The following is a 144,179-nucleotide window of genomic DNA, read 5'->3' as shown; positions in this document are numbered from 1 at the left end:
TGGCCACCAGCAAAATGGATGAGATTTCAAGACCCCACTGACCCCATTGAATCTCTGACATCTAGTTTGTCGGCTGTGATTCCCCTTCCTTATGCCATTCCATTCTTATCCTTGTGGCTTTTCTGGTGAACCATCTCTGGCTTTGACAGCATGATAGAATACTTGAAGGGATAGTTCACCCAAATTACAAAATTACATATTGGCTTCCTTACCCTTTAAGCAATCTCGTTTCCTTGGCACTGTTTCCACATACTAACATTTTAGCATTTGATATGAGCTTTGTGGAAACAGTGCCCAGAGAAATAAACTTTTACAGGGCAAGGAAACCAATTGTGATTTTCTAATTTGGGTGAACTTTCCCTTTAAGGTATTAATTACACTGGAGATGTTTGTTACACAAGTACAAGACAGGTCCTCCAGCTGCTTTATCTAAATTATCATATCCATCTTGAGACAAGAGATGATTGTGCACTGTAGATAGACATTAAGAAATTACACTTTTATTTACTTATTTCCTTTTTTTCTATTCAACAGCTGACATTTTTAAACTAGTTTTCCTAAAATCTGGACTGGGTCACAATTTAAACTAAGTGGTGAGCACTTAATAATAGACAAGGGTTATGGGAAATACAAAGTGGAATTTTACATTTGGTCATTTTCAGTAATACAAAAATAAATGGCAAAAACAATTGCCAGATCAATGTCATATCACTGCCATACAGCAATCATGGAATTGGGATTTTTTTTCATCGTATATTGCAATGGGAACAGAATGTAGTGACATTCAACATCAGATTATTGTTATTTGGAAAGAAGCAGGGTGAAAAAGTGACATTTTAAAAATCGTATTTGGATGGAGAAGCCAGCCTGTCATCTTTACTATAGTGCTTATAGATCCCACAGGCCGATGAAGCAGTGAGGAGAGCAGCCTCTCATCAACAGGGCCTGTGCTGTGATCACAAGCAGCAGCCACTGAACCCTTCACTGCACCCCAACATATTTTTTTTTGGTCCACTTGAAAAAGTCCTGACAGTCCATTCATTTCCCTGGCCTGTGGAGCAGCACACTGTTTGACTCATCTGATCCAGACACTTTGATGCTGGAGCTCTTCCAGGGTGTCCCACTGAGTACAAGCTCCTCTTCCCAAATCCAGGGAAAAATAAGTCATTGTCCGTCTTTCTAAGTGAGAAATATTCTCACTGTTAAGTTTTTTTTCCTTTTTTTTCTTCTCCTTTTCGTCTGTCCAGCTGGACAACAGCAAGTGATGTTTACAGATGTGATATTTATGTTGATATTTTTTTGTGTTTCCTTTGCAGTATCCAAATATATTTTGGAGTGGAATCGTTTTTCACTCCTTTTGAGAAAATAGAAGGAAGGAATACAAATGAATCTAACAGCTTTGCCGAGTCTCGAGTCATGTTGTTCCAACTTGTTATATTAGGCCGATAACACACACATGGAGTACTGTCAGCATAAATAATTACCCAAATTTTTCTGTGCCTGGACTAAAAAAAAAATCATCGCATGTCAGATGAAGGTGTAATGATTGGCAACATATGCATAACGTTATCCCAAAATGCTGCATGATATTTTTTTATGGCCTTCATGTGACTTTGGATTTGACATAACACAGTATTTATGCACGATACATTGGAAATGCATAACAGCCTGCATTAAGCAGGGTTTATGGCGCTTTTTGAATGCTTTATGAACTTCTAATGTACATTGGGACACATTTGCGAAGCCACTGATCCCTACGATACGTATTAGGCCCCAATCTCCTCCACATAGTGTAATATGGGTCATTCCACAAAGTGAGTTCCTTAAGCATCTCTTTGATATTTTCTGAATAAATTGTGCCGATCCACCTTTCATTTTCTATTTGTCTTGTTTTCCCACACACCTGGTTTACATTCCCTCATTATTTGACGTGTATATAACCCTCTGTTCCCCCCATGTCTGTGTGTGGAATTGTTTGTTGTAAGTGTTTTGTGCATTTCTGACTGGTTGGCGACGGGTTGTTACAACCCGTATGTTGCTGTTCTGGGTGCCGTTTGTTTTTGCATCATTAAAGGGCTGTTACCCATTTCTGCTCTCCTGCACCTGACTTCCCCGCTGCCAGTTACGCACCGCTTACAAAACCCTTCCTTGTTTTTCCTAAAGAAACATTGAACATTATCTACATTGAACAAAAATACAAATTCAACATGTAAAGTGTTGGTCCCAGGTTTCATGAGCTGAAATAAAAGATCCCAGAAATGTTCCATACGCACAAAAAGCTTATATCGCTCAAATTTTGTGCACACATTTGTTTACATCTCTGTTAGTGACCATTTCTCCTTTGCTAAGACTATCCATTCACCTGACAGGGTGGCATATCAAGAGGCTGATTAAACAGCATGATCATTACACAGGTGCACCTTGTGCTGGGAACATCAACACAATGCCACAGATGTCTCAAGTTGAGGGAGTGTGCAATTGGCATGCTGACTGCGGGAATGTCCACCAGAGCTGTTTGCCAAATGCATTAATTTCTCTACCATGAACTGCCTTCAACGTTGTTTGAGAGAATTTGTCAGTACGTCCAACCGGCCTCACAACTGCAGACCATGTGTATGGTGTTGTGTGGGCAAGCGGTTTGCTGATGTCAACACTGTGAACAGAGTGCCCCATGGTGGCATTTGGGTTATGATATGGGCAGGCATATCTATGAACAACAAACACAATTGCATTTTATTGATGGCAATTTGAATGCACAGAGATACCGTGATGAGATCCTGAGGCCAATTGTCGTGCCATTCATCTGCCGCCATCAACTCATGTTTCAGCATGATAATGCACAGCCCCATGATGCAAGGATCTGTACGCAATTCCTGGAAGCTGAAAATGTCCCAGTTCTTCCATGGCTTGCTCACCAGACATGACACTTATTGCACAGTTTGGGATGCTCTGGGTCGATGTGTACGGCAGCGTGTTCCAGTTCCTGCCAATATCCAGCAACTTTGCACAGCAATTGAAGAGGAGTGGGACAGCATTCCACAGGCCACAATCAATAGCCTGATCAACTCTATGCGAAGGAGATGAGGCAAATGGGGGTCACACCAGATACTGACTGGTTTTCTGATCCATGCCCCTACTTTTTTTATTTAAGGTATCTTAAAACTGATTTAAATTGACTGATTTCCTGATATGAACTGTAACGCAGTAAAATTAGGTGAAATCAAATGTTTGTTTTTGACCAAGTCACTTCTCAAAAGGCACCGAATTGAACGACCCACATACAACAGGGCAGCCCAGAAAACACACACTGATTAATAGCCCTCATTGTACTCTAGTCTACACAGAGGGTTACAAATGCAAAGCAAAGGCAAAGTGTGCGTCTGCAAACTCAACGTCAGTGAAAACAGCATTTAGCATCTCGAGCAGTGCTGTGTCTCTCCCGTGTTGTGTATTTTTCTCCCGACAGGATCTGACAGCACAACACACACACATATGCACACCCTGTTGTATTTCTTCCCATCATGTCCAATAAACACCACAGCATATGACTTACCCTCTGTATGCTATCAATGTCAACAGTTCAGCCCCTCCATTATTATGCATTTCCCTGCATACGTGACCTTCAGTTCTCTCTGCATGCTAAACAAGCCCTGGTCGTAGTGACATCTCACTTTATTGAGGAGCGGCCTGTTTATTACGGAGGTGAACCCTGTCAATAGCATTGCTGAAATCTGTCTATAGCTCACTGGAGCAATCAATTTTGTAAATGATTGCGATAATCAAGGAAATTGCCAAATTTATAAATCTCTGTATACAGCATTTTAAAGGCCACTTTACAGTAACTGCTGATGCTCTGAAAGCAAAGGGAGTTGTTTGTATGTGTTGTTGTGGGATTGGGATTTTACTGATGTGCTGAGCAAATAGAGAAATAAAGATAAATCATAAAATTGAGCAGAAGAGCTTTTTCTTCTTTTGATATTCACACCTAGGGTTGCAAAGGGTCAGAAATATTCCGGAAATTTTCCATGGGAAGTTAAACCTCAGAATTTTTGTTAAATTCATCAGAAAAGGTAGCTAATAACAGTGAACGTTTTTGTGGGATACACATAAGGAAATTCTAGGTTTTGTGGCATATTTTGGTTAAACAATCCCCAATTCAATGGAATTGCAACCCTCTGAATTCACAGTGCATTCTTCCATCACATGTACAGTGCACTCTTCCATCATATGTACAGCTGATTCTCAAGATCTTGCACACTAATGAGATGCTATTGAGCCCACACGACTACACTTTCTTAGCCAAGGACTACATGCTTTCTGGTAAGTTTTGATTACAATACTGAGTGGGGTGAATATATTTTATATGACATCATTTTTTGTTAACTAGTAAATAATACCCTACAGCAAAATGTGTTTAAATCATTTCTAACTTGTTAACAATTTCTGCTAGTTAGTTTTTGCTACCATGTGGGTATTAGCTTGCTTGAGGCTGCTAACTGAGGAATGTTCATTCACCTGTTTCCATACATGTTTAATTTTAAAATATGTATCTTACAAAGGAGTTGTTTAATCTAACTGTTTAACTATTTATCTGTACATGCAATTGTATTTTTATTTGTTTTACTTTTTATTTATAATCTTTACAGGAAATGCCACGTGCACTATCGGATATGTGGAGACATTTCATTGCAGCTAATGTAGAAGGAAAAGCTGTGTACATTTGCAAATACTGTGCCAAATCATATGTGAAGAATGCAACAAAGATCCAGAATCATCTGGCCAAGCGCATAAAGTTCCCTCAGTGCTCACAACAAGCAACCTCTGACAGAAGTCCCCCTACTTCTATTTGAGGTGAAAATGATGAATCAGACACCTTATCGATAGCAACAGCTCATGGTCCTCATGGAATCAAATGTTTTTTTGACTCAATGGAGGAATGTAGTCAGAGAAATGCTGATGAATGTCTTGCTTGAGCTGCTCACAGGCAATGTGTATCAGAAGATAATACTGAATGTTCATTGCCCAGCATACACCCCTCCAACCAGACATGCTTTATCTACTAATTTGCTGGATGCAGAGTTTAACAGAGTTCAAGTGAAGGTCAAACAAATCATAGAGAAAGCACTGTATTGCAATCATCTCTGATGGGTGGTTGAATGTACGTGGGCAAGGAATAATTAACTACATAATCTACAACCCTCAACCAGTATTCTACAAGAGCACAGACACAGGGACAGACACACCGGCCTCTACATTGCAGATGAACTGCAGGCATTCATCACTGACCTTGGACCACAGACGGTATTTGCACTGGTGACAGACAATGCTGCGAACATAAAGGCTGCTTGGTCTAAAGTGGAGGAGTCCTACCCTCACATCACACCCAATAGCTGTGCTGCTCATGCATTGAATATGCTCCTCAAGGACATCATATCACTGAAAACAATGGATACACTCTACAAGAGAGCAAAGGAAATGGTTAGGTATGTGAAGGTCATCAAGTTATAGCAGCAATCTACCTCACCAAGCATCGGGAGGAGATTAAGAGCACCACATTGAAGCTGCCCAGCAACACACGTTGGGGTGGTGTTGTCATCATGTTTGACAATCTCCTGGAGTGGAAGGAGTCTCTCCAAGAAATGAACATATCTCAGTCTGCCGATATGGACAGTCCCATCAAGAGGATCCTCCTGGACAATGTATTCTGGGAGAGAGTGGTAAGCAGTCTGAAACTCCTGAAACCTATAGCAGTAGCCATTGCACAGATTGAGGGAGAAAATGGCATCTTGTCTGATGTTCAGACTCTGCTTGCAGATGTAAGAGAAGAAATTCGTACTGCCCTGCCCACTTCACTGTTGCTCCAAGCAGAGGAAACTGCAGTTCTGAAATAGATCAAAAAGCATGAAGACTTCTGCCTGAAGCCCATACATGCCGCAGCGTACATGTTGGACCCCAAGTATGCTGGCAAGAGCATCCTGTCTGGTGCAGAGATCAACAAGGCCTATGGTGTCATCACTACTGTGTCTCGCCACCTTGGCCTGGATGAGAGCAAGGTTCTTGGCAGTCTGGCAAAGTACACTTCCAAGCAAGGGCTTTGGGACGGATAGCAATATGGCAGTGCCAACATCTCATGAGCCACCTGGTGGGAGGGACTTTGTGGTTCTGAGGCTCTTTCTCCTGTTACCTTCCTTGTTTGGGAACACACACACCAAAGCACGCAACAGGCTGACCAATACAAGGGTTGAAAAATTGGTGACCATCCGGGCAAATTTGAGCCTGACAACGAGTCATCCTCAACAAGCTTGGAAAGCGACAGTGAAGATGGGGACCCAGTCTGATGTTCTCAGAGTCTGATGTTCAAGAGGTGGACATTGAGGAAGTCCAAGGAAAAGAGATGGAAGCCTGAGCGGAAGACAACCAAAGCTTTAGTTTCTAGACTATTCTAGACTATTTTACAGATGTTGAAAAATGTTTTTGGGAGATGTGATGGATCATTGGGGATCATTCAATATTCCCTTTCTTTTGTTGTTCAGTGAAATCATCCCATGTGAAGAGTCAACTCATTTAATTAAAAGTTCAATTTGTAACTAAATTGTTTTTTGAATTTAATTTGCGATTAGGTCTACTTATGATAAAGTGAAAGGTTTATGTTTCTGTCTCCATATTATATGGTAAAAATATCCAATGCAAAAAACATCTACATTTAAATGTGAATAATATTAATTTGCAAAAATACCCATTAATTCCCATATATTCCTGTTAATTCCCACGGAATGTTTCCACCTCTGTATATTCCCCAAAATGTGCAACCCTATTCACACCCATCTGTCAACTGTGTTTAGATAACAAACAAATCATTACCTACACCATGATGAAGAGACAGACAATAACTGCCAGGTCTTGCCATGTCAATCTAGAAGAAAAAGAAACGCACACCTATTTAGGCGAGGTGCTGGCTAGCGTAGTAGAAAACTTGAAAATAAAAGAGATCCGCACACTCTAGGAGCTCAGATGCAAAAATTTAATTACCAACGTTTCGACAGCCAAGCTGTCTTCATCAGGGTATAATCACAAACACTGCGGGATGACTCGTTTATGTAGTGTCAGAAGACACAGGTGTCTGTAATCATGGCCAAGAGTGGCCTAATATCATTGGCTAATTATCAAATATTAAAATGTCATACAAAGAACAGCAAGCATCAACAAATGGATAGCATACGATCATAAATTCATTTGACCACACAAGCTTACAAACAATTACAATGGCAAAGTCACAATAATCACAAGAATGGCTTCAGATGAAAGCCTACGTAGAGACTGAAGGGCGCAAGGGTCTTTAAGTTAAAGATCCAGGCAGCCTCTCGTTTTAACAATAAATTATCAAGGTCACCCCCTGACATCTGAAGCCATTCTTGTGATCATTGTGACTTTGCCATTGTTTGTCGAAACGTTGATATTTACATTTTTGCATCTGAGCTCCGAGAGTGTGCGGCTCTCTTTTATTTTCAAACTTGCCATGTCAATACCATAATATGTCCTGTGTTGGTATAACAATGTCAGAATTACAATAAAACTCAAATATAACAAAAACATCTTCATGGTATCTAAAAATGACTATAGAAATTGCCTATTTAGTTCCAAATTAAGTAACAGGGTTGGCGATTTCTTCTTAAATCAGACATAAATTCCCTTGTGACAGGGGGATAGAAGGTTGTTTTGTGCAACAGGGAGTGGCAATTGAATACAAGCTTCACAAAAACATTTAATTGTTGAAACATTTCTAGCCTGTCTATCTATGGGTAACAGGATTGACGTGCTTTTACTATATGAATTGACTATTAGATCAAATGTTTCTTTTGAAAATAATATTTAAAAAGGAATAGTTTCTCAATATTAAAAAGTGAGTTCAGTTCACATAACAGGGTTGACCTTAAAATTAGGGACAGACGTAAAATGAATCACTAATGAAATTATATAAAAAAGAATCTTCAGAAATGACTTTGTCAAATCAACAAAATAACTAGGGGTTGTCAATGATGGTGAAACCTAGAGAAGTTTAGGGACGAAGTGGGTTAAAATCTTCCTAGAAGTGACACAGGGTTAGTGGAGGGACATGTCAAAACGAAGAATTTTGGCACTTTAGAAAGCCTTTTTTCATATTCAAAATCTAATTGATTAAATTCTCCATTTCTACTTAAAATATCAAAAGGCACTCATTTAGTGGAATGACCCGTATCAGTAAATGTTGAATTCTCCTGGCGCCACACAGAACTGATTTTAACTACATAAAAGAAAACATAATAATGATTTCTTTGTAACTAGAAGTACTATACTCTAGTAGTACTTGAGCATTGAGGAGGGGAAATTACATACAGTAAATGTTAAGAAGAGGAAGTCAGAAATCCAATAACGTGTCAGATATCAAAAACTTATCCAAGAACATATAACACCCATTTATGGTCCTCATGTTTCCTTTCCTGGGTCTGGTAAGAAGGTGCTATGGCTTACAGTTAGTTCTCAGTAGCCCCTCAGCCATTGATCTGTCTTCCAGTGTCCTGTCACTGCTTTAGTTACTGCTCAATCTCCCTGGGCCGACATTTACGGCGCGCTGATTGGGCCCTGTCACTGTCCGGGCTGTAAATCGTCCTGGAACAGCTGTGTGTTGATGCCTGGCTGGAGGAGCAACCCCAAAGGCTGCCTGATAGTCGTTTGACCTCCTGGCCTTATTACATCAAGTAAATCAGCCTCCGAAGCCATTAGACGGAGGCTGGGAGCTGGGGAGAGTCCCACCCGGCCCACTCAGGGATAGCACAGACCCCAAGCAGGCAGGATTACCCACCACCACCACCACCACCACCGTCTTATCTGCCGAAAACACTTAACGGCCATGTCCCAAGCGATGCTGGCATGTAAATGGGTTACGTGGATCAGTTATGCTCCATATGATGGATTCTTCAAATGAGATACTCGAGCCGCACTGTATCGGTTCAATGGTGTGAACACACCTAAAGTGAACATGCTCAGATTCAGTTCATTGTATTGTGTGCAGTTCAAGGCCAAACCACTCATTCAATAATTACCAGTTAGCAATAATTACCATTTAGCATTATTACCAAAGGATGATGATACAGCTAAATAAACTTTTCTGGAGCCAGTGTTAGTGACAGCAACGATTAAAGAGACGTTCCGGAACTTTGGCGAATTTGTCAGTATTTTTTTTAACTCCCACTTTGCGCTGGATGTGTCAATGTATTTGAAAGCGACTGTTTTCTGGAAGCTGTGTGGCACCATTGTCCCTATTCAGGCAATCTACACAGATTTTGGTGACATAATGCAAGCTTGGCACACGGGGGCCAGCCCCCTAGCCAATGAGCTTCAGCCCCTTGCCATTTGAGTGACAGTTAGCAAGATGCACATTGACGAGAGGCAGACAGTAGTTAGCTAACAGAGTTGTCGCATGGATTGTGTAAATATTTTCACCATGTCAGCTGAAGAGGCAAGGTATACAAGCTATAGACTAGACAGTGTTTTTATGAACACAGATTTACAAACTGATGTATTTTATGACAACATCGCCGGTTGTTAGTCGAGCTAGGCTAGTTTGTTAGTTACAGCTAGAGCCATATATTGAGCCATGTATTTTGAAACAGGAAATAAAAGGCTCTGGCTATCGCTAGCTATACTTCACAGTACTCCACATAGTGGATATGTAGCTAATGAAAATGTAATACTAATAAAGCTACAGGATTAGCAGTACCCATTCATAACTTCAGTACTTACTTTTTATTACTTACCATTAACATATGAAATCTAAAAACCACAAGACTATTAGAAGCTTCCCATATTGACAAGCAATCTATACAATGTGTTGCTCGTCATCAGACTAGCCGAGGAAGAGGACATGGTCCACAGATGAGAGGAGGACAAGGACAGGTTGTACAAGGTGCGTGTACCCCAGGGCCAGGCTCGAGCTGCCCAGGGTCCAAGTCGAGCAGCGAGGGCTGGAATAGATGCTCTAGGGCCGAGAATGAGGGAGCAAATTATACGAGGTACGAGGTGCATTTGCAATAGCGCTCAGCATGCAAAATGTCAATGGATATTTCATAGGACTAATTCATTATAAAAATGCATCACTTCTGAACATAACTCTCTTTCCCACTCTCTAATGCAGGGATATTTGATATCATGAATAAACAATATTCAATATAATTCCAGTAACCTATTAAACATTTTCTAGCACAATAGCCCATCCTATTACACCTGTATAACTGTGCCACGTATGGTACTTTCGAAAGGGTCTCTATGAATCAAAAGTATTCTTATATGGGTACTGCGGAAACATGTAACTAATATAAGTGGACTATATGTCTTATATGAAGTAGGCCACATTCATACACAAAATACAGAACTACACGGTGGCAGTATATATTGTCACATACGTAAGAAACACAGGAATTGTATAAGAATAATATGTGTTGTGTGTTTTCTTATCGGAAGCAAGCCATAATCATATGATTGGCCTTTAAAAATGTGTATAAATAATTGACAAGGTTATTAGAGCTTACTGCAGCCATAGCTTTATAGGTAGGTCTAGGTGTCTTATGAAAATCCATGTTGACATTTGTTTATGTGTGAATTTATTAGTTATGTGTAAAGTTCAGAAGTCCACTGGTTGTTTTTTGAAAATAAAGTTCCAGAAAAAGGACAGTAGTAGTCTGGGTGAATAGTAATATGTTTCTTGCTTGGTTATTGCAACTCCAGTGTGGTAAGGGGATTGCCAAGGCCACAGGAAGGTCAAGGTATGGTGGATGTGGGCCTGCTGATGTCCATCTCCTGCACATACAAAAAGTCTTTAGCATACAGAAATGGGTTACATGTCAAACAAAATACATTCATTTGTGCAGAGCCTTTCAAAACGTTATGACACTAAGAGTGGGAATTTGCACACAGTAACAGCCATGAACATAAAGCTGTGCACCTGGTTTAACAACATGTAAACATGCAGATATTATGGTTTTGTTCTCAAACCTGGTCCTTTGCTCATGTGAAACCTTAAGTAGATTTGGCTATGAGTGTGTTAGTGGATTTGACGTTTTTGTGATATGATCAGTCACTTTAAAACCACACAATGGTGAAAACATAGATGAGTCAAGTAAACGCTACACTGCTGTCACTTCTACAGAATCGATGATGAGTCATCACATAAACTCAATTAGAGACAGCTATTATTTAAAAGCGGCTTTGCATCAGCTGACAATAGGCTACACTGTATTGTAATATGTACAACTGCAAATTCTCGGTATGGAATAACAGGCCGTCTAGGGAGATGGTTCCAGCCATTTACAAACATCATGTTTGGTCTAACTGGTACACTCCCTGATGGGTCAGACCTATTGTTTGTAAACTGCTGGAACCATCGTCCTAGCCGCCATCCTACTTCTTATTCCACAGGGCAGAAACCAGATAGACATATTCCTTACAGACCATAAGAGTGTTGATGCCAAATCATCACATGACCTACATGCATGCTTATGTGATGATTCTCACAGTATTCTAGTTTTACACAAAACTGTAGCTACATTACAGGGAACAGAGCACAGTTATATTTACATGCTGTTGTGAATGTCATTGATCTCATCCTCATTCAAACTGCCATCATCCTCATCAGCAATACTCATCTTGCTCATTCTTCAAATCGAAAACACAACAGGTTAAATGGCCAGAACATGATGAAGCTAGGCTTGTAAATCTTATCATATATGACACAAATAACATGGGAAACATTCCATCAACAAATGACAGCTAGTCCAAATCAAACCTTACCTGTCGCCAAGAGCGTCTTGCATATTTGATCATCTGGCATGTCTGAAACCAGCTCTGCTATTCCTTGTTCTTCTATCAGTAATTCTTGTCTGGAAAATGACCACATTACTTACAAAGGATACTAAAAAGTCAAACTAACACACTGACACTGCATCAGGGGCTTGGCTTCAACTGGGCAGCGGATCAAAATATGAAATCGAGCTGCAGAGAGTGAAAAAGGTACTAGGTATTCCCCATGGAGAATGATAGAGGACTCATCTTTGTATTTGTACCATTATAGAGTCTCTGACAGGGCTGTGCCATTGAGGGAATCTCCATTTTTAAGAAGTATATTTTCGTCTTCACTATTGGCAGATCCCTCCTGATGACCCGGATGGACATGAGTCATCAGGAGGGTTCAGCCAATGAAGTTGGAAACCCCACCCAGTTGATTACATTAAAAATGGTGGAAGCCATCAATGGCGCTGCCCATGCTAAAACAGCCTTTTGGCCACTAGAGACCTCTATCATTCTTTATCGTATAGCCTAATAATAACAATATAGCTAGCACCGAAATATACTGTTTCATATAGTTACAGATAACCAGTTGTAAACATAGCCGAGCCACTTAGCCTGCTAGCTAGACACTGGTAGTTACAAACAACAACAATGTCCACCCTTCTAGCCAGTCAACAAGAGATTCTATGCATCTACAAAAATACACAACATACATTAGTAGAGTGATTTCATGTTTTGAAATGTGTTTTAGTTGGCTAGACAGACAGTATGATGTTCCCTAATATGCATTTACCATGTTAGCTAGCTAGCTTGCTACGATACCTTTTAATGTATACTATGACACAGAGAGACTCTTGGCTAGCCTAGTTAACTGAGACACAGAATAGTTCCTCTTTACATAAACACTCAAAATAGGCTTCTAACTGAATAAAATATCAACATGGTTTCTAATGCTAAAGCTTAGTCTCTTACCTTTCGCCCGAAGATTACTTTTATGGATGTCCAACACTGGATGAGGCAACAGTGTTTCTCTTCCTTGAGGCCATCTCGGAAAAGCATCCAATATCTATTATTTTGCCTTCTGCCTTTGTCTTTCATGAGCGGCCCTGCCATTCAACATCTAGATCTAGTTTTCTCTTCTTGGGCCTGACATCATAAGTATCAATAGCATCCAAGTTTTTTCGCACAATTATGACTGAAGTAACCTTCCTCTATGGCTGGCTTGAGGGAGTGAGTGAGTGCGTGAGAGAGCTACATGCATGACATTTGTTTTTTCAGGTCCAATGAGGTTGCACAGTGAAAAAAGAAGGCTGGCCCAGGCCTGCCCAGCATTATCCAATGAGGTTGCAGGGCAGGCCTAACGGCTCAATGGAAACTCCATGCACATGTACACAGAGCAGCGAGAGAGAGCGAGTAAGCACGTGGTGCATATAGTACGCAATTTTCGGGGACCACTTTTGGATCATGGGGGCTAATTTTAGAACTACTGGCAAAAAAGTATACAAAAGTTCCCGGGAGATCTCTTTAAGCTCACTCAATGTAATTAATGGCAGAGGTATAAAGGCAGACACAACTGAAATATGTCATCATGCCCTCACCCAGAGAAAACGCCTGTTGAATTAGGGTTAAGGACTTTTCGGGGTGACTTTCACAATTAACATATGCCACAAATAGATTCCGCAGAGGTAGGTAGCTACAGTACAATACACATATTGTGGCAGCTTTAAAATGTCACACAAAAAAATATATCAACGCCTTACTTGCCTGGTTGAGACTGTAAGTGCAGTGGAATATAAATGGCTTTGGACATTACATGATAATTAGTTTTAATGTTTCATATAGGGCTATCAGTGATTAGGCTTTAGATATTTTTTCATGCATCTTGCTCTCTCTTGGTGATGGCAAATATTATTTGAACCTAAGTTGTTACATGGCTTTCACACTGGCTAAGTAAAAGCAGTCTTCTCAGTGATACTGTATGATTATAATTTAAAATGTTAGGTTTACTGAAGGTGAGTGCAGTGGATCTGTTTACCTTTCCTCAAAACCTTCCATAATCTACCTAAAGCACAGGCCTTTTCCAAAAGAAGTGGAAAACTGGTGCTGAGACGCAATCAATGACTGTTGGTCCACTTTTACAGCAAATCAATGTAAGTTCAGTAATTTATCAGTTCTCTTAATCTCCACTACTTGTTATTCCAGCTCATTGCCCTGAATGTGATCAGAGGACAGACACAGATTGAAACAATGCCATACATTGACTACCTATAGAATACCAAACTACTGATTGTATTCATTCTAATTGATCAGTAATGTACGCCTCACGAGGCATTGGAAAAGCTCCCTGGTCTTTGTGGTTGAAATTCACTAGTCGACTGAGGGACCTTACATTTCACTTTTTCATTATTCTTCATAAAAAATACACACAGTACCAGATTCCAATTCCACTTTTTATTTGTAATAAATTAGCGAACATTTCTAAAAAACTATTTTTGCTTTGTCATTATGGGGTATTGTGTGTAGATTGATGAAGTAAAAAAAAACAATTGAATCAAGGCTGTAACGTAACAAAATGTGGAAAAAGTCAAGGGGACTGAATACTTTCTGAAGGCACTGTATAGCTCATATATATACCAGAGGAGGCTGGTGGGAGGAGCTATTGGAGGATGTGCTCATTGTAAAGGCTGGAATGGAATCAATGTAACAGTATCAAATACAGGTAGAACTATGTTTCATTAATTCCATTCCAGCAATTACAATGAGCCCATCCTCCTATATCTCCTCCCACCAGTCTCCACTGATACATACACTGTAAAAGTGAAGCAAAACACTGACATCAAGTCAGCTACCTGCTATAGTATGGTATGATGTAACAGATAAGTATGAAAATGTTTGAATTTGACCAACTTTATGGTGAAACAGTTTTTAAATGTTGGATTAGGAAACCATACATTTCAGTTGGCTCAAGTGGGCAATTGACCAATAAAGTGATTTTAATCTTAATTTTTTAATAAATCATTAAAGTCCCAGTGCAGTCAGAAATGTGACATTTCTTGTGTTTTATATATATTTCCACACTATGAAGTGGGAATAATACTATGAAATTGTGAAAATTATGATAATGTCCATTTAGTGTCAAAATTGTTTGAAAAGACTGCATGGAATGTCAGACTGTTTTGGTGGGATTGAGTTTTGGCCTGCCTGGTGACATCACCAAATTTAAATGAGTTAATAGACCAATAAGAAAGAGATTTCCAAACCTCTCTGCAATTAACAGCTAGTTTTCAGTTTCCCCCTCCCCCTCCTATACAGTACGAGCTATTCTTGCTTGAGGAATTGCTCTTTGCTTAGAAGCTATTCTTGTTTCTTTTTGACAATTTGAATTGACACAGTAAGATACTTAATTGTTACCTAGAAATGATTTGATATTGAGAGAAAAACAGCTACACTGGACCTTTAAAAACCCAACCAAGAAAAATTGTCTGCTGTATGACATACAGACTAAAAACATAAAAAAAACATAAAAATGCTCACTTGAAACTGTTTCAGCACTCACATTTTACAACTATAAAATAAATCAGGGCATAAATCAGGGCATAATTATCATTCAATCAGACAATGTTTGGATAATAGACAGAGGGTTCTACATGAAACCCAAAAGGTTTCTACCTGTGGGGAATGCCAAAGAACCCGTTTGGAACCCTTTTTTCAAAGAGTGTAGATATGCTTTCTCACACAAAGGAGGCCAGGAATCAGAGGGGAAATGGACCATAAAATAACTTAAATTACAAATTATGTAGCTTTCTGAGTCAGTGAACCAATGATAAACATGTCACCTCCACACTGGCTCATGCAAAATACAAATAATTATCCTGGCCTGTGGCCTAAGCAGCATATTATTCCCCAAGAACACCCGCTGGTGCAGTTTCAAGGAATGATGTCATATAAGTCTACTAAATCGGAGTCTCATGAAGATAGGCAACTAAAAGGCCCAGCCATGGGCCACACCACTGTGCTACTTAGCAGTACAACTTCCTTGCTCACAAGTCCTTACTGGTACTTGATCTTGTGTCCTCTGCCTGGCCAACACACAAGAACACGCTGCTTGACAATGTAGTAACCAGTTGCACCACTGACAAGGCACTCATCTGGCAGCACCATTGGCAACCTTTCAAGCAGTAGAGTGAGTTTAAGGCACAAACGTACCTCTGTTACACTCCCCCCTCTAAACTCACACCACAGTGACCCCAGCCATTGAGGTGAGCACAACTGTGGTCATGGCACCACTGTAACAAACACCACTGAGTTACTTAGCAGTATAGCTTCCTCACTCACAAGTCCTTACTGGTACTTGATCTCGTGTCCTCTACATTGCCAACACATGTGACCGTTTTGTTATAATATGTTTGCCACATTAAATCACGTCTACGGTGATTCATTTTAATCTCAATACACAATATTCTTCACATTCTTTTCTCCTTTTGAGGAGATGGCTTGTGTATGGCTATACTGTAGTTGTTGTTGCATAAGTTATATCCCTTCATTCTTATCCCGTTATGAGATGTTATTTCTTTATGTTCTATGGCAAGCACATGGGACCTTCTTGAACCCTGGACATTCCAGCGTCAGAGTGGACAGTCTTAACACAAGACCATGCTACGCGTCCAGTGGGAACACTGTGGGAAAGTCAAATGCCGGCAGTCTGTCCGGAACTTACTGTTCCGTCAAATTAGGTCACTCGATTCCTGAGTGTCTAATAGGAATGGTGCACAACCACAATCACTATGTGTCGACCACAGAATCTATGGCCAAGGTGGGCCTACATTTTCCACAGAACCAAACAAATAAACAGCGGCAACATCGTTGTTGTTATTATGCATACCTCTCAATCATATATAGATATTTGTTTACATGACATCCATTAAAATATAAACAAAAACCGCCTGCAAAGTTAAGCCTATGTTAAAACTGTATGGCCCTATTAATTGAACAGCCCAAATGCTGTATTTCAATCTGGGCTGTGTAGGGTACCCTGAACATATAGCTGAACCTATAGATGATACAACATAATAATTAGTTCATAAGTGACCTTAATCCTGCCATATTCCAACTCATGATGACATCACCCTCCAGAATTTACAGGGCTGCTTTTCTATTCCCAGACCGAAAAACATGTTCATTGGAGATTCTCCATCGACAATGCTTTTAAGTTTATGAATAGGCTAAGTCTGGGTCTAGAAAAAAAGATGAATCCCATCTTCCCCAAAGTAATTGCGGCAGACTTCCAGAGAATAGTTCTAAAATCCATGCTATACCTTTTTATTGCAGAGAAGAATATGCTTATTGGACATTGGCATCAAGTGGCTTGACTGGACACTTGAAAAGTGTAGAGTAGACAACACGGAGCAGGTATTGAGGAGAGTATATCGGTGCCTGTTTTTCTTTTTATCAATAATGATTGGAGAGTTTAACACTTACTGCGTTTCGTGAAGACAGAGGCCCTGCAGCCGAGGGTGGATTGGAATATTGGATTCTCTTTCTGAGTTTTCCCTCCCTCCACCCACCTCAGATCTGTTTAATCTATTGGAATTTTTACAGTCCTCTCTGGCAGAGCCAGTGTTTAAAGCTCTGTCACACAATACATATATAAGCAGTAATAGTGTTCTATCCTGCCTCAGGGGCCTTTACAACAGCCAGTTTGTGGGTGAAGAGCCATAACGGCCAAATACCACAATGTTCTTTAATTATACACCCCCCACATCATATGTGAACTCCGAAGACTGTTTCTTGAGATCATATTTCTGCACAGATATACACTACATACACTACCGTTCAAAAGTTTGGGGTTACTTAGAAATGTCCTTGTTTTTGAAAGAAAATCACATTTTTTTGTCCATTAAAATAACATCAAATTTATCAGAAATACAGTGAAGACATTGTTAGTGTTGTAAATGACTACTGTAGCTGGAAACGGCTGATTTTTAATGGAATATCTACATAGGCATACAGAGGCCCATTTTCTGCAACCATCACTCCTGTGTTCCAATGGCACGTTGTGTTAGCTAATCCGAGTTTGTAACTTTAAAAGGCTGATTGATCATTATAAAACCACATTGCAAATATGTTAGCACAGCTAAAAACTTGTTGTTGTGATTAAAGAAGCAATAAACCTGGTCTTCATTATACTAGTTGAGTATCTGGAGCATCAGCATTTGTGGGTTTGATTACAGGCTCAAAATGGCCAGAAACAAAGACCTTCCTTCTGAAACTTGTCAATTGATTCTTGTTCTGAGAAATGAAGGCTATTCCATGCGAGAAATTGCCAAGAAACTGAAGAGCTCGTACAATGCTGTGTACTTCTCCCTTCACAGAATAGTGCAAACTGGCACTAACCAGAATAGAAAGAGAAGTGGGAGGCCACAGTGCACAACTGAGCAACAGGACAAGTACATTAGAGTGCCCAGTTTGAGAAACAGACACCTCACAAGTCCTCAACTGGCAGCTTCATTAAATTGTACCCGCAAAACACCAGTCTCAATGTCAACACTGAAGAGGCGACTCCGGGATGCTGGCCTTCTAGAGTTCCTCTATCCAGTGTCTGTGTTCTTTTGCCCACCTTAATATTTTATTTTTATTGGCATGTCTGAGATATCGCTTTTTCTTTGCAACTCTGCCTAGAAGGCCAGCATCCCAGAGTAGCCTCTTCACTGTTTATGTTGAGACTGGTGTTTTGCGGATACTATTTAATGAAGCTGCCAGTTGAGAACTTATGAGGCGTCTGTTTCTCAAACTAGACACTCTAATGTACTTGTCCTCTTGCTCAGTTGTGCACCGGGGCCTCTTTCAAAAACAAGGACATTTCTAAGTGACCCCAAACTTTTGAACGGTAGTGTGTGTATATATATATATATATATATATATACCATTTAATGCAGTAAAAATTGGCAGCGATAAATCAACTATTGATTTAAGCGACAAACTGATAGAACACCATTCAAACCAAATGCCATTCAAAAACATCACACTACATTTCTTTATAATTTTCATGTTAGGGGGGGAAAAAACAAATTTGCGTCAGTTAGTTTAAAAGGCACCTCTTTTGTCAGGACACTGTATCGTGGCCTGCTCCAGTGCTCTGAATTATTAGCCTCAAATATCCGTTGATGTGGTTAACGGGTGAGAATGATCATTGGTCAGCTGAGGAAACAGTGACCTTTATCACCACTACCTCATGGGAGTTATCTATCAATTTCACTTGCCACACAAAACCGATTCAAATCATTAGCATACCGCCAAATGCTAATGCAGGTATTCATACTTACAGTATACAGGACATTGAATTTTCCCTTGAACTGTATACATATTGAATCACTTTCAATCAGTGTATGCAGCACTTACATCATGACATTATTCCTATACTGAAACACTTCAGGGTCATTTCTAGTACCCATATCATGGGGCCACACTTTAAAGACAAAAACCCAGTGGATGTGTCCACAACTTCACAACCCAATCATGGTAATCTGTACTGTTACAGTACCTGGAGTGATGTTACACAATTTTAATTTCATCATCATGAACCATGAACTTACCTCCCATAAGTGCCTTGTGTTCCGCACCCCTCCTGACTGCAACTTATCCAGGAGGAGGGGGACTCCCGCAAAGGGGCCGATCCAGGTGCCCTGTGGGATACGCTGGGCAGCACAGATGCCGTAGCCAAGGCCGGGCACAGTGCTGGTGCAGAGGCACACCTCACGGGGCAGGTCCCGCAGCCAGTCAGGGACATCTGGGGGCGGCACGGCCGGCGCTGCACTGCTTGTCCCCACCAAGCGCCGCAGCGAGTGCAGGGGCCCGTGCATGGGGCACTCTCCGTTACGGTTATCTGCACACATGTCACACCCTGCAGGGCACAGCAGGTAGAGGGGGTTTACCAGCAACTCAACTCACATGGTACACATGGGTTACTATCACATGTACTAACACTTTGACCAGGGAAAAAATATATGTGTAATAAGTATAACTTATTTGCATTTTGATATATATATATATATATATATATATAGTCATTGGTCAGGAGGAAAGGAGGGATGTACACACATTTTTAAGCAATCATTCAACATAAGTGTTTTGTGACATGTTTTGAAAACATTTTCATGCAAATCATCTGCATTGTTTGAAAATTATAATTTGATTATATTGCTCATTTAAGAGGCCACAATAATGTTTATGCATAACCAAACTTAATTATGTTAAATACATGCCTAATTGGGTTTACAGAGGGATTGAAAAACATTGCACCTTCTGTCACCAGATGAAGAAAAAAGCTATGTCTAAATCAATTTAAGAATAGTGTGCGACTATGGTGTGGCCTTGCTTATTGCTGTCATAGCGGCATGAGTCATGGTACTGGGGGGATTCATTTTGGAACTGAAAGAGGTGTGCAACTCAAGTCGAGACCATACATATCCCACCGATGTTGTCATGTTGTTGATATGTTAATGTTGGCGATAAATTGGGGCTGTTTTACAAACATTAATGGAGTAAACTGGAATCGTAGGCTACTCCCAGATTGTCCCCCATGCAATGCGTAATGAATTTCATTTAATTAATAAAGTTTTAAAAATGTAGGCTACTTGCCTATATGTTACAGTCATTCAAATACCTGAACAGCACAAGCAACATGCTTCATAGGTCATGCGGTAAAAAAGTTTAATTTCAACACTGACGAAATATTTGGAGAAATGGCCTAAGGACAAACCAACACCTTTTTGACTGATTAATATAATCGGCTTCAAGTGTCAAGTACCCCCAAAAGTCCTATGTTAGGGCTTCTGAGCTAGAAAAACAGTTTAGCCTAATAGCAGGTTACACATAGCCTAAACTCAAGTAGGGCCTACGCATTAAAACCTATCTGGATGTCGGTGTAATTACACAAATTATGAAGTAAATGAAATGGTATGTTTCCTTGTGTAATACACACTTCAGCTATTTTATAAATTACCGACATTGCATTGGTTTGAAATATGGGGGAGAGAATACCGAATGTAGATAAAGCAGTCTCGCTGTCCCCGGGAGACTTCCATATACCATGTTCGGATGATGAATAGCGGCCGATGGAAAAGATCGATCTCTGATCCACACTCAGTCCACTCTCTTCTACAAAACTATACAGCAATTAATTGTGGCTTGTCCCCCCATCCCTCATCTCCTTGTGGCACATATCGATGGAGATTACTGCTGATGGGCCGTTTTATCACCTTAAATAAACACCACCATTTCAAACTTCGCTTTAATATAGAGAGGGTTGTCCTCGACGTCTATTTCCATCCGATAATGTAAAAGCAAAAATTCTTCAAGCAAAAAATAAAATAAAAGACCGATGAAGAACGCAGACTGAATTTCTGATGTCAAAATCAATTGAATAATACATATACATAATGTGATGTTGTTTATTTGAACAAAATGAAAAGAGAAAATGATTGTTTTATTGGGCACTAATAAGAAAACAAATTGATAAAAGCTTTCATTGATTTAAAAAAAAAACTTTGCCTAAAGGCCTAATATTAGCCTATCAATGACGAGCTCAGTGTTATTTCTTATTTATTATATTTATCAGAATATGATTATCTGTGGAATCCCTTTAACTGTCTATAAATTGTAATTATAGGCAAATAAGGACATGTGGTCTATTGTTAAAGCCTATATCAACGGTTGTAAATGGGCTATAGCTATTACATTTGCCGCCCTTGCAAGTTGTGCTGCAGTTGAACACATGAAAAATACTATATTTGTTCATCAGTGGTATAGGATATACATAAATTGGTGTGAATATAGATGATCAGAGTTAGTGAACCATGCATACGCCCAATTGACCAATACAACCCATACACGCGCGGGGCACCTGCTGATGGTCAATGCTGAGAAGCATGGCTTTCATGGGGCAGAACAGAAGTTTGGTGTGCTCGAGGACAAGGCAATAGAAAGCCTCGTCTAGGCCTAGCATAGTTTATATTAGCCCATAAAGCCTGATTATGAGTGATGGGGAGGAGCGAGATTTAAATTATTGACGTGTTTTGTTCAATTGAGATCATAAAGTCAAATCACATTTTCTTATATGCCTAAAATGCGGTAACCTGTTAACAGCTGGATAGGCTCGTTAAATAATGCCCCCTTTAAATAAAGGGAAAACAATATTTCCACTGGAATTGTATGTGCCGTGGAATTCATACATACGATTGTTGTGGTCGCCGGTGTGATTGTTCAATGGGATAATCTCCATTCTCTGCTGTCCGTAGAGGTAGTAGTCTAACTCATCGGAGGTCAGTTTAAATCTGGACCCTTTGTCATTCTTAAAGCTGGAGGATATACAAAGTTCTTTCGCTTGGAGGTTGGTGTTGTCTGACGAGACAATGTCAGAAGAGAGAGTTTGTCCAAAAAGTGCAATTTGTGGCACAGATAGTTGAGATAAACCTGCCAATGATGAAACGGATGGAGTCGATGAAGATGTGGAGGAAGGTGTTAAAGCCGACGATGATGATGTGGAGGAGATCAGGTTCGGCCGCTGACGGAGACTTTCCACCGGAACAGCTACTCTGTCCGGCGGCTGCAGCTGCGTAATGCCTCCATTCTTCAACTGGCTTTGAGGGAAGAGCTGCTGCCAGTGTTGCATGTACGTCGGGTCCACTTTCAAGAAAGCAGATCCGCTAGGGTCACCGGGTTTTAACATCTCAAACAGGAGCTAGAGGAGACAGTAAGCAGTAGGCCTAACTTAGTCTACTTGAAAGAGACAAGTTGAGCATTCAAATTATGTTGCTTTGAAATAAGTGAATTATTACACAATACAACATATGTAAATCAAGCAAAGTATCTAACAATCGCACTTTACGCACAGTTTACGCACAGTTTACACATTGCATGAACATACGTAATCAATTTTGATAGTAAAATAAATTAACACAGCGAGTTGACCTGACCAAAAGCATTTTACCAGTACAAACACTAAAATGTAAATGGAAGTCAACCTCATTAGCCTTTCAGGTCTGTGAACCTCCCATCACATAGGCTACTCATCCTTGCGCTAAGGCAATGGTAGACAGTCTGCTACTTTTCAGAGTTTACGAGCAATGTTCTTTTCAACGAAATGGCAAGTGGGAGCATCGACCTAACAAGACTTACTCTGTTGCGTGAAAAAGGGGATTGATCCTCGAAGGTGATTCCAATAGTATTTCCCAGACTCTTACACCATAATAGTATGACTTCGGATACGCGGCGTATGTTTCAAGCTCTATGTCTGAAGTACAATATTATCTCCTCCCGCTCTTGCCCCCTCTCTGAGCACTCGCAGGATCAGAGCAACTGCACGTGGGTTTTACGACAGCATAAAACACAGGGGACGAAAAAGTTCACACTGGACCGAAATTGTATTGCCGCATCTCTTTGCCAAAACTATTCTTGGATTTTAGGCTTGAAAGAGTTGAAAGTGGGACAGTTTTTAGTTAAATTAGAAATTCAAATAGATAACGCCCATGACCAACAGTATTAGCATATATAGCCTATTAGGGTGCGTATTTAACTTATGATCTGAGGCATGCAGTTATGCACCTTTTGATTTATTTTCAACCACATGAATAAGGAACACACGTATTATGCTAATGATGAATACGAACGTATGTTAATCATGTTTTGAAAGTTTTAATTTCATTGGGGTTCAAGGTGTGCAAGGGCTACTTAAGCATATGTATTCCAATACACCTTTCCCCTTTTCATGACATTTGCCGACTGATTCAATAAATAGGTGCACCTCAAGATAATGTAGACTGCCTCATGGTATTGTTCCTTTAACTTGTTATCCAGCCCGTGTTTCCCACCGTTTCACATGAGCTTGAGAAAGTTATTACTGTTTGTACAGTGTCTGTATAGCCTATCTAAATGTAGGGCATTTTACACAATTCCTTCCAGAGGGGTGGTAAAATGTTTTGACTGGCGTGATTTTGACAAGGCCATTTGTCATCTCGAGCCCTCTGTAGATTGATAACGAAGAAAAACACCAACATAATCGTCTGAAAATGAACTCTTGTCTACAAAAGCGCAATTTCACTGTAAAAGAATGTGAAAAATAACACAGCCCTCCAAACGGACTGATTGAGGGATTTCTTGAGGGACGAATAGCCTAGCTCATGTAGGCTATACACACAAAAACTGATTCGAACCTCAACCCCTTATTTTTGCACACCAGTAGGCCTATTTACCTCACCTCCAATCATCAAACTCAACTTTACAACATGGGAACAAGTCAGTTATTTATGCATCAATCAGGTTTTGGAGCTAATAAGCCCTCTCAAGCTCACTGAAGCACTCAAACCTATCAATACATCTAACAGCCATTCAAAATATTATTAATGACGTATTGCATGATTAAAGGGATATTATTCATATTATTCATAATAATAATCATAATTACTATAATAATTATAAATAATAATAATGAACACATGTTATAAGCCTATTCAATGGTTATTATGTAGGCCTGTTGTTGTTGTTTGCTATAAGCATGATCAAATCATTGATATTGTCCTATGCTTGGATTTTTAATTAAGCTACAACGTCGTTTCTAGAGGAAAGCGTAGCCTACACAAGGAGAGCATTGGTGTTTTCATTCATTGATTAATGCTTCCTAAAGTAAAGCACATTGGAGTAGGGGCTCGGATCAATAAATTAACTGCCAAAATTAATCATGTTCTATGACAAAAGCTAATTATTTAGACATAGGCCTATAGAAAATATTATTTATATATTTATGTAACCTTGATTTGAAAGCAGGCTATAGCCTACTTAAATTGTTGTGCTCTCATTTGCATAGTGTATTCTGTTTGACATTCAATTAAAACGTTTACATTTCTTGTTAATTAATTCGCCTGATGAATGCAAGACAAATGGACGGCTGTCTTTGACAGAAGTCCGATAAAGAATTCAACAACCTCTCCCCATGCCCCAAGTGTCTCCTGATCTTGGCTCTAAGGTCACGGGTTGCTGAGTATATAATTAATTAATATGGACGTATATTCAGATGGGAGTTAGTCTCTTTATTTCAACTTATTCTACACCCAAGCAGGCCTATAAGTGTTTTGAGAAATGTGTAACTGCTTAATATTTAGGACGACTAAATTATATAGCCAACATAGTGATGAAAATTATGCTATTTTGAATGATTGGACATTAATGCTAAAGACAGTATAAGAAAAATACCGCCAGTTGAAAAATCGATTTTCACTCAATAAAAGAAAAACTGTCAATTAAACGTGCAAATAGTGAGATACTTGTCTGTGACGTTTCAAGCAGGGAGAGAACCTAAATGGGCATGTCCTGTGTCATCATCTCGTTTCCGATTGGAGAAATGCAAGGTGTTATAATTGCCCTCTGTTACAATTGCCCACACACAGCCTCCCCATATTTATAGTATTTCTTGAAAACGTGTATACTTGAAAGTGCTAATTTGTTTCAATGAACAAGCTCTGCAGTCATATGACACAATACACGATTTGAGTGCTTGCTCTTATTGGTGGTGTTGCCTAGGCTATAATTTTCCCTAGGCATTACTTTCAACATGGGAAAAGTATTTTCTTCATTCATGCTTTTGGATTTCCACGTTTAGATATAGGAAGGCTATTTTGATTAGGCATATTGAATCCATCTCAGATGGAACTGGAGATTAGTTGAAATAAGTTTGATAATATTGGACTTCATGGGCATAAAAACATAAACACATGTATTCTGTCAATATCAAACAGCCTAAATAACCTAAATAGCCTACCCATGTCCTGAATTCTGTAGCCTATTCGCTGTCTCTTCACAGACATAAATCGCAACTCTCCATTTGTTTGTACACAGGAAAATAAAACAATAGCCAACATACCTATAGTATACCTATAGTCTCCAGTATACCTATAGTCTCAATTCAAGGGCTGCAGATATTGGATGTGTAACCTCAACCGCAGAACAATTGTGATGTCCCAAAAGTTTCAAGAGGGCGCAGTAGTTGCCTGGTCCAGACTAGGGTTGAATGGCACGAACCAGGTTACCGCCCAAAACCACTCCTTTTCTCTAGGATAAATAACTGCGAGAAACCGGTAAATTATAATAAATTATTTATATGACCTGTTAGATGATATGCTATGTCTAAATCTGGCTTCTCTACGGCCTCTGCATGAGAAATTATCAATGTTCAGGGTGGGGACAGACAGCCCATCTCAGTATGGAGTGTGGTTCACAATGCATGTAGATCTAGCATCTCATCATGGTAACTTTTGTTCTTGTGACAGGTAGCCTACATTTGCTGCAGCATAGTCTATGCTATGGTAATATAATAGAATTTATCCATCTCCATCTGGCTTCCAGGGATTACCTTTTTTATTGTAATAATTAATTAAATGTTTTATTGCAGCTGCAGAGTTTTAAAACAGCCTATCACTCCAATATCCTTGCTTTAAATCAGTACACGCATGAGCACTCTCTCGAAGTCTTTCTCTCTTTCCATCAACTCAAAAAATATATATTGAACAAAAATATAAACACAACATGTAAAGTGTTGGTTCCATGTTTCATGTGCTGAAATAAAGAAATGTTACGAACACACAAAAAGCTTATTTCCCTCAACAAATGGTAAACACACATTTGTTTACATCCCTGTTAGTGAGGATATCTCGTTTCCCAAAATAATCCAGCCACCTGACAGGTGTGGCATAAGAAGCTGATTCAACGGCATGATCAGTCCACAGGTGCACCTTGTTCTGGTGACAATAAAATGCCACTCTGAAATGTGCAGTTTTGTCACACAACACAATGCCACAGATGTCTCAAGTTTTGAGGGAGCGTGCAATTGAGATGCTGACTGCAGGAATGTCCGACAGAGCTGGTGCCAGAGAACTAAATGTTAATAACTCTACCATAAACCGCCTCCAACATTGTTTCAGAGAATTTGGCAGTACATCTAACTGGCCTTACAACCGTAGACCCAGTGGGTAGGCCTATGCCCTTCCAGGCCTACCCATGGCTGCGCTCCTGCCCAGCCATGTGAAACCCATAGATTATGGCCTAATTAAATTAGTTCTAATTGACTGATTTCCTTATATCAACTGCAATGCCGTAAAACAGTTCAGATTAATGCATGTTGCTTTGATATTTTTGTTCAGTATAGATAATCCGGTTCTAGATTGATATAGCCCTAGATGTCCTAGTCTACCTCTTTCAGGTAATACATTAAATGCAGTATTAGCCTTATATTTAGCTAATTCATGATGGGTTGGTTATGCATAGTAAGCTTCTAACTTGTAGCCTCTGTCTCTTGAACAATACGCACGGCACCAGTGCTCCTCTGGCCTATCTCCTTAAAAATTCCTCCTTCGCTCTTGGAGTCCCAAGCAGGAAAAATTAGACTAGAATAGCTTCTGGATATGACTTTTATACCATATCTTATACCAATAGCCTATGTGAATAGGGACACAAGCCCTAGCTTGTTAAATGTTAAATAATGCAGCCAATAGAACTTTACAAGTAGTTTGAAAGAAGAGCGAACATGCGATGGTGGTAAGCTATTGCAGTTAAGCCTATTTCATCAGACCCATAACCATTCAATCTTCGTACAAGAGATGGTAAAGCCTTCTGCATCAATTTCCAGTCCAATATTATTCAAGAATGTCATTAAAATGATGAAGATAAGAACAACACAACTTATTTAATTTAACTGTTGAAAGCAAGGAACGAATGAAGCAACAATAGAAATCGAAAGAGGGGGTAGGCTAATAACATTAGGGGAAATATTATAAAAGACTTATATGCATCAGCCTACTAAATATACAAATAGGCCTGATTATATTTTAAAATGTGTGTGAAATGTTAAATGTCAGAATAATAGTAGAGAGAATGATTTATTTCAGCATTTATTTCTTTCATCACATTCCCGGTGAATTAGAAGTTTACATACACACAATTAGTATTTGGTAGAGTTGCCTTTAAATTGTTTAATTTGGGTCAAATGTTTCGGGTAGCCTTCCACAAGCTTCCCACAATAAGTTGGGTGATTTTTGGCCAATTCCTCCTGACAGAGCCGGTGTAACCGTGTCAGGTTTGTAAGGCCTCCTTGCTCGCACACACTTTTTCAGTTCTGCCCACAAATCCTCTTTAAGATTGAGGTCAGGTCTTTGTGATGGCCACTCCAATACCTTGACTTCATTGTCCTTAAGCCATCTTGCCACAACTTTGGAAGTATGTTTGTGGTCATTGTCCATTTGGAAAACCCATTTGCGACCAAGCTTTAACTTCCTGTCACGTTCTGACCTTAGTTCCTTTGTTATGTCTTTGTTTTAGTATGGCCAGGGCGTGAGTTGGGTGGGTTGTCTATGTTCGTTTTTCTATAATTTGGGATTTCTGTGTTCGGCCTAGTATGGTTCTCAATCAGAGGCAGCTGTTAATCGTTGTCCCTGATTGAGAATCATACTTAAGTAGCCTGGTTTCACTTTTGAATTGTGGATGTTTGTCTTCCGTGTCAGTGTTTGTTACCACACGGGACTGTTTTGTTTATTCACATTTATTGTTTTGTTCCAGTGTTCTGTTGTGTTTGATTAAACATTATGGACACTTACCACGCTGCGCATTGGTCCTCTGACCCTTCTCGCTACTCCTCCTCAGGAGAGGATGACGAGATCGGTTACACTTCCTGACTGATGTTTTGAGATGTTGCATCAATATATCCGAGGAGGATAGCGAGAAGGATGATGCCACCCCTTTGCTTCACGGTTGGGATGGTGTTCTTCAGCTTCCTCCAAATATAGCAGTGGTCATTATGGCCAAACAGTTCTAGGACATTTCTCCAAAAAGTACGATCTTTGTGAGCAGTTGCAAACCGTATTTATGGTGGTTTTGGAGCAGTGGCTTCTGCCTTCCGTAGCAGCCTTTCAGGTTATGTCGATATAGAACTGGCCACCCCTCATAGCCTGGGTCCTCTCTAGGTTTCGTCCTAGGTTTTGTCCTTTCTAGGGAGTTTTTTCTAGCCACAGTGCTTCTACACCTGCATTGCTTGCTGTTTGGGGTTTTAGGCAGGGTTTCTGTACAGCACTTTGAGATATCAGCTGATGTAAGAAGGGCTATATAAATACATTTGATTGAAATTTGGTTGATATAGGACTCGTTTTACTGTGGATATAGATACTATTTTACCTGTTTCCTCCAGCATCTTCACATGGTCCTTTGCTGTTCTGGGATTGATTTGCACTTTTCGCACCAAAGTATGTTCATCTCTAGGAGACAGAACGCATCTCCTTCCTGAGCGGTATGACTGCAACATGGTCCCATGGTGTTTATACTTGTGTACTATTGTTTGTACAGATGAATGTGGTACCTTCAGGCATTTGGAAATTGCTCCCAAGGATGAACCAGACTTGTGCAGGTCTACCATTTTTTTCTGAGGTCTTGGCTGATTTATTTTGATTTTCCCATGATGTCAAGCAAAGAGGCACTGAGTTTGAAGGTAGGCCTTGAAATTCATCCACAGGTACACCTCCAATTGACTCAAATTATGTCAATTAGCCTATCAGAAGCTTCTAAAGCCATGACATCATTATCTGGAATTTTCCAAGCTGTTTCAAGGCACAGTCAACTTAGCATATGTAAACTTCTGACCCACTTGAATTGTGATACAGTGAATTATAAGTGAAATAATCTGTCTGTAAACAATTGTTGGAAAAATTACTTGTGTCATGCACAAAGTAGATGTCCTAACCGACTTGCCAAAACTATAGTTTGTTAACAAGAAATGTGTGTAGTGGTTGAAAAACTAGTTTTAATGACTCTAACCTAAGTGAATGTAAACTTCCGACTTCAAGTGTAGCTAGCTACATCTATTGGCTTTTAGGTTTTCCTGTCATGGGTCATGGGACTGTATCTTATATGTATTCGATAACAGCACAATCATTTGGTCTTGGGCTCATTAAATGTCTCGAATGTAGGGCTCATAAAATGTATTTAATGTATGGCTCATCAGGCCTTGGAAGAATCAGGCTTGAATTTTCATTCAAAGCTCTAATCAAATCCAGACAGGCCCATTTATATGCTTTATAATGCTTTTGTAGGACACTTCTGGTTTTGGTGGGAAATACTGGGTTACCTGGGAGAAAGTGATTTATTCTCCGGGGGGGGGGGGGGTCAGAAGTGTCAGAAGCGTGGATGTAATTGGACATTATCTTCAATCAAAAATGGAGGGAGACAAATATTCCAGTATGAGTGAGAAAATATTCCAGTATGAGTGAGAATGTGGCCTTTGCCAACAGAGAACTAAACACTATTGGATGTGAGTGAAACAAAAATACTTTGATATGAGCAGCGATGCAGTCATTTACATCACCAAAAAGTGGTGGAAATGGGAACAAGACTGAACCTGTTTTACATAGCCAGTGGGCTAAATGACAAGCCGTTGGAAAATAGCAGTTTTTCTACACTGCATCGCCGAGGATGCGATGGAGATCTACAACACTTTGGAGATTCCATATGCTGATCCACAGGACAAGAAAATGGTAGAGGTGAGCAAACGTTTGAAAAATATTGTGCAACACGGAGGAATACTGTTGGGAGAGAACAGTTTCAGGAACACAAGTTCAATGAAAAGCAAGCATTGACAAGTTTATAACCGAACTGAGTCTGAGAGCATGCAACAGTGAGTTCAGAGACACTGAGGATCTAATGCTAAAGGAGAAAATTGTGTTTAGCAGCACAGACAGTGTTAGCAGAAAAATGTACCAAGTAATTCAAATTAAAAGAGATTGAGACTGTATTCATATACCATGGAAGCACCTACATAAAACCAAATGGCGTAATGACATTGCAAGTGCACACTGCACAAACAAGCTAAAGTTCTATGTTACAGATGCATCTGACTACTTGGCAGAGAGGTCTATGTGCAGCTTGACCTCATCAGAAAAGTTGAAACAGTTGCACACCACGGTCCGCAAGCGCTACGCATCTGTGTTCAAAGGACTATGTGAGTTTCCAAGCCAGCACCACATCTACATTGATTCAAAAGTCTCTCCTGTTGTTCATGGATGTAGGAGGAAAATCCCATATGCTGTGCTTGACAGGCTGAAAGAGACATTGGACATTGAGCAGAAGGATGTGGTCAGCAAAGTAACAAAACCAAAAGCGTGGGTGAGCAGTCTAGTCAGAACTGAAAAGAAAAATGTATCTGTTAATTAAAGTATGCTTGGACCCCAAGGACCTGAATAAGTCCATACAGCATCAACACTTCTCCATACCCACGCCAGAGGATGTGCAATGCAAACCAACAAGAAATAAGGTCTTCACTATTCTAGATGAGAAGGATTGGTATTGGCAAATCAAGTTGGATGCGGAATCAGCTGCTCTCTGCACATTCAATAACCCATAGGGGAGGTAACAGTTTAATCGCTTATCCTATGGCAAAAAAAGTGCCAGCGAGGTATTTCAGCAGATGAACTCAGATCGTTTTTTAAAGAAGAGCATGACCGCATTCTACAGCAGGCAATGGACAGAGCCATCTGTCTGAATGTGAAGTTCAATGATGATAAGATACAGTACACGGTGAGCGAAGTGAAATACATGGGGCACATCACCAGCACAGATGGGGTTTAAGCAAGGTGACAGCAATCACAAAGATGCCCCCACTAGAAGACAGAAAATATCTACAGAGGCTACTGGGCATGCCACATTTCCTAACTCAGTATATCCCACATGAAGCCACTCAGAATCTTTCTTCAGGAAGGACATGGCATGGCAGTAGCACCCAGAACAACAACCAGCACTGGAGATTGAAAAAAGCCATCTCCACTGCATGTGACATTGCTGAAATTATTCAATCCACAGGAAGAGATTGAAATCAAGTGCATTGACAAACTGAAAACTCCAAGAACACGACAAACTGAAAACTATAAATAGCCCTCTTCAAGTCGTTTCATTAAAACAAATCTCTAGGCCTAATAAGCAGATAGACATGTGAACAATAGACTAAATAACGAATGTGTAATAAATAACCTAGAGATAATGACCATGGCTGAAGTCCACTATAGCCTTCCACCTTATAATGCGTTAAATGATGGTTTTGTAATGCTCGAAATTGCACAGGATGCATTGTCGGGTGTAGAGCGCTCGCTCCTGCGCATCTATCTTTCCGCTATTTCTCACTGAGCTGAAGCATGTTGGTCTACATTCTAGGGCTGTTTATACCCTACGGAGTTAGACCCTACGGGGAGTAGCGTAGTGTCGCAATGTCGTTCACGTCACAAAATGGGCGGCTACCTGTAGTGTCTTCAGACATTCGATGTACTCCTGTGCAACGTTTGTAACGTTTGTAACGCGCACGTTTGTAACGGGCCATATCATTCCTTGCGTAGCAGTGTTGTGTAGGCAATTAAAGCTTGCTTGGTTCCATGATCTGATCTATACTCACTGGGCAAGGGAATTTCGTATCTGATTTATTTCACACGGCTATGTGGGAAGCTAATCAAGTTCAAAATCACCTCAACTTCATGATTGCTGTCTTGGTTTAGCTTGGCATTCAATAAGAAACCTAATAAAAAACGAATGCACTCAACTACTGTAAATCTGCAAATGACTAAAAGGTAAATGTAACATTTTCCATTGATAACCAAATATAATCTCTAACAATAAACCAAACAACATTGTAGCCTTATTAGAATGCCCCCCAAATTTATTTGGTTTAGAAGTAATAACTACCTGATTGACTACCTAAAAACAGCCCCATGCCATGTGCTTTTTGTGAGCAAAAATTATGGCATTCTATTTCTAGCTGATATGGGCGTGAATACATTCAAGCTGCATATTATACTGGGATAATGTTATAGGTTACACTGGCAAGTAAAGAGTATTTGCCAGGCCATGCCAATTGATTCAATTAGAAATCGGGTTATTTCACAAGTGGGAAGCTAAAAGGCCAGCTCGCTTGCTGTTTTTAGCCAGATAGCTAGCAAACTGCTAGCGACATAGCCTACAGCCAACTGGCAGGCACACAAGATAATGTAAAACAAACCTAAACGTTCAATACATGTAGCCATTATTCAAATATGCAGTTGGTTTTAATTTAAATAAGCTAAGAGTGGTGATGATGTTTTAAATGTGATTCTTTGCTTTTACCACAAATGGGAAGACAACAACAAGAAAATATCTGCTATCGCCACCTTGTGTATGTTAATATTTGGAGGATTTGGAACACATGGACCTGCGAGGGTATGCAAAAGGTGCATGTCGCTCCAAAATAATCGGACTCTACCCAAGAGGATGCATGCACGTAGATCTACACACACAAACACAGGCTTGCCTCAAGGTGGAATTTGATGGAAGCCTTCATGAACGAACAGCTACTGTGTTGAATATATACTGGTACGAGAGTCAACGAGAGTCTACATTTTCATTTGAATTATTTGAAAAAAATGTAACCTTTATTTAACTAGGTATAGTTCATGTATAGGGCAATAACAGCACATTGCATTCATCCCATTCTAACATTGAATGTCTTGGTACATTTATTGACATATCTTGTGTCACTCCCTGATCTGTTTCACCTGTCCTTGTGCTTGTCTCCACCCTCCTCCAGGTGTCGCCCATCTTCCCCATTATCCCCTGTGAATGTATACCTGTCTTTTCTGTCTGTCTGTGCCAGTTCGTCTTGTTTGCCAAGTCAACCAGCAGTTGTCTCTTAGCTCTTGGTTTTCCCCAGTCTCTCTTTTTCTCGTCCTCCTGGTTCTGACCCTTGCCTGTCCTGACTCTGAGCCCGCCTGCCTGACCACTCTGCCTGCCCCTGACCTGGAGACTGCCTGCCTCCATGTACCATTTTTGGACTCTGCGCTGGCTATGAACTCTTGCCTGTCAGCGACCTGCCTTTTACCTACCCCTTGGATTATAATAAATATCGGAACTCAAACCATCTGCCTCCTGTGTCTGCATCTGGGTTTTGCCTCGTGTCGCTATAGTTTGAACTGGCCATGACTGACCCAGCAGACTTGGACCAGCTCAGTCACACTGTCTCCATGCAGGGAGCCACCATTAAGAGACAGGAGGAGCTACTTCAGAACCTGATGGAGGGGCTCCCTCCATCTGACGGCAACACCGTCATCCTGACGGTAGTGGATCGGTTTACCAAGGCCGACCATTTCATCCCTCTCCCCAAACTACCCTCTGCCAAAGAGACGGCCCAGCTCATGGTGCAGCACGTCTTCCGGATTCACGGACTCCCGGTGGACATGGTCTTCTACCGGGGTCATCAGTTGTCGTCTCAGTTCTGGATGGCTTTCTGCACTGTTATTGGGTTGTCGGCCCGCCTGTCCTCCAGATTCCATCCCCAATCCAACTGCCAGTCGGAGCGAGCAAACCATGACCTGGAAACAACCTTAAGATGCTGCGTCTCGACCAACCCCACTACCTGGAGCCGACAACTGGTCTGGGTGGATTATGCCCGGAACACTCTTCCCTGTTCGGCCACTGGACTTTCCCCTTTTGAGTGCTCCATGGGGTATCAGAGTTTTTGGACTCTGCTATGAACTCTTGCCTGTCCCTGACCTGCCTTTTAGCTATCCCTTGGATTATAATAAATATCAGCGCTCAAACCATCTGCCTCCTGTGTCAGCTAGCATTAGGTCACTGGAGATGGATCTCAAAATAGCCTATTTTTGTAATACACTAATATATTACATTCTAATCTTCTCTTTTTAGTCTGTGGTTCACACCATAGAGCTCCAAGACACAAATGACTGAAACCTGCCCTATACAGTGTGTCATTGTCAACAGTGGGAAGACTGAAATCAAAAATCCATTTATTGTGGAGGTGGAGGGATGGGAGGGTTATCACTACACTTTCGCTAGAGAAATATTATACAGTTGTTGTTTATGTTAATTTATTACTAGAGCATATCCGTGGCTCTCTAATGGGTATACTAACTATTAACTAAATAAATACTTAATTCATGAGAAGATGTAATTTATAATGAATATGTTAAAACTGTTGGGCGTAATTTGTTGTTTGTTTTATACTAATTGTCAAATGATCAGTATGTCATTTGTACTATCCACTCAGCACTTTGTCATGCTAAGCAGAAACAACTGATTTTCTCTCACATTGTTGATACAATTAAACAATGTATGCAATACTTAACACATTTTCACATATGCTATGCATCAAATGTCATTACAGCATTTGAATATGTTAATGAGGTCCCCTTTGTGAATAAAGTATGTTGTGTTGTCATGGTCATAATATTTTGATATTCTCTATGAGAAATCAAATTTTCAGGATTAATCAGGAAGATGTAGTAGTTAGCAGGCTGCAAAATTATGAATATAAGAACAATATTGTGCACAATTGCATTAGGCAATGTTCCTATTAGGTACCTTTGAGGGTTCAGTGAGACATTATCTCACTGACGTTCAGAGAAATTTCTAGGAACATTAAAACCTCAGGACCATAAGAAGACATCCTTTGTCCCTGGAACAAAACGGTAACTAGACAAAAACTGCCAGGGAACTATGACACAACAACCACATAACATTCTAAAACTCTTCCTCAAAGATGTCCCTGGAACAAACCGGGAACCTTCAGGGCACCATGACACAACATCCTGAACACTTTAGGAAACCATTTCATGACATTCTGGGGATGTCTTGACGGCACATTTTTGTTTGCAGGGAAGTACGCCGCGTGATGGTCCCAAGGGAATGTTCTCTGGTGGACCTTTGTGTAGTTCCCTGCAAGTTATTGTAGTGGACATGAGTTACTCATGGTTTCTCAATGTCATGTGATGGGTATCCCCACCTGTGACTTCAAAATCAATGTCGGCCCTCAGACCAAAAGGGGAATTTCCTCTTGGTCTATTGGTTAAGATGTTGGTTTCTCCCAAGGTGGACCAGGATTCATATCACACATGTTACATTAACAGGAAGTAATTGAGGACCATGTTAGAACATTTGTCAAAACATTTGTTTTACCAGTTGTCAAGACGTCACATGATGGTCCCAGATGTCCCAAACCATTATAAGTAAAGTAATGAAATGTTATGGGGCTTTTAAGATAAGTGGTATGCTGTTCAGCTAAAATATTGTACAAATCTTTAATCAAAGACAATATGATTACATTTGACATAATCACTTAGTACTGACCTTTCAATGTGACCACACCTGGGATATGAACTCACAACCACTGGATTTGGGGTATGCTGATCTTTCTGCTGCGCCACAAAGTCTGTATCATTCTCAGAAGTCACCTACACGTTCATTACCTACATTGCAATCGGAAATTTTTCAGACCTCTTGACTTTTTCCACATTTGGTTACGTTACAGCCTTATTCAAAAATGGAAAAAATAGAAATCTACACACAATACCCTATAATGACTAAAATACTGGGTTCAAATCCAGGCTCTGGCTGGGCCACTCAAGGACATGTCCCAAAGTCACTCCTGCATTGTCCTGTCTGTGTGCTTAGTGTCGTTGTCCTGTTGGAAGGTGAACCGTTACCCCAGTCTGAGGTCCTGAGCGCTCTGGAGCAGGTTTTCATCAATCATCTCTCTGTACTTTGCTCTGTTTATCTTTCCCTCAATCCTGACTAGTCTCCCAGTCCCTGTCGCTGAAAAACATCCCTTTGACAGCTCTTTGGTCTTGGCCATAGTGGAGTTTGGAGTGTGACTGTTTGAGGTTGTGGACAGGTGTCTTTTATACTGATAACAAGTTGAAACCTGTGCCATTAATAAAGGTAACGAGTGGAGGACAGAGGAGCCTCTTAAAGAAGAAGTTACAGGTCTGTGAGAGCCAGAAATCTTGCTTGTTTGTAAGGTGACCAAATGCTTATTTTCCACCATAATTTGCAAATAAATTCATTAAAAATCCTACAATGTGATTTTCAGGATTTTTTTCTAATTTTGTCTGTCATACTTGAAGTGTACCTATGATGATTACAGGCCTCTCTCATATTTTTAAGTGAGAGAACTTGCACAATTGGGGGCTGACTAAATACTTTTTTGCCCCACTGTAAACAGGTGTGTGCCATTCCAAATCATATCCAATCAATTGAATTTACCACAGGTGGACTCCAATCAATTGTAGAAACATCTCAAGGATCATCAATGGAAACGGGATGCATCTTAGCTCAATTTTGAGTGTCATAGTAAATGGTTTGAATACTTATGTAAATAAGGTATTTCTGTTTTTTATTTTTCATAAATTAGCAAAAACATTCTTAAAACCTGTTTTCGTTTTGTCATCATTGTGTATTGTGTGTAGATTGATGAGTAATTAAAAAAAAAAAAAAATCAATTTTCGAATAAAGCTGGTAATGTACCAAAAAGTAGAAAAAGTCTGAATACTTTCCGAATGCACTGAATAACACATCTCTGCACTAAGTAAAAGAGTGCCATCTGCACTTCTATTTTAGTTATAAATTAATGTGACTATTATCTTAATCATTGATTTCATTTACTTATTTACAGAGTTTTCCATATAGTGGTCTAATTAATGTTGGTGGGACATTTTATTCTTTTTCAATGTTACTCCTCAATCAATATGAAAATACAATTGTTTTTCTTGAGTGTATCTTGATGGGCTTGGCAACAGTAACAAGGGGTATAGCTTTTTAATGGGTAGAATGTTTCTTTGCAACCATCAGGTGACGTTCCCGGAACAAAACCTCCAGGAACTATGACAGAATGTTCTAAGAGCATCCTATAAACATTCTTGGGGGTGTCCCGGAACAAACCGGGTACTAGACAAAAACATCCAGGAGACAATCACAGAACATTCCAAGAGCGTCCTATAAACGTCATCGAGGACCACCCTGGAACAAATCGCGTACACTCTTAGGAAAAAAAGGAACCTAAAAGGCTTAGTCAGTTGTCCACATAGGAGAACCATTTGAAGAACCATTTTTGGTTTCAGGTAGAACCTTTTTGGTTCCAGGTCAAACCCTTTTGGGTTCCATATAGAACCCTTTCCACAGAGTGTTCTACATGGAACCCAAAGGGGTTTTACCTGGATCCAAAAAGGGTTCTTCTACAGTTGAAAAACCCTTTTGGAATCCTTTTTTCTAAGCGTATACTAGACAAAAACTTCCAGATCCTATAAACATCCTTGGGGACGTCCCCGGAAACAAACCCGGAACCTAGACAAAAACGTTCACAAGACCATGACACAATGTTCTGAGAACATCCTAAAATTGTCCTTCGGGATATCCCTTTAACAAACCGGGAACTAGATAAAACCTCTACAGAACCATGACACACCAATCTGAAAGCATCTTAAAACGGTCCCTGGGGATGTCCCGGGAACAACCTGGGAACTAGACAAAACGTACACAAAACCATGGCACAACTTCCTGACGTCTTTAGGCGACCATTTCGTGATGTTACGGGGACGTCCTAATGACTCATTTCTGTTTGCATGGAATTCATATATGTATCAGAAACAGTCCATCCAATCATAATTATTTGCAATGCAGTAATAGTAAAGGAAAGTGTCAGCAAGGGCATTTTATACAATAAAATGCTATTGTTAGAATTTCTGTATTTCTACGGGTTGTTATTTTGTTCTCTATGGACCTCAGTCTCAAGTGGTTTTAGTATTTGTTCTAGTGTTTGTTTGCATTGGTATTTTTCCAAACTTAAAATAATTACTGGTCATCAATGAATACAATGGGAATGGGTTGTTCTGCCTTGAAGAAATACTGCAGTATATCAATGAGTCGCTAGGGGACAAATCCATTCATGGGCTAAATATGGTATGTATGAAATAATAACTTCTGGGGGGCCAATAGAAAACCCAGACATTTTAAATGACTGGTCAAGTGCAAGTGTTGGGGTTGACAGGTGATTTGCGTAAGTTGACAACACTGTGAACTAATGAGAACACAGTGTGATATGTTTTCTTCACTCCCATGTCTCCACACTGCCAGGGCTAGAGGAAGAAAACAGCCATGGACACAAAGGTCAGAGCAAGAGGATACATCTCATGAGAACACCATGGAACACACACACACACACACGCACACGCACACGCACACGCACACGCACACGCACCTGCACCCGCACCCGCACACGCACACGCACACGCACACGCACACGCACACGCACACGCACACGCACACGCACACGCACACACACACACACACACACACACACACACACACACACACACACACACACACACACACACACACACACACACACACACACACAAAGCCTGTATTCTCCATCCCCCTCCAGCTTTCCACTCCAGCTGAAATGAAAAGTTACCATTCCTGAACGGATGGTATCTTCATGTGCAATGACTTATACCTGTATACAATGGCCTCAACACAACAGTGCATCTACATTGAAAACTGTTCTAATGTATTTTTATGTACATCATTCCAGATAGTCATATGCATGATGTGTGTAGTGTATCTGTAGTCTGAACCATATCTCAGTGGTTGGGCATGTAATGAGAGGTCTGACCATGCAGCGTGTCCACAAGAGTGGAAAATGGTCCAGTTCGGTAACTGGGTAAGAGCAGTCCAGAGCTGGTTGGGAATATATGAGAAGATCAATGGGAGATGGGATAAAAGTTGGCTCTCTGTCCATTGCAGGGCTTGGAGAGGCTGTGAAGGGATGACAGGCTTCATTAGCAACAATACTGGGCAGCATGCAGGACTCCCACAGGACCCTCAGTGCAGGATGATGGGACAGTACGCTAGAAAGGTCAAGCGCAGACAAATCAGCATCGCAGAATGAAAGCCTGATAGAACCATAAAACCATACAGACCAGTGCAACTTTCTGCCCGCAAATAAATGGCCTATCAATTATACAGATGTACTTTGTATCTTTTAATCAAGATAGTTAGAAATACAGTACTGTATACTTTCATGTGAAATGTTCACCCCCCTGCTCTAATAAAACCAAATAGTGACATCTGATTATATTGTTAAGTTATGTGTGGATTTCACATACCACAGAATTAAAAACACAACTGATTTTGTAGGCTATACTGTAAAGCAGAGAAATGTACAGTATGAATGTGTCTATTATAAGATTATGCCGGGGCCAGATAGTCACTATCATATTCCACAGTCTTCATTCTCGTAAAGCTACTCATATACTATACACATTAGTTTTCACTAACATGTCCCTTCTGTATAACAGTGACATAGACTTCCTGTGAAAGGCCCTTATGGCTAGGTTTCATTTCACTGTGTTGTCAAGCATTGAATAAACTCACTGAGAGTGGGCTATTGAAAAGCTTTTTTTTATGTCCCTCTACTGATTTCTGACAGTGAAATCATTTACAGATCTCTTCTCAGTGTCAGCCATATTGACTTCTTAGTAATGACAGTGTCTCACCCTGTTATACACTGACAATTATCACCAACCGCTCCTAGTCCACCAGGCTACAATTATGCTCTGTATTATCATATTGACACTTCTGACAGCCTTTTGACAGCACTATCAGATAGTATGAAGAGTTACTGTGGCAGAGCTATAAGCATCCATAAGTACACTTTGAGCAATTAAATTAAGCAAAATTACAGGTCGTTGTCCCAAGCCTGGGAAAATGTTTTGTCAAGATTCAAAACACCTTTCTGGTGATTCCAGAGCCATCATTTTGTCCACTTTTGTATCCTCTCTACCACTCCCATTGTTCTGCAATGCTAAGTTATCAAACCTACATAATGGCTCACTAACTCTCCTGGTCCATACATGGACTGCTTTACATGTATTTTTAAGATTATGCAAATGTTTCGTTGAACTATCACTTGAACATATATTGATTTGAAAACATACTTTGTGGTTAAAAAGTGTTAACACCCCTGTGAGTATAAGCATTTTAGCCCCGTTTCCATTAGCTTTCAGTTCACACTGAGAATGTGGCGGACCATACACATAAAATCATTAAGTTTCCGTCTCTTTAAATTGTGAGTAGGACACCAGGTGGACGGCATTGGCAGCCTCTCAGGTTCTCAGCACCTTACCACCATGTTCACCAATTGTCTGGATTTTTCTCTTTCCACAGTTAAAATTTGGTCACAAATTTACAAAAGGGACTTGTTCTCTCTTGACCCCAGCGAGGTACCATCACTCGGTGGAAAACATTGTGAAAATATCAAAGGCAAGCGGACTCGACAGGGGAGAGGTATAAACAGCCTAATGATTTCCCCTGAGTTTCTGCCTAGGAGCAGTGTCACAGAAAGCAGCATAAATGGTGACATATCCTCACTTAGGCTCTCGGGGAAATCGAACACTGACACTCCCTTTTCAACTTGGGCTTCCTCATCAGCCAATTACCGCAGTAACGGAAGAGCGCACTCACATCTTGGGACGAGAGAGCCACTAACCTTCTGAGATTATGACTGTGTACAATGCCAAACAGGCCACACTGCACAGACTTCAGGGCCACCATGCCCTGAGGAGCTATTTAGAAATGAATAGAGGATTCTTCACAGCAGCTCCAGATCACACCTCCATGTAATAGGGCTTTTTTGCCAGCTGCCAGACAGAACAAATACCCACAGCCTTTTCCCCCCAACTCTCCAATGGATGGGAATACATGAACAAACAAAAATATGTATTTGAAAAATTCTTCCTGTTTACTAAAAACTTGAATATCTTTTGGGAAAAAAACTGAGTTTATAGAGGAAGATGGAGGAAAAATGTTAGGCGGACGATCACTGCGATGTTTAATCATTAAGACGAAAGGTTGGCGTGGGAGCCATTGTGTTAAATTTATGCATCGCGCCACATTTATCATAAGCTGGATTCCAGGCTCAGAATGCAGAAAAGAAAAGCTGCTTAATAAATCAGGAGATACTGAGCTGTAAGTGCTTTCCACTTGAAAGCATTGAGAGAGTAGAGGTTCTCTTCTCCACACCACCACTCACCACTTCACTGATAACCTGTGGGTACAGTGCATGTGTAAACTATCTCAGTGCATAACAGATCACTGATAACCGTGCACAAATAAAACAATTAGCAAAGCATTCATAACATCTAAAGTATCCACAACAATTATTTTACTATTAAAGGTGAATAAATTATGAACAGCTTCTGCATAATCTTATATGGAGTACATAGGACATTTTTACAGACCACATTAACTCCTGCTATATTTTATTTTGGTCCTAACCAGGGATGTATAAGGTTCTAAAAAGGATTTAATACAACAACATTTGTTGAACACACTGAAATAACCAGTTTATAACAGCCAACTACTAGGACTGAGAATATTCTCTGCATCCTCACCAGAATGGTGCTGCTGCAGTTTTCCGGCAGTATTTGTCTCACTAATGTTTCTGCTCTGCAGTCATACACTGTGTGGCCTGGGCTTGGAGTAAGGAGCCCTCCGCTCCCTCTGAAACTAATTAACTGGGAAGGCAAGGAGGGGAGTGCAGGGAGAAGCGAAGGGCTGGGAGAGGAGTGACGATGAGACACAGAGGGCTGCGGGTGAGCTCTCTCTCAACCCTGGAAGTCCACTCAGCCGAGAGACAATGGATACTCCACTGTGTCCAACCTATCTGAGCATCAAGGCCTCATTACAGCCATATCATTAGAGGATTATTTCCATTCACACTGCTTTTGCCTCCAGATTGCCAATGGAAGCTGGTCAATATTCAGATTTAACTGAAACAATACATACTGTATGTTCATAGTTTAGTATGTATTTGATATTACATTAGTGAAGGAGATTATTAAAGGGTAATATAGTCCTTTCTTTTCTCTGCTTCAAACCACTTTGGAAGAGGTCCATATTTCATCGACTGGATTAAAACACTGTACAACTATCAGAAAAATCTGTCATAACTAATGGATTACATATGCAAATTATTCTTGCCGCATGGAGGAAGTAGACAAAGATATTAATTATCTCTGCTGTTATTTGCTCTTTTTTTTAAACCTCGGCTAATATTACACAAGAGTGGTTAGTCTCAGCTCAAACTCCAGTGGATTATGCACTGTCCCGGTATTATTAGAATGGTGAAAGGTGAAGTTACCATCTAGTAGGCTCGCTACGAGCTATGACGTTAGGGATGGGGGTGAGGATGGGCTAAAACTGTGAAGGTTCAGGCTAAAGTTTGGGTTAGGGTTAAAATAGAAAAAATAAAGTGCCTAGCACCAGGATTGAACCCGCGATGTTCGGAGCCGTAAAGTAGCCCCTAACCTAGGGATGGGCTAAACTTGGGGAGGGGCTCGCGTAGCCCCTAACCATAAACCGCAAGTTATGGCTCTGAACATCACGGGTTCAATCACTCTGATTTAATGCCTAAACTTAACCCTAGTGCCTAAACTTAACCCTAGTTCCTATACTTAATCCAAACTTTAACAACTACTCTGAATGAATGCCTAAACTTAACATTCGAGGTTAATAAACACGGGCTGAACCTGGGGAGGGGTTCGCGTAGCCCCTAACCCTAAACTGCAAGTTATGGCTCTGAACATCACGGGTTCAATCACTCTGAATTAATGACTAAACTTAATCGTCAAGGTTAGTAAACAGACCGCAACAAACTCCGTAATTAAAACGGCAACACACTCAGTAGTCTCTGTTGTCTGCAGTTATGACAACTCTCTCAGTTTGCCTTAGAGGTTGCGTTGCGTAGTTCCATGGTGAACTATCATGGCAACATTTCAATTTCTGCTGTGGGTTGGGTGTGATGGCCCTCTGGTGCCCAATGTCAATGGGGAAGGAGGAAGCCAGGCCAAAGTAATTGTGATTTCACAAACCTGTCTCTTCCTGGCCACGTATATCGTTTTTCTAATGAAAAGTGTGAGAAATAGTGAACTTCCCCCTGTTGTTTCCCTTTGTTTAGCTGGCTGTAGCCTATGGGAGGATATCAGTGGGGATGGAGGGGCCCAGTATTGGTGCCCGCCCAGCCCAGACTGCCCCCCACTCGCCTGCAGGCCTCAGATCAATAACAGCTGAATGCCATCTGCTTGGGGCAGCAGAATGCCACCAGAGGTCCACGCCATGCATCTTCCCCTATTGAAAGGTTATTTTTATGCGAGTAAACAATTCATCCTCTGGCCGCATGCTTGATGCTCGTTTACCGCGCCCGATCAATACATTATGCAAAACGGGGGGGGGGGGGGATTTAATCCTAAGAGCAAACCTGACGCCCAGGTGATGGCAAATCGATTCCCCCGACCACTAAACTCTGACATACAGTCAGGGTGTTTTATAGCCGGAGATGCAAATTATGCTCAACTCTAAATGTTGAAAATGTTTTGTCATTCCGAACATGCCTTAAACCTGCAAACAATGTAGACCAATGTGGAGAAGATGTATGGCATTTCATAGAGATACGCTTACAGACAATGAGCAGAGTGGTAATGTTTAGAAAATTGTCCCCTTTGGAATGAACTTCTCTATCTCACCTTTGCTTTAGCAGTTCCATGGGCCAGTGGCACCATTCTGCTGTCTGTCTGGTGGTGCTTTAATCCCTGCAGGGTTACAGGGGAGGGGGTTTAGTAAAGAAACAAGCGAGTGAGCGGCATGACGAGATGATGCGTGTGTTTGGGGGCATCATCGCTGTGATCTTGCCTGTCTGACACACAACACAGGCGTCGAGGGAGACAGATATTTCCAGCACACGCTCTGCTGGCCACACTGAACCTGTTACAGCTCCACAGGGGATTGTTCGCCTCTTATTAGATTTTCTACAGCACAGCCATTAGTGATAAATGTACTGGTGTATTCACTGTCAAGTTAATCAATGCTGCCAAAGTTTTGTTGACCTAACAGCAATCTATAAAGCAAACCGGCTCTTTTTTCTCCCCCACTATGACAACTCTGTCCACCACGGGGTCTAAACAAGGCTGATTCCCCTTCAAAGGGGGTAGTGCAGTTTGAAGTACTGTCTACAAATTGAAATACTGTCTTTAAAAGCACCCAATTGCTGTGACGCCTCGCCTGTCCAAGAAATTGTTTAAAAACCAGGGTCACTCAAATAGATCCAGTTTGATGGTTAAAACACTGGCAAATCGATAACTTCACAGATGATAGAACGTTGTCAAGTAAGAGAAAAAAAATCATGCAATTGTCTTGACAACCAACTCCTTATTTCCAGTGGCGATAGCTGTTAAAAAGGAAAGGCGTTAGGTCAGGGGGTAGGCAGAATGGAGCATGGAGTAAAAATAAGACCTTGTTCTCCAGTCTCCATTGTAACCCACTGGGCACAAACTGGTTGAATCAATGTTGTTTCAATGTAATTTATCAACGTATTGTGATGTGGAATGAACGTGAAAATACAATTGATTTGTAAACTGTTGTTTAGAGGGTGAAATTTCAACCACTGGATTATGTCATCATGGTTAACCAAATTTCAACATCGACAAACATTGTATAAAATATGTTGAATTTGTACCTTTAAAACAACGGCAGATTTTCAACAGTACATCCAATATCAGAAATAAAACAATAGGCCGGGCAGCACCTCCTACTGGTGAATTGATCTAGCTAGAGCTACCCTCTTGTTTCCCATCCAAGGTTTTAATCAAGCTCAGCCATGGTATTCGTCTCTGACTATTACCAATGTGCTATCGTGAGAATGATTGTTGAGAGATCTCCACTTAAAAACAAAATAGATTCACCATTTCTATAGAAGTAATTCCAAAGGCTAGGGTTAACAGAGCAAATTCAATGTGACTATACTTTATTAATCATCAATGATGCTATTTTAGCAAAAACTGGTTAAATCAATGGTGTTTCCACATCATTTCAACAAAACAAATCAATATGATGACGTTGAATCAACATGGAAATCTGATTAGATTTGCAAAAAGCCATCAACGTAGGGGAATTTCATATTTTTTTCACCAGGCTATTAACCTAAATCCAATGATATGGTGACATTTTTTGTTGATTTCACATTGAATTCCCGTTAGTTGACAACTCAACCAAATGTATATAAAAACTAGACATTGAACTGATGTCTGTGCCCAGTGGGTAGCATTTGCAAAGTCATCAACAGCAATTGTTTGAATTCCTCCCAGAATTCAACTGAAAATAGACAATACAATAGACTAGGGTTTCCAGCACTGTTTGATTTCAAATTGAATGTTATTTAGGGATATTGAATTGTGTTTGGTTGTCAACGCAACCAAATGGCAACATTTGAAGGAAATGTATCTTCTGCTTGGATAGTTGATACGTGCCACTTACTTAGCATGGCTTTAATTCCAGTTTGGCTTCAAAGTAACAATTGATATGTTGGATTCAGGTCTCCATCTCAACCAAAAAATCTAAGTAAAAGAATAGGAATAAATCAAATCAAACTTTATTTAAAGTGCATTTAAAGTTTGATTTGATTTAATCCTATTCTTTAACTGAGATATATAATATATATACAGCATATTATACTTTTATGTAATCATATAAAACGTGCATGTTCAAGATAGCATGCAAAGGTCATGCCAGGTCTGTGGAGATCTTTACAATTGCTGTAATAATCTTGCAGAATCTCAAACTGCATTTATAACTTGCAACATGTAGGTTGTTTTTATTGTAATCTCAACTTCGATCCAGGTCATTTGGTTCTGCTAGTAGAAGAAGAACTGTGATAAAACATTAATCTGTTGTATAAATAAACAAATTATCTGACATTGTATTCCCATTTGAACTGCTGTGCTTTTAAATGGTTGAAAGCGTAGTGATAGACACTTGTTTGACAACTAAACCAAAAATCAAACACTTTCATTGGAATTTTGTTGTGCTTTATTATAATTATTTTGTACTTGTAGCCTATTCTACCGCCGCAACTCCCCTACGGACGCGGGAGAGTCGAAGGTCAAGAGCCATGCACCCTCCGAAGCATGACCTTGCCAAGTTGCACTGATTCTTGACACACTGCTCACTTAACCCAGAAGCCAGCCACACCAATGTGTCAGAGGAAACACTTTCAGCTTGCAGGCACCCAGCCCACCACAAGGAGTCGCTAGAGCGCATTGGGACAAAAAAATACCGGCCAGCCAAACCCTCCCTAATCTAGACAACGATGGGCCAATTGTGCACCGCCTCATTGATCACGACACAGTCTGGGATCAAACCCAGGGCTGTAGTGATGCCTCAAGCATTGCAATGCAGTGCCTTAGAACGCTGCGCCACTCGGGAGGCTTTATTGTGCTTTTAGATGGTTGAACATATAGTGATAACACATTGGAAATTCAACTAACTTTTTGCTGTCTTTTTGAGTGGGTGAATATAGGTTGCAATCTCATTGATCAATGTCTCAACCGAATATTACCCAATTACTCACGTTGAAATGGCGTAGTGTGCCCAGTGGGAAGGCCAGCCAGATCACCTGTGATATAAGTCAGTATTAGACGTCCATCCATGTCTGAGGACGTCAGGAGATGACGTGAAAACCGGTCACTAGGGGCAACAGTAAGCGCTGATATCTTCAAGTAGTTTTCCGTTTTGTTAGGGCATTGTGGACTGGGATGGGTATCCGATTCTAAAGGTTGCAAGTTCAAATCCAACGATAGGAAGTTATATTTGTTTTATCCCAAACTTTAACCTTTGCCTTAAAAAATGGAAGTTAATGCCTAAGAATTAGAGTTAAGGCCTGAACTTCACTTTGAAATAGGACGTTGGGAACAACTTTGAAATTTGAAGATTTAGAAACATGGCCGTCTAATTTTGACGTGAGACTGTGAGAGCACCTTCCAAAGCAATTATAGATTTCTCTCATGGTCATTCTGTTACTTGTATAAACATTAAAATAACCTCTCTGTATAAATTGTGAGGGAGAGCTGACAATATTTGTGATTTTTGTTCTGTATTTTTGCCCTTAGTGAGAAATATAATCTCGGTGCAATCACAGATAATTAGTTATGGCTGGTCTGCAGTGAAGCCTTGCTCCGCTTTCCTTGCCGGAGAGGCCCGGGTTGATAGGGGGCGCAGAGAGGCACAATTACTCTGGAGAAAAGAGAGACCACTATAACCTGGCTGGAGAATACTGATTAACCTTTTTCACGCTGTTGACAAATGAATTGGATCAACGGTGTAAGACTGCATTTATCACGGACCTATCTGCACTTAGGCCCCCATTCAGCAGAGGAAAAATAAAAACGTTCTGCTAATAAACCCAACTAGCATGCCACAACGCATTACACTGTCATAGACCTCCCAGTGTCGCATCGATCTTCTTTGATCGCCCACAGAAAACCAGCAGACTGCTGTATTGACCAAACACATTACAGAATGTTGAATTATTACTGCATTTGTTACCAACATAGCTAGATATTAAACATTCAATGTCCTGTGTCTATATTGTACTATATAGTAGGCCTATAGTTTGTGTGAAACATGACTGTTTTCGGTGGTTTCTAAGATAGCACTTGATATACATTCTAGGAGTCTGTAACTGTATTGTAAATTGAGCATAAAAAAAGAGTTGGATGTTTTCTATATTACAATGTGGTTTAGCAGGACTAGCTATGATATGTTTATTTATTTTTATTATGCACTCTTGGGAAATGTCTAAGTATTAGTTGCAACTATCATTTCAAAGCTACTGAAATTAGCCTGTGAATCTGTCCTTCTTTCCCGCACAAAGGTGGCCTTCTGTGGCAGGTTACAGTGCCATTTGCATTTAAGTGTACACTCTATTGACCTTCAGTTGCAGTGTCCTGACTGCATGCCATTAATGTGTTTCAGGCTGTGATGTGTTCACTCAGCAGATGTAGCACAGAGGGTCAATTAACCATGCTTGCTAATTGCACATCCATTCAGCATCCTTTCCCTTTGCCATTCTGCTTGCTTTACAAATTAAGAACAATTGGGAGGGTGGTGTTAATTTGGTCTCTCTAATGAGTCATCTAGAGGAAATAGGCTCTGCAAATGATGATACAACTCTCACCGAACAATGTCCTGCAACCCTCATCCATTTCCCCCTTTATTAACTAGATTTGTTTTCAGGGTATCTGGCCGGTTTGAAAATAACAGCCCACCCGGTAACGAGAACAAAGCTTTCCCTCCTCCTTGTCTGCACTCTGGAATAATTTCAGAATAGCAGGCGAATCAAGAAGAAGAAGGAATTATTTTTCTTTATTAAGTGACCCGGGTCCCTTGGGGGACAAAACAAAGCAAACAATTAATCTTTTCCTATTGGTTCTGTGTTGGGGCAGCTGTGGCGCTTGGTTCAAGGCGGCCCATACCTCTGGCAGGCCAGGCAGAGTAATTAGACTTGGCCTGGGAATAAATGGACTCGACTGAGCGGCCATGCTCTGCAGAGATTTTACGTCCAACAGCGAGCTTACCCTTCTAATAACATCACCCTAGCAACCATCAGTGAAAATGACCAATCAACAAGTGCATAATCAAGCAGGGCTGGCCATATTAGATGCGGCAAGCTTTGGACAATTTTTTCTGGAGAACATTACATTAATTGCTATACAAGTAACAAAGTGTTTAATAAGATAAAAGCAAGCCCCCCTGTTCACAGTTGGCTTGGCAGCAAAAACCTCCTCTGGTTCAGAACAAAGACTCCTGTGGTTCAGTGACCCAAAATATCAATACAAGTGTTGGGCAATACTAGTCAAATGGACTACTGTTTTGCATATACCGTATGTCCCAAAATGTTGTTTTCTTTTTGATGAACTGAAGAAAAATAGCGATCTAGTTTTTCATTCTTTCTTTCAATTCAATCGTTTTCCAATATCTGTTTTGGATCCCAACAAATAGTGGGATACCTGTAGGATTGTACACAGAGAGGATTCAAATGATGAAACTGGACAGGTATATTGGAATTTATACTGAACAAAAATATAAAGCGATGTCAATGTTGTGAACAGCGTGCCCCATGGTTGCAGTGGAGTTATGGTATGGGCAGGCATAAGCTACGAACAATGAACACAATTGATTTTATTGATTACAATTTGAATGCACAGAGATACCGTGACGAGATCCTGAGGCCCATTGTCATGCCATTCATTCACCGTCACCTCATGTTTCAGCATAATGCATGGCCCAATGTTGCAAGGATCTGTACACAATTCCTGGAAGCTGAAAATGTCCCAGTTCTTCCATGGCCTGCATACTCACCAGACATGTCACCCATTAAACATGTTTGGGATGCCCTGGATTAACGTGTATGACAGCGTGTTATAGTTCCTGCCAATATCCGGAAACTTCGCACAGCCATTGAAGAGGAGTGCGACAACATTACACAGGCCACAATCAACAGTCTGATCATCTCTATGCGAAGGTGATGTGTTGCGCGGAATGAGACAAATGGTGGTCACACCAGATACTGACTGGTTTTCTGATCCACACCTTTTTTAAAGGTATGCATATCTGTATCATGTATCATATTCCCAGTCATGTGAAATCAGTAGATTAGGGCCTAATTTATTTATTTAAACTGATTTCCTTATATGAAGTGTAACTCAGAAAAATCTTTGATATTATTGCATGTTACATTTTTATTTTTGTTCAGTATAATTTCACTTTTCTCCTTGTCCATTGCAAGTACAGGATATAGGGCCATGGCAACTATAGTTTCACAGCCCATTGACAAATAATAGTCCCGTCTGTGTTGTCCTACATTCCTGGGCCTGACCGCTCTCCAAAACCTGTGGACTCGGGAGAGGGAGAGAGCCCGGACCTGATAGAAACAGTGATGGATTTCAGTTATTAGCAGATCAAAAAGATGGATGGTGCTCTGCTTCTTCCAATCAACATCATCATCTAGATCTATTTAAAGATAGTGGGTGTGCTAATCAACTTATTTAAGCCTGTGATAATATCAGGCAGAATAATCTTCTGTACTGTGCTGCATTCCCCAGTGATCGATAAAATCACTTGAGCCGGTACAAACCGAGGTAAGTAATGACTATCCCGGTCATTAATATTATTTAACACTCTTCTCACAGAGCCTAATGAAGAAGAAAAACTGTGTGTTCCTCTCCGCTCACTGTGCTTCTGTTCCAAATGGCACCCTGTTCCCTGTGTAGTGCACTACTTTTGACTAGGGCACATAGGGGCAGTGCACTACGTAGGGAATAGGGAGCCATTTGGGACGTATCCGTGTGTAATCTTACCGCTGCCTCCTCCAGACCCATCCACACATCCTCTCAAGTTCAAATACAGGACTGTTGTATAATATCTCATGGAAGTTTTATTGGGGAGAAACTAACATTATAGTTTAAAAAATATAACGCTTCATCATTGGGACAAACATTGCTTCTATAAGAAAGGCAAAAGGTTGTAGCACAGACAGAATATGTCGACTACATTTAATAAAATGAAAGAAGTATCACATAAAAAGGAAATTCATAAAACACAACAAATTAAGAGACCAAAACTAGTGACATGTGTAATAGTGCTGGTACAGTATGTTGAATAATTTGAAAGCAAAAAACTACCAACCAATTTTTGTGTGTGAAATCTTTAGACATGAGATAATAACAGGTCTAGCCGGATATCTAAAAGGTTGCATCTTGCTACAGATCTATAAAGATGGGTACCCTAAGACTGGACTAGGGTACTATATGACAAAGACTTGATGTTCTCTTGTCAGTGATAGGGATCAGCACTCTCCCATCATTCTGTGAAAATGTTCGTCACATTTCTGTCAGTTTCTCCCGCTTCACCAAATGACGGGGTCAGCTCCTCAGCTCCTCAGAAAACCTCAGATTAATGCACCTTTAAAACCATGACAGCTGAAAAACCCAAGTTTGATTCTTAGAATGTCTATATCTACATAAGGTCAGACACACCAGGAGCTGTGCCTTGGAGAATAATGTCTGCTCATCCTCTCAATTGATCACTATATGGAGTACCCTGGTTTAAATAGCAGGTTGCAAAAATCCTAATAAAGGACAGGCGCATAGAGCCAGTTTCCCGGACACAGATGAAGGCTAGTCCTGGACTGAAAAGCATGTTCAATGGAGATTTTCCAATGAAACAGGTTTTCAGCGCAGGACTAGGCTTAATCTGTGTCCGAGAAACCGTCCCACAATGTTGCATGGTTATGGCTTTCTCACCTTAGGTTGTATAGGTTGTATAATTTACATTGTCAGCCTGGTTAATTTTCCGTATTTTCCACCCACTTTGGCTACCCTGAGGTATCTGGACAGGTAGTGTGGCCGGTGACAATCATTAACAATGGCTGGTGCTGAATGAAGACAAACGGTAGACAAGGCCAGTTTCCAGTAGGGCTAAGCTGCTTACAAGATAAATACTCACAGGGTGACCCTTCAGTCCATGATGAACAACCTCTTGTGCTCTGCACAGCCTCCGCCCACCACCTCCTATAGCCAGACCAGACGCTGGGGGAAGGGGCCACTATGAACTCACCTTCTTTAGCCCTAGATGGAATGTACCATAGTAGCTCATTAGTATACCTTCAGGTGAAAGAAATGGTGGCAAAAAAGAAAAATAATATCATAGACTGGCAAGATTCTGTCCCCAAGAACGACTCAAGGTATTGAGCTACTTAAATTCCATCAACTCGCCAATCCGGTCTTAAAGCAAGGACGAAAATGGATGTAAAGCAGCAGATTCGATCTCCCTTTTCACTTGTGATTGAATTACTTGGGCACTCTGGATACCTACAGTACACACACTACAAACCCCAATATTTTCAATATTTACATTTAGAATATTGTATTACAAGGATGCTTCTGCCTGTTTAAAAAAAACAACTCATCAACTAAATGTTATATCATGTTGGGCAAATGCTAGGTTTAAAGCTGTTTTTGAAAATAGAAACACAATGCACCCCCTGCTCCTCTATGTAGTTACATCCAGAGGAACAAGGGCACTATTTTGGATGGTTTTCGACACACCTTGCCAATTAAATCTCAAAGAGGGATTCTCTGCTACAGTAGCTGTAATGTTTGTGGTTCCTGTCTGTTCGGGGACCAAGGTCAAGATAGGAACCCCTAGGCCACCCTAATTATGACCCAAAGTCATGCCACTCAAGAGCCACTGGGGTTGCAGGGTCAGAGGTCAAAATCAGAGTGGGGGTGCCTAGAAAGGGATGCAGTCCGCACCTATTGTCCATTGATGTCTAGTGCATACCTCTCTGATATACAAGACTTTGGTAGAGGTGTTTATCATTAACTTGTAAGATAGTGATACATTGATGTTGATATCTGGTGCAGATTTTCATGAATCAATGTCACACACACAGTCAGTGTATTCAATGACTTCCTGACTTGATTAGTTTAGATATTGGATTATCTTCTGTTCCATTGAATAGTACTTATAAGGCCTATATTCTGAGCACTTTGTGTACTTGATCTAATATCAAATTGTATTCAAATCGATATCGCAATAGATCCTTAGATTAAGGATCAACCATGTTAAAAGAGGAAGGCAAGACGTCTTTTTTTCTGGTTAAAAAAAATTAAATTGGTTTCATTTGAAATTGCTACTGTGTCTGATCTCTGGGTAATAGCTAGGTTGCCATTAAGAGCTTTTTCGCAAGATTTTGCATTCCCCATTCAGCAACTGTCTTAACACCTATATACTCCTGCATATGTTGTATATCACTTGTCATGATTGAGAAAAAGAAAACCCTCGTATCATTTCTGTAGGTGATCAGCTTCACTTCTTCCTCAGTATGAAAACTATTTTCCTACTCTCTCCTACTGTAGAATCTAAAAATAAGTCAATAGTAAAGGTTCCCTGCTTCCCGCCAGCTCCCAGACCCCCAGCCCATAACCTTTCCCAAAGTTGCAGATGAAATGTCAGCGGCAGACCCTCAGGTATAAGTTAGAGGCCTAACCGGACAGCACCATGGTATGAATCACTGTCATTCTAAATGTGGAATCAGCAATTCCAGACCCATCCTATCTGGACATTTAAAAGGGAAAAGGGCTGCTCCAGGAGCTTTGGTATTGATTTTTTCCCCGAACAAAGAGACTTTCTCTAATACATGATACATCATAATCACTTAATTTGTAACCTTGCCACAACAGATGTACAGGAGTTTCAAAACAGACATTTACCTGTAAGGGTACGACCGACTCTTGTGTCTAACAATGACACACTGAGAACAAAAAGTATGTAGGCCCTAATGTATGGGGTATCTACAGTATATCCTCTATTGAAATTGTTTACACAATGAAAATGTTGGTCTTTATTTGGTCTGTTCATGTCCATTTTCCTTTTCTCAATAAATTTGACATGATTGTAAGTCACAATGTACTGTCTATCTGCGTTTTGTCTTCAGTGTGTTACTGGTAGAAAAAAATACACATCTGAAAATGATGGATGGCCTCCAAACAAAAACACTGTTTGAGGAAAGAGGGACAGTGACATATACATAACTCAAAATCGTAGTGTCTGTTTTTGTTACAGCATATTATAATATTGTATTTATTATTTTCTGTCCTTTGTCCAACATTCTGAAGTAGAAAATGACTATAATTTATCCTTGTCGATTGTATATGTTTTAAATGTTTGCTACATTTTTTTCTGTTATTTATTGCAAAGATGTGGGAATTTAAGCTTAAGCCAGGGTTCCCAAACTGGCAGCCTGCAGGCCAAATATGATTTTATTTGACCCCCCAAGTTTTCTGAGCAAACAAAGATAATATATATATATACTTTTTTTAAATTGTTGGCCATAAAATAACGTAAAAACAGCAGCGAATCAGCTCCAAATAATTTCAATTTTGGAAATCTGTTCCAAAGTATTCCCAAACATAATAGAGAGATGATCATAAAGAAATGTGAGAAAGGTTTGAAATTATTATGTTTAAGTCAGATATTATATCTAATTTGGATTATTGAGGTCAATTTGCAGTCAATAAATTATTCTTAATTATGTTCCATTCCCCCTGACCATCCGTTCAAGAAAAAATCGTCCCGCGGCTGAATCTAGTTGATGATCCCTGACGTAAGCTATCATTTGCCAAGAACTTAGTTAATTATTAATAGCCAGAGAAATGCACTTTCTTAACAACCACATTTACATTTTGATTTATAATAGGAGAATCATCAAACAAAAGGTTCAATCAGCCCACCCTTCCCTCACACCCACCGACACACCCCACCCACCCTGAACACTTTGCAATCTGGGCCAAGATGAGGATGGCGGCCCTTGAAGTGGCTCGGTGAACGATGTGAGACACACACTGATGCCTCCTCTGTCTGATCTGCACTGAATCTCCTCTCCTCCTCTCCTGGGCGGCGAGCCTCACAGCAGATGCCACACTGCATCAGAACCAGTTTGCCTTCCTCTCTCGGACAGTCTAAAACACTTTTCCTGATCTCTTTCATCTTGATGGATTGTCAATATATGGATTGTCTTGCTCTCTAATTCAGTGAAAAAATCTAGTTTTCCATTAGTCTCTGCCTCTCTAATTTTCACTACAGCTTTTCTAAGTGTAATTATTAAAGGCAGATTCAAGAAAGCAATTACTGAACTAGTGTTCGTATCTTTGAAATCTTAATAAGCAGACAGAATGGGGTGTGGAGAACACAATACGATGGTACAATTCCCTGCTAGCCTTGTTATCACCTGGCACTATCAATTTATGTTACTCAAATTTAGCGTTTAAGGGTATTTACCAAAAAAAAAGAAATTCAATACTAAGCCAACCGATGATGTGAAAGTAATAGCTATATTACATTGCATGACGCAGACATTCATTGGTCAAACATGTACAATTAAATGTTACTGTATGAAAGGATAAACTCAGACTGGCATCTACAGATTACTGCGGTATTGAACTGCAAGAGATGCAAATTCATTTATTAGAACAACATGTAAAAGTATTGCAAAAAATCAGGGATGGACAGAGACCAGAAATGGTCTCTTTTTTTACGAAGCATTGTCATCGAAGTATACAACTGTAGGTACAATGCGATTTATGCGCCAAGACAACAGAACATACAACACTTCCAAACTAAATGGGTACAACTAAAACATATTGAAAATAAAAAAATCCTGAGACAAGACAAACACAAATGTAAATGTGTTACCCCTGAACCCCCTCAAGTTCAAATCAAATCAAATGTATTGGTCACATACACATGGTTAGCAGATGTTAATGCGAGTGTAGCTGAAAGTTCCTCTGCTGGTCAGGTCCAATCTCCTGATGAGTTGAGGTGGTCTGAGCATGGTTCTTCCTCTGACCCAGTGGGCAAAACTGGTTGGAATGACACCATTTCAGTGGGTCTTCAAGTCTTTGACATGAGACAGAATGGTTTTTGTCAATACAATGGGGATGATACCATAAGCACACTCAAGCTATTGTACCACATTCAAAATAGATGCTTGGTACTGCCCTGGTCCTCCCTGCAAAAATATCTTCTCTCTAGACCACAAGTCTCATCTATGAGGAATGGTAGGCACTTTATGTTGACGACAGCTCACCTTTTCATTTATGATATTATGCCTCTCTATATACATCATTCACAACATCACATTATTCATGTACTGATACTGATGTAGACATTTTCATACGCTTTATGTGCAAGGTGTTGATTTGTCATGCCGTGCACTTCTAAGAACTTTGCTGCCATCGACAGAGACTACCCACTGGGCACACCATGTAATTTCAACGTGGACAATTGGGTAATATTTGGTTGAGACGTTGATCAACAACCTATATTCAACCACTTAAAAAGACGACAAAAAAGTTTGTTGAATTTCCAATGTGTTATCAATTCTAAAAGCACAACCAAATTCCGATGGAAAAACAATGTCTGATTTTTTGGTTCAGTTGTCACTCTCTTTCACTCTGCTTTCAACCATTTAAAAACACAACACAATTCAAATGGGAATACAATGTCAGATATTTTGTTTATTTATACAACAGATTAATATAATAGCAGAACCAAATGACCTGGATTACAGTAAAAGTACATGATACGAGTCATCAATGCCATTCGAGATTCTGTACAGATTAATACAGCAACTGTACAGATTAATACAGACCTGCGATGACCTATGCATGCTATCTTGAACATGCTTTATACGATTACATAAGAAGAAATGTATAGTTGCAAGTAACCTCAACATTTAGCCATGGTTGTGTTACTCATTTTAAGGTTCATGTCACGCCCTGGCCATAGAGAGGTTTTTATTCTCTATTTTGACTAGGGTGGGCATTCTATATTCAATTTCTATGTTTTTTGGTCCACACCTTCTTCATACGACTACTGTTACAGTTCAATGGTACATTTGTTTGTAAAAAAGCTTTCCCTTTAGGCTATTTATTGTATTTCAAAAATATTTTGTGTTTGTTTTGTGTTTGGTTGTCAACCAAAACTAAACATTTGAAGGAGATTTATCTTCTGCTTAGAAATATGAAATCTGTGCCACTGACTTAGTCTGGCTTTAATTCCAGTTTGTCTACAAGTTAATAATTGATGTGTTGGATTCACGATCTCCATCTCAACCAAAAATCTAAGTCAAAGTATAGGACTAATTCAAATCAAATTCTGAGATGGAGAGATATAAACTATTAATTTGTAGACAAACTGGATTAGTCTACATCTCATTCAAATGTTGATATTTGGTTGAGTTGACAACCAAACACAATTCAATATCACTAAATCTCTTACAATTTGAAATCAACCAGAGCTTGAAACCCTATACCGATTGTATTGTCAATTGTTTGTTGAATTCTGGGTGGAATTGAAACAAAAGCTGTTGATGACTTTGCAAATGTTATATACAGTGCCTTCAGAAAGTGTTCAAACCCCTTGACTTATTCCACATGTTGTTGTGTTACAGTCTGAATTCTAAATGGATTAAATTTGCTTTTTTTTCTCAACCATGCACACACAATACCCCATAATGACAAAGTGAAAACATGCTTTTAGAACTTTTAGCAAATTCATTGAAAATAAAATACAGAAACATCTCATTTACATACAGTAAGTATTTACACCCTTGAGGCAATACTTTGTAGAAACACCTTTAGCAGCGATTACAGCTGTGGGTTTCTCTGGGTAAGTCTCTAAGAGCTTTCCACACCTGGATTGTGCAACAGTTGCCATTATTCTTTTCAAAATGATTCAAGCTCAGTAAAATTGGTTGTTGATCATTGCTAGACAACCATTTTCAGATCTTGCCATAGATTTTCAAGTAGATTTAAGTCAAAACTATAACGCTCAGAAACATTCACTGTCTTGTTGGTAAGTCATAACCACCATCGATAAAAGACAGTACTGTGCAGCTGTCTTCATCGAAGACAGGCTTCATCGAAGACAGGCTTTCGACTCTGTCAATCACTGCATTCTTTAAAAAAAATCATTATAGATATTTTTTACCCCCTTTTCTCCCCAATTTCATGGTATCCTATTGTTGTAGTAGCTACTATCTTGTCTCATCGCTACAACTCCCGTACGGGCTCGGGAGAGACAAAGGTTGAAAGTCATGTGTCCTCCGATACACAACCCAACCAGCCGTACTGCTTCTTAACACAGCGCACATCCAACCCGGAAGCCAGCCGCACCAATGTGCCAGAGGAAACACTGTGTACCTGGCAACCTTGGTTAGCACTCACTGCGCCCATGCTGCCACAGGAGTCGCTGGTGCGCGATTTACATTTACATTTACATTTAAGTCATTTAGCAGACGCTCTTATCCAGAGCGACTTACAAATTGGTGCATTCACCTTATGACATCCAGTGGAACAGTCACTTTACGATAGTGCATCTAAATCTTAAAGGGGGGGGGGAATACTTATCCTATCCTAGGTATTCCTTAAAGAGGTGGGGTTTCAGGTGTCTCCGGAAGGTGGTGATTGACTCCGCTGTCCTGGCGTCGTGAGGGAGTTTGTTCCACCATTGGGGGGCCAGAGCAGCGAACAGTTTTGACTGGGCTGAGCGGGAGCTGTACTTCCTCAGTGGTAGGGAGGCGAGCAGGCCAGAGGTGGATGAACGCAGTGCCCTTGTTTGGGTGTAGGGCCTGATCAGAGCCTGGAGGTACTGAGGTGCCGTTCCCCTCACAGCTCCGTAGGCAAGCACCACGGTCTTGTAGCGGATGCGAGCTTCAACTGGAAGCCAGTGGAGAGAACGGAGGAGCGGGGTGACGTGAGAGAACTTGGGAAGGTTGAACACCAGACGGGCTGCGGCGTTCTGGATGAGTTGAAGGGGTTTAATGGCACAGGCAGGGAGCCCAGCCAACAGCGAGTTGCAGTAATCCAGACGGGAGATGACAAGTGCCTGGATTAGGACCTGCACCGCTTCCTGTGTGAGGCAGGGTCGTACTCTGCGGATGTTGTAGAGCATGAACCTACAGGAACGGGCCACCGCCTTGATGTTGGTTGAGAACGACAGGGTGTTGTCCAGGATCACACCAAGGTTCTTAGCGCTCTGGGAGGAGGACACAATGGAGTTGTCAACCGTGATGGCGAGATCATGGAACGGGCAGTCCTTCCCCGGGAGGAAGAGCAGCTCCGTCTTGCCGAGGTTCAGCTTGAGGTGGTGATCCGTCGGTCCTTCTGTAGCTCAGTTGGTAGAGCATGGCGCTTGTAACGCCAGGGTAGTGGGTTCGATCCCCGGGACCACCCATACGTAGAATGTATGCACACATGACTGTAAGTCGCTTTGGGATAAAAGCGTCTGCTAAATGGCATATATTATTATTATTATTATTATTATTATATCCACACTGATATGTCTGCCAGACATGCAGAGATGCGATTCGCCACCTGGTCATCAGAAGGGGGAAAGGAGAAGATTAATTGTGTGTCGTCTGCATAGCAATGATAGGAGAGACCATGTGAGGTTATGACAGAGCCAAGTGACTTGGTGTATAGCGAGAATAGGAGAGGGCCTAGAACAGAGCCCTGGGGGACACCAGTGGTGAGAGCGCGTGGTGAGGAGACAGATTCTCGCCACGCCACCTGGTAGGAGCGACCTGTCAGGTAGGACGCAATCCAAGCGTGGGCCGCGCCGGAGATGCCCAACTCGGAGAGGGTGGAGAGGAGGATCTGATGGTTCACAGTATCGAAGGCAGCCGATAGATCTAGAAGGATGAGAGCAGAGGAGAGAGAGTTAGCTTTAGCAGTGCGGAGCGCCTCCATGATACAGAGGAGAGCAGTCTCAGTTGAATGACTAGTCTTGAAACCTGACTGATTTGGATCAAGAAGGTCATTCAGAGAGAGATAGCGGGAGAGCTGGCCAAGGACGGCACGTTCAAGAGTTTTGGAGAGAAAAGAAAGAAGGGATACTGGTCTGTAATTGTTGACATCGGAGGGATCGAGTGTAGGTTTTTTCAGAAGGGGTGCAACTCTCGCTCTCTTGAAGACGGAAGGGACGTAGCCAGCGGTCAGTGATGAGTTGATGAGCGAGGTGAGGTAAGGGAGAAGGTCTCCGGAAATGATCTGGAGAAGAGGGGAGGGGATAGGGTCAAGCGGGCAGGTTGTTGGGCGGCCGGCCGTCACAAGACGCGAGATTTCATCTGGAGAGAGAGGGGAGAAAGAGGTCAGAGCACAGGGTAGGGCAGTGTGAGCAGAACCAGCGGTGTCGTTTGACTTAGCAAACGAGGATCGGATGTCATCGACCTTCTTTTCAAAATGGTTGATGAAGTCGTCTGCAGAGAGGGAGGAGGGGGGAGGAGGATTCAGGAGGGAGGAGAAGGTGGCAAAGAGCTTCCTAGGGTTAGAGGCAGATGCTTGGAATTTAGCGTGGTAGAAAGTGGCTTTAGCAGCAGAGACAGAGGAGGAAAATGTAGAGAGGAGGGAGTGAAAGGATGCCAGGTCCGCAGGGAGGCGAGTTTTCCTCCATTTCCGCTCGGCTGCCCGGAGCCCTGTTCTGTGAGCTCGCAATGAGTCATCGAGCCACGGAGCGGGAGGGGAGGACCGAGCCGGCCTGGAGGATAGGGGACATAGAGAGTCAAAGGATGCAGAGAGGGAGGAGAGGAGGGTTGAGGAGGCAGAATCAGGAGATAGGTTGGAGAAGGTTTGAGCGGAGGGAAGAGATGATAGGATGGAAGAGGAGAGAGTAGCGGGGGAGAGAGAGCGAAGGTTGGGACGGCGCGATACCATCCGAGTAGGGGCAGTGTGGGAGGTGTTGGATGAGAGCGAGAGGGAAAAGGATACAAGGTAGTGGTCGGAGACTTGGAGGGGAGTTGCAGTGAGGTTAGTGGAAGAACAGCATCTAGTAAAGATGAGGTTGAGCGTATTGCCTGCCTTGTGAGTAGGGGGGGAAGGTGAGAGGGTGAGGTCAAAAGAGGAGAGGAGTGGAAAGAAGGAGGCAGAGAGGAATGAGTCAAAGGTAGACGTGGGGAGGTTAAAGTCGCCCAAAACTGTGAGAGGTGAGCCGTCCTCAGGAAAGGAGCTTATCAAGGCATCAAGCTCATTGATGAACTCTCCGAGGGAACCTGGAGGGCGATAAATGATAAGGATGTTAAGCTTGAAAGGGCTGGTAACTGTGACAGCATGGAATTCAAAGGAGGCGATAGACAGATGGCTAAGGGGAGAAAGAGAGAATGACCACTTGGGAGAGATGAGGATCCCGGTGCCACCACCCCGCTGACCAGAAGCTCTCGGGTGTGCGATAACACGTGGGCGGACGAAAAGAGAGCAGTAGGAGTAGCAGTGTTGTCTGTGGTGATCCATGTTTCCGTTAGTGCCAAGAAGTCGAGGGACTGGAGGGAGGCATAGGCTGAGATGAACTCTGCCTTGTTGACCGCAGATCGGCAATTCCAGAGGCTACCGGAGACCTGGAACTCCACGTGGGTCGTGCGCGCTGGGACCACCAGATTAGGGTGGCCGCGGCCACGCGGTGTGGAGCGTTTGTATGGTCTGTGCAGAGAGGAGAGAACAGGGATAAACAGACACATAGTTAACAGGCTACAGAAGAGGCTACGCTAATGCAAAGGAGATTGGAATGACAAGTGGACTACACGTCTCGAATGTTCAGAAAGTTAAGCTACGTAGCAAGAATCTTATTGACTAAAATGATTAAAATGATACAGTACTGCTGAAGTAGGCTAGCTGGCAGTGGGTGCGTTGTTGACACTACACTAATCAAGTCGTTCCGTTGAGTGTAATAGTTTCTACAGTGCTGCTATTCGGGGCTAGCTGGCTAGCTAGTAGTGTTGTTTACGTTACGTTGCGTTAAAAGAACGACAATAGCTGGCTAGCTAACCTAGAAAATCGCTCTAGACTACACAATTATCTTTGATACAAAGACGGCTATGTAGCTAGCTATGTAGCTAGCTACGATCAAACAAATCAAACCGTTGTACTGTAATGAAATTAAATGAAAATGTGATACTACCTGTGAATGCGACCGGGTTGTTGAGTTCTATTCAGAAGACGTTGGCTAGCGTTGGCTAGCTGTTGGCTAGCTAGCAGAGTCTCCTACGTTAAGGACGACAAATAGCTGGCTAGCTAACCTCGGTAAATTAAGATAATCACTCTAAGACTACACACTCTAAACCTAAACAACACAATTATCTTGGAACTAAGATACGAAGACAGCAAAGACAGCTATGTAGCTAGCTAACACTACACTGATCAAGTCGTTCAGTTGAGTGTAATAGTTTTCCCAGTGCAGCTAATCAGTGGACGTTAGCTAGCTGGCTAGTGAAGACTACGTTAGGACGGCGAAATACGCGATGAGACAAGGACATCCCTACCGACCAAGCCCTCCCTAACGACGCTAGGCCAATTATGCGTCGCCCCACGGATCTCCCGGTCGGTTACAACAGAGCCTGGGCGCGAACCCAGGGACTCTGATGGCACAGCTGGCGCAGTACAGCGCAGTACAGCACCCTTAACCACTGCGCCACCCGGGAGGCCATCACTGCATTCTTATCGGCAGACTCAACAGCCTTGGTTTCTCAAATGACTGCCTCGCCTGGTTCAGCAACTACTTCTCAGACAGAGTTCAGTTTGTCAAATCGGAGGGCCTGTTGTCCGGACCTCTGGCAGTCTCTATAGGGGTGCCACAGGGTTCAATTATCGGGCCGACTCTCTTCTCTGTATATATCAACGATGTCGCTCTTGCTACGGGTGATTCCTTGATACACCTCTACGCAGACGACACCATTCTATATACATCTGGCCCTTCTTTGGACACTGTGTTAACTAACCTCCAAACGAGCTTCAATGCCATACAACACTCCTTCCGTGGCCTCCAACTGCTCTTAAATGCTAGTAAAACCAAATGCATGCTCTTCAACCGTTCACTGCCCGCACCCGCCCACCCGACTAGCATCACTAATCTGGACGGTTCTGACATAGAATATGTGGGAAACTACAAATACCTAGGTGTCTGGTTAGACTGTAAACTCTCCTTCCAGATTCATATTAAACATCTCCAATCCAAAATTAAATCTAGAGTCAGCTTCCTATTTCACAACAAAGCCTCCTTCACTCACACCGTCAAACATACCCTCGTAAAACTGACTATCCTACCGATCTGCGACTTTGGCGATGTCACCTACAAAATAGCTTCCAATACTCTACTCAGCAAACTGGATGCAGTCTCTCACAGTGCCATTAATTTAGTCACCAAAGCCCCTTATACCACCCACCACTGCGACCTGTATGCTCTAGTCGGCTGGCCATCATTACATATTCGTCACCAGACCCACTGGCTCCAGGTCATCTGTAACTCTATGCTAGGTAAAGCTCCGTCTTATCTCAGCTCACTGGTCACGATAACAACACCGACCCGTAGCACGTGCTCCAGCAGGTATATCTCACTGGTCATCCCCAAAGCCAACACCTCCCTTGGCCGCCTTTCCTTCCAGTGCTCTGCTGCCAATGACTGGAACGAATTGCAAAAATCACTGAAGCTGGAGACTTATATTTCCCTCACTAACTTTAAACATCAGCTGTCCGAGCAGCTAACCGATCGCTGCAGCTGTACATAGCCCATCTGTAAATAGCCCATCCAATCTACCTACCCCATCCCCATATTGTTTTTATTTACTTTTCTGCTCTTTTACACACCAGTATTTCTTCTTGCACATCACCATCTGCTTATCTATCACTCCAGTGTTAATTTGCTGAATTGTAATTACTTCGCTACTGTGGCCTATTTATTGCCTTACCTCCTCTCGCCATTTGCACACACTGTATATAGACTTTATTTTTTTCTATTGTGTTATTGACTGTACGCTTGTTTATTCCATGTGTAACTCTGTGTTGTTGTTTGTGTCGCACTGCTTTGCTTTATCTTGGCCAGGTCACAGTTGTAAATGAGAACTTGTTCTCAACTAGCCTACCTGGTTAAATAAAGATGAACAAAACTCCAGTATAGAATGGCTTTAGATTTTAGGTTATTGTCCTGCTGAATGGTGAATTAGTCTCCCAGTGTCTGGTGGAAAGCAGACTGAATCAGGTTTTCCTCTAGGATTTTGCCTGTGCTTAGCTCCATTCAGTTTATTTTTCATCCTGAAAAACTCACCAGTCCTTAACAATTACAAACATACCCATAACATGATACAGCCACCACTATGCTTGAAAAAATGTAGAGTGGTACTCAGTAACGTGTTGTATTGCATTTGCCCCAAAAATAACACTTTGTATTTTTGACAAAGGTTCATTGCTTTGCCAATTTCTTTTGCAGTATTACTTCAGTGCCTTGTTGCAAACAGAATGCATGTTTTGGAATATTTGTATTCTATACAGGCGTTCTTCTTTTCACTCTGTCAATTAGGTAAGTATTGTGGAGTAACTACAATGTTGTTGATCCATCCTCAGTTTTCTCCTATCACAGCTATTAAACTCTGTAACTGTTGTAAAGTCACTATTGGCCTCATGGTGAAATCCCTCAGCGGTTTCCATCCTCTCCAGCAACTGAGTTAGGAACGATGCCTGTATCTTTATAGTGACTCGGTGTCAAAGGGACATTCAATATTTGCTTTAAAAATATATATTATTACCCATCTACCAATATGTGCCTTTCTTTGCGAGGCATTGGAAAGCCTCCCTAGTCTCTGTGTTTGAAATGCAGTGCTTGACTGTGGGACCTTACAGATAATTGTATGTGTTGGGTACAGAGATTTAAAATAATGTTAAACACTTTAATTGCAGACAGAGTGAGTCCATGAAACTTATTATGTGACCTGTTAAGCCAAATTTGACGCCTGAACTTATTTAGGCTTGCCACAACAAAGGGTTCAATTTGAATGAATTTGTAAACATTTTGAAAAACATAATTTCACTTAGACATTATGGGGTATTGTGTTTAGGCTAGTGACAAATAATCACAATTTAATCCATTTTAGATTCAGGCTTTAAGACAAAAAAATGTAGAACAAGTCAAGGGGTGTGAATACTTTCTGAAGGAGCTGTAGGCCTAAATAGCATCATTGATTATATATGAGTCATAAAGTATGGTCACATTTAATTGATCTATTAAACCTATACCCTTTGGAAAGACTTTGATAGCAACAGTGACTTTATTTGGTTTTTAAGTGGTCTAATTAGTTCTCAGTCATTCTCATGATAGCACATTGGTAATAACCTGTGACAAATATCATAGCTGGGCTGGGCCTGGTTAATACCCTGGGTAGAAGACCAAAGGGTGGCTGTAGATAGATCATTCCATTCGCTCCTTGCCAGCCATTATTATGAGTCGTCCTCCCGTCAGCAGCCTCCACTGGTGGTTATAACTATGAAGATCTGACGTTTTTTTAAATGTACAAATTCAACATATTTTATACAAGGTTTGTCTGTGTTGAAATTTGGTTACCATGATGACATTATCCTGTGTTTGAAATTTTACCCTCAAAACCACAATTTGCTTTTTTTCAAATCCAATGTATTTTCCATGTAGATTCCACCACCACAATACATTGACGAATAAACGTTGATTCAACTAGTTTGTGCCCAGTGGGAAGGAACTTTGTGTTTGAAAATGACCTCCGCAGTAGCCGTCAACGTTTGAGTAATTTCCAAAGTAGCAAAAGGAAAACTGTCAAGCTAGTTTCTGACATAAATTTCCATCCCTCAGTGTCAAGTGACACCAGTGAAAGGCCAGGGGAAACTGTTTATTGATCCGTGTAAAACTATTCAAGGGAGCAGATGAGGTTATATCTGAGATAGGCACTTACCAACCAAGACATTATGCTGCCCACCAGAGTGCTTTAAAGAACACAACTTCATTACATCACGCCACTTGTATTTATATCATTTTAAAGACCCTGCTGATTGGTTTGTATAGGTGTTGATGGGAGCGGCTTCCTAGCACATCAGAGCTATTAACTGATAATCGTGCCCATTCATAATCTCCTGCATACTAAATGCTTGGATGTCACAGTGCATTTACAGGGCCAGGAATTGGAACGTGGCCAGTTAATGAAATGGGAAGAACTCCAGCCCAAGCCATTTGACACTGCCAGCTGCACCCTCTCACAATTAAATTAATTCCATTTGCAATTCTGACCTTTCCCCGAAGCGAACAAAGAAAATAGGCAGCAGGAGACTCGATTTTGGACCACTCACAATGAGGCAAATGATCTTTTCTCAACGCATTCATAATGGCTTTGATTGTTGGTGACAGTAATAAAAGCACTTGATCAATATCTTAAATCAGATTCTCAAAGAAGTTCCATTAAAATAAAAGAACAAACTGAATTTGATAACATCTGCACTCTATTGTTTTGCCATTCATTTCAATGGAAAGAGCAGAAAAGCAGTTAACTGCTCGTATTGCCATGAGTAGACAGTGAGGGAAAACTGTCAGAGTCCATAAAATGCCCATCACAAATGATAATGTGCTGTGCAGGAGTCAGCACCACAGCTCTCAAGATGGGAAAATATTGGCAAGTGTCAGATAGCCAATAGATTTATGTATGCAAATACGCAGGATCAATATGTCTGCCATTGCTGAAATTCACAATGGCTTTTGTGGTTCTCAGGAATATTTTCTGTCAAATAAAATCAAGTCGCAGAAAAAACTGAATATGAAAGGAAAACAGTCCTAACCCGGAGGAAGAGCAGAGATATTATGAAAAGGCCACTGTCAATGTTCCACAAGGACTTTCAGCATGATTAAATCAACAATGAATGTCACCAAAAGGACAAGGGAGAAGTATAGCTACATCACTAAAGCATTTACATTGTGGTATTGAAATTCACTTTGTGTCCTTCAAAAACATTTATTACATTAAATAAATATCTCTCCTCCTCCACGCGTCCTACAAAATGGTACACCCAACTACTTTACAAATAAAGAACTGAATAGATAATATGAACGAGAAAAAATAAAAATAAAACTAAGCACAAGGGGACAGACATGCTTGTAACAAGACAGTGGCATTGGTACCCATGGGAACTCAAGTCAAACGTAAAGGTTGTGGTATCTGCATAATCATTACCACTTGGACAGTAAGTCATTCTGTGAAGACAATCAATGTTTTTTTAAGGAATCTTAAAAACAAGGGAGAGTGCTTTAACGAAGATCTAGTGGTCATGTAAATGGCCAAGTTGACAATATTGCTATAAGCAATTGAGAAGTAATCGGAATTCACATACATATTCTAGTTTGTTAGCAAACAAAATACTATTATATTATTCGGAGTGGCTCCACAACCTTTGTTCGACCCACCCGTAAGGCCACTTTTCCCTCATTTTGAATCCTCCTTTTAATGTATATTATTCACCCCATAGGATAAGAAGCACCTTGTGTATGGCAATCTCTATCTTTGACTAAAGTGATAGCACTCTAGGTTCAAATGCTCTTAAACAAAACACTTCAACTCCTTTAAATGCTGTGTCCACACTTGCAGACAGTGACCCTCATTTGGAAGTGCAGATTGAGCCCAGTTTAATAGTCACCCATGGATAATATCACATCTTCTGCATTGAACCAGAACAGAACAACTTGCTCATCTGAGCACTTTTCTAGTTATCAGGCCTCATCTCCTCTGACTCCAATGACCCGGAGTCCCTGACGCCAGAGGGCCACATGCTCAGTGTTGAGCTGTGGAATTAAGGTTAGGTGGTAAGATACAGAAAATAACGGGAGCGCAATGGGGAGTCATTTCTCTTCCAGCCACAAAATGAGCAGGCAAAGGATCATCCGAGACCACATGAGCCCCACTATCAACAGATAAGGGAAAGAAATGAATACGATTGGGCACTGAACTTCAGCCCTCCCTTATCCTTTTGTATATGAACTCGAGACAGATTTAATAGAAATTTGCAAAATCAGGAAACCCTAATATTATGCAATCTATCAGTGAGTTAGTTGTGGTACATACTCTTTGCTTCACACTAAAAGTCAGAAAAAAATACTAAAATCAAAAATCAAATTGTATTTGAAACAACAGGTGTAGACTAACACTGAAACACTTACTTACCGGCCCTTCTCAATAATGCAGAGAGAGAGAGAGAAAATACAAAATAATAGAAAGATAATAACACGTAATAATAAAAGTAATAATAAATACACAATGAGTAACACTGTTTATAAAACTTATGTCGTTCACATCATGTAAGCGTGAATGTCATGTAAGCGACTGAGCAAACACTTTGGTATGAATGATCACCCTGTACAACTTTGACTAAAATATGTAAAGAAAAACCAAAAGGCATAACCAGGCAGATTACACAAAGACCACCAAAAATAACCACTATGGGAAACAGTTTATTTTACATCATGTCCACAATCCTGCATAATTACAAAATAGTACAATCAGATGCTTTCAAATATTTGTATCTTTATTATCTCTTTATCAGCACAACCGTATAGAAAAATACAAAGCCCAGAGAGTAATCATTGCTCACTGATAGTGACAGTGGAAAGACAAATGTCTAACCACTGGGACGACTGCTAGAGATCTGGGAGAAAGGGGGCTCACATTTGCAAGCAAATTATATTTTGGGAGAGCTGGCAGCAGTGTGCATGACAAACTGGTGCAATTTCAGCCATGTCGCAGGAGCAGGGCGATATTTGTCTCATGTTGGCAAGGGTTAGTTTCCTGCTGTACGTAGTGCTCTCAGATTTGAATCGCTAGGGGTCCAGGGGCCTTCTCTTGACAGGGCACAAATAATTACAGTACACTCTTTTCAGTGTACTCTATTATATTGCTCTTCTTATCTGTGGGCTGTGGGTGTACTTGATCAAGTAAGGTCACTGTATTTTGACCACAACACACCATTGCATTGCTATTTGGAGATATGATAAATAAAGCCAATGCTAGACAACATTTTTATCTGTTCTGTAGGTTTTTGTTCATTCGGCTCTTTTTTTAACCTCATAGTGTACATATACTGAGGAATGTTAAAACTACAAAGGGAAAATAGAGAGACATTCAGAGTGTTTTTGTGTAATTGATGAGGTAAAATAAATGTACCTACATTATTCTAAACCTGCACTGAATGCCTCCGATGTCAGGATAAGTTTTGGTCTATAGGATGCAGAATAGGCTTTTCTAGAATAATCCATGCGATCACTTTGTGTCTCCTTTACAGTGCAACTCAAACAGCACTCTTACAAACAGCTGATTTATTAACACTACGTTATTTACATAAAAATGTAATTGCATTTAACTAAAAGCAAATTACAACTTTAAATACAAATGTACAGGATATCATATCCAGAGTACTGAATACAGTGGGCTAGAAAGCTTTTTCCCCATAAACAATCACATATAAAAATATGTTTTGAGTAGCTCAATCCTGTCACAATTTATTTTTCCTTCTTTTTGATAATAAGAAGAGGCTATTGATGCATGTTCCATGCAGTTCCTACATGGAACACAGGGTGTGTCAGTAAGAGAGACAATACTACAAAACAGTACGACAAAATCCTATAGTGAGATAAGGTTCATACAAAATCAAATCAAATTCTATTTGTCACATGCTTCATAAACAACAGGTGTAGACAAACAGTGAAATGCAGGTCCTTTTCCAAAAATGGCGAATTAAAGATGAAGATACACATTTGAATAAAACATTCAAATAGTGACACGAGGAATAAATACATAGTGAATAACAATAACATGTAAAAATCGCTATAAACAGGGAGTACCAGTACCGAGTAAATATGCAGGGGTAAAAGGTAATTGAGGTAGCTATGTACATACATGGGTAAAATGACTAGGCAACAGGATAGATAATAGAATGTAGCCGTAGCATATGTGGTGAGTGTGAAAGTTTGTGTGTACGGCATCAGTGTGCATGTATGTACATGTTATATGTGTGTGCACACAGCAGGTATCGTTCCTCTTTACAAGAGTCAGAAGGGAATCTGAAATTACAATTCCATTTTCAATGCTTCTCTAGGAGTACAAATTTGGAATTTCAGTTTACTTCCTGAATTGAAATGGAATTTACTCCCAACCCTGGCCCTGACTTTTATCTCATCAACAAACAATATCCTAACTAACCGGTTTAACTAACAATTGGTTGAATCAACCAAACGTTTGATGAGGTGGCATTTCAACAGCTTAGTCTCCTGCATTGTATCAAATCCTGATAAAGGGTAGGAATGTGTCGGCTATTGAAAACACCTGTGAGTTTCTCGTGAAACTGGGCTTTGTGGTTCCCTGCAAGAGCGCAAAATTGAGTGGTGTCAATAGTGACATGGTGCCATACACAAAGGCCCTTAAGGAGTGGACTCACTTCGTGTCTCTCATAATGGGCTGCCTCACATATGAATTTCCTATTTTACAGATACCTAAAGCAATGCATTAATAAGACAGCTTGTCAATATGACAGCGACAATGCAAAGTCATGTGCACTGGACTTTCTGACAGCCTCTTTGAAGACGTATTATGCAGTTCTAAACACTGGACAGGACATGTCGGGATGGTTGTGTTCTGTATAAAGTTGTTGGGCTACAAAGAGACGTAATACTGGCCAGTAAAAGAAAATCAAGATGTAAATTGGCCACTGCTTATAACAAACTGGTAGTTCTAGCAATAAGTGTACAAAACAATAGAAACAACTTCCTAATACGGAGTTGCACCCCCTTTTGTCCCCAGAACAGCCTCAATTCATGGAGTCCACAAGGTGTCAAAAGTATTCCACAGGCCTATGTTGACTTCCAATCCTTCCCACAGTTGTGTCAAGTTGCCATGGATGTCCTTTGGGTGGAGGACCATTCTTGATACACACGGGAAACTGTTCAGGGTGAGCACATTCCTGTGTGCCTGGCACCTATTACCATGTCCCATTGAAAAGGCAATTAAAATGTTTTGTGTTGCCCATTCACCCTCTGAATGGCACACACAAACAATCCATGTCTCAATTGTCTCCAGGCTTAAAAATCCTTAAATCTCCTCCAATTTATCGACACGGGTTGAAGTGGATTTAACAGGTGACGTCAGTAAGGGATCACAGCTTTCACCTGGATAGTCACCTGGATAGTCGGTCATGAGAAGACATTAGATGTGTTCCTAATGTTTGTACACTCAGTGTATGTCTCAATAACATGTACAGTGTTAGTGTATTAAAGTATATTTTAAATGAGAATGAATGCAACTATTAAAGAAAATAAACAAGCTCTCCTCAAAAACTATCCTGTGGTCCGCATGAAATGCGTATGAAGCACCGTAGTAACCAAAAACTCCTTTGTGTACAGTACAAAGACAAGGCCTGTCAGCAAAGTGATATGCACAACGACAACACCATTTCAAAACATCACAACCAACACCGAGATACATTCCTTTATTAGAATTGAAGTACTCAAACATTTGCGGCACGGGAATGTAAAGTCAAAAGAAAAGGCTTTCAAATTAAACAATACAACAAAAAAATCTAGTAAAAGAAATCGTCAACCATTGCACATTAGGTGGCAATTATTAAATGCACAAAACATACTGGTAGTAAATAAGACAGAGTAGTAGTGTTTGATCAATCAGGGAGTGCGAAGTCCCTGGTTTATCACAGTCCTCGTGCGGTTAATCTCTCAACAGAAATGGGACAGGTGCTTCTTTCAGGTGAAATCATAGGGTAACAAAGCAATTCTCCACCAAAATTAAGTGGTTTTATTATGCATGTCAAAACGTGTATTTTGTTTCTCCATGCATTCTCTTGAAGGCGTGATCTGGACGTAAACATAAGAAAATGTGTGATCATCAGACAGGGGTGCTATGGTTGGCAAAAACGCAGGCAAGGCGGGCCATCCAGTTATTATGCGATAGCTTTGGCTTCGGGTAAGAACGCCTCCCAATACTTTATCAGCTGTGGAGCAGAAGGGAAAATACAGCGAGAATCCAATTAGCGACATGACCATGCATTAGACTTTTAAGGTAATCCTTAGGAAAATGAAGTTCATGAATGTCTATTGTCAGTATTAAAAAAAAATCTAACAGAAAAACATTAGGTGGTATTGGGCCCATATGTTTATTTCCCTTTCAAATAGTATATTAAAGAAGTATATTATCTCAAAGTATGTTTTCAGGCATATTTTATTCTATGTAGAGTATTATGCTAATTAGATAGTATGTAGAAATTCTGGGAAAACATGCAAGATAATCACTGAATTGTCAACATATTGTAATACATTTCGTAATGAAACATAAATTATGACATTTGTTACAAGTTGGTGCAAGTGGTGTGTGTGTGTGTAGTTATGTCATTTTTACTCTCCCACTACACTACCAATAGGAATCCAAACCCAGATATGCTGTACCTGCTGTTGTGTTTGCACAAGCGACTCCAGGTATTTGATAATGACAACTTTGAAGTCCTTCACTCTTTCTTTCTGTAACAAGAGAGACATAGTCACAGGTCAGACAAAATAACATTATGATGAGAACACATACGGTCAGTGTAATAAATCACTATCCAAACTATCATAATACTGCGGTATTAAAATATATATATATTTTAGTTAGGGCTGTCCTGTTATCACAAATCAACAATTCAGTGTTTATGGAAACATCAAACTACCAATAAGGGTAAACATTTGCCCTTGTCTTATTTCTAAACTTTAGTTTAACAGGCCCCTCCCATCCACATGATGCCCATATTCTGGTGCGAAACCAAATACATAAAAGGTGTTTTATCATGTTCACCATACCTCGAATCGGCTCACTTCTTTTCGAATGGTTTTGGAAATCAGCTCAAAGTCTTTTTCACCTTGCTGGACCTTCCCCTCCAACTGCAAAGACAAAATGACAAGTTCTCTCCATTAACAAAGTCCACGGTCCAAAACAAGTACACGAGTGTACAAATGTATTCTACACTGGTGTACTGGATTTATACACTAACCTGTTGCATAATTAACTGTTACTGGTCAGTTACTAATACATTATCCATTAGTCAATTGCATTTGAAAAAAAAATGTAAAAAAGGTATTAAGTAATTACTAGTAATGAGGATAGACAAATTCTCAGGAGTTGTGGGGTAAAGTAAACTCACTATTCACTGGAGATGATTGACCATACCAAGTTAAATGGTGAAGCAATGCATATTAAGTTGGAGTAAAAAAAAAAGTTTGAATTTAAGACAAGCCCATTTTTACGCTTGCAAATACGAAACAGTCCTGTTCGTATAGATCATGTGACTGTCTTACACTAAGCAGTTTGCACAATGCTCTGCCAATTTGCACAGTCCATTTACATATTCAGTTCATTAGGTTTTCAACCCTCACTTGGTCAAATCCTCATCCCCTCGTCCAGCATTTCCAAAACTGTCCTTGGGACCACAAGGGGAGCACGTTTTGTTTCTTGCCCTAATAGTACAGACGATAAAAATATAAAAAAACTTGATGATTAGTTGATTATTTGAATCTGCTGTGTAGTGCAGGGGGGGGGGTACTAAACGTGTTCCCCTTGGGGTCCCGGGGACCGAGTTTGGGAAACCCTGCCCTAGTCCCAAAGTGATCACTTGTGTATTGATATCATTATACGTTTCAAATGAACCAGCCAAACATAGTCTTTTGACAAAGATGATCCATGTGACACTAGATGGGCACTCCAATGGGTGCAGTTTAGTGGTGAAATGGAGGGAACTGTAAGTGATGAAGAAAATTAAATAAAAAAAGCCAAGCCCAGGGTCCTACCTCCTCAATCTCCTTGGTAGAGGCATGGCAGGGAAAATGCAGAAATTAAAGAGGCTGAAAATGTTTTGTTCTTAAAATAATTCAAACATGAACCACTGTTGCCAAACACAGGTGAACTATAGAGGAATGGCATTCTACTGATCAAAGCAAACAGTTAAGAGGGTAGTAGCCGTTACAGGAGTCACCCTGGTTAGCATGCAATGCCCAAGACAGAAAGGGGGGATATTCAACTTAAAAAACAACCCCTCTGTGAATATCTCCAGTAGCATGCGTTATGACAAAATGTCTCGATTAATCTACCACCCCCTGAATCTTATTGTCCTTTGTGGAATACTTATTATTGACCAGAGGGGGCAGTATGGTTCAAGATTTGGTAAATTAGTAAGTACATGGATAATACAAAAATATGTTTTATTGTCACATAGGTGCAGTGAAATGTGTTGTTTTACAGGATCAGCCATAATAGCAGGCCCCCCCTGGAGCAAATTATAGTTAAGTGCCTTGCTCAAGGGCAAAGATAGATTTTTCACCTCGTCTGTTACAAACATCCTAAGCAAAGTATTTCTTAGGTTTCTCATATTTAATGCAAATATTTACTTATGTTTAAAATAAAGTGTAAAGTATGTGCCTACAATTCAGAAGCGTTTTAACAATTTAATCGATGGTAATACACATAGGGAGGAGATGTAGCAGGAGAGGAAAAGGAGAGAAATAAATAGTGTTCTCATAAAGCTAATGACATTTAAGTTGAGTAGCGGAACATGTAATGATGGCGTAATTGTAAGCATGTCAAAACTGATCATATAGCAATATAAGCTAACGCTAATCATTTGTGACTCTTTAACCAGTTTTTCCAAGCTGATGCCCAAATAACAGATCTAGAGATGAATGCCATAATAAACTCAAGTAATTGTTTTACCAAAACAACCGACACACTAAGGTTGGCTTGCTATTCCAAATCAAGGAGAGCAACTGGGGTCAACATGCTACATTCAAGTTTAAACACCCCTTCAGGAGTACCTGAATTTCCAGTCAGTAATGGAATGTGAAATAAAGCTTTAGGAGGTGAATTAAATTAAGCTTATGTTTTGGGTTAGACTCCGCTTGATTGAGTAGCATCCAGATACTATTCTCAATACCATTTTAATGTTGTCAACATGAAAACTAACTTCTTGAATACATTTTGTAACTAACTACACTGAACAAAAATATAAAACGCAACATGCAACAACGTCAAAGATTTTACTGAGTTGCAGTTCAAATAAATTCATTAGGCCCTAATCTTTGGATTTCACATGACTGGAATACAAATATGCATCTGTTGGTCACAGATAACTTTAAAAAAAAATTTAAAGTAGGGGCATGGCTCAGAAAACCAGTCAGTATCTTGTGTGACCACCATTTGCCTCATGAGGGCGATACATCGCCTTTGCATAGACTTGATCAGGCTGTTGACTGTGGCCTGTGGAATGTTGTCCCACTCCTCGTCAATGGCTGTGCGAAGTTGCTGGATAATGGCGAGAACTGGAACACGCTGTCGTACACGTCGATCCAGAGCATCCCAAACATGCTCAATGGTGACATGTCTGGTGATTATGCAGGCCACTGGGACATTTTCAGCTTCCAGGAATTGTGTACAGATCCTTGCGACATGGGGCCAAGCATTATCATGCTGAAACATGAAGTGATGTCGGCGGATGAATGCACGACAATGGGCCTCAGAATCTCATCACGGTATCTCTGTGCATTCAAACTGCCATTAATAAAATGCAATTCTGTTCATTGTCTGTAGCTTATGCCTGCCCATACCATAACCCCACCATGTAACACTCTGTTCACAAAGTTGACATTAGCAAACCACATCGCTCGCCCACAAGACGCCGGTACAGTTGAAACTGGGATTCATCCGTGAAGAGCACACTTGTCAAAGGTGAGCATTTGCCGAATGAAGTCGGAAACGATGCCGAACTGTAGTCAGGTCAAGACCCTGGTGAGGACAACGAGCATGCAGATGAGTTTCCCTGAGATAGTTTGTGCAGAAATTCTTCAGTTTTGCAATCCCACAGTGTCAACAGCTGTCTTGGTGACTGGTCTCAGATGATCCCGCAGGTGAAGAAGCCAGATGTGGAGGTCCTGGACTGGTGTGGTTACACATGGTCTGCGCTTGTGATGCCGGTTGGATGTACTGCCATATTCTCGAAAATGATGTTGGAGGCAGCTTATGGTAGAGAAATTAACATGGTAGAGAAATTCAATTCTCCGGCAACAGCTCAATGGACATTCCTGTAGTCAGCATGCCAATTGCACGCTCATTCAATACAAATCTGTGGCATTGTGGTTGTGTGACAAAACAGCACATTTTAGAGTGGCCTTTTATTGTCCCCTGCACAAGGTGCACCTGTGCAATGACCATGATGTTTAATTGGGGCAGCAGGGTAGCTTAGTGGTTAGAGCATTGGACTAGTAACCGGAAGGTTGCAAGTTCAAACCCCTGAGCTGACAAGGTACAAATCTGTCATTCTGCCCCTGAACAGGCAGTTAACCCACTGTTCCTAGGCCGTCATTGAAAACAAGATTTGTTCTTAACTGACTTGCCTAGTTAAATAACTATGCCATTATTGGCAAAAGAGGAATACTCACTAAGAGGGATGTAAACACATTTCTGCAAACATTTTGAGAGAAATAAGCTTTTTGTGCATATGGAACATTTCTGGGATCTTTAATTTCAGCTCATGAAACATGTTGCGTTTATGTTTTTGTTCTGGGTGTCCTGCCACTATATAGCTGCCCTCTCTTGCAATTCTATCCAGCCTATTTGAGCACAAGTATCATTAAAATGTCTGTTTGTTTGTTAGTGAGGTGCACTTTTCGATTACCTCTTTGATTTCGTCCTGAGCCTGCTGCAGCTTGTCTGGCTTGTTTGCGAACTGGAGTTTGGACTCAGCCTCACGCTTCTTCTGCAGCAAGAGCTGGGTGTCCTGCCACTTGGACCAAGTCTTCATCCGGTGGTCAAATACACCCTACGGAAAGAGACAAAGCATACGTTTAGGTTCACTGCTAACCTCACATTAAAAGGAATCGGAATGGGAATGTGCCTTTATTACAACAGCCAAGACAAAATGTTGAAAAGCAGAATTAGGGCCTGCAACAAGGTTTATAGCAGTAGAAGGCTGGTGTGTAAGTTATTTTACTCTAGGTGAAATTCAACAACTAAAGAACATTGGAAATGTATTGCAGATAATGAAGCCTTGGTAAGGGTATACATTCATAGGACTGTGCTAGGTGTCCAATGATCAAAAAAAGAAGGTGATACGCACATCCTAAACCTGAGAATATCGGTAAGGGCTAAAAAATTATACAGATAAAGAAATGTGAGGCCCACACAGAATATATCTGTTCCCCAGTGCTTTATTCCAGCACAGTGGTACAGGTCTCCAGTGAATACCTTGACTGCAGTGATGAGACGTACATAGTCCCCCAGCAGCTCGGAGAACAGGTAGAAATCAGCGTAAGCCTGGTCCTGGTGCAGCTGGTCGATCTTCTCCTCCACCTCGGCCAACTGCGACAGGGCCCGCGACAGGGCTGTGTGGTCCTCGGAGTTCCCAAGCATGGCTGCCGACTTGGCGAAGGATGCCGTGTTTACCGACAGCTCTGTAAAGTGGTCCAATTTAAAATGGTTCACAAATAATGTGCAAGACAATTAAAAAAGGTCCAATGCAGCCATTTTTTATCTCAATATCAAATCATTTCTGGCTAACAATTAAGTACCTTACGGTGATTGTTTTAAATTAAAACAATCAAATATAAAGAAAAACAGCTTCTTAGCAAAGAGCAATTTCTCAAGCAAGGGACAGTCTGGGAGTGGTCTGAGTGGGGAGAGGAAAACTGAAAACTAGCTGTTATTGGCAGAGAGGTTTGGAATGCACTTTCTTGTTAGTCTATTAACTGGTAACTCCACCAGACAGGCCAAAACTCCATCCCGCCAAAACAGACTGAAATTTCAGGTAGTCTTTTCAAACAGTTCTTATACTAAAATGGGTATTATCAAACTTTCAAACATTTACAGTATCATTCTAACCTCAGTGTGGAAATATACAGTATATAAAACACAGGAAATCACGTGTTTGACTGCACTGGGCCTTTAACAAAATAACAACATTGTTCAATTGAGAATTGTATTATACATGGCAATTTTTTGATAATTGTAACACCAGATATTGTCCAGAATTAGACAGCACACGACATATACAGTTGAAGTCGGAAATTCCAGTGGGTCAGAAGTTTACATACACTAAGTTGACTGTGCCTTTAAACAGCTTGGAAAATTCCAGAAAATGATGTCATGGCTTTAGAAGCTTCTGATAGGCTAATTGACATCATCAATTGGAGGTGTACCTGTGGATGTATTTCAAGGCCTACCTTCAAACTCAGTGCCTCTTTGCTTGACATCATAGGAAAATCAAACATAAATTAGCCCCCCCAAAAAATTGTAGACCTCCACAAGTCTGGTTCATCCTTGGGAGCAATTTCCAAACGCCTGAAGGTACCACATTAATATGTACAAACAATAGTATCTATATCCACAGTAAAATGAGTCCTATATTGACATAACCTGAAAGGCCGCTCAGCAAGGAAGAAGACACTGCTCCAAAACCGCCATAAAAAAGCCAAACTACGGTTTGCAACTGCACATGGGGACAAAGATCATACTTTTTGGGGAAATGTCCACTGGTTAGATGAAACAAAAATAGAACTGTTTGGCCATAATGACCATCGTTACGTTTGGAGGAGAAAGGGGGAGGCTTGCAATCCGAAGAACACCATCTCAACCGTGAAGCACGGGGGTGGCAGCATCATGTTGTGGGGGTGCTTGCTGCAGGAGGGACTGGTGCACTTCTCAAAATAGATGGGATCATGAGGGAGGAAAATTATGTGGATATATTGAAGCAACATCTCAAGACATGAGTGGGTCAAATGGGTCTTCCAAATGGACAATGACCCCAAGCATACTTCCAAAGTTGTGGCAAAATGGCTTAAGGACAACAAAAGTCAAGGTATTGGAGTGGCCATCACAAAGCCCTGACCTCAATCCTATAGAACATTTGTGGGCAGAACTGAAAAAGCGTGTTCGAGCAAGGAGGCCTACAAACCGGACTCTGTTACACCAGCTCTGTCAGGAGGAATGGGCCAAAATTCACCCAACTTATTGTGGGAAGCTTGTGGAAGGATACATGAAACGTTTGACCCAAGTTAAACAATTTGAAGGCTGTGCTACCAAATACTAATTGAGTGTATGTAAACTTCTGACCCACTGGGAATGTGATGAAAGAAATAAAAGCTGAAATAAATCATTCTCTCTGCTATTATTCTGACATGTCACATTCTTTAAATAAAATGGTGAGGATTAAATGTCAGGAATTGTGAAAAACGGAGTTAAAATTTATTTGGCTAAGGTGTATGTAAACTTCCGACTTCAACTGTAGTATATTAAATATATATTATAGGAAGAATTTTACTGGCAGTTTGTGAAAAAGCACTACACGCGGTGCAATCAAGTTTTGGAGTAATTGCAGATATTTTACGCACTGCTTGTGCATTTAAAAGAGCAGAATGTGGCCTTACATGTAATAATAATATAATAATAATATATGCCATTTAGCAGACGCTTTTATCCAAAGCGACTTACAGTCATGTGTGCATACATTCTACGTATGGGTGGTCCCGGGGATCGAACCCACTACCCTGGCGTTACAAGCGCCATGCTCTACCAACTGAGCTACACAGGACCACATGTCTAGAGTATGTCTCTAAACTGGGGCTCAGGGTCAGGACTCATGGGAGGATTACCTTTCCGGTGGCAGACCAGACACTCCACACTAGCATGCAGTTTTCTGAGTTGCAAGTCGAGGTTCTCAAACTGCTGGTGCTTCTCCTCAAACCACTGTTGACACTCACAGAAATAAAATCAAGCTGAAACATAATACAGTTTCTCCACAGAATTAAATTATAATAGTATGAATAAGTAATGATAGTAACTAGTAACTATGTATGTTTTCAAAACATTTGCAATTATTGATTAATAAATAAATGAACACATTAAATTTGTAAATATTTTTTACATACTGAGTCACCCTGTGCGAGATGCTAGGTTTTACATTCAACACATTGACAGTGTAAGACAGGCCCCATATTCCACAAGATATCCAATGCCAACAACGCTTTTATAGTTTACATTTGAATGACAAGCGTATCAAAAATAAAGGCAGTTAATAAATTGCAATGAAGTGGAAAATAAAAATAATATAGCTTTTCCCAGTAAGGAAGGAAAGGACCACAAGCACCTGGCTTGTGCCTCTACTTCTTTTCACTCACACAATCTTAGAATTCAAGTGGAAAGCCTCATTAATTCGTCTCATTATTCAAGTCCAAAAATCAGCCCTTACCGCATCCGATTCATTCATCTTGATTGTCATTTTGTTGACAGCGTCGGCAGCTTTGTTTACCATCCTCAATATTCCGGCCCCACTCAGCGCCTGGGTGCTAACCGCTCTCGGCAGCTGGGATAAAATGACAAATAAGTGCAAACAAACCGGTTAACAGGCTAGGGCTCCGACCCAATCCCAGAGGGAGCCCCGCGCCAGGAGCTGTGTGGGGTTTTCTCCACTCTCATACATTTCAATGTTGTTAGAATCTAATTTAATCCATTTACTGGGAAAACTCTCAGAGGAACAATGGGCAAAAATAGCTTTCAATTGCTTTCAGCCATTTATCCTTCTTTTCTACAGTGGCATTTCATTACATCTGGATTAATACAGTAATTTCATTGGAACATGTTGCTGTGACACTGGCCATTTTCAAAACAAAGGTCACATATGTTCTTGAGCTTATCCCAAACTATTTCCAGAAGTTGGCTTTATTAAAGAATAGTGAAATAGGGGAAAATATCACCACAAAATAACAAAAACATGTGCTTTTTAAAAATTAATCCTCAATTGGATGTCGTACACAGATTGAGATTAAACGCTACCTCTGAACTCTCCAGGAACATCATGACATCCGGATCCTTCAGCAGGATGGGATGTTTCACTGTTCTCATCAGATACCTATTGAGCATAAAAGAAAAGGTTACATTGTGTAGATAAATCATTACCATGCTCAGTGCAGAGGTAACAATTAATGAAAAAATATTAAATACAGTAGGGCTAGGATTTGCCAGGGACCTCACAATACCATATCACGATACTTGGTCCTGTGTGGCTCAGTTGGTAGAGCATGTTGCTTGCAACACCAGGGTTGTGGGTTCATTTCCCAAGGGAGACCAGTATGAAAAAAATACAAAGATGTATGCACTCACTACATTACGTCACTCTGGATAAGAGGGACTGCTAAACTACATGAATGTAAATGTACTTAGGTGCCAATACAATATGTATTTTGGTTTTCACAATTCTATATGCATTGCAATTTGATGTTCCAAACAGATTGCTCTCTATATTTCTGCTACAGAGAGACGAAAGCACATGAGAAAATTAGTTTTGATCCTTGTGCTTAAAACATGGCTCACCATTTAAAAAATGAAGATAGAGAACAAGCTATCTATAGGATAAAAAACACCAGAGTTTTGGCGCAGGTACAGCAGACTAGTGTTAACTTGGGTCAAACAATTTGGGGAACCTTCCACAAGCTTTCCACAATAAGTTGGGTTAATTTTGGCCCATTCCTCCTGACAGAGCTGGTGTAACAGAGTCAGGTTTGTATAGGCCTCCTTGCTCACACACGTTTTTTCACAAATTTTCTATGGGATTAACGTCAGGGCTTTGTGATGGCCACTCCAATACCTTGACTTTTGTTGTCCATTTTGCCACAACTTCTGAAGAATGCTTGGGGTCATTGTCCATTTGGAAGACCCATTTACAACCAAGCTTTAACTTCCTGACTGATGTCTTGAGATGTTACTTCAATATATCCACAGAATTTTCCTCCCTCATGATGCCATCTATTTTATTAAGTGCAGCAGTCCCTCCAGCAGCAAAGCACCCCCACAACTTGATGCTGACACCCCAGTTCTTCACGGTTGGGATGGTGTTCTCCCCCTTTTCCCTCCTAACATAATGACGGTCATTTTGGACAAACAATTCTATTTTTGTTTCATCAGACCAGAGAACATTTCTCCAAAAAAAGCTAGATCTTTGTCCCCATGTGCAGTTTCAAACCGTAGTTTGGCTTTTTTATGGCGGTTTTGGAGCAGTGGCTTCTTCCTTGCTGAGCAGCCTTTTTAGATTATGTTGATATAGGACTCGTTTTACTGTGGATATAGATACCTTTGTACCCGATTCCTCTAGCATCTTCACAAGGTCCTTTGCTGTTGTTCTGGGATTGATTTGCCCTTTTCGCACCACAGTACGTTCATCTCTAGGAGACAGAACATGTCTCCTTCCTGAGCAGGATGACAGCTGTGTGGTCCCATGATGTTAATACTTGCGTACTATTGTTTGTACAGATGAACGTGGTACCTTCAGGCATTTGGAAATTGCTCCCAAGGATGAACCAGACTTGTGGAGGTCTACCATTTTTTTCTGAGATCTTGGCTGATTTATTTGGAATTTCCCATGATGTCAAGCAAAAGAGGCACTGCGTTTGAAGGTAGGCATTGAAATACATCCACAGGTACACCTCCAATTGACTCAAATGATGTCAATTAGCCTATCAAAAGCATCTAAAGCCATGACATCATTTTCTTGAATGTTCCAGTCTGTTTAAAGGCACAGTGTATGTAAACTTCTGACCCACTGGAATTGTGATGCAGTGAATTATAAGTGAAATAATCTGTCTGTAAACAATTGTTTGAAAAATTACTTGTGTCATGCACAAAGTAGATGTCCTAACCAACTTGCCAAAACTAGTTTGTTAACAAGAAATTTGTGGAGTGGTTGAAAAACAAGTTAATGACTCCAACCTAAGTGTTCCGACTTCCGACCTCAACTGTATATATCATCCGCCCATTGACTGACATGAAGGTCAGCGTTTACAAGTGGGCAGGGTGTCAGCTTTGTACACCTCACTGTTAAAGAACCTAATCCTGATGGCCAAAACAATTAATTTGAAGTAAGTTATTTGAATGCATAGATATTAAAATATCTTATGTTACAATTAAAATGAATTGTTTTGGCCATCAGGATTCAGTTCTTTAACAGTGAGGTGTATAAATCGGACACCCTGTCCACTTGTAAACACTGACCTTCATGTCAGTCAATGGGCAGATGATAAAAAGGGCAGAGAAATGTCAGGGCCTCACTTAACGTAAATTGTTATTCGATTCATCAGAATGGGCTAAAACCAGGGATGGGGCAGCAGTAGTCATCCTCGGGCTGAACACCGAAAATGTTAAGACAGCTCTGTCCAGAGGATACGGTGTGAAGCTCGGGAGGAAACCCCCCATTCACGTGTTGACAGCCTCGAATCCCTGGAGCGCTGTGATAATTATTTACCTAATATTTCTAGGTTAACCTTTCAAGCCACAAAAGACCAGAACAAGAATGCTCTTTAGACTGAAGGGGCTTTTCACATAAACGTTTTGTGTAAGACATGAGAGCTGTCTCATCTGACAAGTAGGGCATTAAATGAGCTGCGTGGCGAGGATCATTCACTGTTGGAGGACAGGCGTGGATGTATGTCGTAAAGATCGCCAAAACAAATGAAACAGCAGAATAATGATTTGATGGAATGGTTACATGTTTGCAGTAGGTCTGAAGTACTGAAAAACTACTGATTTTGAGAAGGGTTTCTTGTATGTTCATAGATACCTTTCTAAGGCTGATCTTCTCTTCTCGACAAATTCTGCAGAAGACAAATCCTCTTTCCCAACTTTGACCTTAGTCATTCCTGTAGATGAAGACATATACAAATGTTTACACACAGTCATTCCTGTAGATGAACAACGTTGCCCAGGCAAAATGACTGCCCTCTTTACACACTACTATAGGAAATATCAGCTCTGCTGTTTTGCTACCACAATTCATGACATACATGACTAAACTAGCTGATGCAACAACAATAACACCTTATTCAATTCAATTCACATCCATGCAGATTCCACTCACCCACAATGCTTTTCTCTGGAGCGGGAGGGACTATGTATCCTATATGCAGGTACCTGGAGGCTAGTTTGCTGTGCAAGCCTAGAAAGTCACTAAACCTCCTCCTTACAGTGGTTTCATTCTTGCTGAAAATGGTCATAGAGGTCTAGAAGAAGGAGGAAGAAGACATTGACAAGGCAAGAGTGGAAAATGTCATTTTTCTTTTTAAACTTATCACAAATAATACAACTTATTATGTACAGTGCATTCGGAAAGTATTCAGACCCATTCACATTTGTCACGTTACAGCCTTATTCTAAAATGGATTAAATAGTTTTTTCCCCCTACACACACACAATACCCTATAATGACAAAGCAAAAACAAGTTTAGACATTTTTGCACATTTATAAAATAAAAAACTGAAATATTACAGTTACATAAGTATTCAGACTCTTATCTTAGTACTTTGTTGAAGCACCTTTGGCAGCGATTACAGCATCAAGTCTTTTTGGGTATGACGCTACAAGCTTGGCACACCTGTATTTGGGGAGTTTGTCCCATTGTTCTCTGCAGATCCTCTAAAGCTGTCAGGTTAGATGGGGAGCATTGCTGCACAACTATTTTCAGGTCACTCCAGTGATGTTTGATCGGGTTCAAGTCCAGGCTCTGGCTGAGTCACTCAAGGACATTCAGAGACTTACACTACAGAGTTGTCTTGGCTGTGTGCTTAGGGTCGTTGTCCTGTTGGAAGGTGAACCTTTGCCTCAGTCTGAGGTCCTGAGCACTCTGGAGCAGGTTTTCATCAAAGATCTCTCTGTAGTTTGCTCTGTTCATCTTTGCCTCAATTCTGACTAGTTTCCCAGTCTCTTCCGCTGAAAAACATTGCACAGCATGATGCTGCCACCACCATGCTTCACCGTAGGGATGGTGCCACGTTTCCTCCAGACGTGACGCTTGGCATTCAGGCCAAAGAGTTTAATCTTGGCTTCATCAGACCAGATAATCTTTTTTCTCATGGTCAGAGTCTTTAGGTGCCTTTTGGCAAACTCCTAGTGGGCTGTCATGTGTCTTTTACTGAGGAGTGGCTTCCGTCTGGCCACTACCATAAAGGCCTGATTGGTGGCATGCTGCAGAGATGGTTGTCCTTCTGGAAGATCTCCAGAGCTCTGACAGAGTGACCATGGTCACCTCCCTGACCAAGTCCCTTCTTCCCAGATTGCTCAGTTTACTGGGCGGCCAGCACAATCAAGAGTCTTAGTGGTTCCAAACTTCTTCCATTTAAGAATGATGGCGGCCACTGTGTTCTTGGGGACCTTCAATGCTGCAGAAATGTTTTGGTACCCTTCCCCAGATCTGTGACGCAACACAATCCTGTCTCAGAACTCTACGGACAATTCCTTCGACCTCATGGCTTGGTTTTTGCTCTGACATGCACTGTCAACTGTGGGACCTTATATAGACAGGTGTGTGCCTTTCCAAATCCAATCAATTGAATTTACCACAGGTGGACTCCAATCAAGTTGCAGAAACATGTCAAGGATGATCAATGGAAACAGGATGCATTTCGAGTCGCATAGCAAAGGGTCTGAATATTTATGTAGATAAGGGATTTCTGAAAAAAAAAAAAAAAGATTTGCACAAATTTCTAAAAACCTGTTTTCACTTTGTCATTATGGGTTATTGTGTGTAGATTGTGGAGTATTAAAAAAATATATGTTTTAGAGTAAGGGAGTAATTTAACAAAATATGGAAAAAGTCAAGGGTCTGAATACTTTCCGAAGGCACTGCATATTTTTATGTCGGAAAAAGTCAGTTATCAATTCTTCTGTGCTGGTTAAAAAAACATTTTCATGCAATAGGTTTTGGTTACACTTGTAATATCTGTGCCCATATGGAAATTCTGTAAGAGTAATATATATATATGCCAATTATTTGACTGTCCGATCTCATTCTGTCTCCTATCAAAACCTTTAAAAAATGTTTTGGTGCCAGCGAGAATGACATAAGAAAGACGACTAGCTTGATTAATCCTCCTCCATGTATATCTCACCAGGTCAGGATATTTCAGCCTCCATATATCCACTAGTTCCAATATATTCGTGATTACCATAAGAGCATAAGGGTGATAGTTTGTAGTATGATTTCCTTTACGGCCCACTGAGGTATTTAAAACCCTATTATAATCTCCCACCATAACAATAGTCTTGTATTGCTTGTAGGTTTGATAAATCATGATATGTATTTTCAAAGAAGTGTGGATCATCATTATTCAGACCATTTAGATTAATGAGCCAAATCTGTCCAAAAACATATTTAAAAGAATCGACCCATTCATCTAATAATAAAAACTTAACACAAATATACTTTTGTACCAGGTACAAAAAAAAGGGAATCACTTTGTTGTCTTGAGTCATCTCATGATACAGTTTACAAATAATAACTACAGCAATATCAAATATGGGCACTAAAACCATGCCTATTAACACTGTCAATCTATTTGTTGCCTTCTGACCTAACATACAGTATACCCCACTCAAAGTGTGGATACGAATGTGCAGTACATGTGTATAATCTTAATATAAACTTCAACGGTAACCTTCCCTGATAACTTTTTGGGGAAGAGTTACCAGAATTTTGCAACCCTACTCTGAACTTGTCCCAAGTGATTAAAAAAAGAAAAAGCAGAATATGAAGATATTTTCCTTACCTTTGTAGTTACTTTGTATCCCATGTAAGCATTCATTCCATCCCCTTAAAGAAGAAACATAAATATTAGCGTGAACCAAAGTCACAGGATTGGTTTAACTATTCTCTCCTCGATACAACAGCATTGTCGCTCATTTTCTACTTGAGAGAATAATACAATGTATATCATAAGTATTCATCCCCTTGGATTTTATCAAATTTTGTTGCATTACAAAATGGGATTGAAGTGGATTTAATTGTTTTCCCCCCCACGGACCTACACAAAATGCGGCATTAATGTCAACATGAAAAGAAAATTATATAAATTAATAATGATAATAATAATAATGTCTTCACCCCCCTTTGTTATGTATGGCAAGCCTAAATAAACACAGGAGTCAACATTTGCTTAACAAGTCACATAATTTTGCATTCACTCACTTGGTGTGCAATAATAGGGGTTAACATGATTTATTTACGACTGACCCTCTCTGTACCCCACACTAACAATTATCTGTAAGGTCACTCAATTGAGTAGTGTATTTCAAGAACAGATTCAATCACAAAGACAAGGGAGCTTTTCCAATGCCCCGCAAAGAAGTGCACCGATTGGCAGGGTAAAAATAGAAAGAGCAGACAAGGAATATCCCTTTGAGCATGGTAAATGTATTCATTTGGCTTTACATGGTGTATCAATACACCCAGTCACTATAAAGACACAGGCATCCCTCCTAACAGAGTTGCCACAGAGGAAGGAAACCGCTCAGGGAGGCCAATGGTGATTTTAAAACAGTTAAAGTGTTTAATGGTTGTGATGGGAGAAAACTGAGGATGGATCAACAACATTGTAGTTACTTCACAATACTAACCTAAATGACAGAGTGAAAAGGAAACCGCGTAGAGAGAAAAAAAAATACTCCAAAACATGCACTCTGTTTGCAAAAAGGCACTAAATGTCCTAAATGTTGTATTTTAGGAAAATCCAACACAACACATCATTGAGTACCACTCTCTATATTTCCAAGCATAGTGGTTGCTGCATCATGATGTGGAAATGTTTTTCATCGGCAAGGACTGGAGGAAACTGGTTCAGTCTGCTTTCCACCAGACACTGGGAGACAAATTCATTCATTCCTTTCAGCAGGACAATAACCTAAAATCTATACAGCAGATGCTTACCAAGAAGAGAGTTCATGTTCCTGAGTAGCCTTGTTACAGTTTGACTTAAATGTACTTGGAAATATTTGTCAAGACTTGAAAAGGTATGTTTATGAACAACCAACTTGACAGAGCTTGAAGAGTTAAGAAAATAATAAAATGGGCAAATATTGCACAATCCAGGTATGCAAACGCTCTCAGAGACTTACCAAAAAAGATTGTATTGACCCAGGGGAGTGAATACTTGTTGGTGTTTAATTTTTCATTAATAACAAAAACAAAAAAAGCATTTTCTTCCAGTCATTGAGCTAACGCTAGTTAGGATTGGCTCGCAAAACCACCTCTTATTCCTTCAGACTGAACACAGAGACATAACAATGGTATCCATGAGTTCACCTGACTCTGGGGAAATAGACAAAGGGCTTCATTGCCAAAATCCCAAAGTATACCTTTAATATATGAATACATTAACACGGTATTAAACGTACCAACTTTTTCTGGATCGGACACTGCTATATGCATGTCAAAGGTGTCACCACTATCGTCCTCTTCAATCTAAAAGGAAACAAAACTAAAATGAAAGTTGCACTCTCAACCTCTCCTTGCAGTGAATCTTTTATACTACCAATGCTTTGAAGGCTAACATTGGTGGTATTAAAAGTCCACCTTGACCTTTGTGTTATGAGAATGCTCCATGGTGAAGTTTCCCCAAGGTACAGATCTAGGATCAGCATCTCCTCCCCCAATACGAACCTTAACCATTATTTGTGAAAATCCAAAACTGGCCCAAGATCAGAATCTAGGGCCAACTTAACCCAACTACTTACCTCATCCAGGGATCTCTCAAACATCTCAGCAGTGCCCAGGCCCATCCTGGGGGTGAGCATAGCTGTGGGGGTGACTGGTGTGATGGCCGGAGATGGACCGTCTGACAGGATGGGCTCCCTCTCTGGACTATCCAGAGAAACCTCCTCTGTTGCTTCTGAAATACAAACAAATAATAGAGAATGATACAAACAAAACATTACACTTGAGAAACAAAATACAAGTGATGACTCCAAATGGAAAGGGAAACACTCGGAGAATTATGGTATTCACGTAGTGCTACGGTTTAACCCTTGAAGAGCGTAATACAAACGCTTCAGAGTTAAACGGTTTATTTTTAAAAAGCTATAGTTCACCCAAATTATAATTTGCATTTCTCGTTTCAAGTCCAAAACATCTTACAATAACTTTATTGAGCTAAACAATGAATTTTACACTTTGGGATGATTTAGACATGAAATGTGAAAAATTGCTATATTCCATTTGACACCAATCACTTTCTGACCACACACCTTCTTATTTGAACAAAACTTAAAGGACAGTTGAAGTCAGAAGTTTACATACACCTTAGCCAAATAAATTTAAACTCAGTTCTTCACAATTCCTGACATTTAATCCTTATAAAAAGTCCTTGTCTTAGGTCAGTTAGGGTCACCACTTTATTTTAAGAATGTGAAATGTCAAAATAATAGTAGAGAGAATGATTTCAGCTTTTATTTCTTTCATCACATTCCCAGTGGGTCAGAAGTTTACATACACTCAATTAGTATTTGGTAGCATTGCCTTTAAATTGTTTAACTTGGGTCAAACGTTTCGGTAGCCTTCCACAAGCTTCCCACAATAAGTTGGGTTAATTTTGGCCCATTCCTCCTGACAAAGCTGGTGTAACAGAGTCAGTTTTGTAGGCCTCCTTGCTCGCACATGCTTTTTCAGTTCTGCCCACACATTTTCTATGGGATTGAGGTCAGGGCTTTGTGATAGCCACTCTAATACCTTGACTTTGTTGTCCTTAAGCCATTTTGCCTCAAATTTGGAAGTATGCTTGGCGACAGTGTCCAATTCAAAGACCCATTTGTGACCAAGCTTTAACTTTAACTGATGTCTTGAGATTTTGCTTCAATATATCCACATAATTTTCCTCCCTCATGAGACCATCTATTTTGTGAAGTGCACCAGTCCCTCCTGCAGCAAAACACCCACACAAAAGGATGCTGCCACCTCCGTGCTTCATGGTTGGGATGGTGTTCTTCGGCTTGCAAGCCTCCCCCTTTGTCCTCCAAACGTAACAAGAGAACATTTCTCCAAAAAGTATGATTTTTGTCCTCATGTGCATTTGCAAACCGTGGTCTGGCTTTTTCTATGGCAGTTTTGGAGCAGTGGTTTCTTCCTTTCTGAGTGGCCTTTCAGGTTGTCAATATAGGACTCGTTTTACTGTGGTTATAGATAATTTTGTACCCGTTTGCTCCAGCATCTTCACAAGGTTATTTGCTGTTGTTCTGGGATTGATTTGCACTTTCGCACCAAAGTACGTCAATCTCTAGGAAACAGAACGGGTCTCCTTCCTGAGCGGTATAATGGCTGGGTGGTTCCATGGTGTTTATAATAATGTACTATTGTTTGTACAGATGAGCGTGGTACCTTCAGGCATTTGGAAATTCCTCTCAAGGGTGAACCAGCCTTGTTGAGGTCTACCATTTTGTTTCTGAGGTCTTGGCTGATTTTGAAGGTAGGCCTTGAAATACATCCGCAGGTACACCTCCAATTGACTCAAATGATGGCATTAGAAGCTTCTGATAGGCTAAGTGACATGACATCATTTTCTGGAATGTTCCAAGCTGTTTAAAGGCGCAGTCAACAGTGTATGTAAACTTCTGACCCACTGGAATTGTGATGCAGTGAATTATAAGTGAAATAATCTGTCTGTAAACAATTGTTTGAAAAATTACTTGTCATGCACAAAGTAGATGTCCTATGGTAGAAAGAAACTATTTGGACCTGAATGCCAAAACATTCAGGAGATAGAGAAGCTCAAGTTTGACCCATTTTGCATAACTTACCATGACCATCAATGTGAAAAAAAATAAATAAATATATTTTTGGCCAGCCGTGCCACCCTGTTCTGAGCCAATTGTAATTTTCCTAAGTCCTTCTTTGTGGCACCTGACCAAACGACTGAACAGTAGTCCAGGTGCGACAAAACTAGGGCCTGATAGTGTTAAGAATGCAGAGTAGCACTTTATTATGGACAGACTTCTGTGTGATTTTATACACCAAACAGCAATGGGTGTGCTGAAATAGCCAAATCCACTCATTTGAAGGGGTGTCTACATACTTTTGTATATATAGTGTATGTACAAAATTATATGACTGTAGCTCAGGAGAAATGTTTGTTCATAGTTTGGTGGGAGACAAAGTCTAATTTGTTGAAATTCTAATGGGCGGAGCTTATAGGTCCTTATAGGACACGTTGCTCATGAGGGGCTGCATATTCGTACAACATTTCATGACTGTAGCTCTAACAGGACAGGAGATATGCTTGTTCAAAATTCATTTGATTACTATAGCACCCCCCTTAGGCCAATCAGTGTAAATGCCGGTCCTCTATGGCAAGATGCATCATTCACCCAAGTTGAGTCAAAATCAGGCCAGCGGTGTCTGGGATATCTCGTGTGATTAATGTACGTACGAACGAACGGACGGAGACAGATCTATTCATCGTGGGGGAGAATTACAGACATAATGTACAGTCACCAGACCTGATCACAGGGATGACGAACTCTTGAGGTCCAGTTGATTATTACAGAATTAGGTAAATCTGCATTTCGTTTTTTGCAACCCGTGTATGGAATGATCTGCAGAGCTCTCTGCACCTTGATGCTCTGGTGCCTCTAGTAAAGTTAAGTTTGTTAATGGAGGACCTCATTGTTGTCATTGTTGAGGAATGTGTTTCTTTCTTAGGGGGCTTTCACACACCCTTAGTTTGTTTCGTTTGGACTGGTGTGAACACCATCTGCACTTGGGAGCACACTAAACAACGCACTGTGGTTTGTTCAAAAAGGGTGGTCTCGGCCCGAACGCAGACCGGACCAAACACAGGAAAAGAACCAGAGTTGCACATTATTATTTGTTGTGCAGCATTATATATATTTTTTATAACCTTAGATCTCTGAAATATTCTGTAGGTACCAGCACATTTATGAACTCATCCGATGCAGATTAGAGGAGACGGGGGCTATACCGGGGATACAGGCTACTGATATAGGCTATAGTCCTATTCACGTCGCAGTTAGAGCAGCTACTGAACTATTTACTCCTGCATGTTGTTGGAAGACAAGTGATGCTTCATGACAATCAATCATAAATGGATTTAACTTGAGTATTTTTGTCCATTAAACAAATGACCTGCATAGATACATGGTTTTGTTTCGGAATTTTGTTCATTTGACATTTGGCAATGAGAAACCAACCAGACCAATTTTTTAAAATTTAACCTTTATTTAACCAGCCAAGTCAGTTAAGAACAAATTCTTATTTTCAATGACGGCCTAGGAACAGTGGGTTAACTGCCTGTTCAGGGGCATAATGACAGATTTGTACCTTGCAAGTTCAAACCCCGAGCTAACAACCTTCCGGTTACTTGTCCAACGCTCTAACCACTAGGCTACCCTGCCGCCCCTGAAGAAAAATACAAATGTAACAACAAATAGTCAAACTCGGATTTGAACAGTACCTCAAAACTGTGTGAAAAATACCTTAAATTGCTTGTAGCACTGTATGCTTTTATTACACTATGTTTGAATGATGTACATTTGATAAATTGTGTTAATTCAGGGATCCCTTGAAAAAGAGGCCTTGGTCTCAAATGAGACCAAAAATAAAGGTGAAATAAAAAAATACATTTCAGGCACATAAAAGAGAAGGACTACTCCTTAGTGTATGGGTTGCTCAGTTGGGTGTCTAGGGTATAGGGCTGGAGACCGTTCCATCATGATAGGAGAATGAATAAATAAACTATATTTCCAATTTATATTAAATTGTATACCCCTTATCTGCACAAAGTGGAAAGCGCTCTCTCACAACGACTCCCATTGTTAGGGCGGAGACATGAGCATCTCGTCATTATATAGAGATCTCTGATCTCTGGTGTAAATGGGAAGATGCACAGCACAGAAGGAGCGAACGAGACCAAAAAGACAACATGAGAACAAGGACAGAAACTCATAAAAACATTAAATACAGAAGAAAATTAGATTCTGCAATACAGAAATTTGGAGTATTGCGCAAAAACAAATTTGAATGAATAAAATTAATTCGATATACAGTGCCTTGCGAAAGTATTCGGCACCCTTGAACTTTGCGACCTTTTGCCACATTTCAGGCTTCAAACATAAAGATATAAAACTGTATATTTTTGTGAAGAATCAACAACAAGTGGGACACAATCATGAAGTGGAACGACATTTATTGGATATTTCAAACTTTTTTAACAAATCAAAAGCTGAAAGATTGGGCGTGCAAAATTATTCAGCCCCCTTAACCCCACCTCTTTAAGGAATACCTAGGATAGGATAAAGTAATCCTTCTCACCCCCCCCCCTTTAAGATTTAGATGCACTATTGTAAAGTGACTGTTCCACTGGATGTCATAAGGTGAATGCACCAATTTGTAAGTCGCTCTGGATAAGAGAGTCTGCTAAATGACTTAAATGTAAATGTTAATACTTGGTAGCACCACCTTTTGCTGCGATTACAGCTGTAAGTCGCTTGGGGTATGTCTCTATCAGTTTTGCACATCGAGAGACTGAATTTTTTTCCCATTCCTCCTTGCTAAGGTTTGTATCACAACTAACGTGGCCAAACTTCTTAAAATGAAGCACATTAATTTCCTTTACAATGGGTGTAGAGCCTAACTGCCATTCATGCACAGCACGTGAGTTTCAAGTTTGGGAAAGATAATTTTCCACATAAAAATGCACCTTTATAATAAAAGCATTAAATGCATAATCTCATTTGTGGTCACTTTTGAGAATGGTGTTTTCCTGCTAATGGAACATATGTGCTGTGTGCGCATTGCTGTGCTTATGTAAACAAATAGCCTAACAGTTTATCAACATTTTATGCTTAACGTTCTCATCGGTTGCATCAGCCTCATTGCTTAAAACATGTTTTTTGATGCTAGTGGTTGTATTAATTTGGGATCTATCGCATTCCACAACTGTTCCAGACTATGCTGGAAATATTTATTTCTAGCACAGAATAGGTCAACTTTTGTACTATGGGGGACAGTAGATTGACATAGCCTAGTGCTTTTGCTAATAGAGAGCCTACTCATCTGTTATTCAGCAATGTTTAATTGTATTCTTCATACAAAAAATGTCACGAATGCCACAGCCCTACTTCAGACTAGAGATCATGATTTTTTTTTCAACGCCGATACCGATAGATTATTGGAGGCCCCAAAAAAACAATACCGATTAATCGGACGATTTTTATTTATTTATTTGTAATAATGACAATTACAACAATACTGAATGATCACTTATTTTAACTTAATATAATACATCAATAAAATCAATTTAGCCTCAAGTAAATAGTGAAACATGTTAAATTTGGTTTAAACAATGCAAAAACAAAGTGTTGGAGAAGAAAGTAAAAGTGCAATATGTGCTATGTAAAAAAGCTAACATTTCAGTTCCTTGCTCAGAACATGAGAACATATGAAAGCTGGTGGTTCCTTTTAACATGAGTCTTCAATATTCCCAGGTAAGAAGTTTTAGGTTGTAGTTATTATAGGACTATTTCTCTCTATACCATTTGAATTTCATTAACCTTTGACTTTTGGACGTTCTTATAGGCACTTTAGTATTGCCAGTGTAACAGTATAGCTTACGTCCCTCTCCTCGCTCCTCCCTGGGCTCGAACCAGCAACACAACGACAACAGCCACCATCGAAGCAGCGTTAACCATGCAGAGCAATGGGAACAACTACTAGAAGACTCAGAGCAAGTGACAATTGAAACGCTATTAGCTCACGCTAACTAGCCAGCCATTTCACTTCGGTTACACCAGCCTCATCTCGGGACTTGAAGTCATAAACAGCGCAATGCTTGACGCACAACGAAGAGCTGCTGGCAAAATGCACGAAAGTGCTGTTTGAATGAATGTTTATGCACTTGCTTCTGTCTACCACCGCTCAGCCAGATACTTAGATACTTGTATGCTCAGTCAAATTATATGCAACGCAGGACACGCTAGATAATATCTAGTAATATCATCAACCATGTGTAGTTAACTAGTGATTATGATTGATTGTTTTTTATAAGATAAGTTTAATGCTAGCTAGCAACTTACCTTGGCTTACTGCATTCGAGTAACAGGTAGTCTCTTTGTGGAGAGCAACGAGAGAGGCAAGTCGTTATTGCGTTAGACGAGTTAGCGGTAAGGTAGCAAGATTAGATCTCCCGAGCTGACAAGGTGAAAATCTGTAGTTCTGCCCCTGAACGAGGCAGTTAAACCACAGTTCCTAGGCAGTCTTTGAAAATAAGAATGTGTTCTTAACTGACTTGCCTAGTTAAATAAAAGGTATAAATAAATAAATATATAAATAAATATATATATAAAAATACCTTTTAAACATTTTTGTAATTTAAATCGGCGCCCAAAAATACCGATTTCCGAATGTTATGAAAACTTGAAATCGGCCCTAATCAATCGTCCATACCAATTAATCGGTCGACCTCTACTTCAGACCACTGCAATTTACAAAGACTACTTTTAACAACTCACACAGGAAATTTAACAAAAACACTTGAGGAACAATGCAGATGCAAAGCTTGGTAACAGAATGACAGTTTTTGCTGTTGGTGCCATCATTCTGTTACCATGCTTTGCAGCTGCACTGTTCAAGTAAATCTGTTTTTGTAAATGTTCTGTGTAAATTGTTAAAAGTAGTCCTTGTGCATAACTATTTTGCATTTGCATTTATACATGGACAAATATGTATAAAAAGCTTCATTCAAATCAAAAGGGCTGCGGTCAAAAAGTGATTAAAATCAAATGGAATGACCCCTAGGGGATATCCACTTGGATTGGTTTTGCGCCATAAGTGCAAAAGAAGTTGGCATTTTAAGACAGTGGCCAGGTAAACAAAACCAAAAAGAATAGATTGGTGTCTTATCTTCCATAGACTGCTTACAGCAGGGGTAGGCAACCCTGGTTCTGGAGTGCTACAGTTTTTGAAGACCAGGTGTGTTGAATTTAGGCAATCACTGAACTGCTCAATTAGCTCAGTTGGTCAGGTGTGGTGCCTAGCTGGAACAAAATCCTGCTGCACTCCAGGAACAGGGTTGCCTACCCCCCGGCTTAAAGGGTAAGGAAACCAATAGGACATTTTGTAATTTAGGTTAACTATCCCTTAAATAATAGAGTTAACCGAGGAGAGGCATTTAATCAGAGGTGATGGGAATACCTGCAAACAGATCCTCTGGGTCATCATCCAATGAAATGTCTTCTTGCTTAGGTCCATTTGTGCTGATGCCTTCTGCAGGCATGCTGGGTGGATCTGGAGATGAGGGTTCTGGAGACTGCAGAAAAGCACAAACGTAATAAAAATAACAGAAGCCCAAAGACCAAAAGAAATCTGATCAATTAAGACTAATCTTATTAGGGGAACATAGGCCTAGATAAAAGGTTAAACCAATGTTAACTTAAAAACCAATTAATTTCAGTGTAGGCCTATTATGTGACATGTTGGAAACAAACTAGCATATGGGCCTACAGGAACCAAGTACAAAAACTGAAACTGTTGCATCATCACGTCCTCAGATGACAACATTATTTTATTGGAAAGTAAACAAAAAAAAACACATGTCAGGTTCCAATGAAATAGGATATGAGCAGCCATACTTTAAAAAGGAGGAATCATAATGGGCAGGAAAATATTGTTTTAAATGAATTTAAAAAGGTGCAATATGCAGAATTCAATTTCCTGGTTGCTAAAATTCTAAGAGCTTGCCTAATTTCAGTTTGTGATAAAAAAAGCCATGTATAATGTAGAGTATCATTGTGCCATCTAAACCGCTGTGAAATGTATTTTCAATAACCAAAAATGTTATTTTCAGTAGGTGTACGAAACGAAAAGTAAAAGACACCGTCACAATTCAAGAACACTTTAGAGTGTACGTAAATAAAAGCTGAGCTAAGGAGAAAGGAGCGGAAGTGGGACTGATAATGGGAGGTTTCCTCCACCTACTACTCAGCACAGGATAAGAGAAACCAGGAAACTCTCCTTGGCATCAATGTTTGTTTGCTGCTGAGTTCAAAATTAAAGTCCACCACAGGCAAAAAAAACAGCAGCAGCAAAGCCGTATGCCTCGATCACACTTACAGCGTGTTTGCGCAAAATAGTATGCAGCATGATCTGGATGTGTGCAGCAAAAGTTCGACATTCACGGAATGACGCTGCAGGTTTAACATGTTAATAAGGCCTCGATCACACCTACAGTGTCATTGCGTTTTGGTACACCAGAAGTACATTCATTTCCAAAGGAATGCTGCATTTGCTGCGTTGCAGAGGCAGTTGCGATGCATTCTGTGTAGTGCATAGGTTGGATTAATCAAACGTATGCATCAAATGGCACGCATAGATGGCTTGACGGAAAGGGTAGCAAAAGGTGAATGTTGAACTTTTGCTGCACACATCCAGATCATGTTGCACAATGAAGCTGTAAGTGTCTTATCTGATGGGCCTTCAGGCTTCACATTCAATCAACATTTTTAGCTTTTGAAAAGTATAAGTTACCAAACTAAGTTGGGGCAAAAACCTACCACTTCCTTGATAGTAGAAAAAATGACAGAACATTAATAATTAAAAAAATATATATATAATAATAAGAAGAATTATGTGGGGGGTGAGGCAGCGGTCAATGGAGACTACTCTTAACCTTAGTCCCACTCCACTTAAAAGTGCAGAAAGAGGTCCACTTAGTTAACATGTATGCTCATCATTTTTCATTTGTTTATTGGAAATTTCCAAGGACCATCTATGCAATAAACACGCACCTGACTTACACCTGTAAATTCACAGCTCACAAGGGAAATGTATGACTGACGGGGAGATTATGGTCTACATTTCAGAGAGGGAGTCAACTTCTAGGATTGGGCTCATGCACTCTCCCATAATTGGTGATATTCCAAAGAGATATTTCTAAACGTTTGTAGAACATTAGGCTTTTAGCATTTTACAACTAAGAGCATAAGACCGTCTGTTAAATAACTAAAATATCAAATATAAAATGCACAGCAACAAATTCGGCTAAAGACCAAGTTAATGTTTGTAAAACTCCAATTAGTGTCCCATTGTTGGTTTATCCCATTTTAAACAAATAATATGAAATTTAAAATTGTACCACACATGTGATTATCCCCTGATCTATTGAAAACCCGGAAACCAGTAAACAGCGCAGACATTCTGCGTTTTTCTGACGCACGGCTGAATCTCAAGAACAAACCCCCTCCCAGTATGCGTTATTGGCCATCATCAGGATAGTGAGCTGGCTACAGATTATCATTCATGATTATAATAAACTGTAGTGGCTACTTTGTTGCATGATTTTCATTTCAAGAAACTAACACCCTTAACACAACCGTGTCATAAGCCTAGCAGCATCTAGCTCACAACAACGGAAGGTCGCCTGACTTTCTTGTCGTCTAGTACTGTATCAATGAGCATCAAGCCCCTAGTTGCTTTCAATCCTCGGTCTCGGCTCACTCTTACCTCTAGTGTAGTGACAGTACTGACAAAAAAGCCTTCTCCATCTTCTATTTCCCTGAAGTCAGTCTGTCCTGCATCTCCCAGTGGTGGCGGTTCCATCTCCGCAGCCATCTTCCTTTAGCAATAATATCGGAGTAAGAAAACAATCGACAGAAAGGAGTCAGGAGGTTCGCTAGCTGTCATGTGACTCACAGGAACAGTTTAGTCAGAGAGGAAGAGGCGAAGCGAGAGCATTTACTCCGCCCAAAGATCTGTCCGCGTAAGCGATGCCCTGTTTGTATCGAGGTACACGAGTGAGTGTTGAATTACGTGAGGCTTATTTGACCAAATATAAGTTTGTAACATAATACTTTGTACTGATATAAGGAAATGTACGTGGCATTACGGCAACTTTGAGAAAAACGACCACGACAGTTGTACCTTGTTGTTCACAAGCGTATCTGCCCTCTCATTGGCTAGAATAGTCACCCCTGATCTCGCCCTTCTTCAATTATTGAGGGCGTGTATGTTCATTGTTAGAGCGGTCACTTGGCTATCTTGTCCATATAATATATCATCTTTGATTTAGTCTTGTGACAGCTGGCGCTTTCATGGAGATCATATTTCGCTCTGGTCGCAGTAACTCATTTAGTTTATGCTGATGACGAAAAGGACGATGACCAAGTGCAGTGTTTGGGTGAAGTGAAGTAACATTACATGTCATTCAACTACATTTTGCAGTAGTTGAACTAAATTCAAATCTGGTTTCAGTAGTTAATACAAATTGTTTTGCCATGTAGCAGTGTAGCTAACTACTGGAACTACACACTAGTTATTTTGCTAAAAGGCAAGAGAATATGGATTAAGTAGGCAGTCATTTCCTTTCTTTTTCGGCATCAGACCTGCCTAATTCCCACTTGACACATTGGTTTAGTGTTTAATACATTGTTAACATATGACCCCAAAGTGATATGTTCTTGCAAATTGTAGTCTATGACATTTAAGATTTACATATGAGTTTTTCACGAAGTAGTTTGAATCTAGTGAACTTCCTTTTTCAAAGTAACTTTGGTTAAGTAAATAATATTTTTTCTTAAACTGATACGTTTGGATTTAGGCAATGAAGCCCTTTGTGTATGTACTTCAGTCTGATGAATGCTTGGATACCATGTTTATGTCACTGCCTGCAGTTTGTAGGAAGTTGTTAACTAGCGTTCGTGCAATTACCGAGGGTTCCATAGTAATTGCTAGCATGCTAGTAGATAACAGAATTCCAGTCATTGTGCTTACGCTAGTTAGAAATAGTTGTGTGAGCCAATGCTAACTTCCTTATTACTGGATGTAGAGACATAAACATGGTATCTGTGAGTTCATCTAACTCTGGGGAAGTAGATCAATCCGGAACTGTCACTTTTTAAGGGTAGATTTAGTGTCGCGTCTTGAGATCCCCAAGGATTGGAAAGCTGCCGCAGTCATCCCCCTCTTCAAAGGGGGAGACACCCTGGACACAAACTGTTACAGACCTATATCCATCCTGCCTATCTAAGGTCTTCGAAAGCCAAGTCAACAAACATGTCACTGACCATCTCGAATCCCACCGTACCTTCTCCGCTGTGCAATCTGTTTTCCGAGCCGGTCACGGGTGCACCTCAGCCACGCTCAAGGTACTAAACGATATCATAACCGCCATCGAATAAAAGACAGTACTGTGCAGCCGTCTTCATCGACCTTGCCAAAGCTTTCGACTCTGTCAATCACCATATTCTTATCGGCAGACTCCGTTGCCTCGGTTTTTCTGATGACTGCCTTGCCTAGTTCACCAACTACTTTGCAGACAGAGTTCAGTGTGTCAAATTGGAGGGCATGTTGTCCGGCCCTCTGGCAGTCTCTATGGGGGTGCCACAGGGTTCAATTCTCGGGCCCACTCTTTTCTCTGTATATATCAATGATTTTGCTCTTGCTGCGGGTGATTCCCTGATCCACCTCTATGCAGATGACACCATTCTGTATACTTCCGGCCCGTTCTTGGACACTGCTATCTTACCTCCAAACGAGCTTCAATGCCATACAACACTCCTTCCGTGGCCTCCAACTGCTCTTAAACATTAGTAAAACCAAATGCATGCTTTTCAACCGTTCGCTGCCTGCACCCGCACGCCCGACTAGCATCACCACCCTGGATGGTTCCGACCTAGAATATATGGACATCTATAAGTACCTAGGTGTCTGGCTAGACTGTAAACTCTCCTTCCAGACTCATATCAAACATCTCCAATCTAAAATCAAATCGGCTTTCTATTCCGCAACAAAGCCTCCTTCACTCATGCCGCCAAACTTTGCCTAGTAAAACTGACTATCCTACTGATCCTCGACTTCGGCGATGTCATCTACAAAATGGCTTCCAACACTCTACTCAGCAAACTGGATGCAGTTTATCACAGTGTCATCTGTTTTGTTACTAAAGCACCTTATACCCCCCACCACTGCAACCTGTATGCTCTAGTCGGCTGGCCCTTGCTACATATTCGTCGCCAGACCCACTGGCTCCAGGTCATCTACAAGTCCATGCTAGGTAAAGCTCCGCCTCATCTCTGTTCACTGGTCACGATGGCAACACCCACCCATAGCACGCGCTCCAGCAGGTGTATTTCACTGATCATCCCTAACGCCAACATCTCATTTGGCCGCCTTTCGTTCCAGTTCTCTGCTGCCTGTGACTGGAACGAATTGCAAAAATTGCTGAAATTGGAGACTTTCACCAACTTCAAACATCTGCTATCTGAGCAGCTAACCGATCGCTGCAGCTGTACATAGTCTATCAGTAAATAGCCCACCCAATTTACCTACCTCATCCCCATACTGTTTATATTTATTTACTTTTCTGCTCTTTTGCACACCAGTATCTCTACCTGCACATGACCATCTGATCATTTATCACTCCAGTGTTAATCTGCAAAATTGTAATTATTCGCCTACCTCATGCCTTTTGCACACTGTATATAGACTCTTTTTTTTCTACTGTGTTATTGACTTGTTAATTGTTTACTCCATGTGTAACTCTGTGTTGTCTGTTCACACTGCTATGCTTTATCTTGGCCAGGTCGCAGTTGCAAATGAGAACTTGTTCTCAACTAGCCTACCTGGTTAAATAAAGGTGAAAAAAAACTGGTAATACATTCTAGGGTCTCCTGAGTGGCACAGTGGTTTAAGGCACTGCATCTCAGTGCTAGCGGTGTCACTACAGACCCTGGTTTGATCCCAGGCTGTTTCACAACCAGCCTTGAACGGGAGGTGCAGCGTCGTCCGGGTAAGGGGAGGGTTTGGCTGGTGTAGTTCGTCATTGTAAATAGGAATTTGTTCATAACTTACTTGCTTACAGAGTTATATAAAGGTGAAGAACAATGAATGCTTCTGTTGGTCACATATACCTTTAAAAAAAAACGCCTCACAATGGGCCTCAGAAATACGCTTTTTGTGCATATGGCACATTTCAAGGAGCTTTTGAAACATAGGACCAACACTTTACATGTTGCGTTTATATTTTTGTCCAGTGTATATTTTCAGAGTACCTTCCCTAACACTGCTCACATGATATTTATGTATTTCCAGTATCACTAGCTGGAGAGCAATTGAAAGAAATGGACCTATTTAATTTCCACAGTAACGTTGCACACTCTTTGGAACCTTGCCCATGGAAAAGGGGCTTCTAAAAGGCCTGCAGATCTACTATGTGTACAGTAACAATGTAAATAGGCCTACAGTATACCTGCACTGTAATTATGTGTACCTATGCTGTAATATAATTGCAATGTAAATACATTTTATATTTACCACTTTTTACACAGAAATGGCTCATTGATGAATAAGGGATGTTATACCCAGACACAAAGACTTGCTGTAGATGTTTGATCACAGTTTATACACATTACTGTACACCTAACTCTATGCTAGTTTGTGCTATATATTTTAAAGGTTTTGCCACTCATGATAAAGATAGGCATAGGATTACTTGTAGAAGATACTAGCTAGGCTACTCTGTGTAAGTAGTTGGAATATCTCGTCAGACAATGGTGAAGACATCTTGACATAACTTTACAGAGAATGCTTAGAAACATGGGAGGTTTCCATTACCTTGTCTAATCCATTGTGTCACATATCACATCAGCAATATGGGAGACATGTTCCAACAGGATACAAAGAGAGAAAGGGAGATGGGGAGATTATTTTATTGATGTCACAGAATAGGGTGACTAGGCTATTAGTTAAAGAAGTATAAAACTGTGCTGGATGAATTGCATCACACAGGACTATGGGTGACTTAAGGAAACTGCGACCACATCTGTCTCTACCTAAATGACAACTGCAAAGGTCATTTGCCGGGATGCAACAGGATAGGGTGACAAAATGTTTTAAATCCTCAAACTAAACTCTTGCATTGAACCCTGACAGTTTGAGAGCCCAAGATAGGGCCCCACGGGACACCATCCCCCACTCCCTGCACCCTAGACCCCCCCCCAGCCCAGAATCGCAGATGGGCTGAACGCAGGCATCGAGCTGTAACGACAGTGCACTTGTCTGCCCCGCGATAATGAGCTGCTATTTACAGCAAATAAGGTGGCTAAGAGAACACAGGCCTAAATGAAGCACTGGTGAAGCCGCCACTCCCCTGAGGGCAGGGCCAAGGGCCTGGTAGGGAGGCAGGCCGGCATTGAGGGACTTCTTATTCCTTTCTCCGTGGACACACTTCTGAGCTTTAATGGGAGACACTCACCAATCAATGGAATAGGTTAAAGGAGCCATTGCATTCCAATAAATGTATGCTGGGCCCATCCGACTATGGCATTGGAGTGGGTTGAAGCACAGTGTGACATACGCAATGAAAAGTGCAGCCCCGGAAATATTAGGCTACAATCTAATAGGAAAATAATAAATCCAGGGCATGATAAATAAGTTGAATAATGACTGGATGTTAGAATAAAGAGGGTTCTCCTTGGATCATTGGTTGCACTTGCAGACATTTCCCCTTCTGTTTAAGAACTCATCACTATTTTTTAACACTAGATTACCTAATCTGATCCCAGATCTGTTCGTGCAATAATGTCAACTCCTTGTCATGGAGCACAAACATATCTGGGACCAGGCTATAGATTACCCTATGTCCTAGAAATGGAATCATTTCTAATCATAAACCAAGGCACAAATTTCACAATCAACTTTGGTAACGGTATATAGAAGGTCAAAGTGGGACTAGGTCAGTGGTTCTCTAACCATATTTCTTGCCACACCCAAACCAGGAGGACCCAAGAGGAATTGGCTGGCTGGCTCCTGACTGATCCATTTGGGAAACACTGGTAGGCTTTAGGCAGCAAATAACTCTCTTTCATAATAGTTTTCAGGAATAGAAGGTGGTGTATTTCCTCCATCAATATAACTCCTGGTTATGGTAAAGGATGCCCAGTAATGGAGTAAGCTTTTTCTTCCTGTTCGTAAGCATGATAATGTTTTATAAAACTCAGTATTGCAGGACCTCAAGGCTGCACTGTACTTGAAGTCCACTACAAAGGATATCATTTGTAAAACTACTGGAGCTGATGTCCCAGACCCAGGTTAAGCCTATAGTCCTGGACGGCAGGGTAGCCTAGTGGTTAGAGCGTTGGACTAGTAACCGGAAGGTCAGTTCAAATCCCCGAGCTGACAAGGTACAAATCTGTCGTTCTGCCCCTGAACAGGCACTGTTCCCAGGCCATCATTGAAAATAAGAATGTGTTCTTAACTGACTTGCCTGGTTAAATAAAGGTAAAAAATAAAAATCAGTTTCGATGGAGAATCTTCATTGAAAGTACATTCCAGGACTAGTCTTAATCTGTGTCTGGGAAAACAGCCCAGGAAGTATACTTTGTTCTTTCATAACTTTTACATTAGAAATTTCAAGAAATGTGTGTCTTTCAGGAAATGGTAATGTGAGGAATCTGTACACACTGCAGATTGAGTCAGCGGGAAGAGTTGTCCAACTGGAACTGCTTTCATGAAATGACAACATAGAAAAGCATTTGGGTGAATAAAGTGGCTTGCAACACAAAGTGAGACAGACAGACAGCATAGGATAGATGACAGAAGTACTATTTAAAGGCCCAGTGCAATCAAATTGGGTTTTCCTGTGATTTGCATCATATACATGTTACTAACACTAAATGTGTGAAAAATGTGATCAGTGTTATTTCCTGATAGTTGCTGGTTGAAAATATAATTTACACAGGACCTTCTAATCCTGTAGGTTTGGCATGTGTGGAGTTTTGGCTTAATGGGTGACATCCCCAGGCAGTATAAGTTCATAGACCAATAACAAAGAGAATTCGAAACCTCTGCCAATAACAACATCGTTTTCAGGTTACATATCCCTCCCATTTGCCCCCTCCAATTAGACTCCTCACTCAGACCACTCCCAGACAGTCCTAGCAAAATTCTTGCTTGAGAAATAGACTTTTGCTGAAAAATGTTTTATTTTTTACAATTGGAATGGGAAAGTATTAGAGTAAGAAAGGATGTTGAGATAAAAACAGCCACAGAAGTTTTTGGGAAATATATTTTTTAAGATTGAGTTGTATTGTTTCCAGAATACCTGTCAGCTACTTGTTTGAGAAGGAGTTCTCAGGCAGGCAAGCAGCCTGACAGCAGGTCAAGGGTAATTTCTAGCAGTACAAGAACACCACTCTGTACGGACACTCAGTGGACTGACAGGCATAGGTACCATCTATAAGGAATAATTTGACAATCTCTCTGAATATGACAGCAGCTATTGTTTTCTCTATTCTCTCCAATGGCAGCTGTGCACAGTTGTTTCAACCAGGTATGCGCACCATTGGTGGTGGATGAGGTAAATTCCCCATTACAAAGTAGTGTTAAACACGGAAATACACAAAATAAATCCAATCTATTGTTATCATTACAGTAATCACAGTTAACCCTTAATTAACTAAAGTCTCCGTAATTGGTCAGCTACTCGATTAAGTTATGGGTCCATATGTTAAGAGAAGAGATGCTAGAACAAGGAGTGGAACCAGAACAAAGAGCTCCACCCTATCTCTTTGTTTATGGGCCGAATGTCCCATCCGAAATTCGAAAGATGCTAACACCTGCAAAACCGTAATTTGTCCAAATAACCAGTGTTGAAAAATTCAAACACTGGAACTGCTGCTGCTTGTTTTCCCACGCATCCCATTCCTTCCCGACATATTCTACCGGTACCAGTTACGTTTACGTAGATATGTCCATGAGAGATTATCATTACATAATTCAAGAGATGCCCACTACACACATATTTCTACACATACTTGACTTCATACTGTGCTGCAATACTGTACTGTACGTACATAAAATGTTTTCCTCTCTCTCTCTCTCTTCCAAAGGGAAAATGGGTACCATATGTTGCAACTTTCAAAATATGTAAACTGCAATAAAAACCCATTTGTTTATCATGATCTTGGTGACCATTATTTGCCCTCTTCTCCTCTTATGTGTGACTGTTATTAAAGGAGCAATCTGGGATTGGTAGATACATTTTTGGACGCATAAATTAATGATATATAGCCATTGATTCTTGAAGAATATAATTTATAAACGCCTCATGAGCTCAGTTCAACTGTCGTTCGCCATCAGAACCCTAAAATATAAGATTGTTTTACTGCATCATTTGTAAGCAATGTGATTGTAAACAAACTTAAAGCATGGCTAAAACTATAATTCTCATGGATGGTTAGTCCTTGCTTCAATAGCTCTGTTTAAAAATTTGAGAGTGGTTACATTTTTCAGCCTCATCCCACAGCTGTTTACCAAATCAAGGGGTGAGGTCACCGCTTTGTTGTTTTTCAAATTCTGGATTGCCCCTTTGAGATGTTAAATAGAGTGTTTTACTATTATGGTATGTATCCTAAATGGCACCCTATTCCCTGTGTAGTGTACTAATTTTGACCAGGACCCATAGAGCTCTAGTCTAAAGTACTGCACTATATAGGGAATAGCCTAGTGTGCCATTTGGGACAGGACCCATGTTTGGTCTGGAGCCATCTCCGGGGACTAGGGATTAACAATGAGCTGCCTGACTCTAGTGGCTGTGTTGACAGACTTCATGTTGTTATGATTTACAAGGTGCTCTACAAACAAGCATCATTATTAATGCTGTAAAAAAGGGAAAGGTATCATTCTCTATTATCTATTTCCCCCTCACTAATGCAAATCAAAAAGTTGACATTACAAATTCATGGTGTGCTCATGAGGTATTTTCAGACAGTTAAATAGTAGTTGTAATATACATCTGCCAGATGACCCCTATTTTGCAGTATATTTCTAAAACACATTTGATGCATACCAGTCTCATGCCCACATAAGTCAAATATACACTATGTAATGTGTGGTATGTTTATAAGGGGTCCATCAGGAATAACTTAAAAACCCAAGCATTCCAGTCCAAATACGGAGTGTGAATGGTGCTGCTTTCTTATTCCAAAATAGCACTCGCTTAAAAACCAAATAGCCATTATTCTTTCTTCATGAATATGGAAAAAATATATTTTTATTTGCAAATGTTTTCTACTCTCTGGTTATGTATATTAAAATAGTTATGATTATTACCAATCACTTAATGTTTTTAGCATACATAAATGATACATTTGGAGGTTTTAATGAGTTTGCATCATCATAAGAGTTTTTGCTCTGTTATGAACATGCTCTATATTGAAAACTTGACCGCTGGCATACACATTTTTGGGAGGATTGCATTAACATTTTGAGTGTAGTATTACTTTAAACATACTATAGCAATATACCGGGTATATGTTTAATATGGCACAGAGACAAGACCTAACTCCTTTTCTTTGTGGATAGCCCTTACTTAATGACTTCAATATACCAACAGACAATTAGTCCATGTGACCTAAGACTTTTGGAGCCTGATTGAAAATCACCGGACTTTCAGGTTCCACCTAATTTTTCATTCTAAAATTGACTTTAAGTAAAAATAAAATTGCTTTTAAAGACTATCTGTTCATTTCTGGATAAATATGACAGCTTTTGACAGCACAGGTAAATAATATCAGCAAATAAATGTTGAGATAAACAAAATGGCTTTGGTTTGTGAGTTACAAGATGTAAAACAGTACTAAGAGAATGAATGCGGCTGTTATTTTGTCTTTTTGCATGTTGTGCAACTTGAACAGCAATGCTTCCCTCTTCTGGTACACTGTGGAAGGAACAATCTACCCTACTGGATACCAAGCATTTTTCTGAATGAGTAGATGGCCATTTGCTATAATGCAACAATGACTAAACATATACGATATTAAGTTGCAAATGTCTTATTGTGAGCAAATCTATAAAATAACAAACTCATTGCAATACAACGAGTGAATGCTGGATAATTTCATTATTTTTTAACAATCTTTTTACATGCAAATGTGTTTGCTTGTGTATGTACAAAACTGTGTCTTACAAAAAAATGTGCTTTTCAAGTTGTTCCTATGCCATGAACAAAATAATACGTGGGGCTTTTGTGATGTATCATTGTTTACCGGCTCCCAGGTTCAACCAGCATGCATGTGAGCAATACAATTACCTTTTTTCAAAGGTTGCATTTATTAGTATCCATCATCTCTGCCATTACATCAATTAATGCTGTTGACGGGTGAAAGATTGTCACAGGCCAGGCAGAAACCTTTTCCCATCCTTCACAGGGAGAAGTTTCCTCCTAGCGTTTTTTTCCACTGGCATTTACTGCTGTCATCCCAGAAACAACAGAGCCCAGTGGTGTCAATTATATTTGATTGACTGAGTAAAGCACACACAAATAAGCCAAAACAATGGACACAAAAATCTATATATGACTCCCCTTGTCAAATCAAGTGCTTGTCTCCTCCATTTTCATGTTGCACACCAGGCCTGGCGCCCCATGCTTAAACGTTTCCTCTCACACCATCACCCAATTAAACTCCCTGGGTCTTCAAAGGTGTGGAATGGCTCCCTGGGATATTGACTCAAACTGTTGTCCAATAAATGAGGTCTAATTTGTCAGTTTAACTTCACTAAAAAATTGCTCGTTTTTTGGAACATGAACTGCGATCTGCTCCTGTGGTATAAAATGAAAATGTCTCTCAACCGATTCCCAAACTGATGCATTTTATGAATGTATTCAATTGACACTACTCACATCTGTGAATTATTGTTAGGCTAATTGTGTACCTATGGAAAATGTTTCATATTGTGGACTAAGATTAAAAACTACAATTAGTGAAGATCCATTAGATTCCTTTGGGATACTTACATGTAATAAATATAGGTTGATTTCCTGCAAAATACCAAAATATTGTTATGTATAACGTTACAGTAATGTGTTTCTGATAGCATGAAGCCACATGTATAATGGCTATAACAACAAGCTGACATTATTATTGTTTTTAACATACATTTTGATGTCTGAACAAACCATATTGAAAGATTGTCTTAAGTGTCACCCCATGAAAAATATATGATCTTATTTAAACCCATCAGTCTCAATGATCTATCTCAATAGACCGAACCAATGACATATTACCCTTTGATACAGCCTATCTATTGGTTGAATTGGGTTTTAAAAAACAGCATAAACTCAATGTGTTGTATCTATTTTTTTGCCAACCTGTCAGGCTCCTTAACGTAGAGTAGTCATCGTTAACTATGCTTGCTAAGAAATTATTGAATGGGCTCAATTTAATGGTCTCCTTTATTTCATGTTCTGATTATTTGTATGTACTGTATTTTTGTATATTGAACCACACCCCACAAGACATTCCCTGCACAGGAAAATAAAGTTACTTGAATTGAATACTTGGGGGGACACAACGTACATTACATGTGTAATAACTCTGTATTACCTCATCATGATGGCATTTTATCTCGATTATGGATTGTGGTGAGCCAATTCTGACTCATGACTGTATTTGGACTAACATCTGAGAACGACCCAGGTAATGTTTCAAATCGTAACAATTTCAGACTTGTTTTGAATCCACAGAATCATACAGACAAACAGGAGACAGAAGACAAGTAATGGTTTATTTCAGCTCGGAGTTTGTCGTAACTAGTGGGAGGGCGCAAAGCATCATCAACATTTGGTTAATTCAGTCTTTGTGCATACAAAACCTAACAACTCTTTTACAAAATGTAAAATACACTTTAGGTTTAACACCACACATAGACTAGAGCAACTATTGCATTTCTACTGAAGGAAGTGTCAAATTCATCGTTTGACATTTTGTCAAATGTGTGTTACACCAAAGATAAGAACAAAAAACATGATCAACCATTTATATTCCACCAGAGCCCTAAAAATGCTATCATAATTAGAAAAGGACACGTGTCCTCATTCTCAAAGTGTGGTTATATTAAATCACTGCATTCAAACCTCTCATCAATACATGTCACTGATACAGACAGGAAGTCAAATATTGGCGATAACCAACCACTGCATAGATAATGAAACTACGAATGACTAGAAGTGAGGTGAAAGAAGCTTTAAATATATACAGTGGTTGCAAATACACTGAACTAAAACATAAACGCAAAATGTAGTGTTGGTCTCATGTTTCATCAGCTGAAATAAAAGATCCCAGAAATGTTCCACATGCACAAAAAACTTATTAAAAAAAAAAACATAACATCCTTGTTAGTGAGCATTTCCCCTTTGCCAAGATAATCCATCTACCTTACAGGGTTCAGCATATCAAGAAGCTGATTAAACAGCATGATCATTACACAGGTGCACCTTGTGCTGGGGACAAAAGTTCACTAAAATGTAGTTGTCACGCAACACAATGCCACAGATGTTTCAAGTTCTGAGGGAGCGTACAATTGGCATGCTAACTGCAGGAATGTCCACTAGAGCTGTTCCCTGACAATTTACTGTTAATTTCTTTTCCATAAGGCGCCTCTGATGTCCTTTTAGAGAATTTGTCAGTACGCCCAACCAGCCTCACAAACACAGACCATGTGTAACCATGCCAGCCAAGGACCTTCATGTTCAGCTTCTTCACCTGTGGGATCATCTGAGACCAGCCACCCCGGCAGCAGATGAAACAGTGTTTTTTATTTAACCATTACTTAACTAGGCAAGACAGTTAAGAACAAATTCTTATTTACAATCACGACCTACCCTGGCCAAACCCTAACCAGAACGGAGCTGGGACAATTGTGCGCCACCCTATGGGACTCCCAATCACGGCCAGTTTTGATACAGCCGTGGAATTGAAACAGGGTCTGTAGTGACACCTCTAGCACTGAAATGCAGTGCCTTAGACCACTGCGCCACTCAGGAGCCCACAACTAAAGAGTTTCAGCACTAACTGTCAGAAACCGTCTCAGGGAAGCTCATCTGCATGCTCATCCTCACTAGGGACTTGACCGTACTGCAGTTTGGTGTCGTAACCGACTTCAGTGAGCAAATGCTCAACTTCGATGGCCACTGGAAAGCTGGAGATGTGTGCTCTTCACGGAGGAATCCTGGTTTCAGCTGTACCGGGCAGATGGCAGACAGCGTGCATGGTGTGTGCGAGCGTTTTGCTGATGTCAACGTTGTGAACAGTGCACCATGGTTGTGGTGGGGTTATTATATGGGCAGGCATAAGATAAGGACAATGAACTCAACTGCATTTTATCGATGGCAATTTGAATGCAGATACCGTGACGAGATTCTGAGGCCCATTGTCGTGCCATTCATCCACTGCCATCACCTCATGTTTCAGCATGATAATGAACAGCCCCATGTCACAAGAATCTGTACACAATTCCTGGAAGGTGTCCCAGTTCTTCCATGGTCTGCATACTCACCAGACATGTCACCCATTTAGCATGTTTCGGATGCACTGGATCGACAGCATGTTCCATGTCCCGCCAATTTCCAGCAACTTCGCACAGCCATTGAAGAGGAGTTGGACAACATTCCACAGGCTACAATCAACTGCCTGATTATGCAATCAATGCCTGTTCAGAAATGAAACAGTGATCATCAGTACAGTCTAACTAGGAGATGTCACACTGCATGAGGCAAATTGTGGTTAAACCAGATGCACGCCCCTACCCTTTTTTTAAAGGTATCTGTGACCAACAGATGCATATCTCTATTCCCAGTCATGTGAAATTCATAGATTAGTGCCAAATGAATTCATTTCAATTGAGTGATTTCCTTATAAGAACAGTAACTCAGTAAAATCTTTGAAATTGTTGCATGTTGCGTTTATATTTTTAATTCAGTGTATACGCTTTGTGCTAGTGCACATTAAGTGCATGAGAAAAACCACAGATTGTTTTACCAATGGTATAACTGTGTGTGCATAAGTATACATACTGTAATACAATTGTATTGGATACTTCAGAGGACACTTCAGTTACAGGTAAATTGTCAAGTTGATCAAATACTGTGAGAGAAAGTACAATGCTTTTTATTGTGTCCTTTAAAAAAACAAACAAAGGCCCCTAAACAGCACTAGCTTTGCTCTTGCCCTTGGAGTGCCCACATGGACTGGTTTTAACCTCAGTTTTCCTGCCAGGCGAGCCCTGGGACACACCACAGCTTGACTGTTTGACAGAGGGAGACGTTTGGACATTATTATTGTTGCTGTTCTGATTTCCACTCAGCGATTCCATTAGGGAGCGGAATGTCCCGAACGGGCGCTTCACCGTCTCAGACCCTGTGGGAGTCCTACCTCCGGCTCCTTCTTTACTGTGGGCACCCTTGGGCGGCTCACTCTCTGGTGGCCCCGTCTTGTGAACCACCTGCTCATCAAAGGTCACCCTCAGTTTCAGGTTCTGGGAGGTCTTCCTTCGAGAGGTAGGCGATTTGAGTGCACTTTTGGGGCTCGTCGTGATCTTTTGTCCATTGTTGTAGTCGGGGAAATCTCCACAGGCCTCCGGTTTCCCGTCAGCGTCAAGCTCGCTTTTGTCCGATGTGGGCGAGGGGTATCCATCCATGGACTTGGAGGTGCTGAGGGCGAAAGCTGACTTGTGCTCGGTGGTCAAGGTGTGCTTCTTCATGCCCAGATGCAGGTTGCCGACAGGTTCCTCGCTCTCTGCAATGGGCAGGTGGCTGGGTCTCTCTAGGCGCACCCCTGGAGGGGGCCCATGTTTGGCCTCTTCAGGGGGGTAGGTGTCCGAGTCGGACTCGCTGAGAGAGCGCTGCATGATCTGCTTGAGTCTGGCCAGCTTCAGCTCCCGTCTTTCCACCACCCCCATCCTGCGCAGGGGCCCAGGGTTGGCCCCGTTCAGACTAGGAGGCCCCGCTTTGGAGCCCTCCTGGAACTCCAGGGACAGCTTCTCCTTGGTGCACACCTTGTCTGAGATGTCTTTACCCAGTAGTTGGCGCAGGACAGTGTCTGAGTCGACGCTCCTCTGCCTCAGGATCCAGTGGCCATCCCCGGGGGTCCCCTCTGCGGTCAGGGTCATTTCAGGCCACGCCTCCACAGACGGGACATGGGAGCTGATCAACAAAAAGACAGAAATGACTGATTTGGATATATTTCATTTACATGTACGTGCTTGTAATCAATGTGTAGACGGTGAATGGTGTACAGTACAGTATGTGGTGGAAGATCAGACCTGGGCGATCGTGGCAAAGTTCCCTCTGCTTTTAAGGGATCCAGGTGTAGCTGAACTTGATTCTGTAGAGCATTCGTCTTTGTTGCTTGTCTGAAATTTTTTGGAACAATATATAATGATAACACTGACATGCATTCAAGGTAAATTAACCAAAAAAAATCTTCATTTTTAAAACATTGATTCATAAAAATTAACCTCCAGAAAATCCTCAGTGCATCTCCATTTCCAAAACGCATGCTAAAAATGTACATTTTCTGAAATACTGTGGTTATTACACCCTTTTAAAGAAATTATTTATTTTTATCCACATTGGTGTAAAGACTAGGTTTATGTGCATCCCAAATGGCACCCTATTCCCCATGTAGTGCATTACTTCTGACCGGAGACAAAGTCCACTGATAGCCAGAGGTGAGACCAAGTCCCTATTATTCGAGTAACAAGTGTTGTAACTATGGTACATACGTCTTCATCAGACTTATTGATTATTAATAATATTTCATCAACATTCATACATGGAACAATAATTCTCTCTTGTGCAACGTACTGACTCCAAAGAGTGGCACACAGTCCACGTAGCCTAGAATAGGCACTGAGGTGGGCGCAACCAGAATGACAGAGACATAGGACAGACACACAGAACTCCGACATAAACAGGGAAATATGAGAAACGATACATTGAATTAAATAAACAGAACTTCCACCACATGAGTCTCACAAACGCTCATGTGAACAATAAACCTTGCGCCGCCTCAGAGTGTAAGAAATGTTAAAATGTATCGTATCAAACAGAAAAGTCCAAGTGTTGCAATAAACAGTACAGGCATGGAATGATGAAACGCTAGCAATTATTGTCGGATTAGATTAAATATAGATTTACCATGTATGCATTTAAAACATGTGAAAGTAGCAGCAACCATTTCAACAAGAAAAGAAAGCTCTCTACACTGGCGAGAATTGCGCCACAGTAATAATGAATTTTAACATCAAATTCCAAATGCAAGATTCATAAGTAAACTTTACATTTTAAGCAATTTTGACATACCAAAAGACCAGTAAAGCTATGCTATTAATTGTTCATTGATGCCCCATTGCTGGTGAAGTTTAATTTACATTTTAATTACTTAACAGATGCACTTATCCAGAGCGACTTACAGGAGCAATTTGGGTTAAGTGCCTTGCTCAAGGGCAGACAGATTTTTCACCTAGTCAGCTCGAGGACTCGAACCAACAACCTTTCTGTTACTGGCCCAACGTTCTTAACCACTAGGCTGTCTGCAGTTAATATTCTTGATCACCAATTATTTGGGGAAATGCATATTTATTTATTATGGCAATCCTCTCTCACTACCATTTCATGTTTGCGCTGCACCTGTACAGCAAATCAGCAATCTGTTCGCTAGCTCACCCGACCTGTGTTGAGGGTGTGAGGGTTGAGTGTGCATTTCACTAGCCAATCTGTTGCCTTTTTTGCTAAGGCGATGCTGTGGCTACTGTCTCTGACTGCATGGAGAGTGATCCACGGAGACTCTATGCCACAATGAGTGACAAAATGTTACAAAACCTGGCCGGATAATTTCAAGTCATCAGTCTCAAGTCTTGAGAGTCCAAATCAAGTATTACGTTCTTTTCTTTTCTATTAAGTTGAGTCTCAAATCATCAAATTTGAGACTCGAGTCCAAGTCATGTGACTCAAATCCAGAACTCTGCTAATAGTACTATATAGGGAATAGGGAGTAAGTTCAGACAACACAAGTAAATCTGAGGTGAGTTAAAGGCCGCATCCTGAATAACACCCTGCTCCCTATATAGGAAACTCCTTTTGACCAGGACCCATAGGCCTCTGGTCAAAAGTAGTGACCTATGTATGCACACATGACTGTAAGTCGCTTTGGATAAAAGCGTCTGCTAAATGGCATATATTATTATTATTATTATTATGCAATAGGATGCTTTTTGGGACAGATCAAAAGAGTCAGACAGCAACCTCCCACTCACTCGTTGAGCTGCTTGGTGAGCTTGACCACCTGGGAGGCCAGCGACATGCACGTCTCCACCACCACCAGGTAGCGGGCGCAGGTGGTGTGGCCCTGCCGTTCGGCGCTCTGGGAAGGCCTCTCGCCGCCCTGGTTCTGCACGGTGACGTTGGAGCCGTACTCCACCAGGGTCTGAGGAAAGAAAGACATGCTGCTTTGTCAGTTCATGTAGTAGGAGCTCCAAACAAAGACCTATCGGCTGTTAGTAGTGTCTGAAATGGCATTGAAGCCTTACCAAAATAATGAATGAAAATGGTACAGAAAGCATTTAGTGCAAACGGATGGGCAAACATCCAAAAAGTACATTTACAAATGTCCTTATTGTCCAGTATTCTTCCTCTAAAACAACTTAGTTTAACAACAAAACATGCAAATGAAATCTGTATTATCTAACGTACATAGAAGTGCAGAAACAAAGTAAAACAGTGTTTTCAATGTTTCCTAGGCCCAGCTAGTCTCTCTGAAACATAGTTAATGTGGTCACCGACCGTACTTTGATACGTCTGGCTTGCTGAATCAACAGCCGCCCGCATCCTCATTCTATTTTGTAAAATCACATTCTAAAGTCCATATCCTCTCTTTTATAGACAAGGGCACAATAGAATGAGCGGATATATTACTCCCGATTTGTTTCCTGCTGTTGATTCAGCAAGCCAGGAACAACCTGACGCTGCACTTGACACATTTACAACATTGCTTATTCCAGTTACTAATATGCATGCATCCAGTAATAAAATGACTGTAAAAATTGTTTGATCGTCCTGGACCAAAGAGGAATTTAAAAAATGTATGGTTGAGAGGGATGAGGCATAAGTATGGCAAATAAGTCTGGTTGGCAAATGTACTACAAAGCTCGCATCCGCTACAAGACCATGGTGCTTGCCTACGGAGCTGTGAGGGGAACGGCACCTCAGTACCTCCAGGCTCTGATCAGGCCCTACACCCAAACAAGGGCACTGCGTTTATCCACCTCTGGCCTGCTCGCCTCCCTACCACTGAGGAAGTACAGTTCCCGCTCAGCCCAGTCAAAACTGTTCGCTGCTCTGGCCCCCCAATGGTGGAACAAACTCCCTCACGACACCAGGACAGCGGAGTCAATCACCACCTTCCGGAGACACCTGAAACCCCACCTCTTTTACCTAGGATAGGATAGGTAATCCTTCTCACCCCCCCCCTTTAAGATTTAGATGCACTATTGTAAAGTGACTGTTCTACTGGATGTCATAAGGTGAATGCACCAATTTGTAAGTCGCTCTGGATAAGAGCGTCTGCTAAATGACTTAAATGTAAAATGTAATGTAAATGTAAATTAAGAAATCATGTGACTAAAGTAAATAAAAATAAACTTATGAAACAAAGAAAAATGATAGTAAAAAAATGATAGTAAAAAGCTTTGGGGCACCTTAAATAAAAAAAAATAAAAAAAGCCAACTCGGCACCATCATTGAATCAGATGGCTCATTCATCACAAAGACCACTGATATTGCCAACTACTTTAATTACTTTTTCCATTGGCAAGATAAGCAAACTTGGGGATGACATACCAGCAACAAATGCTGACCACTACACATCCGAGTATATAGGACCAAATTATGAAAGACAAGAATTGTATTTTTGAACTCCATAAAGTCATTGTGGAAGAGGTGAATACTTATATTCCACCATAATTTGCAAATAAATTCATTAAAAATCCTACAATGTGATTTTCTGGATTTTTTTTTCTCATTTTGTCTGTCATAGTTGAAGTGTGCCTATGATGAAAATTACAGGCCTCTCACATATTTTTAAGTGGGAGAACTTGCACAATTGGTGGCTGACTAAATACTTTTTTTGCCCCACTGTATATATATATTCTTTGGGGAGCCAAATAATCAATATCTTCAAAAATAACATTCTTGAAGCACACGGCAAACAGTTGCGTGAAAAACCCAGCAGCATTTCAGTTCTTGACATAAACCGGTGCGCCTAGCACCTACTACCATACCTTGTTCGAAGGCGCCATGCTTTTCCAACAGCCACAGAAGGATACATACCTGAATGCAAGTGAGATGGCCGTACTGAGCAGCTACATGCACTGCACTGTTTCCGTACTGGTCCACTTCGTCCAGAGAAATGGCTTGCTCTTGCATGAATTGGAGCAGCCACAGCAGAACCTTTTCCTAAAAGAGAGATCATGAACATCCAAAAGGACAAAATATACACTAAAAAGGATTAAAGAAAATGGGATTCAAAAGTCATACTATATAATACTAAGTGTGGATAGATATTGCGGTAACAGAAATGCTGCAGTGGTGACCACACTGCAATATACTGTATATATTTACACTAGAGGTCGACTGATTAATTAGGTCTGATTTAAAGTTTTCATAACAATCTGAAATCTGTATTTTTGGTCGCCGATTTTGCAGTTTTTAATTATTTAATTTAATACCTTTATTTAACTAGGCAAGTCAGTTAAGAACACATTCTTATTTTCAATGATGGCCTAGGAACGGTGGGTTAACTGCCTTGTTCAGGGGCAGAATGACAGATTTTCACCTTGTCAGCTCGGGGGATCCAATCTTGCAACCTTACAGTTAACTAGTCCAACGCTCTAACCACCTGCCTCTCATTGCACTCCACGAGGAGCCTGCCTGTTAGACTTAGGGATGCCACCCGTTAGATAAAATACAGAACGGTATTTTCAGTATTTCACTGAAATAATAAACGTTTTGTTTTCAAAATTATAGTTTCTGGATTCGACCATATTAATGACCAAAGGCTCGTATTTCTGTGTGTTATTATGTTATAATTAAGTCTATGATTTGATAAAGCAGTCTGACTGAGCAATGGTAGGCAGCAGCAGGCTCATAAGCATTCATTCAAACAGCACTGTTGTGTGTTTTGCCAGCAGCTCTTCGCAAGCACAGTGCTGTTTATGACTTCAACCATATCAGCCTAATGGCTGGTGTAACCGATGTGAAATGGCTAGCTAGTTAGCTGGGTGTGCGCTAATGGCGTTTCAAACGTCACTCGCTCAGACTTGGAGTGGTTATTTCCCTCGCGGCTTTTGTGGAGCGATGGGTAACGCTGCTTCGGGTGTGGCTGGTGTCGATGTGTTCCTGGTTCGAGCCCAGGTAGGGGTGAGGAGAGGGACGGAAGCTATACTGTTACACTGGCAATACTATAGTGCCTATAAGAACATCCCATAGTCAAAGGTTAATGAAATACAAATGGTATAGAGAGAAATGGTCCTATAAATACTATATTAACTACAACCTAAAACCTCTTACCTTGGAATATTGAAGTCTCATGTTAAAAGGAACCACCAACTTTCATATGTTCTCATGTTCTGAGCAAGGAACTCAAACGTTGTACTTTTACATATTTTATTTAAAATCGGCAGCGTCTTTTTTGGTCCTCCAATAATCGGTATCGGCGTTGAAAAGTCATAATCGGTCGACCTCTAATTTCCACACTTAAAAGATGCACTACGCAGAAATCGCTCCGCCATTTCATGGTTGCTAAAATTCTAATAGTTCTAATTCTAATTCTAATAGTTAGATTTCCCCAATGATAGGGTTATAAAATGGTGTGCGTCTCCCTCACCTGTCCGTAGCGGGCTGCGTAGTGGATGAGACTGGGGTGCTCTCGGCTACAGCTTAGCTCGGCGATGGCCTCCGTCTCACTCACCATCCAGCGCACACACTCCAAATGGCCGTTCTGCACGCACACAAACATGCACAAGTTATTCTGTAGATCAGTTTGATATAGACAGTGTCCTCTTTTATTGAAGACAAGGAATAAAAGAGGGTAAATGAGAAAAATACAGATAAGTATCCAAAACCCAGACTTGAACAGCCGGAGACATGGTGTCATCTTTCCCCACAGGAATATCAAGGTCTTAACTAACAACCAACTCTAGTTGTTCCAAATAGCACCCTTTTCACTATATAGCGCAGTATTTTAGACTAGGGCCCATAGGGTGCCATATAGAATGAAACCTAGACGTCTGCCTTGGTTGACATGGTAGGTGGACATCATTGGACATGGTTGACTCGCAATGTCCACAAGTTAAGTTTTCTAGAGGCCCTGACCCAATCTCTCACCCGTCCTCTCACTCACCTTCACCCCGAGCCCAGCAGGTGTAAGCTGGTGGTTGTTGCGCTCGTTGAGGCAGTCCTCTCCCATGAGGGAGGTGAGGTGCTGCAGGCAGTCAGCGTGGCCCTGGGACGCAGAGATGTGGAGCAGGTTGTTCCCCTCCTCGTCCTGGATCAGCTCCAGGTTATCAGCGGCCAGGTGAGGCTATGGACAGAGAACACCAGGAATAACACTCAGTGAGTTGCTGATACAAAATGGTATTGTTCATATAGCCTACAACTATATTGTTATGGCTTTTCCACATACTGTTGACTTACCAACAGAGAGATCTGCCCCTCTCGGATGATATTGATGATGTTCTGGGATTTCTTGGTCTCGTCATCACACTCTCCGTGTAGTCTTGTACCGTTCCAGGTCTTACTGCTGTCCTGCCTAGACCCAGCACAGCCCTGGAGGGGGAACATCATAGCCTGGCTGCTCCCAGGGGTGTCAGCCCCTGTCTTGTGTGCCTGTGTCTCTGGGTAGGCCCTGTTGGCTAAAAGTTTATCCATGTCTGAGGCAGAGGAACTGCTAAGTGATCCTGGTGTGGAGTGGTCATAGCCCCCAGCGGGTGGCCTGTGATTGTCCGGGTCCAGAGATTTCAACTTCCTCATATCAGACCATTTGACGGGCGAAAGCATACAGTACTGGGTGACACTTGCAAGGCTCTCAGGGTGGGTAAGTGTGGAGGTCTTAACGCCGTGGCACCTGTCACTGGCGTTACCACCGCCACCCACCGTCCTTTTGTCATGGGGAACTCTGGGAAGAGTAGAGACATGTTGGCTGGATTTAATGTAAGGCACGTCCAGTATCTCATCCATGTCCAGGTCGTAGTGCTCCAGCTCCCCAAAAAGAGCTCCTCCGGTTCCCAGGCTCTTGGCTTTAAATCCCTGGCCTTCGCAGGCTGCAGGTGTTTTGTCTGAGGCTTCTTCTTTGCTACTGCCTTCCCCATTGTGAGCCTGAGCCTCGTTGTCACTCTCGTTGTCAGAGGTCTCCGGTTGATGTTTGAGTGGCGAGACCCTCTTCACAGGCCGGAATTTGCTGTGGACGTCGGCGATGCCGGTCGGCTTGATTCCACCGCCACTATGTGACGACACACCACGGCTCCAGTTGATGGCTGGGGCTAAAGATGGTCAAATAAAACAAAAACGTTTCTATCTGCCATTTAGGCTACCTGTAGTGCTACAAAATAATAAGACATTCATTTAAAAAAAATACATTTGCAATAATAGCCTACAGGCCACACCTTGTCTTTCTTCTCCCTGACCATCGTTTCTTCTGGACAGCTCTGGAATGTTCTTCAAGGATGTCACAGAATACTTTTACAGGGAAGAGACCATCAACATGTTTGTCTATAAGTGTTTATTACATTGAAATATTAATTTAGCCAACTGTAGCCTAGAAAGTACTCCATATAGAGGTGGTTTCCCCAGACGACACAGATTAAGACTAGTCCTGGACTAAAAAGCAAACTCAATGGAGATTAGGTTTAATCTGTGTCCAGGAAACTTCCCCATAGACTATATTACATCCCCTGGCATAGCCAGATGGTGTGTAACTATTTACTGTAGAACAACCTGAGTTTTGGACTTTTACTCACCACTGAATCATCAGTGAAGTCAATCTCATCCAAATCCAAGTACTCAGGAGCATCCATCTTCAGTCAGCATTATTCTTGACACCCTAGTGAGAAGCAACCTGTTTGATAAAGCCTGATATTAGCATTCCACATTAATTTACAGCCTAAGTAAAGACAACTTTGTGATTTATAGATCTGGACCGTGTCTTAAATAGCACCCTTTTCCATATTGCGTGCACTACTTTTGACCAGGGCCCATAGGGTACTATATAGGCAATAGGATGCCATTTGGGACACACTATTGACTATAGGCCACTTCCTGCAAATCTGTGATGACCAAGTTTCTATGACCTAGAGTGGCTGTTTGAACGGTCTCGATCCAAAAGTCACCCAACAAAGCTGATCAATGTCTACAGGCTAAATCCTTTAGGTGACTCACTTAGACTGTTCAACGTAATGTGACTAGCTGTGCAGTGTTTAGGGTTGACCACATTTAGTTGACTGGTCAATTGATTGGTCGATAGGCTGTTGGTCGAACAGATTTCTTTAGTCAAGCAGTCGCAATTATGATTACTTTTTCATGGTGCACAAGACACCTGTCTGATTCGCACCTGTCTCAATGGACTAATCTATTGCGGAGGCTGCAGGGATGGCAAAGACCATCACTGTAAGACATGTGATACTAAAATTGTATATGGTTGTATTATGTAAAAATAATAGTGCTACACTAATAAATCAAATATTATTTTGGATATGGTCACTGTCCGCAGTTCTGAAACAATCTTCAGTGTCTTGTAGAATTGGCACCTTTCCCTTTGTTGCTATATGCATAATAGTTAACCAGTATATTGGCTCTGGCGCTACCCCGGGTGAGCCGGCACCATTCTGACCCAGAGTCCTCTGTTGTACATATGTTTGTGTATGTCACTTTCCCCGCATTCCCAGCATAAGGCGCTCGTCGATTCAGGCGCGGCTGGCAATTTTATTGATAGAGCGTTCGCCCATAGTTTAGGGATCCCCATTGTTCCCGTGGCTGTGCCCTTCCCCGTTCATGCCTTAGATAGTCGACCATTAGGGTCAGGGTTGATTAGGGAGGTCACCGCTCCTCTGTGCATGGTGACGCAGGGGGGTCACAAGGAGAGAATTAGTCTCTTCCTTATTGACTCTCCTGCATTTCCCGTGGTGCTAGGCCTACCCTGGTTAGCTTGTCATAACCCCACTGTTTCTTGGCCACAGAGGGCTCTCACGGGGTGGTCGCAAGAGTGCTCGGGGAGGTGTTTAGGGGTTTCCGTTGGTGCTACTACGATGGAGAGTCCAGACCAGGTCTCCACCATGCGCATTCCCCCTGACCATGCCGATTTGGCTCGCGCTCTAGTAACCGCATTTCAGCCGTGTGTAATTGCCGACTCCAACCACGGTAAAGGAGGTGCAGCGGTTCTTAGGGCTTGCCAACTAGTACCGGAGGTTTATCCAGGGTTTTGGTCTGGTAGTGGCTCCCATTACCTCACTGCTGAAGGGGGGCTCGGTACCCTTGCAGAGGTCAGTTGAGGCAGACAGGGCTTTTAGTCACCCGAGGGCTCTGTTCACCTCGGCTCCCGTGCTGGCCCATCCAGATCCCTCTTTGGCGTTCATAGTGGAGATGGACGCATCCGAGGCTGGGATAGGAGTTGTGCTCTCTCAGGGCTCGGGTAAGCCATCGAAGCGCCGCCCCTGTGCCTTCTTCTCGAAGAAGTTCAGCCCAGCAGAGCGAAACTATGACGAGGGGAACCGGGAGCTGTTGGATGTCATCAAGGCCTTGAAGGTGGTGAGACATTGGCTTGTTGGGGCTGGACACCCTTTTCTCATTTGGACTGACCACCGTAATCTAGAGTACATCCGGGCGGTGAGGAGACTGATCCCTCGCCAGGCAAGGTGGGCCATGTTTTTCACCCATTTTGTGTTTACCCTTTACTACCGACCAGGCTCCCAGAACGTGAAGACAGACGTATTGTCTCGGCTGTATGACACAGATGAGCGGCCCATGGATCCCACTCTCATACTCCATGCCTCCTGCCTGGTGGAGCCGGTAGTGTGGGAGCTGGACACGGACATTGAGCAGGCGTTACGTGCAGAGCCCGCTCCCTGCCAGTATCCCACTGGGCGTCTGTATGCATCATCTGCTCTTCGTGACCGGTTGATCTATTGGGCCCACACGTCACCCTCTGATTATCCTGGGATCGGTTGGACAGTGCGCTGAGGGGGAGGCACTGGTGGTCTACCTTGGCTAAGGACGTGAGGATTCATGTTTCCTCCAGCTCGGTGTGCGCCCAGTGTAAGGTTCCTAGGCACCTGCCCAGAGGTAAGCTACACCCCTTACCCGTTCCACAATGGTCTTGGTCGCACCTGTCGGTGGATTTTCTGATCGATCTTCCACTCTCACAGGGTAACACCACGATCCTGGTCGTTGTGGATCGTTTCTCTAAGTCCTGTCATCTCATCCCTCTGCACGGTCTCCCTACGGCCCTACAGACTGCGAAGGCCTTGTTTAAGCACCTCTTCCGGCACTACGTGGTGCCTGGGGATATAGTGTCTGATCGAGGTCCCCAGTTCACGTCTAGGGTCTGGAAGGCGTTTATGGAACGTCTGGGGGTCTCGATCAGCCTTTACTTCAGGGTTTTACCCCGAGCGTAATGGGCAGGTGGAGAGAGTAAACCAGGATGTGGGCAGGTATCTGCGGTCCTATTGCCAGGACCGGCTGCGGGAGTGGGCGGCTTTGTGCCCTGGGCTGAGATGGCACAGAACTCACTTCGCCACTCTCTCTCCTTTCCAGTGCGTACTGGGGTACCATCCGCTTCTGGTGCCTTGACATCAGAGTCACACAGAGGTTCCTGTGGTGGACGACTGGTTCAGGCGCGCAGAGGAGACATGGGAAGCTGTCCGTGTTCACCTTCAGCAGGCTGTGATGCGCCAAAAGGAGAACGCAGATCGCCACCGCAGTGAGCCCGCTAGGAGTTTGCCAAAAGGCACCTAAAGGAATCTCAGGCCATGAGAAACAAGATTCTCTGGTCCGATAAATGAAACCAAGATTGAACTCTTTGGCCTGAATGTCATGTCATCTGGAGGAAACCTGGCACCATCCCTACGGAGAAGCATGGTGGTGGCAGCATCATGCTGTGGGGATGTATTTCAGCGGCAGGGACTGGTAGACTAGTCAGGATCGAGGGAAAGATGAACAGAGCAATGCACAGAGAGATCCTTGACGAAGAGCGCTCTGGAGCAGGTTAGGACCTCAGGACAAGACAAAGACCTTAAGCACAAAGCCAAGAACACGTAGGAGTGGCTTTGGGACAAGTCTCTGAATGTCCTTGAGTGGCCCAGCCAGAGCCCGGACTTGAACCCGATCAAACATCTCTGGAGAGACCTGAGAATAGCTGTGCAGCGACACATCCCATCCAACCTGACAGAGCTGGAGAGGATCTGCAGAAAAGAATGGCACACCATACACAGGTGTGCCAAGCTTGTAGAGTCATACCCAAGAAGATTCAAGGCTGTAATCGCTGCCAAAGAAGTTAACAAAGTACTGAGTAAAGGGCCTGAATACTTATGCAAATGCGATATGTTTTTTTATATAAATGCGTAAATGTTTCGAAAAACATGTTTCTGCTTTGTCATTACGGGTTATTGTTTGAAGATTGGTGAAGGAAAAACATCTATTTAATCCATTTGAGATAATGTGGAAAAAAATCAAGGGGACTGAATACTTTCTGAATGCACTACATATCAAGAATTTAAAAGATCACTGAATATGAACACCAGATTGAATATAAGTATAAAAGGTGCAATTATATTTTTGTTTCCTTAAACCCAATTAGCAACAATAATTAGCTAGGTTTATGGGCTACAAGCCTCTGCCACGTCTCCAACAATCGGATGTTCCGGTTTTCAGGGGAAGTGAAAAGCAAGCTTATGACACAACTTCTGCTTTTGGACATTAACAAGGCGACACATCTTAATTCCTCCTCTACATTTACTGGTTCGATTGAACAGTGCAGAAGAAAACATACTAGTCTAGACCAGTATGTAGGAGATCTAGATTCAGGCGTTTATTTTATGCCTGCTACTTTGGGTTAGTTAATGGGCTACAAATCAAACTTTGTCACATGCGCCGAATACAACCAGTGAAGACTTTACCCTGAAATGCTTACTTACAAGCCCTTAAAACCTCTTTGGGCTAGGGGGCAGTATTTTGATGTCGATGAAAAGCATGCCCAAAGTAAACTTCCTGTTACTCAGGTCCAGAAGCTAGGATATGCATATAATTGGTAGATTTGGATACACTCTAAAGTTTCTAAAACTGTTAAAATAATGTCTGTGAGTATAACAGAACTGATGTGGCAGGTGAAAACCAGAGGACAAACCATCCAGAAAAACAAAATCAGCCTACCACTGTTTCCAATGGCTGTCATGGTTAACATGAAGGGTAAATGTCCCATATTGCAGTTCCCAGGGCTTCCACTAGATGTCAACAGTTAGAAAGAATTTCAGATTTGTTTTTGGAAAAATGAGCTAGAATTTATAGTTTTTCTAAGTGGCTCCCATTTTGGCTGTAGTGTTTTCATGCCTGTGAATGAGAGCACGTTCTTTGTTGTTTATCTCCGGTAAAGACAATAACGATTCTACGTCTTAAATTTGATTGTTTATTTACATATTAGGGTACCTGAGGTTTGATTATAAACGTTGTTGACTTGTTTGGAGAAGTTTATTGGTAACATTTGGGATTCATTTTGTATGCATTTTGAAGGAGGGAAACCGGTGGATTATTGAAAGAAGTCCGCCAGCTAAACTGGGTTTTTGGGGATATAAAGAAGGACTTTGTCGAAGAAAAGGACCATTTGTGATGTAACTGGGACCTTTTGGAGTGCCAACAGAAGAAGATCTTCAAAGGTAAGGCATTTATTTCAATCTCTATTTCTTACTTTCGTGGCGCACCTGCCTGGTTGACATTTGTTTTTTAAATGCTTTTGTGTGCGGGGCGCTGTTCTCAGATAATCGCATGGTGTGCTTTCGCTGTAAAGCCTTTTTGAAATCTGGCAGCTGGATTAACAAGAAGTTAAGCTTTTTTCACGAATTCATGAATATTTTAATGAATGTTAAATATGACTATTTCTGTAATTAGAATTTCGCGCTCTGCAATTTCACCGGATGTTGTCGAGGTGGGTCGCTAGTGGAACGCCTGTGCAAGAAAGGTTAACCGACAGTGCAGATCAAGAAGAGTTAAGAAAATATTTACCAAGTAGACTAAATAAAAAGTAATAATAAAAAAGTAACACAATAAGGATAACTAATGAGGTTATATACAGCGGGCACCGGTATTGAGTCAGTGTGCGGGATCAGGTTAGTTGAGGTAACTTGTACATGGAGGTGGGGGTGAAGTGACTATGCATAGACAATGAACAATGAGGGAGGGAGGGGGGTCAATGTAAATTGTTCAGTGATGATTTTATTAATTGTTCAGCAGTCTTATTATGGCTTGGGGGTAGATGCTGTTGAGGAGCCTCTTGGTCCTAGACTTGGCGCTCCTGTACCGCTTGCCATGCGGTAGCAAAGAAAACGGTCTATGACTTGAGTGACAGGAGTCCCTGACAATTTTATGGGCTTTTCTCTGACACCGCCTATTATATAGGTCCTGGATGGCAGGACGCTAGGCCCCAGTAATGTACTGGGCCATTTGCACTACCATCTGTAGCGCCTTACGTTCAGATGCCGAGTAGTTGCCATACCAGGCGGTGATGCAACCGGTCAGGATGCTCTCGATGGTGTAGCTGTAAAACCTTTTGAGGATCTGGGGACCCATGCCAAATCTTTTTAGTCTCCTGAGATTTAAAAGGTTTTGTCGTGCCCTCTTCACAACTGTCTTGGTATGTTTGGACCATGATAGTTCGTTGGTGATGTGGACAGCAAGGAACTTGAAAACGCTCAACCCACTCCACTACAGCCCCATTGATGTTAACCTTTTTGGGATAGGGGGCAGCATTTTCAATTTTGGGTGAATAGAGTGCCCAGAGTGAACTGCCTCCTACTATGTCCAAGATGCATATTATTATTAGTATTGGATAGAAAACACTCTGAAGTTTATAAAACTGTTTGAATGATGTTGATGTTTGTGAGTATAACAGAACTCATGTGGCAGGCAAAAGCCTGAGAAAAATCCAAGCAGGAAGTGGGACATCTGAGGTTTGTAGTTTTTCAAAGCTTGGCCTACCGAATACACATTGCAATATGGGTAAAGTTGCACATCCTATGGCTTCCACTAGATGTCAATTGTCTTTAGAAACTTGAATGGAGGATTCTACTATAAAGGAGGGGCTCATGAGACCTCTGAGTCAGTGGTCTGGCAGAGTGCCTTGGTCTCATGACGCGCGCTCCCGACAGAGTTACCTCTCGTTCCAGTGCTTTTCTGAAGACAAAGGAATTCTCCGGTTGGAACATTATTGATGTTTTATGTTAAACACATCCTAAAGATTGATTCCATACATCGTTTGACATGTTTCTAAAGGACTGTAACGGAACATTTCGAGTTTGTCTGGACGAAGTGCCTGCGCCTCATGAAGATGGATGACTGGGCTTAACACGCTAACAACAAATGACTATTTGGACATAAATGATGGAACTTTATGGAACAAATCAGTCATTTATTGTCGAACTGGGATTCCTGGGAGTGCCTTCTGATGAAAATCATCAAAGGTAAGTGAATATTTATGGTGTTGTTTCTAACTTTGTTGACTCCAAAATGGCGGATATTCCTCTGGCTGTTTTGGGTTCTGAGCGCCGTTCTCTGCCACATCCAACGAGCGTCAGAGCCGGTGTAGTAGGATTCAATCTTAATCCTGTATTGACGCTTTGCTTGTTTGATGGTTCATCTGAGGACATAGCGGGATTTCTTAGCGCCCGGATTAGGCTCCTGCTCCTTGAAAGTGGCAGCTCTTTAGTTCGATGCGGATGTTGCCAGCATCAACATTATGTACACAATAAGTTAAGAAATAAGTTACACAAAACGCAAAAAAAACGAACAAAAACAGAATGTAAAACAACAGCCATGTTCTTCGGCGCCATCTTAAAACAAGATAATAGCCTGGCCAGCCGCTAATAGTCTGGAAAGCCGCTAATGGGCGCTATGGATCTCCACTATCTATAGCGCACACTACCGGCTGCCCAGGCTAGTACGCTATCTAGGCTAAATCTGGTCGTCACTAGTTACCACAGCCATAAAGTCATAAACCCTGTCTATTTCAAAAATGTTGCTTCATAAAATCTGATCTTAAGCCTGACCTTAACCACACTGTTAACTGTATGCCTAACCCTAACTTTAAATTAAGACCAAAAATCATGTTTGTTTTCATACATTTTTACAATATAGACCATTTTATTTTGTGGCTGTGGTAATTAGTAATAACCGCCAAGTCCCGTTCCCAAGCTGGAATAGCCTAAAACATGCCACTTCAATACAGCTATGACCGAAAGTGACTTTATCGTAACATGTTAATAGAATTTACGTAGCAGGTTAAGAGAATTAGGCTGAGGTCAAGTAAAGGGTCATATGCTTCGGCATTCAACATACTCTTACTACCTGAGTACTACATTCCTTCCGCAGCTGAGGGGGCAGTGTTGTCACTTGGTTCCTTGATCTGATCTATAATAGGCTAGTCATCAAAGTAGCCTATTTTGCATTACTAATCAAATATAATCTCAACGACTGTTCAAACAATAAACCAAACAACAAGAATCCACCAAAAAGGTGATTATAGGCTATTGTGAAATGGTAGAACCTACTGTAGACAACTAGCTAGCCATGTGATTTTTTACTCTGTGACCAAAACATGATAACATTCTATTTTTAGCTGATATATATGAATGAATACACAAGCAGCAAATCAAATCAAATCAAACCGGGTTAGCCTGGGAAGCCAAGGCTCAATGTGCATTCCCAGTAATACACTCGTGTCCCCAGTGGGGCATCATATTCCTCCTTAACTAGCTTTATAACGGGGAGAAGGCAGAGAAAAACTGGCATACTTTCTTTATGAAACACCATTTTCACCACCGTGCTAGAGTGGCTAATGTCTAGGAATGCTACCTTCTGATGTTGCACCTAACGTTCAGTCTTGGGTAAACAACAGACTGCAACCTGATTGGCTCAAAGCAATACACAACATCTGGGATTATCATTTCTAAGCAATAGCCACTAGCATGGGGGTGGAAAATAGTCTTTCATAAAGTAGGGATGCACAATATAATTGGTGAGCATATATCGGAATTGGACGATATTAGCTAAAAATGCCAATATTGCCCCGATGTCTAGCTTAAAGCTGATGTGCAAAACCAATGTCATAGCTGACGTGCATACGTAAGTAGATGACGTAATGACGCTACGAAAAATACAGCGCTACACAAAACAAACGCAGAAAAACATACGTACACTTCCAAAAACTAAACAAGTTCAAGTTGAGCAGTGATTTGAGAAAGTGTGAGAAAAATTATGTGAGACAAGTAAAGGCGAAATCCATTAAGGCAAAGATAATGGAATTCGTTATGCTACTTGCTAAGGTGTCAAGCCTGACATTTGAACCAGCGATGTCAGCCCCATGAGCATGCTGAGGAAAGCCGTATTGCATGCTCAAGAATATGCTGGTTCTCATATCACTGCTGCCATTTCAATGGCATTTGAGAACATGTTTGAAACATAAACACACTCCTAGCGCCATTCGAACAACTGACTCGAGAAAAAAGCTAATCAACAGCGTCTGCAGCAGACGTGATACCCTCTGTCATGGCATTGAAACTCCTGCTCAACAATACTGTCGACACAGACGTGGGGTTAAAACTTACAAAAGTACTCGAGACTGAACGAGCGATTAGGTGGTTTTCTCTCTGAGCCTCTTTACTGTGTCGCCACCATGCTCGATGCTAGGTACAAGGACCGCTACTTCGATGCAGACAAGAAACAGGGTTTACGTGAAATGTTACATACACAGCTGGACAAGATGGAAACGGACACAGTGACAGTGCGCACAGAGGAAGAGAGGCCACAGACAGACAGAGCTGAAACTTCACTGTTTGACATGTATGATGAAATCCTGGTTGAGAATGAAATGACTGAACAAATGAACAACGAAACAACACAGCAAGTAAATGAAATAAATACGTTTTGATTACGGTCAATTGCATTCCGGGTTGGAGCGAGTGGTCGCATCGGCACTTCGCTCCCGCAGGGAGTATAACTTTTTAATTACATTTCATTATAGCACAACGGTTTGATTTGTCTAATCTTAGCAATTTCTTCTTAGCTAGCTACATAGCCGTCTTTGTATCAAAGATAATTGCGTAATTATCGTATTTTGCCGTCCTAACGTAGTCTTCACTAGCCAGCTAGCTAACGTCCACTGATTAGCTGCACTGGAGAAACTATTACACTCAACTGAACGATTTGATTAGTGTAGTGTTAGCTAGCTACATAGCGGTCTTTGCTGTCTTCGTATCCAAGATAATTGTGTAGTTTAGAGTGTGTAGTCTTAGAGTGATTATCTTAATTTACCGAGGTTAGCTATCCAGCTATTTGTCGTCCTTAACGTAGGAGACTCTGCTAGCTAGCCAACAGCTAGCCGACAGCTAGCCAACAGCTAGCCAACGTCTACCGAATACACTCACAACCCGGTCGCATTCACAGGTAGTATCAAATTTTCATTTCATTTCATTACAGTACAACGGTTTGATTTGTTTGATCGTAGCTAGCTACATAGCTAGCTACACAGCCGTCTTTGTATCAAAGATAATTGTGTAGTCTAGAGCGATTTTCTAGGTTAGCTAGCCAGCTATTGTCGTTCTTTTAACGCAACGTAACGTAAACAACACTGCTAGCTAGCCAGCTAGCCCCCGAATAGCAGGACTGCAGAAACTATTACACTCAACGGAACGACTTGATTAGTGTAGTGTCAACAACGCACCCACTGCCAGCTAGCCTACTTCAGCAGTACTGTATCATTTTAATCATTTTAGTCAATAAGATTCTTGCTACGTAAGCTTAACTTTCTGAACATACGAGACGTGTAGTCCACTTGTCATTCCAATCTCCTTTGCATTAGCGTAGCCTCTTCTGTAGCCTGTCAACTATGTGTCTGTCTATCCCTGTTCTCTCCTCTCTGCACAGACCATACAAACGCTCCACACCGCGTGGCCGCGGCCACCCTAATCTGGTGGTCCCAGCGCGCACGACCCACGTGGAGTTCCAGGTCTCCGGTAGCCTCTGGAACTGCCGATCTGCGGTCAACAAGGCAGAGTTCATCTCAGCCTATGCCTCCCTCCAGTCCCTCGACTTCTTGGCACTGACGGAAACATGGATCACCACAGACAACACTGCTACTCCTACTGCTCTCTCTTCGTCCGCCCACGTGTTCTCGCACACCCCGAGAGCTTCTGGTCAGCGTGGTGGTGGCACCGGGATCCTCATCTCTCCCAAGTGGTCATTCTCTCTTTCTCCCCTTACCCATCTGTCTATCGCCTCCTTTGAATTCCATGCTGTCACAGTTACCAGCCCTTTCAAGCTTAACATCCTTATCATTTATCGCCCTCCAGGTTCCCTCGGAGAGTTCATCAATGAGCTTGATGCCTTGATAAGCTCCTTTCCTGAGGACGGCTCACCTCTCACAGTTCTGGGCGACTTTAACCTCCCCACGTCTACCTTTGACTCATTCCTCTCTGCCTCCTTCTTTCCACTCCTCTCCTCATTTGACCTCACCCGCTCACCTTCCCCCCCTACTCACAAGGCAGGCAATACGCTCGACCTCATCTTTACTAGATGCTGTTCTTCCACTAACCTCATTGCAACTCCCCTCCAAGTCTCCGACCACTACCTTGTATCCTTTTCCCTCTCGCTCTCATCCAACACCTCCCACACTGCCCCTACTCGGATGGTATCGCGCCGTCCCAACCTTCGCTCTCTCCCCCGCTACTCTCTCCTCTTCCATCCTATCATCTCTTCCCTCTGCTCAAACCTTCTCCAACCTATCTCCTGACTCTGCCTCCTCAACCCTCCTCTCCTCCCTTTCTGCATCCTTTGACTCTCTATGTCCCCTATCCTCCAGGCCGGCTCGGTCCTCCCCTCCCGCTCCGTGGCTCGACGACTCATTGCGAGCTCACAGAACAGGGCTCCGGGCAGCCGAGCGGAAATGGAGGAAAACTCGCCTCCCTGCGGACCTGGCATCCTTTCACTCCCTCCTCTCTACATTTTCCTCCTCTGTCTCTGCTGCTAAAGCCACTTTCTACCACTCTAAATTCCAAGCTTCTGCCTCTAACCCTAGGAAGCTCTTTGCCACCTTCTCCTCCCTCCTGAATCCTCCTCCCCCTCCCCCCTCCTCCCTCTCTGCAGATGACTTCGTCAACCAATTTGAAAAGAAGGTCGACGACATCCGATCCTCGTTTGCTAAGTCAAACGACACCGCTGGTTCTGCTCACACTGCCCTACCCTGTGCTCTGACCTCTTTCTCCCTCTCTCTCCAGATGAAATCTCGCGTCTTGTGACGGCCGGCCGCCCAACAACCTGCCCGCTTGACCCTATCCCCTCCTCTCTTCTCCAGACCATTTCCGGAGACCTTCTCCCTTACCTCACCTCGCTCATCAACTCATCCCTGACCGCTGGCTACGTCCCTTCCGTCTTCAAGAGAGCGAGAGTTGCACCCCTTCTGAAAAAACCTACACTCGATCCCTCCGATGTCAACAATTACAGACCAGTATCCCTTCTTTCTTTTCTCTCCAAAACTCTTGAACATGCCGTCCTTGGCCAGCTCTCCCGCTATCGCTCTCTGAATGACCTTCTTGATCCAAATCAGTCAGGTTTCAAGACTAGTCATTCAACTGAGACTGCTCTCCTCTGTATCACGGAGGCGCTCCGCACTGCTAAAGCTAACTCTCTCTCCTCTGCTCTCATCCTTCTAGATCTATCGGCTGCCTTCGATACTGTGAACCATCAGATCCTCCTCTCCACCCTCTCCGAGTTGGGCATCTCCGGCGCGGCCCACGCTTGGATTGCGTCCTACCTGACAGGTCGCTCCTACCAGGTGGCGTGGCGAGAATCTGTCTCCTCACCACGCGCTCTCACCACTGGTGTCCCCCAGGGCTCTGTTCTAGGCCCTCTCCTATTCTCGCTATACACCAAGTCACTTGGCTCTGTCATAACCTCACATGGTCTCTCCTATCATTGCTATGCAGACGACACACAATTAATCTTCTCCTTTCCCCCTTCTGATGACCAGGTGGCGAATCGCATCTCTGCATGTCTGGCAGACATATCAGTGTGGATGACGGATCACCACCTCAAGCTGAACCTCGGCAAGACGGAGCTGCTCTTCCTCCCGGGGAAGGACTGCCCGTTCCATGATCTCGCCATCACGGTTGACAACTCCATTGTGTCCTCCTCCCAGAGCGCTAAGAACCTTGGCGTGATCCTGGACAACACCCTGTCGTTCTCAACCAACATCAAGGCGGTGGCCCGTTCCTGTAGGTTCATGCTCTACAACATCCGCAGAGTACGACCCTGCCTCACACAGGAAGCGGCGCAGGTCCCAACCCAGGCACTTGTCATCTCCCGTCTGGATTACTGCAACTCGCTGTTGGCTGGGCTCCCTGCCTGTGCCATTAAACCCCTTCAACTCATCCAGAACGCCGCAGCCCGTCTGGTGTTCAACCTTCCCAAGTTCTCTCACGTCACCCCGCTCCTCCGTTCTCTCCACTGGCTTCCAGTTGAAGCTCGCATCCGCTACAAGACCATGGTGCTTGCCTACGGAGCTGTGAGGGGAACGGCACCTCAGTACCTCCAGGCTCTGATCAGGCCCTACACCCAAACAAGGGCACTGCGTTCATCCACCTCTGGCCTGCTCGCCTCCCTACCACTGAGGAAGTACAGCTCCCGCTCAGCCCAGTCAAAACTGTTCGCTGCTCTGGCCCCCCAATGGTGGAACAAACTCCCTCACGACGCCAGGACAGCGGAGTCAATCACCACCTTCCGGAGACATCTGAAACCCCACCTCTTTAAGGAATACCTAGGATAGGATAAGTAATCCCTCTCACCCCCCTCCCTTTAAGATTTAGATGCACTATTGTAAAGTGACTGTTCCACTGGATGTCATAAGGTGAATGCACCAATTTGTAAGTCGCTCTGGATAAGAGCGTCTGCTAAATGACTTAAATGTAAATGTAAATGTATGTTTGACTGGTGATGGGGACATAGGTAAATGCCAACAAAATAACTTTTTGGTCAGTGTGTGTGTTTCAACTATACTAGAACGCTTAAAAGGCCGCTAAAAATGTTAATATCGGTTATCGGGTATTTTTGGCAAGCAAAATATCAGATATCCGTATCGGACAAAAAAATGTCATACTGGTCCATCCCTAAATAAAAGCATTTACATGCATAATTGCATTTGCGGTCACTTTTGAGAATGGTGTTTTCCCACTAATGGAACATTTGCGCTTATAGCCTACTGCCATGTGCGCATTGCTGAGCTTACGTGAAGAAATAGCCTAATAGTTTATCAACATTTTAAGCTAAACATTATGATCTGTTGTGTCAGCCACATTGCGTAATTAATGTTTTTTGATGCTAGCGGTTATATTAATTTAGGATCTATCGCATCCCGCAACTATCCCAGACTATGTTTGGAAATCTTTCTCTCACACAGAATAGGTCGACTTTTGTACTATGGGGGATACAAATTGACATGGGCTAGGGCTTTTGCTGTCCGTTAGGCCTACTCATCTTGTTGGCTGACGAAAAGTAAACGTGGAAAGTTCTTCCAATATCTTCAATATGCACCTCGGAATTGTATAAGGACGCCCGCAGTTGCGTCCCCGATGTGTCTGTCTTTACTTGTACCTGTGAGAAAGATCCGATCACATGATGGAGAGCCATGTTAGTGAGGTGCTACCGAGCACACAGCACTCAGGGAGAAGGGCACAACGGCCACTGGCTGCAAAAGGCATGGATTCTTTTAGGGTGCATTATGGCCACACAAAGGGGATGCTGCCGTGAAATTCTAGGCATTATCAAGTGTTTGTCAAATTGTGAATGAGTGACTGATGAAGTGTGTACAGCCTGCGCAAAAAAAAACAAAGCAGAGCTCATGCCTTTCAAGCAACTTTTTCAAACCATCATTAGAGTCGCATCATGCAGCCTTACAATGTATTAAACATCAAAACATATAGCCCAACATGTAGAACAACTAAAGTTACATTATTAACTCTAAATTAAGGACACAGCAACACCCATTTCTTTGTTCACCGCTCAACACAGAATAGCCGTATGTGCGCACTCCCTCAAATCGCTTGGAGAAAATATCCTTTCTATTTTATTCAGATTTGTCTAATTGTATCCTTCAATTGTATTCTAGAAAACACTGACGATAAGTAAAGCTTATTAAAGAGCAGTGATACTATCAAGAGCAGTGTCTGGGTTTCTTCTTTTTTCTCATTCTTCATGCTATAAAATAATGCCACAGAATTCGAAGCAAATCGAAGCAAATCTTGTCTGCTAAAATGAACTAGAGTAGCCCACAGCTATTTGGCAAAGTCAGATCAGGACCTAACATAAGGACAACTCAGAGTAAGCTATTCTGTTCTTCTGAAATAGACTACATTTCCTTCATATCATGCTTCTTTAGACCAGTCTAAAATAAAGTACAATTTTCGGTAGGGAGGGGGGGGGGGGGGTAGCCAGCTAGGGCATGGTGTCGCCCTAGTCATTGTCGGGCGACACCTTGGCAGTCATTGAGGAACAAATGTGGGCGCTCGATGGGCGGTGTTCATGAAGGAGCCAATGGGATGCTCGACGGGGGGCATTGCTGAACATGCAGCAACGCCCAGAATTGCAGGCTGCAGTTGCACACTACCAAAAGGTGTCTCCTACTACAAAAATCCCACTCCACCCACGTAGATCAACGGAGTGAAGCTTGTAGTAAGCGAAAAATATTTCCCGAACCTGCTAAGAAAATATCTTCGTACGAAGTGATGTGTTTTTAGGGAGTCCCTAGTTAGCTAGCTAGCTTGATGGCTGGCTGGCATTTGGAAAACAAATAGCTAGTTAACGTTAGTTACATCAAACGTTAAATGCCTAACTAGCAAGCTAATTAACATGCAGTATAGGGAGTGAACATTTGACATGGGGGGAAAAAAAGGTCTGACTGCTAGCTAATTGAGCAAGTATCACCATTCTGTGGAATGACCATCGACTCCAGCATCTCAAGGCAAGCAGGTTAGCCTTTTAGCTAACGTTAGCTAGCGAGCAGTTGGAAACGAATCGGGTCATCAAAAAGAGGGACGCAGATATCTACACAAGTATTCAACAAACACGATTTCATATAGCTTAATATATAATATTATAACAAATAATTGTTTTCGTTTACAATACCTTTTAGCTCAGTTAGCTAATGCCCCGGTTTTGTCTTCGACTATTTTCTAGGCTCAGTTCCAGATTCCAGCTGTTTTTGAGGTCCCAGACTGGACCAGCGTCTCATCAGCAACATTTGAAAAGTACATCCGTTCACGGAATTTTGGAAAACGTTAAAAATAAAAGTCCCCCACGTAATAGTAGAAAAGTGTCATTAACCTGTATTTATGAAAAAGGATTGTCAAAACATCAACAATGGTTCATACTTGTTCATTTTTAAGTGACATTTGCATTAAATGGGGGTTTCAAACATATTTCCAAAGTTCAATAAATGCCCACAATGCACTACACTGTGTGTGAAATACATATTGGTTTTCAGAGAAAAAAGTATTATATGTAACATTTGTGTTGGGAATACTCAGTGGGGTCTGTAGAATCCTATACATGGTATTATGGGGGACTCTGGTCTAAATAACCAGCAACACGACCTACTCCACCCACTCCATAATGATGGGTAAAAACAATCGATACAGTTACAGTACATTTCGGGATATTATTTTTGACGATATATCATAACATTTTGACAATAACGCAATCTTATTTCTGCGCCAAAACTAGTACTTTTCCTTTCTATCTTGTGCTCCACCTTTTTATGTAGGGAGTCTGATCGAAACTAATTTTCTCATGGCCTTCACTTGTCCCTCTGCAGCAGACATATGGTGAGCAATACGTTTGGAATTAAAAACATGAGCTGGCACACACCCAGAAAGATTCGTTTGTGTGGAGGTGCTAAAATAAAATAATAAAGAGTCGCACACTCCATATATAAACTCTCAGTAATTTATTGGGTATTTATTTACCAACGTTTCAGCATCACTGTGCCTTCTTCAGGGTAATGTCAGGAATACTTGAACCAGGTTATGAAGACAAACAGTGCAACCAATGAAAATAGTGAGGGGTGTGTCATAACGATTAAATTAATTAGAATTAATTAGTGAAACTTAAATAAAAAATAGTTTATGGCATATTAAATATATTTGGCTGTTATCATATAGAAACATAATTGAATATTGCACATAATATTAGCATCAAGATACATTATTGTTTAATTAAATTTCACATATTTAATTGTTTCATATTTAATTTCATATTTGTTACATGTTATCTTTTGGTTCAATCTTAATGCATAATAAGCATCATCAACATGGGGAACATATTAGGGGTATGCTATAATAAGCTGTAGAAAGAATATATCAATTTCTAAGACTTGTTCATAAAATAAATAATTATTCATAAGAAGGGCCGGAGATCAAAGTCAATATTCAGACCACTAGGGGTCAAAATTTAGATAGAATACCCAGTAAGCCACCCTTTGTTGTAGTAGGATCTCGATGTTACCTCCTCTCCTTGGTAGAGCAACATGCTCAATGCCTGTGTATTTGAGGGGGAGATTGGATGGGTAGCTTCAACAAAGTGAGCTGCTACTGGATAGGCAATGTTCTTACACCTGATTGAGCTGCGGTGATCAGCTATGCGTTGTTTTAATTGTCTTAATAGTTTGTCCTACGTAGGCTTTTCCACATGAACAGGTGATGAGATAGATTACTCCCTTGGTCTTGCATGAGAAGACACCCCTAACAGGGATTTTTCAACCTGTATGTGGGTGTCTGAAGAAGGATGTTTTTATAGTGCTATTGCACTGTGCATGAGCCACATTTGTAGTTCCCATTTGGAATGGGTGTCAAGGGTGTCTGAGTGGGCTCAGGGGGCATGTCAGATCTCACCAAGCTATCTCCAATATTGCAACCACGCTTATAGACCACCAGTGGGGGTTCCTTGAAGAGGTGTGCAATTTTTGTTGTTGTCTGATTGCAGAATATGCCAGTGCTTTTTCAGGACTGCCTTCATTTTCTCCGAACCCTTGGTGTACTTAGTGCAAAAGACGGTTGCCTTGTTTTTCCTCTTTGGTTGAGTTTTTAGTAATTCCTCTCTTGGTTTTTGAGATATTTTCATCATTGCAGCATCAAGAGTTTTGTCCTTGTAGCCTCTCATTTTGAATTTATATGTATTTTTTTAGCATTGCTGATACAATCTGTCTGGTTACATTTACATTTACATTTAAGTCATTTAGCAGACGCTCTTATCCAGAGCGACTTACAAATTGGTGCATTCACCTTATGACATCCAGTGGAACAACCACTTTACAATAGTGCATCTAAATATTTTAAGGGGGGGGGGTGAGAAGGATTACTTTATCCTATCCTAGGTATTCCTTAAAGAGGTGGGGTTTCAGGTGTCTCCGGAAGGTGGTGATTGACTCCGCTGTCCTGGCGTCGTGAGGGAGTTTGTTCCACCATTGGGGAGCCAGAGCAGCGAACAGTTTTGACTGAGCTGAGCGGGAACTGTACTTCCTCAGTGGTAGGGAGGCGAGCAGGCCAGAGGTGGATGAACGCAGTGCCCTTATTTGGGTGTAGGGCCTGATCAGAGCCTGGAGGTACTGAGGTGCCGTTCCCCTCACAGCTCCGTAGGCAAGCACCATGGTCTTGTAGCGGATGCGAGCTTCAACTGGAAGCCACAGATTCATTTAACCCTGCATAACTGGCTATATGGTAGAACATTCTTGAGGGGACGAGGATGTATACTATTTGCACATAGCAAGGTATATTTTTAAATAGAATTATGTGCAATGTGTCTGCCCTTACAGAAAAAAAGTAGTGGCATCTATCCCTACAATTGGTTTAATTGAAATCAAAATGAGAGAAGAAAAAAAACATCTATTTTGATTACTTCCATTACTTTTTACATGATTCATTGCATCAAACTCTAAATGGATTATTCATCTTTGAAAAAAAATCACAACCACTGTGGGCTTTGTGTATAAGTCTGAGTGTAATGCATCATTCTCTTTGATGATCCATAAGTCCAGGTAGTTTATTTTTCTCTCATCAGTCTGCATGATGAATTTGAGGTATTCAGAGCTCTCGTTTAGTAGAGTTTGGAATTCATTTAGTTCCTGCTGACTTCCTTCCCAGAGCACAGACATCATCTATGTATCTCTTACATAGAAGGATTTTAGAACATCGATTCACAATACAATCATAGTAATGAATCGCAATACATATAGAACCATTAGAATCGCAAAACATATCGTATCGGCACCTAAGTATTGTTATAATATTGTATTGTGAGTTTCCTGACAATCCCCAGCCCTGTTCCATAGCACCCAATGCAATACACTGTAGGTCTATAAAGAAATGTTGAGTCATTTTTGGAACTGTGCCCCAGAAAAAAAACAGGAGAGCCATGCTTTTTCAATTTCAATATTGCTCAGTGTTTTAGAATTAGTTGCTAGTGATGGGGGTCACCTTGGGGTCATGATAGGGGCTGCACCAAATGATTGATGTATTATAATAATTGATTATACTTATGTTGTATTAATAGAAGGGGAAGGGCTATAAGACCCTCCCCCACTACATGTATAGGGTCCTGGACCACAGATGAGCAATATATGCATTATCAGTTTTAATACTGTTCGACAGTTCTTTTCTAGTCTCTGTCTCTTATAAGAAATGGTCTGAGAGATGTGTGAGGTATTGCAGTCATAACAGGGTGTCTGTGAGAAAGCGCCTCAAGGCTAAAAGAGATACATAGACACAGAACCCTGCAGGGGAGTAAAGAGATAAGAGACAAGTCAGACATACCACTGTAAGCCACACGGGAATGGAAAATTACTGCTGAGTCCTTAGAACACACTGGACTAATGTTCTCTCCTGCAAGTTTGTATAACTGTAAATGCATGGGCTTGGTCTCATGAGTAGAAGATGTTGACGTCGGCAGTTACATCACTAGGGGTTGACTGAAAGCATATTAAAGCAACTTTGACCTTTTTCATTTTGCAGAACTTACTCTGAAACATGCGTGCTATGTTTCCATTGTCAACTTCTGTCTGCAATTGCACTAATAAAGGTTTGATTGATTTACTTAAAGAAGATATTGTCGGATTGCTGATTTCACCAATAAGCCAATGATTGACAAGCAACAAGGAACATACCCCAACACTAGTTATAGCTCAATATGTGCCCGATGCTGCCACTCATCCCTGATTCTCTGCTGGGCGCACAACATCAAGTGTGCCTATATTTAGTGTGGTCTCAATCAAATGATCCATAGTCTATATTAGGCTATAGGCCTATGCTATATGAAGTGCATGCTCAGAGTGTTATGCTGGTGAATGAGGACCCAAAAGCGACTTAACAGAAACAGAGTCTTTATTCCAGTCTTTAACAAAAACGATAATCCTGGATATATCTCAGGTAAAGTCAAAACAGGAAAACTGAAATCCTCTAGTCAGTAGAGGGGAACTACTGGAGATGCGACCACAGACTGCAGGTCGCTTCGGGAAGGCCCAGGCCGTAGCTGATCTAGACACCTGCTCACACGCAGCATCTGAAGAAGGCAAAAACACGACAGGGCGGAACAAGGACACAGAACAGCAAACATCAAACAAGGATCCGACAAGGACAGAAGCGGAAACAGAGGGAGAAATAGGGACTCTAATCAGAGGGCAAAATAGGGGACAGGTGTGAAAGAGTAAATGAGGTAGTTAAGAGAATGAGGAACAGCTGGGAGCAGGAACGGAACGATAGAGAGAGAGAGAGAGGGAGAGAGGGAGGGGGAGAGAGAGGGATAGAAAGAGGGAAAGAACCTAATAAGACCAGCAGGGGGAAACGAATAGAAGGGGAAGCACAGGGACAAGACATGACAATCAATGACAAAACATGACAGTACCCCCCCACTCACCGAGCGCCTCCTGGCGCACTCGAGGAGGAACCCTGGCGGCAACGGAGGAAATCATCAATCAATGAACGGTCCAGCACGTCCCGAGATGGAACCCAACTCCTCTCCTCAGGACCGTAACCCTCCCAATCCACTAAGTACTGGTGGCCACGTCCCCGAGAACGCATGTCCATGATCTTCCGTACCCTGTAAATAGGTGCGCCCTCGACAAGGACGGGGGGAGGGAAGACGAACGGGGGCGCGAAGAAAAGGCTTGACACAGGAGACATGGAAGACTGGGTGGACGCGACGAAGATGTCGCGGAAGAAGCAGTCGCACTGCGACAGGATTGACGACCTGAGAAACACGGAACGGACCAATGAACCGCGGAGTCAACTTGCGAGAAGCTGTCGTAAGGGGAAGGTTACGAGTGGAAAGCCACACTCTCTGACCGCGACAATACCTAGGACTCTTAATCCTACGTTTATTGGCGGCTCTCACAGTCTGCGCCCTTAACGGCAAAGTGCAGACCTGACCCTCCTCCAGGTGCGCTCACAACGTTGGACAAAAGCCTGAGCGGAGGGAACGCTGGACTCGGCGAGCTGGGACGAGAACAGAGGAGGCTGGTACCCAAGACTACTCTGAAAAGGAGATAGCCCGGTAGCAGACGAAGGAAGCGAGTTGTGAGCGTATTCTGCCCAGGGGAGCTGTTCTGCCCAAGACGCAGGGTTTCTAAAAGAAAGGCTGCGTAATATGCGACCAATCGTCTGATTGGCCCGTTCTGCTTGACCGTTAGACTGGGGATGAAAACCGGAAGAGAGACTGACGGAAGCACCAATCAAACGACAGAACTCCCTCCAAAACTGTGACGTGAATTGCGGACCTCTGTCCGAAACGGCGTCTAACGGGAGGCCATGAATTCTGAACACATTCTCAATGATGATTTGTGCCGTCTCCTTAGCGGAAGGAAGATTAGCGAGGGGAATAAAATGAGCCGCCTTAGAGAACCTATCGACAACCGTAAGAATCACAGTCTTCCCCGCAGACGAAGGCAGACCGGTAATAAAGTCTAAGGCGATGTGAGACCATGGTCGAGAAGGAATGGGAAGCGGTCTGAGACGACCGGCAGGAGGGGAGTTACCTGACTTAGTCTGCGCGCAGTCCGAACAAGCAGCCACGAAACGGCGCGTGTCACGCTCCTGAGTAGGCCACCAAAACCGCTGGCGAATAGAAGCAAGCGTACCCCAAACGCCGGGGTGGCCAGCTAACTTGGCAGAGTGAGCCCACTGAAGAACAGCCAGACGAGTAGAGACAGGAACGAAAAGAAGGTTACTAGGACAAGCGCGCGGCGACGCAGTGTGAGTGAGTGCTTGCTTTACCTGTCTCTCAATTCCCCAGACAGTCAACCCGACAACACGCCCTTCAGGGAGAATCCCCTCGGGGTCGGTAGAAGCTACAGAAGAACTAAAGAGACGGGATAAGGCATCAGGCTTGGTGTTCTTATTTCCCGGGCGATAAGAAATAACGAACTCGAAACGAGCGAGAAACAACGCCCAACGAGCTTGACGTGCATTGAGTCGTTTGGCAGAACGGATGTACTCAAGGTTCTTATGGTCAGTCCAAACGACAAAAGGGACGGTCGCCCCCTCCAACCACTGTCGCCATTCGCCTAGGGCTAAGCGGATGGCGAGCAGTTCGCGGTTACCCACATCATAGTTGCGTTCCGATGGCGACAGGCGATGAGATAAATAAGCGCAAGGATGGACCTTATCGTCAGAATGGAAGCGCTGGGACAGAATGGCTCCCACGCCCACCTCTGAAGCGTCAACCTCGACAATGAATTGTTTAGTGACGTTAGGAGTAACAAGGATAGGAGCGGATGTAAAACGCTTCTTGAGGAGATCAAAAGCTCCCTGGGCGGAACCGGACCACTTAAAGCACGTCTTGACAGAAGTAAGAGCTGTGAGAGGGGCAGCCACTTGACCGAAATTACGAATGAAACGCAGATAGAAATTTGCGAAACCGAGAAAGCGCTGCAACTCGACACGTGACTTAGGAACGGGCCAATCGCTGACAGCCTGGACCTTAGCGGGATCCATCTGAATGCCTTCAGCGGAAATAACAGAACCGAGAAATGTGACAGAGGAGACATGAAAGGCGCACTTCTCAGCCTTCACATAGAGACAATTCTCTAAAAGGCGCTGGAGTACACGTCGAACGTGCTGAACATGAATCTCGAGTGACGGTGAAAAAATCAGGATATCGTCAAGGTAAACGAAAACAAAGATGTTCAGCATGTCTCTCAGTACATCATTAACTAATGCCTGAAAGACAGCTGGAGCATTGGCGAGACCGAACGGCAGAACCCGGTATTCAAAATGCCCTAACGGAGTGTTAAACGCCGTTTTCCACTCGTCCCCCTCTCTGATGCGCACGAGATGGTAAGCGTTACGAAGGTCCAACTTAGTAAAGAACCTGGCTCCCTGCAGAATCTCGAAGGCTGACGACATAAGGGGAAGCGGATAACGATTCTTAACCGTTATGTCATTCAGCCCTCGATAATCCACGCAGGGGCGCAGGGTACCGTCCTTCTTCTTAACAAAAAAAAACCCCGCTCCGGCGGGAGAGGAAGAAGGCACCACGGTACCGGCATCGAGAGAAACAGACAGATAATCCTCGAGAGCCTTACGTTCGGGAGCCGACAGAGAGTATAGTCTACCCCGAGGGGGAGTGGTCCCCGGAAGGAGATCAATACAACAATCATATGACCGGTGAGGAGGAAGGGAGTTGGCTCTGGACCGACTGAAGACCGTGCGCAGATCATGATATTCCTCCGGCACTCCTGTCAAATCACCAGGTTCCTCCTGAGAAGAGGGGACAGAAGAAACAGGAGGGATAGCAGACATTAAACACTTCACATGACAAGAAACGTTCCAGGATAGGATAGAATTACTAGACCAATTAATAGAAGGATTATGACATACTAGCCAGGGATGACCCAAAACAACAGGTGTAAAAGGTGAACGAAAAATCAAAAAGGAAATGGTCTCACTGTGGTTACCAGATACTGTGAGGGTTAAAGGTAGTGTCTCACATCTGATACTGGGGAGAAGACTACCATCTAAGGCGAACATGGGCGTGGGCTCCCCTAACTGTCTGAGAGGAATGTCATGTTTCCGAGCCCATGCTTCGTCCATAAAACAACCCTCAGCCCCAGAGTCTATCAAGGCACTGCAGGAAGCTGCCGAACCGGTCCAGCGTAGATGGACCGACAAGGTAGTACAGGATCTAGATGGAGAGACCTGAGTAGTAGCGCTCACCAGTAGCCCTCCGCTTACTGATGAGCTCTGGCTTTTACTGGAAATGAAATGACAAAATGTCCAGCAGAACCGCAATA

The 144,179-nt window shown here is 41.6% G+C and overlaps 3 protein-coding genes and 1 long non-coding RNA gene across 6 annotated transcripts in view; all 4 read right to left on the bottom strand.

The window, feature by feature from the left end:
• prdm6 (PR domain containing 6) overlaps positions 1-23,132 on the bottom strand; it is a 47,569-nt gene extending 24,437 nt beyond the window's left edge. For both annotated transcript variants that reach the window (XM_046346524.1, XM_046346525.1), the window contains exons 1-3: positions 22,996-23,132; positions 22,054-22,558; positions 19,413-19,720 (exon numbers count right to left, since the gene is read on the bottom strand). In XM_046346524.1, the coding sequence (XP_046202480.1) occupies positions 19,413-19,720; positions 22,054-22,546 (801 nt within the window). In that variant the 5' untranslated portion in view covers positions 22,547-22,558; positions 22,996-23,132. The remainder of the gene's footprint in view (positions 1-19,412; positions 19,721-22,053; positions 22,559-22,995) is intronic.
• Positions 9,840-13,034, bottom strand: LOC124033970. Its single transcript, XR_006838480.1, has 3 exons — positions 12,793-13,034; positions 11,824-11,912; positions 9,840-10,833 (listed from the first exon to the last, which is right to left on the bottom strand). It is a non-coding gene; the product is annotated as an uncharacterized LOC124033970 (long non-coding RNA).
• A 48,263-nt stretch (positions 23,133-71,395) lies between the features above and the next one.
• snx2 (sorting nexin 2) lies at positions 71,396-98,487 on the bottom strand. The gene is made up of 15 exons (XM_046346523.1): positions 98,272-98,487; positions 95,965-96,079; positions 88,500-88,654; positions 88,161-88,227; positions 86,537-86,580; positions 83,853-83,994; positions 83,556-83,634; positions 80,780-80,855; positions 80,196-80,309; positions 79,600-79,693; positions 77,198-77,403; positions 76,629-76,772; positions 72,769-72,849; positions 72,379-72,450; positions 71,396-71,927 (listed from the first exon to the last, which is right to left on the bottom strand). The coding sequence occupies exons 1-15, from the start codon at positions 98,377-98,379 to the stop codon at positions 71,877-71,879; spliced, it is 1,548 nt and encodes a 515-aa protein (XP_046202479.1). The 5' UTR covers positions 98,380-98,487; the 3' UTR covers positions 71,396-71,876.
• An 11,891-nt stretch (positions 98,488-110,378) lies between these two features.
• LOC124033967 (synuclein, alpha interacting protein) lies at positions 110,379-136,158 on the bottom strand. Of its 2 annotated transcripts, none has more exons than XM_046346520.1 (10): positions 136,028-136,158; positions 120,616-120,713; positions 120,262-120,334; positions 119,294-120,138; positions 119,001-119,180; positions 118,485-118,598; positions 116,930-117,055; positions 114,859-115,028; positions 112,864-112,953; positions 110,379-112,744 (listed from the first exon to the last, which is right to left on the bottom strand). In XM_046346520.1, the coding sequence occupies exons 2-10, from the start codon at positions 120,670-120,672 to the stop codon at positions 111,745-111,747; spliced, it is 2,655 nt and encodes an 884-aa protein (XP_046202476.1). In that variant the 5' UTR covers positions 120,673-120,713; positions 136,028-136,158; the 3' UTR covers positions 110,379-111,744. The 2 variants fall into 2 exon arrangements, with proteins under 2 accessions (XP_046202476.1, XP_046202477.1); XM_046346521.1 differs by having other exon boundaries at positions 120,262-120,313.
• Positions 136,159-144,179: the final 8,021 nt, after the last annotated feature.

This window comes from Oncorhynchus gorbuscha, linkage group LG04 (assembly GCF_021184085.1).
Source record: "Oncorhynchus gorbuscha isolate QuinsamMale2020 ecotype Even-year linkage group LG04, OgorEven_v1.0, whole genome shotgun sequence".
NCBI lineage: Eukaryota > Metazoa > Chordata > Actinopteri > Salmoniformes > Salmonidae > Oncorhynchus > Oncorhynchus gorbuscha.
The sequence above is the reverse complement of the archived record's forward strand: the minus strand, read 5'-3'. Positions and strand labels throughout refer to the sequence as shown.

Bases quoted from the DNA above. Each gene is read 5' to 3' on its own strand.
- snx2 (XM_046346523.1), bottom strand. From the start codon at position 98,379: ATGGCTGCGGAGATGGAACCGCCACCACTGGGAGATGCAGGACAGACT. The intron at 88,655-95,964 runs GTATTCCCATCA...TTTGTATTTCAG, and splicing joins CCCAGAGGATCTGTTTGCAG to AAGCAACAGAGGAGGTTTCT. The intron at 76,773-77,197 runs GTATTCACTGGA...CTCTTTCCGTAG, and splicing joins GTCTCATCACTGCAGTCAAG to GGTGTATTTGACCACCGGAT.
- LOC124033967 (XM_046346520.1), bottom strand. From the start codon at position 120,672: ATGGATGCTCCTGAGTACTTGGATTTGGATGAGATTGACTTCACTGAT. The intron at 120,139-120,261 runs GTGTGGCCTGTA...GACCATCTTTAG, and splicing joins TCAGGGAGAAGAAAGACAAG to CCCCAGCCATCAACTGGAGC. The intron at 112,954-114,858 runs GTGAGTGGGAGG...AAAAAATTTCAG, and splicing joins CTCACCAAGCAGCTCAACGA to ACAAGCAACAAAGACGAATG.